Source organism: Macrotis lagotis, chromosome 8 (assembly GCF_037893015.1).
Source record: "Macrotis lagotis isolate mMagLag1 chromosome 8, bilby.v1.9.chrom.fasta, whole genome shotgun sequence".
In the NCBI taxonomy this organism is placed as follows: domain Eukaryota; kingdom Metazoa; phylum Chordata; class Mammalia; order Peramelemorphia; family Peramelidae; genus Macrotis; species Macrotis lagotis.
In genome coordinates this window covers 177403210-177547388 of record NC_133665.1, presented here as the reverse complement: position 1 = coordinate 177547388, position 144179 = coordinate 177403210, and the positions used below count along the sequence as shown (strand labels likewise).

Here is a 144179-nt window from a genome sequence, read left to right as displayed (position 1 = left end):
CTGCTGCTGCTTATATAATCTAAGAAACTTTTAGGAAATTCTAAAGGTTCCAGCTCTGATTAGCTATGCAAAGCCTACTCTGACTTTAAAAAGCATTTCAACGATGTCTATAGTCTGGAACAGCTGTGAACTGTCCCCCACCAGCACCACCCCCTGCCCTGTCAGTCTTGGGTTCAAACACCTTCACTTTGAGCTCAGTCAAAAGCCAAGTGAAGGACCTAATAAAACCTAAACTTGGCTCCAATTAGCCTTCATTAGGAATTCCTAGTTCGGCCAAGGCTGTGTTTTCCTTCCTGAGTCAGATGCCATCACTCACCAGAGTCCACTGACCCCCTTGGCCCCTTGGTTTTCTCTTGCAGCATCCCATGGGGAACTTTGCAGGATGGCCCTAGTTGTACCAGCATGTGGTCATCACCACTCAACTCCCCAGGCATCTTGGAATAATAAACCAGTCTGTGAAAGGCAGTTCAGTGCTGCTGTTTGCAAAGAAGGCCTCCATGTTCTCCTTGGTTCCCACCACAGGCATGGCTTGACAAGTTGTTGAAAGAACTTATTAGTCTGCTTAGTCTAAAGTCTGATGAAGTGTGAACAAAAGCTCTCTGGAAATAGCCCCTGACACAGAAAAGGTAATGGGGGGGGGGGGGATATTCACTAGCCTTTAATACAGTACCTAGCAAGTAATAGATTACTGACTCCATATACACAAGGTCTTTTCTATAGAATGCCCAGTTTAGAAGGTGAGATGGGGTAAAACTGTAAAGTGGGTAACCTTTCTCTCCAATGCCTCCCTAGATTCCAACAGTATCAGAGCTGGAAGGGACCACAGCAATCAGTGAATCTCCAAATTGGATCCTCAGAGGTCATCTACTCCAGCTTGTAATTGAATGGGAATCCTCTACACAGCTCCTGACCAGTAGGCATCAGCCTCTCCTTAGAGACTTTTCTAGAAGAAACTACTTCCTCCCAAAGCAAATCATCCCACTTGGGTTCACAAAAGGTTTTTCTTGTAAAAAAGAAAAATCAATTTGTCTGCCATTTCCACCTTTGTCTTTGGGTTTTTTCCTCCTGGACCATGTCAAATATGTACCTTGCCCAAGGCAGCTCTTCAGACTCTTGAAGAGATCTGTCATGATGCCATCACTTCATGTGCTTCAAGCTAAGCAACCCCAGTTTTTCCCAAAAGTAGTTGCGTGATAGATGCTAGCCTACTCTCATTCTGACTGTGCTCAGGCTCTGGGTTCTGCCAGCTTCCTCAATCAATTTAACTACAAAAATAACCTTGATGCCTAGAGAAATCCTCAAGGTTAACAAAAACATAAAACAAAAAGATGTATGCTCCCTAAATGTGTCAGAAAGGAGAGTCTTCAAATATTCTGTGACAAAGTTGTGCCCTCCCTATGTAGAAGATAACATTCTCCAGTTAATCCTGGATGTAGATGGCAGACTTATGAATTCTTGATGAGATACATGGGCACTGGAAAAAGATGAGCCTCACAATCCATGTGGGGAAAAATCAAATGAATGAAGGAGGTATCTGACCTTTATGGCAATGCACAATTAGATGGGTAGCCCATTGAATTAGTGGGTCACAACATACTTCTTGGACAACAGATGGATAATGAGAAAAATTCAGGACTAGATAAGAGGAATGGATGAACTTACATAGTATTCAGAAGATTGCAGAGTGAGTCATTAGTACTACTGGGTTATTCTAATCATAAAAGTCCATCCTCTTTTAATATTAAAATTCATTTCATAATTCTAAGGTGGTGAGGTCTAGAGAATAATGTCAAATGTAATCAAAGTTATATGTGACCAAATAGTAAAGAGATGACTGGCAAATGGGGAAGGCCACAATTACTGACCATGATCATTGACATTAAAGGAATGAGGTAAAAGAAACAATTCATGGACACATGAATTAGAATTATATACCATGATAAGGCATATATATTAAATAAATAATTGAATATTAATAAATGAATGGATAGAACTTACTGTTTTACTGTATACTAGGTACTTTGTTAAATGCTAGAGATACAAATATAAAAAACAAGATAGTCTCTGCCTTCAAAGAACTTACATTCTAAAAGAGAAATACTATAGATAGATATATGTAGATATAAATAAAGCTAAAGAATTACATAGATACATTTATACATCGATATCCTATATATGTGTGTCTACATATAACTATGAATGTGTAGCATATCAATATTTAAATTTAGAGAGATTTGGGAGTAGTGACCAGTATGGTATGTTTTAGAGAAAATTGAAAGAAAAGTTCATTGGAGTCAGGAAAAATCATTGATAATCATTCCAAGAGTAGTAGCATTGATTGGATCACTGTTCATAGATCAAAAGTTCGGAAGGACCTCTGAGCCCATCAGAACTCCAGTTGTTGAAGGCACAGGATGGAGAGAAGGGAGAAGGCTTATTTACTGACTGTCCCAGCCAGATTAGAATTCCCTTCCTCCATCACCCATTCCCTTAGAAGGGTAAGGAATGCATTTTCAGTGATCTGCCTTTCTGCCTTATCCTCTCTCTCTCTCTCTCTCTCTCTGAAGCTCATGTTACTTTTCAAACATAGTTGTACTTTGTGAGTCTCTCAGTCTATGGAGAATTTGCATACTGCCAGATGGGAGAAGGAGCTGCATCACCCCAGACAAGAAGGAGAAATGATCTTAATTAGAAACATTTGCTGCATCATGGTTGGCCAGACCCTCTGGAACCTTCCACCAGGAACTGTTCATACAAACTTCTCTTAGACAACTGCCAAATTTAGTGGAACCTGGCTGCTCCAGAAAGCATGACTTTCTTAGGACCCCCAAAGATAAACATTGGAGGGATCATCCCATCCTTGATTAGTGGATATACATATTGCAGCAACTGCATAGACTTATTACTGAAAAGAAATCAGAACTCAATTGACGACTAAGTTCACCTTCAGTACTAAACCAAAACAATCATATAATCTTTGATAACTATGCTCTGAACAGGGTAAAATGAAGCTCATGGTGAGGAAGTGCTGTAAGTGGGTTAAAATGGTATTTTCTTTACTACTTCTCAAGCATAGGATTCTATTCCATCCATAGAGGTTAAATCCATTCAGCAAATACTTATTAAGTGACTATAATGTCTACTAGATTCTACGGGTATAAAGAAATACAAATCCTTTCCTGTCCTCAAGGAGATTACAGTCTACTAGGGAAAACCAGGAAAAGTACATATATAATCTGTGTATAATTTTGCTGTGAGTGCAAAACCATTTGCAGTAGGGAGGAAGCCATAACAACTAAAGGAATCAGGAAAGATTTCCTATAAAAAATTTGAGCTGAGTTTTTGAGGAAGATATGGGTTCTAAAAGGTAGAATAGGAAGATCCTTCTAAGAACGAAAGATAAACTATACAAAATTACAGAGGTGGAAGGTGCCAGAGAATAACAAGTAGATATATTTGACTGGTATATAGAATTCATGGGGGGGGAGTAATGAGAAAACAATCTGAAAAAAAATGGACTGGAATTAGGTTGTGTAGGGCTGTCCTAGACGTATGTGGGACAGCATAGTAAAGGCACAGAGGAAGGAGATGACTAACATGTGCCTACATTCCTCAGATAGGCCAGTTTGGTTGGGATTCAGAGAATATGAATGAGAAATAGAGGAAAAAATTAGGCTCCCACCACCAAAGTTCTTTGACACCAGCCCAAAAGCACACAGTTATATAAATAACAAAGAAACAAGGCATCAGTACCACTGTGAATTGTGGAAGAGACAGTTGTGTTTCAGCTGAGTTATCTATCTCAAGGATCTTGGGGAGAAGAGCAGGGGAGAAGTCAAGCTACTCAAGATTTGCCATGAATTGTTTTACCAGGAGATTTCCACAATAAAAGTAATCATAACTTGGCCAGTCAATGGAATATTGAGCAGGGGGCTCAATATCAGCAACTATTATGATAAGAAAAGGACAATTGTCTCAAACCGATAAAAAGCATTTTATCAGAACATGTCAAAGGATGATAGACAGGAAATTTGTAAACCTATAGCAATATCATGATAAGTTTATTAACCATAACTGAGTTTTCCAAAGACTCCAAGGGAGTTAATTCAGAACCTACATCTTCAAAAAAGGACCCAGAAACTGCTGTTTCATTTTCACATTAAAAAAAACTGGAAAATGGGTAAAGTTCATTTTGAGGAATCAGAGATGATTGTTATTCATTCTACATTGAGAACAAGTAGAACTATTTCTTTGCAATTGGCCCACATGGAAGAGTAATGCATATAAAGAAAGAAAATGTGAATGGATGGATGAAAAAGTATTATTCGATTCCTATGTGTTGAGCACTTTACTAAGAGCTAAAAATATAAATACAGAAGCAAATAGAGTCTCAGTCTTCAAGGAACTCTGGGTAAATAACAAACTCCTCTGGAACTTTAAATGTCAAGTGCTTCGCATCCCAGAGCTGAGAAGACATTTTTGAACAAAGTTAAAAGATAAAAATTAGGAATTGGTGCTAACCAGCAGTTGATCTGAAATGGGCATAAAGCATCTTCAAAAGGAAGGCAGAAAGTCATTGGGAAAACATGATTCAACTGACAAAATATTCAAACCACGCTTTTTTGAAAAAATAAAATAAAATTGTGTTAATGTGAACTCCTCAAAAGCAGGGTCAGTCTTTCTACTTACTTTGGATGTTCATGAGCACAGTGTCTGATACATAGTAAGCGCTTAATAAATGTTTACCAATTAAATGACTGAAAATGGTGAGACAGCATAGCTTAGTGGTGAGAGTGCTAAGTTTGGTTTCTTTGAAGATCTAAGTTCAAATCCTGCTATAGACACTCACTTTGTGATCCTGGATAAATCACTTAACCTTTCACTGTCTCAGTTTCTTATCTGTAAAATAAGGTGTTTGGACAAAATGGCCTACCTTACAACTCTAAATCTGTGATCTTTTTTCTCATTGCCTGCATTTCCCTATGTATTCCTCTCCCCACTCTCCCTCTCAGAGAGCTATCCCTTTGACAAAGAATGAAAAAGGTTGGGGGGAGGGAATATGGAATTCAGCAAAACCAATCAACCAATTCCCTAAAAGCCTAACATTACAAATAGTGTTCCATATCTATGGTCCCCCACCTCTAAGTCTCTTCTTCTTCGAGGCCAACCTAAGTCTTTATAATTTTTGATTGTTTTGCTGATGTTGTCCTCTTCATTCACTTAGTTGCAGTCACTGAGTATATGATTTCCCTGATTCTTAGTTCATTTTGCATCAGTTCAAATAGATCTTCCCATAATTCTCTTTAATAATGATACTCATCATTTCTAATAACACATGACATTCATGCATCTTGGCTTCTTTAGACATTACTCCACTTTTTAAAAAATGAATTGATATATTTTGTTTGGTTCTTGGTATAACCCAACACATGCCCTTACAACAAAATCTGGTATCTTTATCAGCCTTTGAGCTCATGCACATCAGTACTCTCTTGGTGCAATAGAACACAAATCCCTATCCCTACTATCTCCTATGTTCTTTGTCCCCATTGTCCCACAAATTCACTATAGAGGGTCTCTCAGTGTGCTGGGGGATTTTCCTCTCACTACCATGACATTGTGGAGTCATCACTCCCACTGTCATCCATCCCCAGTAATGGAGCACAAGCTGGATTTATAAAGCAGGTGTCTCCCTTTCCCACTGTTTAGGGATCTTTTTCTTCTGATTTTGTTTCTCCTTAGGATATCCTTTATTATCTCTCCCTTGGACTAATACATAACTTCAATCTTCATCAACTGTGATTTCCCATGACTCATAGTCATGGAATATCACCAGACATTTTGGTACTGACGGACCAAGTGTGACCTCTCTACTGAGAAGGCTGAGACTGGGAGATCTTTTGAGGAAGGTATTCTAAGTAATGGTGAACCAAACTGATCCTATGTCAATTCTCAGTACAGCAATAATATGGTCAACCTCCAGGAAAGATGAACCAACAAGTTGACTAGGGAGGGGTGAACTGGTCCAAGTCAGAAAAATTAAATAGATCAAAGCTCTCTTGCTGATCACAGTGGGGTGGAACCTGAGAATAGCTCTGCTCCTCTAACTTGAGTGACACAGAGTATCCAGGACTTGAAGCTTGTCTCTGAGGCCAGTTCTCTAGCATATACACCAAAAATAAAATGTATCAATAAAAATGTAAATTAAAAATATGCTTTATTATGAAAAAAATCTTGGAGTCATCAAAAGCACTTTGTAATTTCTCAAAGGCAAGCTTGCTCATTCTCCTCCTCCAATTCAGTTCTTTCCCAGTCCATTCCCACTTATGTCCACCATTATTATATTACACCAACTCCCCCAAAACAACCTACTGATTATTCACAGAACGGAGAGATATGTGCCTTGAACTTTAATGGTTTGGTACTAACACCATTCATTAGACTTGACAATCATTGTAGTTACCTCCCAATGGCTTTAATTGTTGGGGTCATTTTGTGCATTGTCATTTTAGCAAAAGCAACCATCTGATAAGTGATCATCCAATCCCTGATGGAATACCGAAAAAGAAAACACTTTCCTCAAGGAGGAGACCTTCCTAGTCTTTGGGGGCAGCTTGTTCCATTTTTAGTACATTCACTATGCATTCTACCTTTCCCTGGTCATTAGGCACATATTCTGTTTTTTGTTATTACAAGTAATCCTACTATGAACATCTTTGTCCACAAGTCTTTTCTTGCTGCCAGTAACTTTGGGGATATAATTTCCGTATCCACCAAACAATCTACAAGAATTAACTAATATTGTTAGAGACTGTGTTTGACATTGGGTATAAAAGAAAGATCAGAATCTCTGGGTCCAAAGGGATGAACAAGTAAATAACTTTTCTTGCCACATGCCAAGAAATTTCTTCCCAGAGAAGCTGAGTCCATCCTATATCACTTTCTAGGAATAAGAGCTAAGCTTTAATGATGATAATGATGATGACAATAATCAATGATAGTGTTAACAAAATGTCTAATACTTTAAGGTTTACAAAATGTTTTAACATACATTATCCCATTTCATCCTCACAACAACTCTTTCAGAGGGATTGGTTTTACAGATAAAGAAACTAAGACATGAGACTCTTCCAGGGTCATACATCTGAGGTATACTTTGAACTCATCTTTTGACTCCATGTTCAGAAGTCCCTCCACTGTGCTGCCTCTACTGTATGAGCTGATTTAGATCCAGGGATTTGAATTTGGTGTGGAAAGCACTCTGATTCTTCCTCTTTTTTCAGTTCTCCCATTCCTGAGGCTATCTGAGCTCTGTTCTCTGCCACGCCATTCCCTCCATTTTCTCTTATTTTTCTTCCCTCCCCTACTCTTAATTTCCAAAGCATTAATGGGCAGAGAGCCTCTAGTTATAGAAAAACCAGACAGTCACTCTATTTTCTTTCTCCCCATCCCAAATCTTTGGGCATTAGTCTGCATATTTGTAACTGCCCAGCATTTCAACAACTGTGAGAACCAGACCATATTTGGATGCCTTCTATTGTTTATAGCTAGCATTGTGAGAAAGTAGGTAGCATGCTTCTACACTTTTGTAGTCTATTAAGCAGCTTTCCCCACAAAAAAAAAAGAGATATATTTCTGACAGAAACAAGTTATTTTATTTCCAGACTAACGTTCTGAAATAGTTTTATCTAATTGGGTAATTACTAATAATGAGGTTCTACATTGATGTTATAATAATGAAATTCTTGTTTCTACCAATAAGTGATGAACGTATAGAAGAAATTGAAATTACTTTATCAGCTGAACCATTTGGTCTGTCAGTAATGGAAGTAGATAGAAGGGAAGAAAATCATAGATAATTACGATGGCCTACCTTCACACAGGTCTTTCGTCAGTGGCAATGTTGCAAACCAGGATCTAGATCACCTATAAAACACCCCACCACAAAGCAAAGGAAGAAGAGCCAAGAAGGAATGAAAACTGAGTTGCATTTCTTGGCACAAGTTGGGGTTCAATTGGGATGATCTTGCCTATAAATCAGAAGCATCCTAAGTTAGTCCAATACCTAGAACAAGTCATACATGGCAACACTAAAAAATTAGCTCCATCCTATCCCTTTTAGAAAGACTGGGACAAGACAGAGTAGGAGCTAGAATGAATCTCAGAAGCTATTTTGTCCAGATGAGGAAACTGAGGCTTGGAAAATTTGATTTATCCAAGGAAATATGATAATAAGTGTCAGAAGCAGGATTTGAATTCAGATCATGGCCATTTCATCATATTTTCTCCTATCTACAGCTTATCTAAGAGAAAGAGGGAAAGATAGATAGACAGACATATAGACAGAGAAAGAGAAATAGAGACAGAGAGTGACACAAAAAAAGGAGAAAGCCTGTATATCCTCCTGGAATACTGAGAACAGTCCTTTTTAGGGGATTGAGGTGTCAACTGGCAAAAAAAAGGCCATCATTTCAGTCACCATTGCAATGGTCTGCCTTGCCAGACATGGTGGTACATGTCTATAGCACCTGCTAGCAGGAAGGTTGAGGCTGGGGGATTGCATGAGCTCAGGAGCATCCATGCTAAATGCAACATTAATAAAACTAACCCTTGGGATCAGGGGCCTCCAGACTGCTTAAGGGAGAAGCAGCAGACCAAATTAGAAAAATAGAACAAGTTAAAAAGTTTGGTGCCAATTAGAGTCCATGATTGGTCATTGCTCTTCTAAACTGGGTGTCATAGAGAGACCTAGTCTCCAAAAAAACTATACATGTATGTATACAAATAATATGCATATATACATAAATCTATATGTGTGTTTATATATTTACATACAGTCAGCTATACATGTAGTCAATTGAATGGCTGGGCAGATGAATGGATGGACTGATGAATGAACAGATGGATAGATGGATGAATGGATGGATGGATGGTCAATCAAGCATCAAAAATAAAGGAATGGAAGGAAGGTAATTTATCCCGACTGTTTTTAACTGGATTCCACAGAATATAAAATGAGGAGGTGATAATATTAATAGCAGACATTTTGTTTGTTAAAATTAACAAAGCAGGGGTGGCTAGGTGGCGTAGTGGATAAAGCACCGGCCCTGGAGTCAGGAGTACCTGGGTTCAAATCCGGTCTCAGACACTTACTAATTACCTAGCTGTGTGGCCTTGGGCAAGCCACTTAACCCCGTTTGCCTTGCAAAAACCTTAAAAAAAATTAATTAATTAAATTAAATTAACAAAGCAAATTACATCTATTATCTCATTTGAGTCTCATATCAACCCTGTGATATTGGTACTCACTATAAGGACTCACTCCTACTCACAGATAAGGAAATTGAGGCTCAGAGAAATTAAGCAACTAGTTTAATTTCTGTCACAGGGAAGGATTTCAACTCAGGTCTTCCTGACTCCACACCTGGAACCATGATCTCAACAACCAATCAAAAGGTATCTCACAGAAGTGGTAACTCAGAAGGTGGACTTCCTGAGAATCTGTCCCCAAATCAGGGGATTACCCTGAGAGTGAATGATTCATTTGAAGTTAGAGGAAGTGGATTCAAAGCTCTGCCACTTAGTATGTGTGTGATTCTGAGCAAGAAATTTCCCCTCTAGATCTCGGTTTCCCCAATTATAACAAAGTTGGGTAAGATAAGATGGTCAGCTTGCTTCTAGCTCTGGTTCTATGATCCTAGGAATCATAAATGACTATGGCAGATTTAGGGAACATCCTTTGAGTTAGAAGGTATTTCCATTCCATAAACATGAAATAAACAATTTGGTTTTTGAGACTAGTCAATCTTTCCACAACACTATGATTATCTCCCTTCTTGAAACAAATCCCTTTCACATGCATTGAATGTTGAATATTTGATTTACTGCCCATTGACAGGAGGAAAGAACAACAAACTGTTGAGAAACTTATAAATATTTGCCTTGCAGGCATGCCAGAAGAGTCCTTCAGAAAACAGAATCAGCTTGTGGTCCCATCAGTTGAAGACTCAGCACTCAGCACTCAGCACAGTAGAGGGAGGACTCATCAGGGTTCAGCTCCAGTGTCATCTCTGACCACAGGAGACCTTTCTTGATTCTCCATTACCCCACTTGCAGTGACACCCTCCTTTCTGAAATTAATTTATATTTATATACATTGTTATGCTATATTATTTTATTATATGTGCTATTGTATTTTATATTGTTATAGTAGATACTATATTTTATATTATGCTATATCAGATGTTATGGTGTTAGGTATTGTATTGTTATAAGCTGTAATATTATATTAGATAGATGTTATATTGGGAATTATGTTATGTTATATTATGAAATGTTATATTACTATTTTTAATATTTGTAATATTAGATGTTGTTATGTTTTATGTTATGACATGTTTCACAAAGTGACATACTCTGCTAGATGGAAGGTGCCTCAGAAGCCATCCAATCCCAACCAAATCTGAAAAATAAGTTTCTTTCTATAATATATTCAAGAAATGCTCATGCTCCCCTCCCTTGGGGATCTCCAAGGAAGAGAATTCACCAACACTAAGGCAAACCTTCCCCCTCTGGATTAGCTGTTGGAAATGTTTCCTAGCATGATTCCCAAACTCTCCCTTTGCCACTTCTACCCATTTCTTGCTTGTTTTTGCCCTCTCAGGTCAAGTAGAACCAACCTAAAAATTCCTCCATCACATAACAGGCCATCCAAATGTTTAGAGAGCTCTGGTATCCCCTGAGGCTTTTCTCTAAGCTAAACATTCCCATTTCGTTCAGCCAGTCTCAAAGTCCCTCCTCTATCTTGGTCTGTCTCTGTTGACAGTCTGTAGTTTGTCAATGCTCTCCTAAAGTAAGGCATTTTCACATTTTTGGTCTTCAAATCATATTACCATATTGTGGTGAGCTTGGACTCCCTGGTCATTACCAGAACTCCATGGTCATTTTCAAAATGACTGCTATCAATCCACATGTTCCGCCATCTTCTTTTTATGAAGGTGAATTTTTTGCACCCAAATACAAGACATTTTTCTCTACTGAATTTCATCATATTATATTCTACCCAATGTTTCAGCCAGTGAGTTAACTGTCCCTCTCCCCACTCCTGTTTTGTGTCATTGGCAAATTTGATGTGCATACTTCTTTGCCTTTATATAAGTCCCTGATAAAATATATATATATATATCAAACATTGGGGCAGTTAGGTGGTGCAGTGGATAGAGCACTGGCAGGAGGACTAAGTTGAAATCCTGCGTCAGACTTAATAATTACCTAACTGTGTGACTTTGGGAAAGTCACTTAATTCCATTGCTTTGTTAAAATATATATATCGAACATGGTTAAGTATAGCTTGATACCTGGGAGCTCCATTGGAGACCACCCGCCAAATTGACACAAACCATTAACCACTGCTCATCATCCAGCTAGGTCTGAAATCATCTGCTTATATTACTACCTAATTCGTTTTTCCACCTTCAAGAATACTCTAATTTATCAAAGTATTAAAATCTAGGTAGGACACTGGCAGTATTCTCATCTGGCAGCCTGCTAATCTTAACAAAAGGAAATGAGGCTAGTCTGATGTGACTTATTCTTGCTGACACTTTGTATCATTGCTTCCTTTTCTAGATATGCACCAACCTTCCCTTTAGGATCCTTTCTAGCATTTCCCTAGGAATGATCAGTCACATTCATTAGCCTATAGTTTGAGGATACTTACTTGTATACATGCTGTTTTCCTCCAATCAAATGTAAAATTCTTAAGTGTTGTTCATTTTTTTGCCTCATTTGGTGCCAGCAGCACCAACATATAAGCCAGGAAATACAGCTCTGGACTTAGAGTCAAGAAACTGAGTTTAAATCTTGCCCCAGATACCGTGTATTCTTTCTGTGCCACAGTTTCTTCAATTATAGAATGAGAGTAATACAACAACAATCCCAGTTGTTGCGAGGATCAAATATGACAATATTTATAAAGCATTTAGCACAATGGTAGAATGTAATAAGCTCTTAATAAATATTCAATTGACCAGGAGATTATTGGCACCTTAGAGTCAAATTCCATCACATTCCTCCAGAAGAAAAGCTCCTAAAATAATGCTAAGGACAGTGAGATCTAGATTTCAGCAAGGCATTATTATACTTAAGAAAAAAACAGGAGTTACATGATACATGATGCTTTAGGAGCAATGGAATGACTGGAAAAAATAGCAGCTGGGTTGATAGATCGACATTGGTTTCATTCATTCTATAATTAAGAATTTCTTAAACTTTTACTATGTGTCAAATACTGGAGATAGAAAGACAAAAGTTAGTCTCTGATTTTGAGGTACTGATAGTCAACTGGCACAGGGTGGAGAGGGAGAAAATAAGTCAACAGAAGTATATCATGAAGGAGAGAAAAGTCTCACTATACCAGAGTACACTTGTGGGTTTGTGTATGTATATATGTATTATATATAACAGTTTTATATAAATATATATTACATATATTTTTAAATGGCATTTATTGAAGATGTCTCAGTGTAAAAAACCACAATATTATTAACAGGTATACTGTTAAAAGTCTATAATGAGCAGCAGTGGCTGAGACGCACTCTCATCTCAGAGAAAATGGATCCCACAACACCACTGAAAAGGATGTTATATTTACAGAACTGCAAACAATTTGGTGCTCCATCAGAGCAGGTTTAAGAGGGGCCAAAATTGGGAGAGGGGAAGGGGCTTCAAGAACACATGAGATTAGGCACTGATGTCAGAATACACAATTCTAGGAAGTAGAAATAAGGAAGAGAGGACTTTAGAAAAAAATTATCCAATCCAGCTTTCCAAATGAGATATGGATATTTTGTGCTACCGATCTCATGGGGGAAAAAAATGGAAACAGAGTTTTCCATACTTGGTGCGATAGGATTCCCTTTCTTGTCAGGAAACATCTTGGGACTTGAGGAAAAGAAACTCATTGGCCTTAGGTATCTGAGGAACCAATTCTGCAAATTGTGAAAACCTTGCACAACATGATAGATTTACTTTGTTAGGGTTCTTGGATTTAAGGTGTCTGTGAAAGAGAATCTGAGACACAGTCTCCTAGTCAAGCTGACTTTTTATTATAAATTGAATCATAATGGGCTAGGCAAGGCTAAGTTCTAGTAGTCGAGGAACAAAAAGGTATTCTTTTGTAGAATGGAATAAAGAAGAAGGGTTTTGTCAGCTAAATATTTCTTCTAGGATGTGGTCAATACTGGTGTGTCACGAATGTCAGATATGCCAGGTATCTTCAGGCACTTAACTGGAACAGAACAATGATCAGTTTTTCTCAAAATGTTCCATTTTGTGACCAGAGTTCCTTGGTGCTAAGCAGGTGGTCAGTTTTCTCTTCATTAAACAGGTCACACTGGCTTCTTGTTTTCTACACAGAAAATCTCTTTATTCATTGAGTTAGATATGACCAGCCTTTCGATTGGGTTGTCATTTCCATCTTCAGTTCATTTCACAGATGAGGAAACTGAGACAAATAGGGTTTAATGACTTGCTCAGGGTCATACAGCTACTAAGTGTCTGATACTAGATTTGATTTCAGGTCTACATGACTCTATCCACTGTGCTGCCTACTACTACCACCACAAGTGCAATGGCCTATAGATTATAAGGCAGAGATTGTAATAGGAATATAGTTAAGGAAGATCTCATATACAGGTTTTAAATAATTCCACTAAGGGAAGTTACAACTTCTACTATAGGAAGTTAGTATATCAATCACTATGCTGTGTTGGGAGTACAAGTAGAAGAGATAGTTCCTGGTCTCAAGGAATTTACATTCTAATGAGAGGAAACAACATATATAAGGTTGTGGTAGCCATGGAAATGTGTTTTGGTATGAATAGTCACAAAGCTGGTGGTGAGTAGAGTTATAATGTAGCTGATTGACATGCCCTTTCCAATAGCAATGGTGGTATTGACCCAAAATTGGGAGGTATGATGGGGCAGGGGGATTATACCTTAAATAGATGTTAAGAAGATGGATGGCTAGGGCATCCAGGTGAATGGGGAGTAAAGCATGTCTGCCTAGGGGTCACCTAGATCTAGTGGGCTATGTGAGTTGTATTTATTCAAGTATGTTCATTCTCTCACCAATCAGAACAGCTCACCAGGCTAGGAGCTCCAAAAGTGAATGGATAACTCACCAAGGTATGAACATTGAGTGAGCATGTGGTATTTGAAGAGGTACCATGTGGAAGACCAACAGAAGCAGGCTGCTTGGCCCCAGAGGTAGAAGCTAGGCACGTTGGGCAGAAATTGAAAATGGAAGAGGAAAAAATATTTCTCAACAATTAGAATGGTCCAAGAGTGTCTAGTTTAGGGTTAGGGTTGGCCAAGGAGCAGTGAATGGAGTCTTCCTCTTTAGAACCTTTAAATAAAAGTCAGATAATGACTGATGGGTAGGAGAAGAGTCCATTAGAAGAGACCTCAGTATATAACAAGTTAGATTAGATGTCATCATATATTGAAATCCTATGGGGGTTTTTAACTTTTTTCCCAAGACTATGAAAAACTTTCTTTTGAAATATCATATTGAAATCTTTTTTTAATAAAATTTACATTTCCCATTATATCTTCCCCATTCATTCCCTTCCAAAAAGCCCTATAACCAAGAATTTTTAAAAGGAAGTCAAAAGAAAGTATGGCAAAAGTAACTAATATATTGAAAAATATACTCTTAACATTGCATTTAGTATTCTACATCCATAATCTCCTATCTGTGCAAAAGAGTACTATTTCCAGTTCTTTGTACTAGATCCTCAAAACATTTTCCTTCCTGAGCAGTTTGTAAAGGTTTGGTAACTCCATATGTGGGGATAAACATACATATGAAGAGCATGTAGCAACAGGCCTTGAGTTAGGAAGACCTGGGTTTAAATATGGCTGCAGACACTTACAAGCTGTATGACACTTGATAAGCTACCTAACCCTCTTTACCTCAGTTTCCTTATCTGTAAAATGAGCTGGAGAAGAATATAGCAAATCACTCTGGGATCTTTGCTAAGAAAACCCCAATTGGGGTCACAAACAATTGAACACAACTGGAACAGAGCAATAACAACAACACCTGGCACACACCAGTAGGATGCTTCCCCAAGTTCTCTGATATTTTCTCCAGGAAGAGCTCCCTTAAATTATTATGTTCAAAAAGCCTTCAAAAGACAAAATGCTAATAAAGTACTTGAATTGATCCTCAGAATCCAATAGGACTTATTAAGCCATTATTCACTGAGTGCCATGTTGGATACTGAAACTATAAAAACGAATCACTGAGGGGCATCATGCCATATTATTCCCCAAGTCTCAAGTCAAGGCAATATGAGACAGGTTCTGTGAGAATCACTGAAGATGAAGAAAGGGAAAAGATAGTCCCTGTTCTCAAGAACCTTCCAGTTTAATGGGGGAGACAACATGCAAACAACTTATGTTAAGATAAGATAAAGATAAGGCAAATTGGAGACAATCTCAAGAGATTGGCTATTCCAAGATATTCAGGACATCCTTCTTCATTAACATGATCTAGACATTAAATATTCTTATGGCGTTTTTGTCCCTCAAAAGCCAACCAATGGAGGCGGCTAGGTGGTGCAGTGGATAAAGCACTGGCCCTGGAGTCAGGAATCCCTGAGTTCAAATCTGACCTCAAACACTTAATAATTACCTAGTTGTGTGGCCTTGGGCAAGCCACTTAACCCCACTGCCTTGCAAAAAAAAAAAAAAAAGCCAACCAATGAACTCTCCCAGCAAGAAGTTACTGAGAAGTAATGTCTCTGGAGGCATCTATCAGCTAATTGAATTCTTAACACCTTCCTCTTTTGATATCATGCAATATTTAAAAGGCAAACTCAGTGCCTTGTCAGGTCCGACATCTCTATTACTGGTTATTATCTATGGGGCAATAAAAGCAGCACAGATTACTATGTTTGCTTCTCTGATAGAGATTAAGGGAGAAAGACAGCCAGCAACAGGAGGCAAAGAGATATTTCATTTCTAACATTTGAAATTTCATCCAATGAGAAGGGATGCTGATTTGTAGCAACATAAACCAAGCATAAATTATTTCCTTCATTCCTTTTCACTGGCAGGGTTTGTCAAGTTGAATTGGTGGGAAATATCTATGGGAATGATCTATGGAAGAGCATTAAAATACTTCTAGTTAAAAAGCTCTGTTTTTTTTCATCTCAGTTTCTCTCAACTTATATTTGTTTCCATTCAGTTCTACCAACAATAGGACACTAAACTTGACTAAGGGAGACTAAAAGACAACAAGAATTTAGAACCCATAACTTCTATCTCATCTTGGTTTTGTATTCTGCAATGTGCAATGATAATGGAGTAGCCCAAAATATACTGTTCCTGCATGATTGTTTCCTTTGCAATTCAAAGGATACTGTTGGAGTTAGATCTCCTGTTGTTTGGTGGTGGGAATACTCTCAACATTTGCATTTCCCTAGTAAATGCTGCCCTTCCCCCATCAGAATGGGAAGTTCTAAAGAGCAAGGACTGTCTACTTCCATATTGGTAGTCCCAGCCCTTGGTACACAGTAAGAGTTTAATAAATGCTTTTTCCATTGATTCATCCTTCTACCATCTTAGAACCTCAACTGAATTTGGAAGAGCTTTTCATCAATGATATTAATGGCTCGTGAATACTTAGTCCAGAGTGATTAAAATGGTATTTTTATTAAGATGTCTCAACAAATGGCACACCTCTCAAGGTGGAAGAGGGGCCAAGGAATCACAGAAATGGAAGTTCTTTTATACAGTTTGAAAGGCTTTGTTCCTGTCCCTTCATGCCAGTCATTGGCTGGAGTCACAATCTAATTGATACATTGATCCCCATATGTTTCCCCCACCTTGATCATTATATTAATGAGGAAGAACCCTACCTCCTTAAGCATGTGCAAAGGAGAAGATCAAGACCCTAGGTTAATTTAGAACTAGGTGGGGCATAGGGGGCCTAATCTTAGTTTTTGATCAGATTGAGGCTGTCTTTTGACTTTAACTTAGTACCTGCCCACAGGCAACAATATAGGCAGATACCAGTCTTTGCAATGTAAACCCTTCACTTTCCCCTGGAACCCAAACAAACACCCCATATTTCTCACAACAAAAGTGCTTGCAGTTAGATGTCTGGTTTTGTTTTTTTTTTTTACCAACAAGGTGGTTCTTGAAGTCCGTTCTAAGCCAACAGGCAGTTATTTCTATTGGGTGAGAAAATACCCATGCCAACACGAATATTTCACAACACTATACAGTTTTACAAAGACATTCTACAAATATAGCTCCATTTGAGACTCACAAGGACTTTGGGAGTGTGAGGAATGAAAGTCTTTGTTGGTCTTCACAGGGTCTGGAGGGAGGCTCCTTTGAAATCCATTACAAGGGGGGAATAGCCCGTCAATCACAAAACTGGGAGAGTTCTCCTAATCCCATTCCAAAAATGACAAACTAGATTAGAATAACCTAGTCTTTACCTTCTCCTTTGCACAAGCTCAAGGAAATCTATCTGTTCTTGCTCATTAGTATAATGAGCAGGGTGGGGAAACATATAGGAACTAATGTATCAATTAGATTTATGACCCAGCCTATGGTTGGCATGAATGGGGCAGGAACAAAGTCTTTCAAAGTGCATAAAAGAGCTTGTATGTTGGGATTTCCCCTCCCCTCTCCCACCATGAGAGAGGTGTGCCATTTTGTTAAGATATCTTAATAAAAAATCATTTTCATCACTCTGGACTAAGTATTCTCCAGCCATTTATGACAGGAGGTAAGTACTATTTTACAGATAAGGGAACTGAAGTTATGAGAAGTTAAGTGATTTGTCCAACATCACAGACATTCAGTCTAAAACTGAATTCAAACTCAGGTCTTTCTAAATGCAAATTCAGCACTCCACCAGGTCACCTCAATGGTACCTTAACTACTACTACTCCATGATGCTTCTATTTCTTGGAACTTTACTGAGACAAACTTTCTGGATGTTTCATCTCAGAAAAGACCATCCCACTCAAAATGCTCCTTCCATCTCTCATAGAAGCAAGTATCCACTGAATAAAATCAAGGTGTGGGGAAGGGGATTAGAGTCATGAAGCCTTGGCTGAAGTCCTAGTTGAAATGTTGTCTCTGATCCTTACCAGTTAGTAGACCCAGGGCAAGTCACTTAGCTTTTATGTGGTTCACACATCTTCCCTGGATTTATCCTTTAAGTCATAACCTGCACTGACTTCCTTCATGGATAATATGAAATTGTGTTTCTAGTGCTGTACTTGTAGTCATAAAGACCTGGATACAAATCTCATCTGGGATGCTTTTAGCTGTATGATCTTGCATGGAAAGGGGGGGGAAGGTGTTGGACTACACAGTCTATAAAGGCCATTTCAGTACTAAATCTATAATTCTATTGTACCTACAATATCAGGGATAGGAAAAAAGTGGCCTTCACTCCATCAGGAGAGAAGGGGGGAAAGTATGAAAGGAAATGTGTGAATTAATATGGTTCTTTACCTTCCCTAAAGTGAATAATCATTTCTCTAGAAGTGCTCCCTGTATACATTATTATAGAAGGGATATGACCTTGCAATCTTGAAGACTAGGTCAGTGGAATTTTGCCAAGTTGGAAAGACTGCAAAGATAGGCTAGAGGATAAAATGACTATCTACAACCCATGTGGAGTGTGTGTGTGTGTGTGTGTGTGTACATGTAAAAGCTCATCACCAAACTGGCTGCAAAATAGCTGAAATTTTCAGCTACTGAAGAACTTCAATATTAGCTAATAAGTCAGGGATCTGTTTTAGATCGAGCCAATTATAATATCAATCTTTTAATCATTGAAATAAGAAATTAGGTTTATAGGATCATAGAGATAGAGCTGACAGGGATTTTAGAAGCCCTCTAGTCCACAGCCCACATTTTATAGATGAAAAAACTATGACATAGAAAGATTAAATGGCTTAACCAATGTCACCTGGGAAGTAAACCCTATAGAAAGACCCCCCAACCTGAAGTGTAATCCCAAATTGAAATTTAGTTCTTCTTCCCAACTTGCTTGTCAGGGCATCACCTCCCTGATGTCATGGTCTTCTTCAAAAATGAAGGACAAACACATCATATATGTGTGCATATATATGTTTATATGTGATATACATACACATAGTACATTCTTCCTATGAGTTTGTTCCCTGATAAACCAAAGATTCCCCACGTTGGTAGGAGAGTTGTCCAAGAGAGGTTAAGAGTTGGCAAAGAGAAGGCCCAGTTTCCAATCCCAACTCTTCCATTTGGTATATGGATGTCCTCTGGCAAATCACTTAACATCTCAGAGTCTCAATATTCTCATCAGTGAAATGAGGGAGTTGGACTAAATGGTTTCTAAGGTCTCTTTAAGCTCTAGGCTAGGGCATGAGTATCCAATATTTTAGCTCTTCTGGGCAAAACTTGTCAAGGACCTCATACAAAATTTAGAAATTATGTATGATGACAGTGTAATCCATATTACTAAAGAGCATAATGATAAAATGCAATAATGCCACATGAATGGACTTTGAGGGCCACATAGGGCATAAATTCTTAACCAGAGACCCTTTTGGTACTCTGGTTAATGCTTATGGACCCTTTCTAAAAATTATGTTTTTAAATACAGAAAATAAAATCAAAAAAGTATTAAGGAAATGAAAAATCAGGGAAATAAAGATGACATCTTCCCCACTCAAATTCTCAGTCCCACCCCTCCCCCATCTTCAACATCTTGAACTATGATCCCATAATTCCTAAGGGGCAGAGATATTTGGAAATTGGGGAAACACTGGCTCCTGCCAATGTCTGTTGCAACAAAGTTATAGCCTGAACATTAATTTTCATTCCAGAAATAGTTGAGGACCTTACAGCAGTCATTGCATGCCAGCTACAGCTGCCATGTTTTCTTTTGACTTGACATAAGGCTTAGCAGAAGAGAATTCCAAAGAGCAGATCTCCTTTTAGCAGGAATGAGGGCTTTAGGTCTAATTCCTCAGGCATTCATTAAACATTCTCTCTGGGCTCGCCTGTCTATGACAAGAAAACACTTTGGCTTTTTCCTTACTTTAAAAAGAAAGAACTTGGTCACTAAGAGGAGGCAGGGCACATTAAATTGTCAAAGTTCATTTTACTCTCTGTTGAAGAGATGCCCAGATTGCCTCCATTTTGAAGTACAAATCCAGAATCAAACATTTGCACTTCTCCAATTCATATTTCATCCATCTTCACACATAAAAATTGACTTCAAGCTGGAAGGGACCTGTTGAGGTCATCAATCCAACTCTTTTTTTTTTTAGAGATAAGGAAATACCATCCAGAGACTTAAGGTGACTTATCCAAGGTGGTACAAATAATAAAGAACAGAAAGCAACTCTTCATTTTTCCTGCCTGGTAGCTTAGCAAAGTCATTCTTTCGATAACAAAGGCCACCTTGGTATAACCCATAGAACTTCAATATAAAAAGGATTTAGTAAGTCTAAGTACTTATATCATGCAATCTATCATGTTTAATGAAACAAATACAGGGGTTCTTATACCTTGGGTGCTATCAACTTGGCTTATTAGTACTTTGAAATGTATTTCAATATAATTGCTTTCTTTAGTAATCCTGTGTGATTTATTCTATTATAGGGTCCATATACTTTCCCTGACTATAAGATAATGACTATGATACACACATATACACACGTAAAAAGTTTAAGAATCTCTGAACTATATATTAACATATATATATATATATACATATTACTCAACAATAATAATAATAATCAGAATATGAACTTCCCCCATTAGACTGTCAAGTTCCTTGAGGTTAGGGACCATTTTTCTTTTTTCTTTTTGCAGGGCAGTAGGGTTAAGTGACTTGCCCAAGGTCACACAATTAGAGTATGAAGCCAAATTTGAATTCAAATCCTCCTGCCTCCAATATCATTGTTCGATCCCCTGCAACCATCCAGCTGCTCCTTGTTAGGAACCATTTTTTGCCAGACTTTAGTACAGTTATCTAATATAGACTAGGTGCTTTAAAAGCGCTTGCTAATATAGTAATAATAATAATTCCTGGCATTTGTGTAGGACTTTTTGATCCTTACAACAACCTGTGAAGTAAGTACAATTTTAGAATCAAAAGTTATAATTTCCAATCTCCTTATTTTATAAATGAAGAAACTGAGTCTCAAAAAGTAAAATGATTTGCTCAAGGTTACATAGAAGTAAATGCTGGGGCAGAATGGAAATCCCGCTAATTTGATGACTTTAATTTGCTCCATTTCTACTAACTCTGTGGTTGGTGCTCTTAAGAGGCAAACATCATTTTATTGTGTTACACTGTATTATGCTTCTCAGGTATTTTAGTTTTTTACAAATTGAAGGTTTGGGGCAACCCTCCATCAAGCAAGTCTATTAGTGCATTTCCCCAATAGCATTTGCTCACTTCATGCCTCACATTTTGGTGATTCTCACAATATTTCAAACTTTTTCATTATAATTATATATGACATGACTCTGATCAGAGATCAGTGATCTTAGAAATTACTACTGGGGACAGCTAGGTGGCACAGTGGATAGAGAGAGCACCAGCCCTGGAGTCAAGAGGACCTGAATTCAAATCCGACCTTAGACACTTAATAATTACCTAGCTGTATCCTTAAAAAACAAAAACAAAAAATTACTCTTATAATTGTTTAAAGGTGCCCAATAAGATAGTAAAACTAATCAATGTTGTATGTATTTTGACTGCTCTCTGTGGCTTCTTTATTGTCTGAGACACATTGAACGTAGATCAGTTTAAAGGCCTCTTTGTTCAAGTGAAAGGAGGAGTCCATTGATCTGGCAAACTTCATTGTTGTCTTATTTTAAGTAATTGCCATAGTCACCCTGACCTTGAGCAACTACCACCCTGATCCAGTCAGTACCCACCAATATCAGACAAGACCCTCCACTGGCAAAAAGATTATGAATAAACTGAAGGTTCAGATGATGGTTAACATTTACAAATAATACCTAATAGACTACAGTATTGTGTAATCATTTGTACTAGGAAAACAAAAAATGTATATGACTTGCTTTACTGGGTGGTCTGGAAGAACCCAAACAAGATATCTCCACAGTATGCCTGAACTTATTGCCTCTATTAACCACTATCCCCATTTCACCAATAAGAAAAATTAGTCTTGAGAGGCTGAGTGACTTGCCCTAGGGACACATAGATAGTAAGAGTCTGTTTCAACCATCCCATATGCGGCTGCCTAAAGACAAAGTATCTGAGCAAGCAACACATTGTGAAAGTGCTTAATTCTGAGATATGGGTAGTCCAGTCTGTCCATGCTCAGTGATAAGGACACCTCTTCTCCGGAGAGAGCCAGGAAGTTTTCCTGGCCTGGTGCCTTGAGCAAAGATGACTAAGAAGATTCATTCTTCCTCCTCCTAATAGAAGGGCCTGTCCTGCCTTATTTTCACCCTTTCTAATACTTCTCTGACCAGACTCTCCCCTGTGCCTCAGGACCACTTTGTCCAGACTGGGGACGCCCCATCTTTAGAGGAATGTTGAGAATTTGAGAGAGGCTCTGGAGGACAGCAATGAAAATGATGAAATGGTTGGAAAAAATAGAGTGTGTGAAAAGATTAAAGAAACCAAGATTGTTTAGTTTGGAGAAAGAAAGCCTACCAGAAGCTTTCAAGACATGTTTTTTAACACGATTAACTCTTGACTCCCCATCAAGGTGTTATCTGTAGTATAGATAGTCCTCTGTCTTGGGAATTCATTCAACTTCAAGGTGAAGTTTTCTACCCACTGCCCACTAATACCACTCTATGTTTGATACATGATGGTCAATGAACTGCAAAGAACCCCTTTTATCCCAGGAAGGCAGAGACAACCTCTTTAAGCAGACTGCCTTTGTACATGACTACCAGGATACCCAAAACCCCATGGCAGGTGCACCCAGTTGACTGAAAGCTTAAAGTTCTCCACATTAATAGTGGATTCAATTCAAAAGGAATAATCAACAATAGCAGTAATGATGTCTGACATTCAGTGAAATGTTTAAGATTTAGAAAGTACCATACCCTCATTGAAAAACCTGGTTGTATGGTAGAAAAGGGGAAAGGTCTGAGAATCAGAGAGACTTGGGTTCAAGTTCCTGTCTCTGATAAATACCAACTGGAAAAGTCATTTAATTTCTCAGCACCCTATCAGTTGAGAAGAATGAAGAGAACATTATATACAGTAACAGCAATACTATTCGAAGAACAACTGTGAGCAATTAAGCTAGCCTGAGTATTACATATACTTAAAGGATCCATGAAGGAAGATGGGATCCACCTTCAGAGAAAGAATTGATAATTAGAAGGATGATAAAAATGATTTTACATACATTTCTATAGCTGAGTGAAATGGTAGTCTTCTCTAATATAAGGTGAGTAAGAAGGAAAGGAAGGAAGGAGGGAGAAAGAGAGATAGATTGAAACTTAAAACAACAAAAAATTGCTTAAATTTTTTTTAAAGACTATCAGTTATAGGCTTACCAATCTCCATTGGGGAAAGGAATTTCTAGAATAAAATTCTCTATGCTGATGAAATCACATGTCCAGACCAAAACAAATACATTATCTCATTTGAACCTCTTATACACCTCGGCATATAGGACAGTTTAGCTGGATGACTGAGCTGGGTAACAGGAATAAAATAGAAATATCCTGAAGAAGGAGGATCAGCCCATTCATCTTCATTCTTCCATTCTTCACCATCCTCCCCAAAGTTTTTTTTTATTTTATTTCATTTTATTTTTGGTGTGGGATGATTATTTCATTGCTGTGAAATTTTCCTTTGTAAATCCAAAGCTTCAATGACTTATCTGTGTTCAAACACTAGTCTTTGTCAAAAGTTGGACATCTGGATTCCAAAACCAGACTTCTCTCCACTATACCATACTGCCTCCCAGGGGTACCTAGAGCTGGTTACTCCAGGGAACTGATTGCTGATGAAAATGTTAAATGTACATGTGTGTCATGTGAACATATTTTTTGCCCAGAGAGTCTGTTAAACACTTACCAGCTTGCCCTTGCTTTCAGTTTCAGTTTCTAAATGAAAAAAAGGAGTTCATGGGATCAGAAACAGGATTGGAAACGACATTTGAGGTCATCAGGACCAACTCCCTTGTCATACTGAATAAACCAAGGTCCACAGATGACTTGTCAAAGGCCACAGGTGGCCAATAACAGCAGACTTGCAATTCAAACATCCCAGTATCCCACAATGCATCTAACAGTAGGATTCCCACCTCATAGCCTTGAATTATTGAGATTATCAGGGGTTCTAAAAAAAATAGAGATGAGGATAGATATTTTTGAATTAATTCATGAAACAGGATGGTAAAGCAAATCAATAATATTGAAATGTAGTTATCAAAATATTTTTAAACCAAATTCCAAGACCTCAGATAAGATACCATGCCTCCCTTCTCCACATCACTAAGAGAATTCTGGTCAATCAATGCCAACCCACTCAGAGAGAAGTTCCATTTTGGAAGCTTCCACTCACCTCTCTCTCTGATTATCAGTGGATAATCCCAAAATTAGTTAAGTAAATAAGGAAAGAAATTCCCTTCACCTTCCCAGTGGGAGTTTAGTCACAGTCCTGGGAGAAGTAAAAGAAAGTAAAATAAACTTTATTAAGTACCAATTTGTGTTTTAAATGGAACCTTAGCCTCATTCAAAGGTAATAACATGAAATATAAATTGGGTTACAATCTTGGGATTTAAACGTGGAAGGGAACTTAGAGGTCTTCTTGTCAATTTTCAACAATCATTATACACCTACTCTGGGCCAAGCACTGTGGGATGCAAATAGAATAAATGAAATAGTCCCTTCTTACAAGGAAATACATTCCAACTTTTGGAAGATAAAGAGCCTAGAGTCCAAAGAGGAGAACTTTGTGTCTAAGGTTCTACAGACAATAAATTCCAAAGCTAGGAATGGAAGCTTGGCCTTTGGACCCCAAATTCATCTTTTTAATTGCACCATACTGGCATACCAAGAGGCCTTCAAACTTTGGGGAGGATGGTGGAGAATGGAAGAAGGAAGAGGAATGGATGAGTACTTATCCTCCTTCTTCAGGATATTTCTATTTTAATCCTGTTATCCAGTTCAATTGTCTAGCTAAGCTGGACTTTGTGCAGTTCCTCAAACAAAGTCTCCATCTTTTATCTCCCTGACTTTAAATTGGTTGTCCCCTTACTCAATACTCTCCTTTCTTCCTTCTGCCCAATAGAAGCACTCACTTCCTTCAAGACTGTATTCACTGGGCAGCTAGGTGGTGTAGTGAATAAAGCACTGGCCTTGGAGTCAGGAGTGCCTGGGTTCAAATCCAGTCTCAGACACTTAATAATGACCTAGCTGTGTGGCCTTGGACAAGCCACTTAACTCCATTTGCCTTGCAAAAAAAAAAAAAACCCTAAAAAAAAAAAAAGACTGTTTTCAAGCACCACCTTTTGGGGGGGTAGTCTTCCCAGATCTCTTCCTCCAACCCCACCCCCCAACCTCCCCAACTACTTTATACATCTTCTTTATATTCTTATAAGCATACATGTTGACTTCCTTGATTGAATGTAAGCTTCTTGAAGGCAGAGAGCTTCTACTTTATGTCTTTATATTTCCAGCACCTAGTACATTGCCTGGCTGAGTGATCCATTTAAAAACGTCTATGTCAGGGGTGGCTAGATGGTGCAGTGGATAGAGCACTGGCCCTGGAGTCAGGAGTACCTGAGTTCAAATCCAGCCTCAGACACTTCATAATGACCTAGTTGTGTGGCCTTGGGCAAGCCACTTAACCCCATTGCCTTGCAAAAATCTAAAAAAAAAATGTTTATGTCAAGGATCATCTCTCAACCATTTAATACAACCCTCTGAAAATCCCATCAGACACACACACACTCACAGGATCCTAGTGTATAGAGTCCAAGTGCTCCAAAATATGAATGGAATCTGCCTCCCTAAACTGACAGGCATTGTTCCTGGAGGATCCATGAGCCCAAAGGTGCTGGATAGTCATGGATAGCTGATCTTTTGCTGCTATCCATCTCCTTTTGAAAACTACAAGAATGACACGGCTCCCTTCACATTTTAAGCCAATTTCGGCTAACTGTATCCTATTTGGGGGTTTGCTGCCCCCTCAAAGGATGAGGTCATCTTGGACTAGGATAGGTTTACCTTTTCATTTAAAAACTCATTTTCCTAAGTCATTCCAAAGTTTTCCCACTTTCTGTGCTCTGATGGAACCTACCTCTTCTTCCTGGAAGTCCCATTAAGTAGATGGGGAACAGACTGATGACAGTTAGGTGGGGTTGCAGATAGAGCACTGTTCAGGAAGACCTGAGTTCAAATTCAAACTCAGACATTTACTAGCCATTCAAACCTAGGTGGCTTGCCCAAGGTCACACAGCTAGGTAATTATTAAGTGTCTGAGGCCGGATTTGAACTCAGGTCCTCCTGACTCCAGGGCCAGTGCTCTATCCACTGCATCACCTAGCTGCCCCTAAACCCCTTATTACAATATATATACATATATATATATATATATATATAATTATGCAAAAATAGCTCATACCATGATGATACTGGGATGACCTCAGATTATATAACATGCTCCCTCTGCTTGGAAAAAGAAGATTTTCAAAGAATTAGGTAGTGGGCAGCTAGGTGGCGCAGTGGATAGAGCACAGACCCTGGAGTCAGGAGGACCTGAGTTCAAATCTGGCCTCAGACACTTATTAATGACCTAGCTGTGTGACCTTGGGCAAGTCATTTAATTCCATTGCCTTGCGAAAACAAAAACAAGCAAACCAAAAAAAAAAAAGGAACTAGGAAGTAATCTGATTAGAAAGCAGGGATAGACTGATTATTTTCATCAGTAGCACAGAGAGCAAGGTGAAAGAAGGAGGAGGTCATTCCTGGGAAAAGAAAATATGAAAGGGGGAAGAACCATTAAATCCTATGGATTTCTCACAGCTTAGGAAAAGCTTTGTCCTCAGTGAAGCTATGGACTAGCTGCCTCCTCATCAAGATGGGACTGAATCATTTTGGTATGTTTCCCAATCAACAATTTAATTCAACAATTCTTTACTAAGTACTTCAACTTATTATTATATATTAATGTGAATATATTATCATATATCAATTTTAACATTAATTACCTAAGCTTAATATTATATACTAATATCTAACATGTAATATTATGCTTCCTCATTAATAGTTAAATATATTTGTGTTAGCAAGTATATTGTTTATTAAATTAATTGGATTATTGAATAATTGAATCATTATTCATATTATTAATACTATTAAAATGTTAATGTTCATTTATTAAGCACTCTGCTAAGTATAGAAAATACATTGATAAAAGCAAAGCAAAAAAAAACTATCCTTAAGAGCTCATATTCTGCAGTGATAGCATACAACATAGACACTGATAAGAAAATAAATTTGGAGAATAGTAATAATTAGGGGAGTGGGGAGGTGGCATCTGAACTGAACTTTGAAAGACTTAAGGTATCCTAAGAAACAGAGGTGAATTCCAAGCATGAGGGAACAGCCTAGGCAAAGGTATTAAGGCAAGAGATGTATTATTGTGGGTGGGAAACAGCAACTATGTCAATTTGTCAGGAATGTGGAGTGCCTGGGAAAAAGAATAATATGAAATCCATCTGGTAAGGTAGATTGGAGGTAGATTTAAAGGTCTTTAAACTCAAAGTAAGAGTTTGCATTGGTCCAGTCAAATCTGCTCTATGCAGATATCATTTTGACAGGTGTGAGGAGCATGAATCAGAGCAGGAAGAGACTGAAAGCAGAAATCTAATGAGGAAGCTGCCAAAATTGGACAGGTGGAGGTGATGAGTGTACACTAAGTTGGTGGCTGTGTGAGTGAAGACAAAAAAGACGTAGAAGCATCTTTAAGACTTGTCTGTCCCATCATGGTTTATCTATTTCATCAATAATTTTCTGTAATTATTCAGACACCATTTCCAAAAGGTCTTCGGGAAGTCCTATACAAAAAAGGAAGATTGGATAAAATCCAAGAAATGAAACAAAGAATGGGCAGGTGTGCCATTCCACCCAGAATCTGTTCAATGTTTTGTCCAGATCGATCTTAAAGTTTATGACTCTGGAAAAGTCATGGATGACTATACCAGTAAAAACAAAATATTTTGAATAGCTCTGTATAGTGCAACCATCACTGAGCAGTGCTTCAAAGATTACCTTCTTTGAAGACTCATTTACAAAGACACATTCATATTTTGACTTATAAAGGTAAATCGGGTCCTCTGAATCTGTCTCACATTAAGATTATCCAGAATACTCAAGTGAAATAATGATAGTGTTTCTCTTGTCAAGGAAAGAATTCAGTTCTAGAGATGACTACTTGATCTTTCCCTTTGCCAGAAGAATTCATGGACTTGACTCCATGGTGAATTTCTTCCACTCTTATTGCCACCACCTATAAATTAATCAACCAATGAACAAGTATTTGTTTATCTTCCACTGTGCCAGTGGGGATACAGAGACCAAAGCAGAACAAGGCACTTATCAGTGGAAACAACATGTAAATAAAAGCTCAAAAAAAAGAGGGGAAGAGGCAAAGATACATGGAGAAAGTGAGAAAGAGAAAAGGGAGGCAGAGAGGGAAACAACATGTAAATAGCATCTCAAGAAAAAGAGACAAAGAGAAAGATTTAGAGAGAAAGAGATAGATAGGAAGTGAGAGTGTGTGTGTGTGTGTGTGTGTGTGTGTGAGAGAGAGAGAGAGAGACAGACAGACAGACAGACAGACAGACAGACTTTGGTCTCACCCAAGGGAATTTCCCCAAAGTCCCGACCAGTGTGATGTTAGGAATAGGGACACGTTCATGACACCAACTCTTCTACACATCAGTTTCTACTAAAGTCTTTCTCTCCTTCCAGGTACCTCTCCTTGAGAAGAACCTGAAACCATGTATCTCCTCTCTTGAAAGTGGAAGCCAAAAGAACAAGGATGACTCCTTTCCAAAGCTCTCACCAACTCCTCCCCTTACCAAGCCCTAAGTATCAAGCAATTATTCTCCATCAATGAGGAGAGACTAATCTTCCACTTGTATATAATTGTCTAAAGAAAAGATATTTTTCATTTATTAATCTTACCAAAAAGAGGGATTCACTGTAGGACCTTCAAATGTTCCTCTTTCAGGGTTGCCTTGTGCTGTTTCCCTCTAGTCGACAACAATCCAGAGACATAAAATGAGATCCATACACTCTCAAGAGTTTGTCCTAACTATTCATCTTGGAAAAACTAAGTGGATGAAGAATGCCTTTTACTCAATTGGATGAACAACTCAGACTTGGTTCATTCAGACATATATTTTACTATGTACAAACAATGAGCAGGGTCCAGAAATGGAGGGGGAAAAATGAACTGAATTCCCTTTGGAAAAATTGTAATGGGTTTTAAATGACCACAAGATTGTCTTCCAACAAAGGTTCATCTTCTTTAATGTCAGTATTCTTCTCATTATTTTATATGTCTAAAAACCCATTGTCCTTGGGTTATACTTATATTCACATTATCCAAGATAGTGATAGGTTTTGGGCAGTTTCTAAACCACTAAACCCTCAAGATTTTTTTCTTATGGTTTTGCTGATAAATGAAGTCTCTTGTATCCTAAATTCATATATTTATTTTTAGGACTAATCTTAGGACTTTTTATTTATTCTTGCTAAATATCATTATAATTGATTATTATATTAATTTCAAGCCACTTTCCCTCTTGTCAAGATCTACTGTCACCCAAAGTATTCATGATTCCTCCCAACATTGTATTGACAATAGATTTGATAAGTCATCTCTGCCTACAAAAAAAAAACCAACTAATAAACATATTGAATCAGGACAAGAACCCCTTCCCCTTGTTTGGAAGACTAGAACTAGCAATCTGGAAGGAATAAGACAGATCAATGTTTTATACCATATTTCAAAACAAATTCAAAATAGATAGGTGGCCTGAAAATTCAAAACTGTACCATAAAAATAGAATAGAAACAGATCATATTCTTATTCAAATAGTGAATAGAAGGAAGTCACAAGAAATATAATAAATAATTTTGTTTAAACAAAATTAACATGTCTATGATAAGGGAAATGGTTGATGGGGGAAATATTTTCAACATTGATCTTAGGTAGAAGTTTGCTATCTAATATATAAAAACCTAGCAGAAATAATTAAGGCACAAAAAAAATTTCTATTAAATGAGCAGTCATAGAATGGGAACAAAGAGTTTTCAGAAGACTTGCAAATTATTAAAAAAACAAATGAAAGATTATTCTAAATTGCTTATAATAAAAATCAAATCAAAACAGTCCATATATGATGAAATTAGCAAATATAACAATAGACTGGAATAGTTAATGTTGAAGGATTATGGAAACACAAGCATACTAATGTACTGTTGGTAGAGCTGTAAAACTCCGGAAAGAAATTTTGAATTATGCAATTAAAGAGCCTAAAATATCTATATCCTTTGATGTAGAGATTCCAATAAAATGTACATATTCCAAGGAGGTCATTGACAAAAAGAAAGGCTCCATATACTCTAAAATTTTTATGGATGCACATCCTCATGGTATCAGAGAATTAGAATCAAAGCAGATGACTATCATTGAGAATGGAAAAACTAATGTGATCCATGAATGTAATTTTTAATCTCTCTTTAAAAAAAACAAGCTTTTTTTTTAAAGGAATGGCTCTCTGGAATAAGCAATGAGAAGAATACTAGGGAAAATACAGGGTTTAAGGTAAAAAAAATCAATAAAATAGATTTTTAAATGACTCTGAGCTCTGTGACACTACACTAGAGACCCTCTAACCATGTGGACATTGTTACTTTAATCATCACTTTTCACATCTCATCATTCAATCACTTATAATTCACTTTAACAATGCTACTATTCAGACCATATCTTGCCATTTTCTACACATGAATATCCTAAGAGATGTAGTCAAATGTCTTGACAAAATACATATCTGCTTTGTTTCCTATATTCCTCTGATCTACTTATCTAGTAATACCGTGAGGAGCCACAGAACTTTGTGATCACTACTGCTTTTTCATCAGTGTAAGCAAACAGATTTTAAAAATAATATCCCTGAGCCAAGCTGTCAGAAAAAATGATTTTTAACTGCTTTCTTTAAACATCGTTTTCTTTTCAGTACAGAATAAATGAACTCAATGACATTCATATTAAATAGTGCCACTTTGGAATTAGTTAGATAAGAACACAAAGAGAATGTGGAGAGATATGAATCCCTAGGTAATCAGCCAAGTTTGCTTTTCCATTTTAAAATGTCATTCTCAATTATGTGTTAGTCTGCCTCCTCCCTCTTTGAGATATGGTCGTGTCTAGGTCAGCCTACTTCGTTGTTGTTTAGTCATTTCAGCCATATCTGACTCTTTGTGACACCATTTCTTAGGTAAGACCCTGGAGCGCCTAGCCATTTCCTTCTCATGCTCAATTTTACAGACGTGGAACTGAGACAAATGGAGTTAAGTGACTTGTCCAGGTTCACATACCTAGTAAGTGTCTGAGACCAGATTTTAACTCCCCAGCCTGGCATTTTATCTACTCCACCATTTAGATGCCCACAACCTACTCCATACTAGCTGCAGTTAGACTGCATATCAAAACACAGATTAAAGACTGGAAGGAACCTCAGAAGCCATTTAGTCTAATTTTCTCATTTTTCAGTTGAAGAAACTGAGGCCCACTTTAGGACACACAGATGATAAGTGGTAGACATTTGTAATGAAGTAAAGACAATTCTAAGAACAAAGTTAAGTTAAATGCAATGGACCATGATGGCACCATGCTACCAGAGTTCTGTTGGCAATGGATAAGGTACAAGAGTGGGAAGTGACATGGACAATCAGTTATTATTCATTCTTTGGTTGTTTTCCTTAACTCTTCCCAGGGAAAATACTTTTCAGTGCTAAAGCTTAAATGTGTGTGTGTATATATATATATGTAGCTTATGTTGTGTCTAAAAAAATTATTAATAATTTTGTTTCTAATTTTTAAAGGAATCACATAGAAGCAATGTAAAATGTCATACACCAAAGAGATACATCACAAAAGGGATCTGGAACCTATGGTTAAATGTTCAGTGGGAGGTCAACATGACCAGAAAGGACAATGATCAATGTTAGAAGGGATGTGGGAAATCTGGGACACCAATACATTGCTGGTGGAGCTGTGAACTCATCCAACCTTTCTGGAGAACAATTTGGAATTATATCCAAAGGGCAACAAAAATATGCATACCCTTTGATCCAGCAATACCACTCCTGGGTCTATACTGTGAAGAGATCATGAAAAAGGGTAAAAATATCACTTGTACAAAAATATTCATAGCATCCCTGTTTGTGGTGGCAGAGAATTGGAAATTGAGTGAATGACCATCAATAGGGGAATGGCTTAACGAACTGTGGTATATGTCATGGAATACTATTGTTCTATTAGAAACCAGGAGAGGTGGGAATTCAGAGGAGCCAGGAAAGATCTGCATGAACTGATGCTGAGTGAGATGAGCAGAACCAGAAAAACATTATACAACCTAACAGTAACATGGGGGGTGATGATCAACCTTGATGGACTTGCTCATTCCATCAGAGCAACAATCAGGGACAGTTTTCAATGGAGAATACCATCTGTATCCAGAGAAAGAATTGTGGAATTTGAACAACGACCAAAGACTATTACCTTCAATTTTTTTTAAAAAAACCTGTTATCTTATTATTTAATTTTGCTATCTCTTATGTTTTATTTTTTTTCTTAAGGACATCATTTCTCTCTCAGTACATTCAGTTTGGATCAATGTATAGCATGGAAACAATGTAAAGACTAACAGACTGCCTTCTGTGATGGGGTGAAGGGTTGGGAGATGGAAGCAAGATTAGGGGAAAAATTGTAAAATTCCAAAATAAATAAATAAATGTTCAATGGGAGCATTTACACCTCAGAAATTGGCAAATGGTACAAATCAGGATTGATGTATTGTTCTGTTAACTGTCTGGAGTTTAGACTTTGGACCTAAAAAAATAATGGATAAAATGTTAACCCTGGATATATAACACTTTAGCAGTAACCTTCTATTAATTTCCTCCCACATGCCAAATTTGGACTAGGCAATAGAGTTTAAAAAATAAAACCAAACAGTGAAACAGTGGTCCGTGATCTCAAAGAGTTTAAACTTTACCCAAAGAGGATGGTATGCATGTGGGTGTGTACATATAGCTATAAAATTTTAGTTATATAAAGTTACATAGTTATAGCTATATACAAAAATAGAAATGAGATGATTGGGAGAAGGAGTGCTAATAACCAGGAATGGAGTGAGAGGAGTGGGTTTCATATAGAAGGTACATTTGAGTTGAGCTTTGAGAGAACCTCAGAATTCCAAGAGGAACAGAGAAGATTCCAGCCCCTGGAGTTCAGCCAGGGCTTAGAGGTCATAAATTGCATATCGTGCATCAGGAACAAGAAGAAGCTCAGTCTGAGTGAATCATGGTATATAGGTGCAGGAGAGGAAGGTGGGGAGCAATGCATAAAGCTAAAGAGACAGGTTAGGGCCAGGTTGTAAATGACTGGTGGTGAAGAGAAGAGTAGAAAGATCACAGGTTCTAAAGTCAAGGGACAAAGTTTCAATACTCTGATTTTTGCTATCTGTACGAACTTTGGGTACATCATTTCATTTCTTTGGATCTTTTTCTCCTCTATGAAGTGAGAAAGGATTGAACTAAATCTCCGAGGACCCTTCCATCTCTAGACCTAGGACCCTATGATCCTAAGAAGGAGCCACTGGAGTTAATCCAGGAAGATCTTCAGCAGACTCCCGCTGGAGGAATTACATAAGGATGTGGAGCAGAGTCCCATAGGCAAGATGGGCCAACACAGTTGCTAATATGTACAAATAGAGGGAATAGTGGGCCATCTTGAGGAGATTAAGGATCCGATCCACTGAATAAATTGGGGGGGGGTACCAAAAACTATTATACAAATCATTAGGTTAAAATAAGTGGCTAAATGGAGACATCAGGAAAAATACTTTTCTAGGGTAAAGTCTGAATATCTATGTAGTATATGAAGTTTACGTTGTGTCCAAAAAAAGTAATAATAATTTTGCTTCTAATTTAGAAAGGAATTAAACAAGGGACAGCTAGGTGGTACAGTGGATAGAGCACCAGCCCTGGAGTCAGGAGGACTTGAGTTTAAATCTGGACTCAGACACTTAATAATTACCTAGCTGTGTAACCTTGGGCAAGTCACTTTACTCCATTGCCTTAAATTAAAAAAAAAAAGGAATCAAACAGAAGCAATGCAAAATGTCATACCCCAAAGAGATATATCACAATAGGGGATTAGAGGTAGGTTGAACTGACTTGTGATGGGAGCTCAGACCTGTTTTTATCTTCCCCATGAACATTAGCTGAGTCTTTATGAAACATGGAATATGTGTCATGAGCAATGACCAAAAGTCTGCAGACTTATAAACTGAGCAAGCAAATGAATCATGGCATCTTGTGCATAACCCTTACCAAGGGCAAACAGGTATTACCTTGGTGCTCCAATCTGTCCTTGACTCTGCTCCCAGCTCAATTTTCCTAAAATATTCCTTTCATTCTTTAGCTGAATACTATATTCTTCAGGAAGCCTTCCACGAGGCCTTCAAGCCCTAGTCATCTCATTCTCCACTGGCTTAGCCCTATTCCAGCATCACTGTTGGTTTTATTCATGCACTGTCAGTGATGTCTGGTCAATGAGAGGAATGAAGGGAGGAAATGGGGAGGGGGGGGTCTGAACAGACATTTAGAGGACCAGGGCTGAAATTCTGACCGGCTCTGCTAGTTACTGCAGAAGTAACTTTGAATGAGTGACTTAACCTGACTGTTCCTCAGTAAAATCAAGAGTCTTGGACTCAATGACCTGGAAAGTCACTTCCCAGAAGAGGAAACTCTCTCTCCCAATATTAGGTGGCATCTTCTCTACAACTTAGCCTTGACTAGATCCCTGAGTTTATCCAGGGTCTTCCTAGGTCCAGCATCAACTCCCTATCCAATCTGCTATTCTGGTATTCCCACACTCCTAATTCTTGAATTTAATTCAATTCAAGAAACAATTGGACAAAATCATCTGAAGGTACCTTCCAGCTGTTAATCTATGATTCTATAGTCCCATAATATTATGCCTTGAGACAGAATGGCTTAGTAAATAGAGTACTAGCCTGGGTAATATGAGTACCTGAGTTCATATCCTGCCTCAGATGCTTAAAAATTGTGTGATCTAGGGTAAATCACTGAAACTTTATTATTCTCAATTTCCTCATCTGTGGTATCTATAGGTACACAATAGTACCTGTAGTTTCTAAGTGGTGAGAAAAACTTGAAAACATACCAAAGAAGGACGGGTTGAAAGAAATGACTTGGAGCTGTTTAGCTGGGAAAGAAAGATCTAGGGACACCATCCACACTTAAATCCTGCTCCTCTGACTTCTCTGAGAGCACTCATCTCCCTTCTTCTTTACCTTCCTCTCTTCTTTCTGATCTCTTACAATGGGCTCTCCTCACAATTGTCTTTATCTTTCCATGTTTCTCTTTTTCTGCTTTCTACTCTGATAGCTTCAAGTATCATTTCTATGCAAATATCTATCAAATCACCACCTCGAGATCTGGCCTTTATTTGAGGTTCTAGTACCAAATTCTCAGTTTTCTGCAAGGCTGATCCCCTTTATGTCTCTCCATAAATCAAACTGAAATGTCCCAAACTGCATATTCATCATCTTCCTTAACCTTCCCATTGTCCCAATTTCCTTATTTATCAGGACGGTACCACTTAACCCTCACCCAGGTTCAAACCTTCTTCAAACCTTCTGCCTAGTGACTACTCATTCATTACCATGATCCTAGACTATTTGTAATATCTTCATATTGATCTCTTTCTCCTTTGAAATTGAACCTTCACAGAATAGTCTATATTCTTCCTTTTCTTTGTGCATACTTCCACTGGCATTTTGTAGACAACTGCCATTTTGTATTTCCTTTTTCCAGTGCTTAGCATTTAAGTGTAACAAAGGACATGGTATTGGTTTTGGAGTAAGGAATAAGTAAGTTCAAATCCTGCCTGACATACTTACCTATTGTGTAATCCTGGGCAGGTCTATTAATGACTCTCAGCCTCAGTTTCTCCCTCTGCAAAGTGAACCTCTAACCCTCTAACCTTCCCATTCTAAAGTAATGATCTTATAATCCATGATGGGTACTTATATACTGAATCAAATTTCACTGTTAGAGTAACCTTCCTTGGAAATCCATCTGGCTCTATGACCACCTACCGAATGGATGTATGATTCTCTAAGCTGTCCACATTCTTGTTTTACTTTAACCTTTCCAACTTGAACTCATCCTTCTCTTCAAGCACCTGATATTCTAGACAAGTTGTGTTCTCTTAAATGGATTCTATACCTCCTCTTCTTTGCTCATGCTACTCCCTAGACTTGGAAGGCATTGCCTCTTGTTCTTTGTCTGTTGAATTCCCACCACTCTTTTAAGGTCTAATTCAAACAATTCCTCCACCATGAAGCCTTCCCTGATCTCCTGTAGATGGCAATATTGTCCTACTTGGGCCTCACAAATCAATGTGTTTTAAACCACTCTAAGGCTCTTATGGAGTATCTGCTTCTATTATGATTAGCAGTATATATGGCGTAGCTCCCCACTAAGCTATGTTAACTAATATTTATTAACTACCATGAACAACTAGGTGATCTGGTAGATAGGGCACTATTCCTAGAACCAGGAATACGTGAGTTCAAATCCATCGTCATATACTTCCTAGATAAGACACTTAACTTCTTTTTGTCTCAGTTCAGCACTTGGTTTTTCCTTTAGGATCCTCTGATTTTTATTTCAGGCATTTAAAACATTATTCTGAAGACTCTTGGGGCTTTGTCAAATGTCCAAAAGAACCACAACACAGAAAAAAGATGAGAAAGAGTTGCCGGGGTCCTGAAAGTTTGAGTTAGGATGCACAAAAACAGAACCTGAAGATAGGTTGCCTGAATTCAAGGTCAATTCACTATCCACTAAACCACATTGTTTCTCTGTCCCTAGTAGGCATCTTTAATACAAGTTTCCTGAATATAGATATTTAAAGTAAGTAAAAAAAGGTCCCCTTATGGCTAAGCTTAATCCTTGAGAACAATATTGGAGACACAGATGAGAAATGTTCAATATAAAGGAGGTGATTCAGTTCAGCATCAAAGCAAATTTGGCCATTAGAGTTGTCAAAAAGTGAAACAGGCTGCATCAAGAGACCCTGAGCAGAGGTCCTCTAGCTTGGAGAACTTTGTCTAGGTATAAGGTAGGCTACCTAGGCCACAGGGTCACTTCCAATTCCAAAATTCTGTGACTATTATGACACTTGACTGGTCCTGGCTCCTTTCTTAGAAATGAAAGACATAATTGGGAAATTCAGGCCTGTGATACCTTACTGACAGGCCCTAATGATGCTATTGATGGCAGAATACTTTGGTTCAAACAAATTATTAAAGTTGACATAAAGAAGACTCTAATCAACTCATGTGTTCCACATTCTTCTCTGCTGTCCTCCTTAGCAGCAACATATGCATATCTATCAACATCAATCCCTTAATGGGCTCACTTCAGGATGATGGAAATTCTTTTTGGCAGCCTATCCACCCTGACTACTTAGCAAGCAGAGGAGCCATGAGAAGACAAAGTCCCTTCATCCACTTCCCTTAATCAAAAAGCTACCTTCCAAAATGAGCTGGCATGACCTGCCTTGGCCTGGCTCAGCTCTCTCTTCCCCCTGATATTATACAATTGGAAATCTGTACAAAAAAAAAAATATCATCAAGGAAAGGGCAATAGAAAGCCTGGGATCTTCTCCTGCCTCTGACAGTATCCAACTGGGGTCTTGGGAAAGTCATTTTGTCCCTGTTGACCTCAGTTTCATTACTGATAAAATGTGGGAAGTGCATGAGAGGCTCTTACAATATCCCTAGTGGCTCTACAATCCTGTAATTCTGGCTCATCAAGGAATTTGGTATAAGTTTTGTGGTTACTGGAGAAAAAGATGATAAGAGATGATCAGGAGGACCTGAGTTCAAATCTATCCTCACTAGCTAGCCATGTGACCTTGGGCAAATCACCTAAGTTCATTAACTCTCCAAAAAACTTATTCAAGAATCATACTAAACCATGAGAAATAGTGTAGCATGAAAAATCAAGAGCCTGCTTTGGGTTTGGGAGACCTGAATTGAAGTCCCATTCTTGTTTAATGCTAACTATATGACCCTGGACAAATCATTTAACTTCTCAACACCCCAGCATACTCACTAGTATTGTTTTTGTTTTTATTTAATTTTTAATTAGCAAAAACCTATCTTCTCTCCCTTTTATTCCCCCATTGAAAAAACAAAAACAAAACCCTACTAACAGATATAATACCTAATACCTAACATGCATATAGTGCTTTCAGATATGAAGTATTCTCTAAGATTATAACCTATAGATGAGTTGCTATCTATATACCAAGAGTTCATCAAATTAATAAAATCATAGGTTTGAGCCTTCCTATTCACCCATCAAAAAAATTAATACTTGACTGCCTTTCCTTGTTTTCAAAAAAGTTTCTCCAGGAAAAGTCATTTACCTTCAACTAAATCCATGGAAACATAAATAAATGAGCTTCATCATATTCAACAAATTCTTTTTGGCATTTATTAAGGGTCTAAGATGTAAAAAAACATTAAGGATACAAAGATGAATAATGTTGCCAGTCCTTCCTTTCAAGCAGCTTACTCTCTAATAGTTCTAATACTCTCTAATAAAAATAGGAATGTACTTTTTTTTTCTTTCGTGAAGCAACTGGAATGAAGTGGCTTGTCCAGGGTCACACAGCTAGTAAGTGCAAATTCCTGAAGTCGAATTTGAACTCAAGTTACTTGACTCCAGGGTCAGTGCTCTATCCACTGTGCCACCTAGCTGCCCTATAAAATATACTTTAAAAGGTACCATGGGGTAGTAGATAGAATGTTGGCTTTACCTGGATTCAGGTTCCACCTCTGACACATATTGGCCTTGTGACTTTGGATAAGTCATATCAACCAATCAATAAACTTTTTTTTAACATCTACTCTGTGCCAGTAACTGTACCGACCTCATAGTGAATCAGAAAACTCTCTAAGATTATAAATCACAGAGGACATACCAATCTGCATCTGTAGAGACATTCCTTACCTGGAAGTTTTCCAGGGAAATTTCTGGTATGGTCTCTCATCTTCTCAATAAGAGGGTTCCACTGAAGCTTTTTTTTTTATTAAGTGAGTGAAATACTCAGCCCTGAATCTCTTGAAGATTATTTTAGAAGTTGTATGGAAGGTGGATTGGAGAAAGAAGAGACTGTCAAAAGGTAGAGCACACTGGCCAGGGCAAGTGGTGAGAATGACCATGTGAGGGAAGTAAAGGAGAGAGATATGCAAAAGAGATTGTGGCATTATTGCAGGGGAGAGGGGGGAAGGAGAAGAGAGGAGGATGCAAGAAAGTTTAAAATGATTACAACATTTCAATGAGAAGGACAATAAGGATGCTATCAACTGAGAGAGACGTGCAGGGAATAGCTAAGTGATGTAGTGGATAGACCACTGGCCCTGGGGTCAGGAGGACCTGAGTTCAAATCTTCCCTCAGATTTTTGATGCTTACTAGCTAGCCATGTGACCCTAGACAAGTCACTTAACCCCATTTACTCACAAAAAAAAAAAGAAAGAAAGAAACATACCTGCATATTGTTTTATCTTCTGGTAGAAGATTACAACAATGATAATAGTAATTATAATAATAATAATATAGCACGTAGTGCTTTAAGATTTGCAAAGTACTTTGCAAATATAACCCTAGGAGGTAGATGCCATCATTATCCTCATTTTATAGATGAGGAAATTGAAATACAGAAAGATGAAGTGACTTACCAAGGGTCATATATCTAATAAGGGGTCTGAGGCTGGATTTGAAGTCCAGTATTCACTGTATCACCTAGCTGTCTCCTGAGTTCAGTTTTAGATAGGTTAAGTTTGAGGTGCCACAAAGAGATTTAGATGGATGAAGCTAGCAAGATACTTATAATGTGAGAATAGAACCCAGTATACAGATTGGTAAGTGTATGTAGTTTTAAAAGTCATAATAGCCTAGGATTGGTAGTGAGTAAGAATTCCAGGAGAAACGTACACTTAGGAGGGAATGAATAATGACAGTGAGATAAAGGAAGAACCAGGAAAGAACAATGTCATAGAAACCAAGGTTAAGGGGGTATCAAGAAGGAGGAGGCAGTCAATAATGTCAAATGTTGTAAAACAGAGAAGAGTAAGATTAGAATTCCTGATAAGGAGTAGAAAGTAAAGGAATAAGAAAACTGTCAGCAACAAAGAGACAACTATGAACTTAGAGACAAGTTAGTAGTACTTTGAAAGGCACAGCACCAAGCCACTCACAGCTGAGGAACATGGTGTCACCATTATGAGTATATAAGAGGGATTTGAGAGAAACAAAGGATCACAAAGCCAACTAATATAGACTGGCTGCTATTATGAAGCCTCATAGCTCTTTTGACTGCCTTCAAAAGGGGAGTCAGACCAAGGTGAATCACTGGGGCTTTGGAAGGTATGGTTCCATTACAGAAGTCCCTGGGAGGCTTCCCTGACAAGGGTTCAAGTTGGTCTTCTGGTCTTCCCTCTGGGAAGATGGCAAGGGACCTGGAATGCAGTTTGCTACTTCTGGTATTCTGGGATCATATTTTGTTGATTTTCAGTCACATTCAACTCTTTGTAATCCCATTGGAGTTTTAGCAAAGATAATGGAATGGTTTGCCATTTTTTTCTCCAGCTCATTTTACAGATGAGGAAACTGAGGCAAGCAAGGTTAAATGATTTGCATAGGGTCACATAACTAGTAAGTATCTGAAGTTAGATTTAAATCAGAGAGATAAGTCTTCCTCACTCCAAGTCTGTTGCTCTATTGACTGTATTCCCCTAGTTACCCCTAAACTTCTAGGGATTATGAGAACACAGGATTTAGAGCTGTCATCATTCCTACTACCATGGTCACCTTAAAATCAGGTAGGAGGCTCTGATTTCTCATTTCAAGGGTTGTTCCTAATCCAGAAAGACTGGCATTTGTTAGACCTCTGGTTTAATCCTACAGGTGCGCATATAAGAGACACAGGCAAGACTGAACTTCCCCAGATACAATAGACTGCTTTGTTTTGAACAAACTCTTCCATTAGCAGGAATTAAATCCATTCCTGCTACAAGTGTGCAATGTAACAATTTAGAAAAACATCTCTTGCTTACTATTCCACACTGATGAATTTATTCATTTTTGATTTTTGCAAGGCAAAGGGTTAAGTGACTCAGCCAAGTCACAGATAGGTAATTATTAAGTGTCTGAGACCAGATTTGAGCTCAGATCCTCCCAACTCCAAGAGTGGTGCTCTATCCACTGTGCCACCTAGCTGCCCTGATACACTGATTAATTGCTGTCACTTGGTCATACCCTTCTCTAAAATAATCTTCCTTAATATAATAACCTTATACAAACAACTTATTTAAACCAGAGACCTCTTAATTTTTTGCATTTAATTCATGGAACTCTTTGGCAATCTGATGAAGTCTATTCATATCAGAAAAATATTGTTAAATTTATAAAACACATAATATTATAAAGAAAATCAATTATTGAAACAGTTATCAAAATATTTTTAAAGTACTCAAGGACTTCAGATTAAGAACCCTTGAAAAGTACTCACATGATCTGAAGGGTGGGTGGAAATTTAGAACATAAAACCAAGCAACACATCTTAAATAGTTTACAGCCACAACTATAGCAGTCTCTCCCATAAATCTCATAGATCTGTTGCAAACAGATCCTCACCAGATGTCGCAATGCAAGGGGCAATGCCTAATGCATGCTTCATAGGTTACATAAGAATTTTTTTGTAAGTTGTCACAATTTCTAGCCTAGAAAAGAACTTTAAACCTCATATACCTAATCAGGCTACAGGGACAAAAGCACATTAAATTATTAGTCATGGAATTTAAGATTTGAAAGAAAACTACGAGATCTTCATGTCCAACCCATATCTGACAAGTGATCGTCCCAGCTTGATTTGAAAAGTTTCAAAAATGGGAAGTCACATTCTCCCAAGGTATCTTACTTACTTTGAGAAAACTCTAATTATTGATGAATGACTCCTTCCATTGACCTGAAATCTGCCTTTCTGCAATTTATCCCCTCTTCCTGGTTCTTCCCTCTAGAGCCAATCAGAAAAAGGATAGATCTCTCTTTCACAAAAAAAAAGATTTAAAGGACTGCAAATCTTTTCTTACAGATTCTGCTCAATTAATAGTTCTTGGGCATACTTTGATACTTTTTAGAATGGACAACTTCCTAGTCACAAGTGTCCACTTTGTTATTATTTTCCATAAGGTAATAAAGCTTGATTGTTGTGTGTTAGTGTGCTGCACTTGGAGTCTGAACAAACTGAGTGTAACTACATTTAACACTTAATCGTGATGTGACTCTAGACAAATCACTTAACCTTTCTATGCCTGCATTTCCTCAATAACTTCTAAGGTCCATTCCAAATCTATGATGCTATAAGCCTTTCCCCCCAATAATCTGGTGACAGTTCAACCAGAAATCCTTCTTCATAACCTCAGTAGCATCTGGTGTTCATCTGCATGGGGGTAACTAGGTGGTGCCATAGTGCCTAGAGAGCTGAGCCTGAAATCAAGAAGACTCATATTCCTAAATTCAAATCTGACCTCAGACTGTTCCTAGCTGCTTCACCCTAGGCAAGCCATTAAACCCTGTTTGCCTGTTTCCTCATCTGTAAAATGAGCTAGAGAAGGAAATGGCAAATGACTCCACTATCTTTGCCAAGAAAAATCCAAACAGGATCACAAAAAGTCTGACACAACTGAACCCCAAAACAAATGACTCCATCTACCAGCCAATCTTTTCCAGAATATGTTACTAATAAAATCTCCTGATAAACGCACCATTCCAGTCTCATATAATGTCTCAATCTCTGCCAACTTCCCAGTTTTCTGAGAGCCTCTAAGTAGGGGTGGAATAGATACCTTTATTAATTTAATAATTTGAGAAAAGTAAAAGATATCTCTAATGTCTTGGAACTCACTTTACCCAAACACATCTGGACTCTATGAACATTGAGACTTTTGTGTGGTCGGCATTTATGCGTTCCCTGAGACTATATTTGTTACAAATGGAAGTCGCAAAGTGCAATGTTAATTCTACTTGATCTATTGATTTTCTTGGGATAGCAAAGGATGAAGGACATTCAGAATTGCAGATCATGTGTGTTTTTGAGGGAAGAACGATCCTAAAAAGGTCAAAAAAGTAATTGGGAGGTAATAAGATTGTGTGAAATTCTATTAAAGCCTACAGTTATTCGGTTTAGTACATTTTGCTGTGAGCCATGAAAATGTCTATCTAGGCAAATTGGAGCTGATTCAGTTAGAGTTAGTGATACCCAGAGAAATTAATTTTTAAGGAGACCTTTTTACCTAGGCCATACTTTAAACTGGTCTGCTATTTTGGTATAAGTTATTCAGGAATTGCAAAGGAAAGAGACTGAAATTTAAATAGAATTCCTGTTTTTTTCTTTTCTTTTTCTTTTCCCTTCTTTCATGTTTAAGATCTATTTTATGATTTTTCTGGCTATAACTGGTTCTAATAGACCAATTAAGACCATGTGGCTGTGTGACTTTTTTATATTTTAAATTGGAGAGAGGCAAAACATCTGTTTCACTAATCTGCATTGATAGAAGGAGTTTTCACAGGAGATATTTCCTACACTAAAGAAATCCTAAGTCCAGGATACTGGTTAGAACCAAATGTTAAATTTTCAATGTGATCATCTACAACTCAGAAATCTGTAAATGCTACACATCAGATCTTAATTTATTATTTGGTAGATTATCAAGATTTTTTAAAAGTTATGGATGAAGTTAATAATATTGTTGTTGCTTAGTTGTTTCCAACCCTTATGATCCCTTGTGGGGTTTCCTTGTCAGAGACATGGGAATGGTTTGCAATTGGCTTCTCCAGTTTATTTTATGGATGAGGAAACTAAGATAAACAGGATTAAATGACTTGCCCAAGGTCACACAATTAGTAAATATTCAAGCCCAGATTTAATCTCATGAAGATGAGTCTTCCTGACTTCAGATCTAAGACTCTATCCACTGTTATCACCTTGCCTGTTATTAATACAGGTTAAACTGAAAAGTATGACATGACACATTTATTTTTCTTCAAGGATCTGGTTATTAAATATTTACAGCAAATTTATTATAAATATATATGTAACCCACATGCCCATGCATACAGATACATAAATAATTTCATTGATATCCAGAACTCCTAATGTGGAATCTACCTCTAATGTAGATCATAAACACATATATGTATATAAAATATAATAGAGATGTATATATTATACATATATTTGTATTTCTTTTTAAATATATATTTGTGTAGATGTATGTGTGGGCTCATGTGTATACAAGTAGGAATATGGGGATAGGGACCAGACCTGTGATTTCATTGACACAGAAAACTCACAGGACAGAAATCTTCCTTTACCAATCAATACAGGTTGACCCCTTCCCTGAAACTTGATTTTTGGGGGAGCTGCCCAGAGCATTGAAAGGTTAAATGATTTTCCAGGGTTACAGAGCTGGGATATCACAGAGGCAAAACTTGAAAAGTTTCTGACTTCAAGACTAGCATAGACATATGCATATAGGCATGCATGTTCCAATATATCAAAAATTTACATTTTTCCTATAGAGATGTTTCCTTTACCAGGGCAATTCCATTTAATGGTAGCTGGTAGGCTGACTCACCATGGCCAAAACAATTTGTCCCCTGTTGATCACACATCTACTGAGGAACTGCTTTGAATATGGTGGGTCCCTGATCAAGAAGTGAATTCTTTGGTTTGATCAGGGACCCAGAGGATAGAACTAGGAACAAGCTGGGAGAGAGGGAAACCATAGAGATGTCGATTTAGGTTTGATAAAAGAAAAAACTTTCTTCCAAGTTGAGTTGTCTAGATATGGAATAGGCTGCTGAGAAGACAGTGGGCTGCCCCTCATCAAACAAAGGGTAAATAAGCCCTTATCAGGAAAGTTCTGAATGGCCTCTTGACCAGGAATTCATTGGACTAGAGAGCCACCAAGCACACTTCAAACTTGTAAACCTGATTTTTAAAAGCACTCACAAAGTTTTCAGGACCAAATCTATAAATAAGAAAGGTGAAGGTCCAAACTAGGAACCATCCTTTTTTTTTTTTTAGGTTTTTGCAAGGCAAATGGGGTTAAGTGGCTTGCCCAAGGCCACACAGCTAGGTAATTATTAAGTGTCTGAGACCAGATTTGAACCCAGGTACTCCTGACTCCAGGGCTGGTACTTTATCCACTGCGCTACCTAGCCACCCCCATCCTTCTTGATTTAAAAAAAAACAGGCATGGCAGTTGCAGTAAGAAACAGATGTGGCATGGCACTGTTCCAGAAACATCTTGCATCATTGAATAATATGATCCCATAATCATATACATATATGCATATTTATACATATATATATACTCTACTGTCCCCTCATCTAAATGTGGGTATAATTGACCGTGGGTAGGTTTTAAACATCATTTTGTAGGTTTTCTTTTTTAAATGGAGACCACTATTTTTCCATTTCAGAACAGTCCCCATGCAAATTCCTCCCATCACTTCCATATATTAAAATAAATCATGTTTTCCCTTAGTTGTCCCTACACAGGCCTGGGTTGTACATGACAGAGAAATGCCATACTATTTTCTCAGCTCCTCACATACCACAGCCAGAGTTCCATTGTATAGTTTACATGTTTGACCACTAGATGTTTAGTCCTGGAGAAGCTCCCTCTTCCCTTCTCTTCCCCACCCCCTCAGTAAGCCAAATACTTTGCTTTCAACACGGCTTCCTCCATTCCAAGGGGAGGCCAGGATTACCAGCCCCCAAGTTGTTTGGTGGACCTGGACTGCAGAGAAAGAAGGCAGCAGAGTCCATCTGCCATAAGCTGGGGCAGTCAAAAATATTTCTTCTGTTAGCTTAGCTTGTGGCCACACTGGAAGAATTTGTTTTCACACTAAACAAACACATTTTTGGGATGGGAAGGAAATCTTGCAACTAATCTATGAGCACAGGTTCACTTTGCTGTGGTCTTCTTTTCCCTAGGAGCATGATACACTGTCCCTTCCACCCACCTATCCACCCATCCATCCAATTCTAAACCACCATGAGAAGGAGTAATATCCATAGCTTTAAGGCTAGAAAGGATTTGGAGGCCAGAAAATCATAGTAACAGTCTAGATCTAGAAGCCGGAAAGTACTGCAGAGATGATGGTATGTTACAGTTAAGAGATCCAGAAAGAGCAAGTGATTTGTCTAGAAGCAAGATTTGAATCCAGGTCCTCAGACTTAGGTAATTTCCACTGTAATTGTATTTTACTTATATATTTGATGAGATGACCAATTAGTATGATGGTGGTCATTGTGACTGCACAGCAGGCCAGCAGTAAAATGTGGAATGGTGATTTAATTCATATCCTCTCTCTCCAAACCCAGAGTTACTCCCCCACAGCCCCATGAAGTCTCTCTTTTTTCTTTTCTTATTGGCTCATGAATATGGTATTCTTTAAGATTCTGATTCAGTTATTATTTCGGGATATTTCTCTCTCTATCCCCTCCACTTTGGAGAGAGATGGGGGATCATAGTGTGAAATGTTGTAGATATTGTCAGACTTAGTCATAACATATGTTGATTTGGCTTGATGGTTTTTTCTTGTTATTATAGAGGACAAAGTGAGGAAAGGATATCTGGAAATGATAATGTCTTTTTAAAAACTTGAAAAACAAAAAAAAGTTTTCCCTTTCTTGTTCCTCTCTTGGAAGTAGAGCTTTCCTGAGCTTACCACTGCCTTTTACATGAGCTTTTTCTAATTTTCTCATTTGAAGAACATACCAAGTAGATTACTTTTTTTTGTTTGTTTTTAAGGTTTTTGCAAGGCAAATGGGGTTAAGTGTCTTGCCCAGGGCCACACAGCTAGGTAATGATTAAGTGTCTGAGACCGGATTTGAACCCAGGTACTCCTGACTCCAGGGCCGGTGCTTTATCCACTGCACCACCTAGCCACCCCAGTAGATTACTTTCTAAAAAACTTACCCACCACCATCTGAACCCAATTCCCCATTCCCAGACCCAAATGTTACATTCAGCATTGAAGTGGATGCTGGAAAAGGTAATTTATCATTCAAAACATTCAAAAAGCTTGAAAGATGCCAAGCCTAAGTCATGGCCTATAGATCTACCCAAGAGGATGATTATTTCTGGGATTAGTGAAGAAAACAGCATTTCTGGCATGAGCAAATCAGCCAAGAAATAAAGAAGGCCAATTTTCAATGATCAATTTTGCTTCCTCTTTCATTTTTCCAATTTAAGAATCACAGAGCCATGAACATAGATCTATTTTCAAAACCATTTGGGGATGCAACCCCCCAGTCTTTGTTCTTCAGATTAGGATAGACTGAATATGAATTATTCAAAATATGAAGAGACACTGAGACTATAGGTTTGGGAGAGGCAGGAATCCAATCACAACCCCAAAACTTAATGACAGTGAGCCTCATTTTCCAGTGAGATGCCCTTATATAAGATAAGGGATGATAAATGAAATATTTATCGGTAAATACATAAACTCCACAATGGAATTCTGATATTTATTAAACTGAGAAACCAATGTATCATTTCTCTGATGTGTAAACAGAGACTTATCTAGAGACAAGAAAAGTCAGGGTAAATATCTAGTTCTATAACAAAGCCTGACTAAAGGAGACTAATCCTCAGAACATGGGCTATGAGCTCTGTCTGAGGCCAGCCCACAGGGAAGAAATTGGATGGCATGAAATGGCAGGACCCTATGCAGACATTCCTTAACTCAGTCTGGTTGATTAAGCAGGGAGTGGAAAGAAAGATAGTTGTTGGGTTTTTGAGACAAAACTGGAGTGTATTAAAAGACAAATCCCTTCCTTTTTCCTACCTGGTTATATTCAGATGAAGAGGCAAGGACTACTTGGTTGGGAGGGAGATCTTAGGTCTTTATCTTCCCACTTCAGTTGCTACTATGTGACCCTTGAGCACATGGTGCTATCATGACTCTCATGTCTATTTTTTTTCTGCTTTTAGCACTTAGATATCACTTTTAAGATTTACAAAGCCCTTTACATATACTTTCATATACATATACTTTCAATTGATAATCACACAGTAGGTAGTTTACATTTTCATCTTACAAATGAGCCAACAGAAACTAAGAAAGGGTCAGTGATTTGCCCAGGATCATATTGGTTAAATAAAACTAGAATGTTACTCACTACTGCTTAACCTAAGCAAGAAAATATTAAAACGTGGGTTTGAGTCAATAATATAAGAAAAGTTATCCCTGACAGACACAGTCTTGCCCTGAGAAATCTGAGAGAGGAAGAAAGTGAAAGTCAGGATAAGGACCATCATTTTATATTTTGCAAAATCTTGTTTAATGTACAGGTTTGTATTTAGCTGAGTTTTTTAAAATCTGTCTTATCAGATTATTTACTGATAACCTCATGCTTTAAGGCTTACTTTAATTAAAATATCAGAAAATAATAAACTGGCTTTATAAATGGTTTTCTAAATCATTGTCAGCAATCACGCAGTTGACTCAAATGCCAGGTTCTGGTGTGTTTATTTTTAGATGATTAAAAAAAGGCAAATTCCTCCTGTTTTCCTCTTGCTGTAGGAGTGCTATAAGTTACAAAGTGTCACACAAACTCCATTAAAATCATACAAGATTCCTCAACAGTCACCAAGACCATGGTGCTAAACAACCCTTTGACTTTGCAGTAAAATGGGAAAGCAGTAATAGTTCTAGAAACATAGAACAAAGGATGACTACCTGGACTACTAGGGAAATACTACCTGAAAATTACTACCTGTCTGACTTTGGGCAATTAATCTCCATGGACCTGGATTTCTTCATCCTTAAATTGAGGGGCAGATTATTAAAAAATGAAATAATCTGAGATTAGGAAGAACTCTCACAGGTCATCTAGTTCTACTCCATAGAGAAAAGGAAACACCTCCCCCCACCCCACCATGACATCTGATAAGTGCATCTACTTCTGTTTGAAGGCCTCCAAGGACCAGGAATCCACTATGTCTAGAGGACATCCACTATGACCCTTTAGGGCAGTTCTAATTTTTAGGAAGTTTTTTCCTACCAACACCTCTTGATGTTTTAAACTCAAAGATCCTAGTTTGCCCTTGGAAGCCAAGCAGACCAGGTCTAATCCTTCCTCCTAAATACAATGGAATTATCAACTCCTGAAATCATATTTGCTTTTTGCTTGCCATATTACTATAGAGAGAAACAACATGGTGTGAGGCAGTTGCTTCAGTTGTATACAGCTCTTCATGACCCCATCTAAGATTTTCTTGGCAGAGATACTGGAGTGGTTTTCCATTTCCTTCTCCAACTCATTTTACAGGTAAGGAAACTGAGTCACACAGGATAAAATAACTTGCCCAGGCTCACATAGCTAGGAAGTGTCTGAGGCCAGATTTGAACTCAAGAAGATGAGTCTTCCTGATTCCAGACCCCACACTCTATCCACTGCACCAACTGGTTGCCCAAAGCAGTGGTATTAAACTCAAATAAAAATGGAGTCACCAAATCATACATAGGGATCCCTGCAGGTCACATATTGACTTAGAAAACTATATATTGATATTGTCTATGTTTTACACTACCATTAATATTGTCATATATTTCCCAGTTACATTTTCACCTGGTTCACTATACTCATTTGATTTCTCTGGCATAAGGGACAATGAGCTAGCTCCTGAACCAAGAAAACCTGGCTTTGAGTCCTGCCTCTCATGCCATTATATGACCCTGGGAAATAACTTAACTTCTCAAAGTTCCCAGGCAACTGTCTCAGACTGTAAGTTGGGAAAATGACTTTCTTCAATTGGAAGATCCCATACCAAGGAAATCACAAGTCTGATTAAAAACAAAACCAATGTATACATATGTGGTTGTGAAAAGAGGCCATTGATTATAATTCCTCCAACTTATTTAGGAGCATCCAATGTAGGTCATTTGCTGGGTCTTTGACAACAGATAAGTTGACCTGGGTAAGAGAACATGTTGTCAGGGCACTGTGTGAATTATCATCTGCCTCTGGTTTCTTTGCCCATATGGTCATCATGATATGCATCGGGAATATGTCCAAGGACCCCACTAGGTTTTACAACTTGGTTTCTCATCAAATCACTTTCCTCATAATGAACAATACAAGTATTGTCCCCATTTTACAGATAGAGCAGTCAACAAATATTTATCAAATGCCTCCTATGCTCCAAGCATAAGACTAGATGCTAGGAAAACAAGGAGAAAAGTGGAATAGTCCCTGCCCTCAAGGAGCTTATAGTCCATGAAGATCCAGAAACTGAGACCTAAGGAGCTTGTCCACAGTCATATAGCTTTTAAGAGTCTAAGTCAGATTTGAGTTTTTACCTTCTAAACTCTTAAACCAACATCTAACCATTATTCCACACTCTCCTTCAAGAGGTAGTGAGTTCCCCAACACTGGAGATGTTGTAGAATAGCTTCTCATTCATAAATGGTTGAATTAGAGCTTTGTTATAATGTCCCTTCCAGTTCTGAGACTCTGATCCTATAGGAGTCTGACCCTGGCCCTGGACTTTGTCCAGAAAAAGAGCTAACAGAAAATATACATGCTAATACATTGACAAGAAAGGAACCATGTTTAGTAAATATTAACTGACCATATGTGAATTTTGGAATGTATGAAATTGAATCTAAGCTTTATTAACTGAGGTATAAAGGGGAATGCCTTGGTTCACAGCTACCAGACACTTAGGGGTATATTTTAACTGGGTCATTGGGAGGTAGTGTTGCATAATGGTTAGGGTTCTGACAAGAAGATATGGACCTCCAACACTTACTAGCAATGTGATTATAGACAAGTTTTATAGGTTCAAGGAAACTATTTTCATAGACTAGATTACTAATGAATTTGTCCATTCTTCACCACATTAAATGCCAGACCATCTGAGATAAAAAGGAAAGTTCACAAATGTACATATCTTGATTTCCTTCTCATCACATTCAACTTAGATAAATGTATACTGTGGAAACAATATATACCATGTAAAGACTAACAGACTGCCTTCTGTGGGGGGTGTGGGGAGGGAAGCAAGATTGGGGGGGGGGAATTGTAAAATTCAAAATAAATAAACTCTTTCTTTTATAAAAGAAAAAAGAAAAAAAGGAAAAGAAAGAAAATGTGCATGTCTTAGAAAAGCTTATTCAAGGACACGGTCTACAGCTGGCCTGACCTTGGATGAACAAGATAAAGGTTAGCTTTAACCAAAAAGTCAAAAATCAGTTTGATTTTCTTCCTGGGAATGTCTAAGGAAAAGAACCTACCTTCCTCTGGGACTATAGATCAAATCTCACACAGGCATCTATGTCACAAGAATATCAACATCCTCATCTTGGTGTGTGAAATTCAGCAGCACAGAATGGTTTCCTAGCTTTCCCTTTAAATATGCACATTCATATACATATGTACAAATATACAGACACGGAGAGGAGAGATAGAGAGTGGGGAACAGAGACAAGAGAAAGACAGAAAGGAGAGACAGAAGAGAAAAGAGAGAGACAAAGAAGAGATGTCAGAGACAGAAACAAAAAGAGTCGAGAGAAAAGAGGAGAGATAATAAAGAGACAGAGAGGAGAGTCAGGGACAGAGAAACACAAAGGCAAGAGAGAAAAGAAGAGTGATAGAGAGACAGAAAGACAGAAATAGTTATCTGTGAAGCATGTTGATGGTGCCTCATCAGTTTCCCAACTTATTGGTCTGACTATTTGTATTTCAATATTTTAATGATTTGGAGTATTGCCTCAATTTCCAAACATAAACACAATGTTTGGAACATTCAAGGCTATCTCTACACAAGGTCTTTCCTCATCTCCCTCACTATGGCTATCCAGCTTCCTTTCCCTACTCCCCAAGTTATTTTGTTTATGTCTCACAGATAATTCTGTTGTTTCCTCCTATGAGTTATAAATTCCCTGAAGTCAGGTTCTATTTTTGTTTTATTATCCCCATTACTGAACACAATAGCTGGCACAGAAGAAACTCTTAATAGATGTGTATTGAATTAAACAAAATTTCATCATCCAACATCATATTGGCAACACTTATAAGGCCAGGGCAACCAATGAGTCAAACTGGCCTGAAACAATTTGAGAATTCCACATCCCAATTTCTTAACAAGATTCTGTCATTCTCACTTCCCTTGTACTTACTGATCTACCCACATGGAATTTCTCACCCATGTTTTCAAATTGGTGTCACAGAACCAAAAGTCAGATTGATCTGAGTTCAAATCCAATCTTGGTCACTTCCTAGCTATATGATGCTGGGAAAGTCACCAAACTCTTTCTTCCTCAAATTCCTCAGCAATAAAATTCATGGATAATAAGAACGTCTACCACCCAGGTCTGTTGTGAGGAGAAAATCAGATAATATCTGTAAAGCACATCACAAATCTGAAAGTGCTATATTAAAGCTAGCTAAATATCTATTGTGAAAATATTAGGCCAAGTCAATATAATGAAAAGCTTTTCCCTGTCTCTTTCTTGAAACTCTTCTCAAGCATAACCCAATTTTCTAAGTCATTTAGAAGCCTTTAAACAAAATAAAATCCTAATGATGTCGCTTCCATGAATAATTAATTGTTCTTGAACACTCTCCCAAATAAAATCCATTCTCATTTGATTAGAGGTTTCCACAAGGCCCATGGGTTCATCAAGGATATTTTACATCTTTCTTGCACCTCCTTTTCTTTGTCCTGTCAAATGCATTTAGGACTAAGGATTCTATTACAGAAATGGCCATCAAGAAAGGGATAATAAAAATGATGATGGTGATGATGATGATTATATAGGATCACCAACTAAGAACTGGATCTTAGAATGAATCTTGTCTAGCACCCTTATTTTATAAATGAGGAAATTGAAGCTCAGAAGAAATGACTGGGCCAGAGTCATCAATCAAGGACCTTTGAAAGGTAGTGGCATATTTCCTCCTCTTAAAGTAATGTGAAGACTAAACATTCAACAGGAAATGTTGAAAACCAAACAACCCCTGTGAAGGCAAGATGATCTAGAGAAGCATTTGCTGAGGGAGAGAGAGGAGTTATGTCTATGTCAATGGACATTATCTTCCCTCATTTTGATCTCTTTATTTGGAACACTTGCCATAGAAAACTCTAGGGCTATCTATGTATAGGAGAAACACCAGTCTAAATGACAAAATACTATCCTGAACCTGTCTGTAACCTCTGATCAAATAGCAGAATTTCCTTTTAAAAACTGCACAAAGGTCTATATTTTTTAATTAAATGAGTTCAAAATTCATGTAACTTGAAAAGTTTACTAGTTAGAAAACACTCACTGCAGATGTTGATTTCTTAGTTTTCTTGTAAGTAAAAATCTTTAAAGTTTTAGACAGAAATGCTTTAAAGTTAGAGGCAGAAATAAACAGTAGAGTGTTGAACATGGAGTTAGGAAAACTCGGGTTCAGAACCTATCTTTACTAACCATAAGACAAGGGCACATTACTTAACTGCTCTGAGCCTTGGATTCCTCATCTATAAAATGAGGAGGTTGGGTTAGATCACCTCTAAATCTATGCTGCTCTCATTTTATGCTCTAATTCTCACTACCCAACAATTCTATCTTTTCCCCTCATTGAATATATTCTCTCTGATCTGTTTTTAATCCCTCCCTGCATAGACTCCATAACATACATATTTACTCTAGGTGTATTTGTATGTGAGTGTGTGTTTCAATCCTTGGGTTATTGGTCCATTTGTTCTCCTGAGAAAACCATGTGCCAAGATCCATAGCCATCATAGCTTAAAGAACAATTGGTCATGTTAACTTCTGATGGCCTGTATGTGATGTGAATGATGACAGCTGGGAAAGCTATCAATATTCAGCTCAATGATACTCAATACACCTTGAATTTGGAATCTCATTGATTTGGGAGTTCCCTCCAATGATGCAAATTGTATCCCATCCAAGCTTGCCTAGCCACATCCTCCCCAAAATTCACCACAAGAGTCTCCCCAATTCATTGATCACCTACCTTGATTTCTCCCATCCTCATAAGGGCAGCAATGGAGTTCTCTGGTTTTCTATTTATTGTCTATTACTCATGTGACATAATCAGTCCATCTTTTCTTCCTATCATACAATTTTCTGATGATGTCTTTTTCTTGCATTCTGCCTCAGAGTTTCTCATTGGTGATGCTGCAGCCTGTTCGCATTTATCATACAGCACTCCTTTGCTATCTGTATGATACTCACTTTGGGTTCTTTGGAAGCAGAGATATTCCAGGTCTCCCTGCCATAAAACAATGCTAGTAGAATATTAACCTAGCTAAGGTTTATTTCTTAGGAACACATTTAGAATTGCCCTTCCTGGTTTTAATTCACCACCAGCTTTGGGGATTGCTTCCAGCATTTTGATGACCATTTTAGCATGATGTGGAAAAACCTGAGTAGATCCTTTGGTCATCCTCTTCCCCATGACAGAGGTAGTAGTTCAGGGTACTGTCAATTAAAAAAAAAAAGAACTTCTTTGAACAACTTCAGGTGGCAACATGTAACATGAAAACTTTCTCCAATTGAATATCATGGTAAACAGGCCAAAGGGGTAGCTAGTATGGGGACATTCAACTAGACAAGCCTGTACCCAAACCCCTGAAGATCTTTCCTACTTTGATGGTTTTTCCTTTCTTAATCTGAAGTGAAGAAGTATCTATTCTGAGATTGAAATGTTCAATGTTGTGGGCAATTTTAGGAATTAAAAAGGTCTTTGAGATCCTGGCCCTTGTAGGCTCAAAGCTGAATGTTGACAAGGAAAGAGTCCCCAGAAACTACTATGGCATTCTTAACCTTAGCTAATAAGTTCAAGATAATAATCAAGTTCAGAGGGGACACTTATCATATTCCCCAATTCAAATATAAGTAATTTATCAAAATGATTCATGTTTGTCTTTTTATTTTCTCACTTAGTTTCCATCTTTGAACTGCAGTGTTTCCACATATCTCTGGGCTTTTCATCAGGAATGCTTGAAAGTCCTCTGTTTCATTAAAAATCATTTTTCCCCTATAGAAGCTCAGTTTTGTTAGGTATTCTTGGCTGTAAGCCTATTTTCTTTGACTTCTGGAATATTATATTCTAAGCTTTCTGCTCCTTTATAGTGGTAGCTGATAAATCATGTATGATCCTGACTGAGACTCCTCAATACTTGAATCATTTTTCTGGCTGCTTGTGGTGTTTTTTCTTTGACTTGAAAGTTCATATTCCTGGGAGTTTTCATTGAGGTTTTTCTTTATTCTTTCTATTTATGCTTTGTCCTCTGGCTCCAAGAGAATATGGGCAGTTTTCTTTTAAGATTTTTTGAAATATTATATCTAGGCTCATTTTTGGTCATGTCATTCAGGTAATTCAATGACACTTAAATTTTTTCTCCTTAGTTTGTTTTCTAGGTCAATTAGTTTTGCTATGAGACGCTTTATATTTTCCCCTATTCTTCAGTCTTTTTACTGTTTTAACCTGTCTTCCTGTCTCATGGTCATTACCTTCTTTTTGATAAATTTTAATTTTCAAAAAATTTTTCCTCAGAAAAAGTCTTGTCTGATGCCAAGTTATTAGCTACTTTTTCTCTGTTAATTATCAAATCTAATGACCTTTTTCTATCTTTCTTGAGATCTCTTCAGTCTTCAACACTGTCAGTTACCCTGTTCTTGATACTTTCTTCTCGGTAGGTTTTCATGACTCTCCACTTCCTTTATCCTCCTCCTGTCTATCTGACCACTCCTCAATCTCCTTTGCTAGATCCTGATCTGACTCATGCCCACTAAGCACATATGTCCTTCAGGGACCTGTCTTGGGCCCTCTTCTCTTCAATCTAACTCTAACTTTCTCCTGACCCCTAATCTCACATCTCCAACTGCCTATTGGATATATTGAATTAGATACCTCATAGTTATCTTAAAATCAACATTTTTTAGTTTGTTTTTTTTTTTTGCAAGGCAATGGGGTTAAGTGGCTTGTCCAAGGCCACACAGCTAGGTAATTATTAAATGTCTGAGGCCAGATTTGAACTCAGGTACTCCTGAATCCAGGGCTGGTGCTCTATCCACTGTGCTACCACCTAGAGACCCAAAATCAACATTTTTAAAACTGAACTTATTATCTTCCTCTCAAGCCCTCCCCTATCCTTAGCTTTCCTATTACATGTTAAAGGTACCACAATCCACCCCCCAGTTGTCCAGGCTGATAAACTAAGTATAATCTCCAACTTCTTACTCTTTTTCACCAGTTAGCTTTCTAACATCTCCCATCTACGTGAAATGATCTTCCTACAGCACAGGTCTGACTATATTTTTCACTATCCTACTCAGTGCACTCCAGTGATTCCTTTTATCCTCTGGAATTAAATTGAAAATTCTGTTGGGAGGGGCAGCTAGGTGGTGCAGTGGATAGAGCACCAGCCCTGGAGTCAGGAGTACCTCAAATCAAATCCATCCTCAGACATTTAATAATTGCCCAGCTGTGCGACCTTGGGCAAGTCATTTAAACTTATTGCCTTAAATAAATGAAATTTTAAAAAAATAAAATTCTGTTTGACTTTAAAAGCTCTTTATGATGCAACCCCTCATCTATGTCTTTCTAATCTTCTTACACTTTATTCCCCTCCACAGACTCTGTAACCTTACAGATTTCTTTGATGTTCCTCAAACAAGACATTCCATCTCCTGATTGCATCTTTCTTTCTATCCATTTATGACCATGATACTCTCCATCCTCATTTGCATCTCTTTGGCTTCCCTGGGTTCCTTCAAACCTCATCTAAAATCCTTTTTGATTAAAGGAGGTAATTAAAAATTTGGTCATAGTAGAAGATTTTATTATTAATTACAATGTTATATTTGGAATGGTCTATACTGAAGTTACAAACTAAACAATTTAGTCATAATAAATTCAGATCTTGAAGATTTATTTTTGTGTAACAGTTAAATAAGAAATAGATATTGGAGATTTACAGCTATTTTATATTCACTATCTATATGAACCTGCAGAATATTTTTGCTTTACTAGATTCTAATGCCTGTTTTTTACAGGAAGAATTTTAAGCTGCAAGAAGCCTTTCCCCATCCTCCTTAATCTTAGTGCTTTCCCCTCTAAGACTATATGCAAGTCTATCTGTACATAGCTATTGTCATGTTGTCCCCATTAGATTATGAACTACTTGACAGCAGTGACTGTATAGCGGGGAAGGGTCCTTTGGGGAGGGTACCTTGCTTTCTAGCCTCAGCACTTGCCATTGAGTTTGGCTCATGGTAAGCACTTAATAAATGTTTGTTGACTTTACCTGGCTTGTTGACATGATTTAGAGGCCATCGAGTTCAATCTTCTTATTGTACATTTAAAGAAACCAAAACCCAGAGAGAGAAGTTAAGTGAGTTGCTCATGGTCATAACATTAGTAAACAGAAGACCTTGGGTATGAAGCCAGCTTCTTGAGATCCAAGCCTTTGCTCTTTCAACAGAATCACATGACAGCAACTCCGAATTTTCATATCTTACCTTTTCTGTGATTAACATCATCTCTGTACAGAATCTTTATGAAGAACAATGAATCAGAATTTAGACCAGAGGTGTCAAACACAATACCCCCACGCAGGTGGAAATAGATTAAAATGTGATTGGGAATTATTTGACAAAACAATAAAAAATGCAAAAGAATATAAATAATATTAATGTGGGACTTTCTAAATCAAAAACTAGTCTTTCTAGTTTGACACCACTGGTTTACATCTTAATGATCCCAGAGTCCAACCCACCCATTCTACAGATGAGGAAACTGAGACCTAAAGAAGTCAAGTGAATTGCCCAAAGTCATACAAGTAGAAAGTAGCTGAGCTAGGATTTGAACCCAATCTCCTTCATTTTCTTAACTCCCAATCTAGAACTCTTGCCATGCTGCTAAAGAGATGAAATCTGAGGGATTGAAAACCTGGTATCTGCATAGTAAAACAAATTAAGGAAATTCTTCTATCCTTCTGTATGGATTCTTGTTCTAAGTGGAATATTTTCTACACCCCATCTGAATTAGTGGGACGGTTTCTCCCTAGGTCAGTAAAGCTGGATGGTCTTGCACTGCCATCTGGTGGTCAAAATACAAAATGGCTCTCAACCTTTTTATCTAAGGCCTAGGTTCTCAAAGGTCTGTCTGTACAACCCTTAACCATTTCAAGAAGTTATCAACATCAAAATTATTTTCATAGTAATACTAAGATGTTATTTGCCTATTCATATGTACCTCTGTTTTCCAGATACATGTTTGTGTAAGGTCAGATTGTCGTCAAAACAACAGCATTCTTCTCACCTATTTTTTTTATCTTGAAGAATATAGTTATTTTAGAGATAAATTATTATTTATGTTAACACTATGAGTCAATTGTTTTAATGAATTAATAAATAAATATGTAATGTTTTAATTTCCAAAATGGTAAATATTGAAAGCTACCCCATATAAAAATGAACTCTCTGGAGTCCTCAGTATAAGTATAAAGAGACCCTAAAACCAAAACTTTAAGAACCATAGGTCTAAAGGAAAGATTTTGGATATGGAATAATTTATATAAGATGCTGGCAGCTTCTAAAAAGTAAAATGCTGGGTAGCTCTCATTATTTCACTCTAATTTAAGGTTTCAGAAGGCAGTAAGAGCCCCTCTCTCTCCTCTAGTCACTGTGAATTTGAACCTTCAGAACCTTTATCAGACTGGAATCTAAGGAGCAGAAGTATAAAGTTGATGGCACAAACACTAATTTTATCCAAGACTACCAGAAAAGCATAGAATCTTAGAAGCAGAGATGGAAAAAAGACTTCAGAGGTGAGCTTGTCTGACTCCTTCAATTTATGAATGAGGAAATGGAGTCCTTGGATTATAAGGTGAAAGAGCATTTTTAAAGTTCAATCCATGGCTTCTGTGACCCAAATCTCACTACTCCCAGGTCCTGGGTTCATATGGACCATGGGGAGGCTTTTCAAATCTCTGTCTCTGTCTACCTATCTCTTTTTCTGTCTTCCCATCTCTGTCTGTCTGTCTCTCTCTCTCTCTCCAGTTTAGGTCTTTGTTGCTTCTTTCTTGAACTATTTGTAAAAGTTTTCTACTCCTTTCCAATACTTCACACAGATACCAAAATGATTTTCTTAAAAGACAAGTATGAATGATTGGGTCACTTCCCTGTTGAATAAGCTGCAGCTCCAGGATCAATTCAAAATTCTCAGCTTGGCATTTAAGGTTCTTCACAATCTTGTCCTTTCCTATCTTTCCAGTCTTCTTATACATTATTCCCCTCTGGTCGATTTGCTTTAATCCAACAAAATTTATTAAGTGCCAGCATTGGGCCAAGCACTATGGTAATGACTGGGGTGCAAATAAGAAAAAGATAGTCCCTGCCTTCAAGGAACTTACAATCTAATGGGAAAAGACAACATACAAAAGGAAGCTTCCATCTAAACTGAATGCGTCTAGTATGTAGCTATTTATGTCCTTGCGGTCACACCTGCTTGTAGGCTCCTCAAGGGCAGGGACTCTTTTCTTTACACATAGCACAATGCTAATCATATATTAAGTGCTCACGTATTGCTTGTTGATTGACAGTTTGTGGGTTATTCTGAATCATTTAATTGTTTGCATCGTTTATGGACTCTAATGAAGCTTTTGGGTATTTCTGAATTTTCTATGGGGTAAAGCAAATCTATTTTGTGTGCAATATAAAAGCATTTATTAACTTGAATGCTTATATAGGAGCTGGGGACCCTGTTATCTATCCACTTTGGGGGAGACCTAGATATAAGTGTAGTTCATAAAAACTCAAGAGTCTGATTGGAGAGATTGGAGCAGATATTAAGATTATAGAGAAGCCTCTAAGTGATGACAATAGCAAACACACACACACACACACACACACACACACACACACAAATACCCCTGTTCTTCCAAAGCTTCTGCCAATTCATTAATTCACCATGAAATGTATTCAGTCCACATCTGCCTGGTTAGTTATATCATAGTCATCATCCTCAAATCACTTAGCTGCCCTTGTGACTACTGTTTGTAGCCTAAATGATTCCTTTTTGGTAATGCCTTGGCTCACTTCTTGGATTCTTTCAGGATTTTCATCACCCTGTGTTGAGGATGCCATGCCTTCTTTGGACAGCTTCCATCTCATTATTATGGGTAAATTTGCACTTTCACCTTCTTCCTGGACACTTGCTACATTATTCCTTTTGCCAGAGAGATCAGTGAAAGAAAGAAGGAATGTAAGGAGGAAAAAAAGAAAGGAAGGAAGGAAAAGAAGGAATGGAGGGAAGGAGAAAGGGAGGGAAGAAGAAAACAAGAAAGCAAGAAAGAAAGAAAGGAGGGAGGGAGGGTGGAGAGGAGGGAGGAAGGGAGGGGGAAGGAAGAAAGAAAAAGAAAGAGTAAGAGACAGGAAGGAAGAGAGAAAGAGGGGAAAGGAGGAAGGGAGAAAGGAGAAAGGGGAAGGGAGGAGGAAAGGGAAGGGAGGAGAAAAGGAAAGGAGAAAGCAAGCAAGAAAAAGAAAAAAGAAAGAAAGAAGGGAAAGAGGCGGGGAGGGAGGGGGAAGGAAGGAAGGAAGGAAGGAAGGAAGGAAGGAAGGAAGGAAGGAAGGAAGGAAGGAAGGAAGGAAGGAAAGAAGGAGGGAGGGAGGGAGGAAGGAAGGAAGGAAGGGAGGGAGGGAGGGAGGAAGGGAAGGAGGGAGGGAGGGAGGGAGGAAGGAAGGAAGAAAGGAAGGAAGGAAGGAAGGAAGGAAGGAAGGAAGGAAGGAAGGAAGGAAGGAAGGAAGGAAGGAAGGAAAGAAGGGAAAGGAATCTAGAAAGCATTTATTATTGTGTTGGCTCTGCGCTAAATTCTGAGAATACAAATACAAGCTAGCTATGCCTTCAAGTAGCATGCATTCTAATAGACCTAAGAAAACAAGTAAAGGAGAGCTAAAGTTGGGGAGGGGAAATAGGAAGACATCCATATGGTGTATGGCAAGACTTTGAGCGGCTGCCTGCTGTCCTAATCCCTGAAAAGATAAGGCAAAAAAACCCAAACAAACCAAAAGAAACTATCACAGGTATGAAATCTAAGTTTCTTTCTTTTTTTTCTTGATGAGGCCATTAGGGTTAAGTGACTTGCCCAGGGTCACACAACTAGTAAGTTCAGTGTCTTGCTTAGGTCCCATGTAGCCAGTAAGTGCCTGGGGTCACACTTGAATTGAAGGCAGGTTTTCACAATTCCAGGCTCAGCCTTTCCTCCACTGCACCACCAGTTTCCTCTCTGGGGCAAAGACAGCTGGAGAGGAAGACTATGGTGAGACATCCTTCTATGACATGAATAGCAATCCTAATTAACAAGTCAAAATTCCACACATGCAGCTAGAACTAGGCTCACAGATACACAGCCTTCCTCCCCCGAGGCAGATGGTAATAGTCTTTATTAACTAGTCAGCTCCAGGCAGTTGTTTGAGGCTCAGAGAACGTTCAGCAACTTGGACCTCCCAAGCTTGTAAGGATGAGAGTGGGGATTTGAACCTAGGTCTTCCTCATTCTAGCAGCTCTTCCTTACAGTCTCTAACAAATACCACCACAATTGGGGAAGCAAAGGAACTGATAAATAAAGCAGACAGGAAGCAGCTACTGTCAGCTGCCTAATGCGGTGCCAGCTTATGTCTTCTCCCAAGCTGATAATCCATCCGTCTTGGGCCATGGGCGACTGCACATCACATGAAGAGAAAGAGGGTGAACCCCACCCCCTTGTGCTAGAGCAGAGCACTTCTAGGTGCTCAAATGGTTCCCCCATTTGAGCTCATCAGGGGTTCCCAACTTCCCTATTGCTCCCAAGGACAATCCATCCTTCCAGTCCACACAGCATCTTTGACTCTTCTCTCCCATTCACCCTGATAAACACAATCTGTTGCCAGTTCTGGTCCTTTCTATCTCCATACCTTCTTTCCTCTCCAATCTCTCTTCTCTTCTCAGCTACCACCTAAGTTTAGGACATCATCACCTCTCACTCAGACTCTTGCAATAGCCTTCACCTAATCAGCCTCCCTATCTCATCTTTCTGCCCCATACCAATCTATCCCCCACATAGTCACCAACATGATTTTCTTAAAGTGCATGAAACTATGCTATTCAATAACCCCAGTGACTCCCTATTACCTCTGGGAGCAGATAGAAAATAATCTGTTTACCATTTACTGGTAATTACCATTATGGTAATGACCATAACTGGCCCCTTGAACTTTTCCAGTCTTCTTAATGCATTCTTTCCCTTCACACACTTTCCAGTCCAGCTGCACTGGCCTTTGTATTTTTCCTCACATCTAGCCTTCCATCTCCAGTCCTCCCTTATCTTGTGGACCCTCTGATTTCTGTCATGACTCAATAAAAGCACAACTTTATTTATGAGATTTTCCCTAATTCATCTCCCACTTCCATTTGTGTCTCTTTCCTCTCCTCCCCACAATCATACACACAAAGTTACCTTTGTATGTATTTTTTTTTGTTTTTGTTTTTGTTTTCATTGGTTTTTGCAAGCCAATGGGGTTAAGTGGCTTGCCCAAACACACATACACACACACACACACACACACACACACACACACACACACACACAAACACACTAGGTAATTATTAAGTGTCTGAAGTCGGATTTGAACCCAGGTACTCCTGACTCTAGGGCCGGTGCTTCATCCACCGCACCACCTAGCCGCCCCACCTTTGTAGGTATTTTCAGATTTTCTCTAAATAGAATGTAAACTTCTGAGGGCAGGGATTGTTTTGCTTATGTCTTTGCTTACTCAGCCCCTGGCAGAGTTGCCTGGCAGCTGTGGCTGGTGCAGTAGGTAGAGCCCTGGGCCCTGAGTCAGAAAGACCTGATTTCAAACCTTGCTTCATACATACCCTGTGTATGTCTGCAAGTCATTTAACTTCTGTCAGCCTCAGTTTCTTCAACTGGAAAGTGAGAATAATAATGGCCCCTACCTTGAAGGGTTCTTGTGAAGATCAAATGAGAGAAAAAGCTTGGAGCATTGCCTAGACACTTCATAAATACTAAATAAATAAATAGAGACAAAGTAAACACTTCTAGATGCTTATAGAGTGATTGGTTGATGGGGAGATTGAGTCCAATGCAAGCTAAAATAAACTACTAGAATTTGGCGCATAGCATAACCAAAGTTCGGGGCAGCTATAATGAAGGGAAGGCAGTCCTTCCCTATTCTCTCATGTGTGCCTGGGTAGGAAGTCACAGAGTCTGAGAGTCAGGTATCATGGGGCCATGACAAGTAATAATGGCCTACAACGCAGATCTCCTCCTCAACCCCCGCTGCCCTGGAGGGACTGAAGGAAGTCATGCCCAGTTGGAGTGGGCAGCTGTCAGAGCCATGAACACAGTCTCTTCATGTGTGGCACAGAGGGAATGTCCCCAGAAATTAGCTGTGGGGTGAGGGGCCATCTATGGTGCCCAGATGCCACAGTGGCATTATTGAGCTTGCAAGCTTCTCCACCACAGGGCAGGCCTCCTCAGACCAGTGTGAACTGGTTGTACCTTTTCAATTCACTTGACAATGGTAGCCTTTATTATTACAGAGGGGCTGAGGTGGGGAGGGAAGGGAGACACCCTGAATAGGGCCCTGCCTCTGATTAGGGAAGGGAATCTTTCCTAGAAACTATCAGAAGTTCAAGCAAGAAGTTCAAGCAAGCTTTCTGGCTGTTTGGGGCCAGACATCCCAAAAAGGACAAGCTATCGGTAATGTTAGCAATGGGATGGACTATTTCTGTTAAGTTATACTAGAGGGGCATCAATGCAAGACCGTCTTGGCCTGGGAGGAGGCAATACTAACAGGAGGATTTAAGGGGAATTAAAGGAACCCTTAGCTTTGTATTCTATGCCTTGGGATCTAACAGCCTTGGTCCCCACAAATGACTGTCTTAAAAATAGGAAAATGGGTCAGATTGAGGACCCAAAGAACATATCAAGATACTAGAGAAGCAGTAAAACTCTACAGAAGACTATAGAAGGGACCTTGATGATGTTTGTTCTTTTTGTTTTTGAAGATCACCATGACAAGTTCATGAATTTGATTGGGGGGCAGGGGTGGGTGCTGTGCTAAGTCCCAGTCTCACTTTTTCCTCCAGAATCATCTAGGTCCAGTGGCCAGATAAGAATCAGGATGACTAGAGATGTCCCTGGCAGGGATAAAGTGACACAGCTAGCAAGTATCAAGTGTCTGAGTCTGGATTCGAACTCCCATCCTCCTGACTCTAAAGTCAGTGTTCTGTCCACTGTTCTATCTAGCTGCCAGAAGGGTAGAAGGGACCTTAGGAATGAGCAGAAGCCTCAGGACTTGGCAAGGAAAGGTTAGAGGGGAAGACCCCAGTTCTGTTTTGCTGATTTTCAAAACTGGGGCCATGATTAAAAGGGATACCCAGGGGTATTCGTATTGTACCACTAGAGGTGAAATTCTTGGACTCTCACAAGACAGTCCTGAGTGCCATTAATAAAGAATAAAAGTTGAAGAAATTACACAGCAGCCCCTCACTTAAATCCAATTCATATGAATGACATGTCTTCTCTTCAAGAATGAAGAACAAACTTCATCATCGAGAACAAAAGTCAAAGGTTAGAGGATGATCAGATACTCATAGTTCTGATCATAAATAATGCCAACTAGCAATCCAGAGGCATTATTCCCATGAACCACTGGGCAGCTTCTAAAAAACCAAAGTCATATATGGAGTGTACTGACAATTAGACCATCAAGAGACAGGTCTGGATATACCATGCTGTCACCAATCTAACACCAGAAAATCATATACTGGAGTTTTGCTCAACATTGTTAGAATTCTGTGGTGCCTCAATAATATGGGAGGGACCCACATCCATAAGACCAAAGACTGCCACAGCATCCAGGCCATAATCAGAAGTCCTATTTCCTATTAAATCAGGTCATGAGGTAATAATGGTTCTGGAAAAGGCAGTGAGAAGGATGTCTTTGTACAACATTCCCCTCACAATAATCAACAGAGTATTCAATCCATGCCATCATTCATTTGATGTTATGGTCTTCTTTCACTAGAAAAGGACAACAATCAATCACCTGCTTTTCTTGAAGAGGTAGGGAACTATAGTTGGGGAGTAGTGGATATGTTTTCAGATATGGTCACTATATGGGAGAATTCATTTTGCTTAACTATTTTTCTTTCAACTCACTGGCTAATGACAATGGGGTAGTACATGTGGATAGAAGAAAAGGGCATCCATAAAACTTTTAAAAACAAATTAATTAAATGACTATAATTTATGTGAATTTTTTAAGCTAATAACAAAAACAGAGACCAATACTGCCCACACTATGTCCAAAACAGATTTTGTATGGCCAAGTTTTCCAATGCCAAGGCCAAGATCATCTGACTCAGAAATATAAGCAATAAATTTCACTGAATAAACTTGTCCAGCAATCATCATTATCATCATCCCCAGCAATGGGTATATCTCAAGAGGGGAAGGGGAAAGGAATACGAGTTGGGGAAGTATTTGTTTGGCACTAAAGTCCAAAGAAACCAATCGGGCATAAACCCTGATTAATTCTGAGGTTTCTGGAAATGATATTGTCTAAGGCTAGAAGTGACCTTCATGTTATGCTCAAGGTGAAGACTTTCCAAGGAGGAATAGAAACAGAAGGGATGTCCCAGAAAGAAGGGCTGGTCTGACAGGAAACCAATCTCCTGAATGTGGTGAGACTGGTCTGACAGGTCTTGAAGGCCATAGAGTCTGGAGGAAGCCTATATGATGTCATCATATCTTCATTTCTCTTCAACCCTCTGAACTTCTCCAACATGATCCCAACTAGGAACATTTTTCCCTTGCCTTCCTCTTTTCAGCTCCCTTTTCTGTGTTGCCTTCCATATTAGAATGTCAGCTCCTAAAGGAATCCTTTCTTTTTCCTTGTATTTATATTCTTATATACTTAGCATAATGCCTTATAAATAGTAGGAGCTTAATAAATGCTGATTCATTGATTAAATTCACTGATTCCCATATGGGTAGAAGAAATAGTTTTATCAACACCATTAGAGACCCTAGTATTTGTATCCCTGAGAGAATAAGGATCCACTGAAGACTGACCTAGAAAGCAAAGATCCAACATAGTTGAAGACTGAATTACTCTCCAAGAGAATAGGAAAAGAAAAGATGCACAGACAGGCAAGCAAGTGGCAGAAGACATGATGGTGTGCCCTTTTCTCCTTTTTTCTACCTTCCTATCTGAGAGTATGGATATTTAAGTCCTGAATTTTCTGTTCTCTTAAAGATAAGTATATGCTTTGTTGATGTTTTTCCTTCATTCTCAAAGAAGACCATGTTATCAGGGAGGGACACCGTGACAAGTACATGAATTGGATTTGAACGAAGAGTCACTGTGCCAAGTCATCAGCCTCATTTCCTCCTCCAGAGCCACCTGGGTCCAGAGGCCAGATATGAATCAGGATGACTGCAGATGGCCCTGGGTTCGAGGCAATCAGGGTGAAGTGACTTCCCAAGGTCACACAACTAGTAAGTGTCTGAGGCTAGATTTGAAATCAGGTCTTCCTACTTTCAGGGCCAGTATTCTACCCACTGTGCCATCTAACTTTAAATACTACTTTAAAGTCAACTTTCTCTAGACAAAGATAAGATGAATCAAAATTTAGTATGATTACTATTTGGCCTTAATTATGTTCAAAGTGCAAAAATGGGGAGATGCCAGTGACTAACCTGTTCCATAGAATTTAAATGGGTCAAAGACCACTATCTCTGGCCAAATATTGAGTTTCCCTAACTAGGGACTTGTTGAGAGATGAACTTATGCTGACAGTTTTGTATTAATAACTATTAATAACTATCAGTCTTGCTAAAATAGAGAAAGCGACGGAGATGGAGAAGGACCACTGCCCTTGGCTTTGGAGGGCCTTCACAAGTTTTTTGTTAAAACCAGAATTAGGTGACTGAGAAAGCCAAGGCTCCAGGTTTCTATGAAAAAAAAAAGAAGAAGAGGTGGAGAAAAGGATAAAGGTCATGCCCCTGCACCAGTCCAGAAGGAAGAAAAGGCAGGATCTGGTAGGCACCAAGTCCTGCCCTTTCTAACCAAATTTGGCATTCCGCAGTGAAACTGGACTATAACACAAGCCTAAAGAAACTGTTAAGGGATCTACCTGGTTCCCCACTTAGGATGCAAATTGAGGAAGGGTCACCCCTATCTCAAGACCCCAGACTCTCTCTTGTATAGGGACTATCTATTTGTTGCCAACTTGGATAAGCAGAGCCAGCCTCAGCTTTCCAGGGGGTAATTCCTAAACTGGCCCTCAAGTTGCAAAGTCAGTGATATTGAAAGGAGGAGAAAAGAAGAAGCTTCAGTATCTTTGTGACTCAGCAGGAAAGCTCTCTGGGAATTTGGCTGCATGAGTGCTTTTTCCTCTCCAGCCCCTGGGTTGGGTGTGTTCCTAAGAAGCTCTTGCAGTGAATTATGATGCAAACTGCTAGAAGCCCTAATTCACAACATAAGCCAAAGACTGGATCAATGATGCTGTGTGTCCCAAGGCTGTATGACCAATGCATTCTGGACACCTTCCATGCCTAAGTAGAAGTCACAATACCTTCAAGGCAAAGGACAGTACCTCATCAAAAATAGTCTTCTTTCAATTACAATTGGGAAGGTCCAGAAAACCCAGATGGATTGTCATCCATCACCATTGAATCTCCTTTCCTACTTCCCCTTCTTGGGGGCATCTCAAAGTTCATCTGGTACCACTTGACAGATTAGAGAACTGAGGTTCTGGAAGTTAGGCGAGTTGCACAGCATCATACAAGCAGGATGTATCTGACCTGGGATTTGGATCAAGGTCCTCTGGTGCCCTCCAGAACCAGGCTTCTTTCCACAAGAGATTTCTCACATTTTCTCTAAATTTTTCAACTTTAGGCCCTCTTTCATCATTCTTTAATTGCCTTCCTTTTTCATGCAACTAATAATTACAATGTTGTGTTTTAATTTTCCCAGACCCCAAAAGAAAAACAAAATGATCATTATGATTGCAACATGCATATCAAACCTCATTTAGCTAACATCACTGGGAATGAGATGTAACACAAATTAATTTTCAAGGTAATTAAATCTTATCCCTTCCAACAGCATCTTTTAAATTTTATTTTAGCTACTTTGATGAAAATCTTTCAGATGTCTCTGTGGACAGAGGACATCAAATGTGATTTAATAGGATATAGTCAATGCTACAAATGCTGCTGATGATATGGCATCGTCTTGTGTCTGCTTAAAAAAAAAATTCTCCTATATCATCATGGGTTCTCTTCCTAATTTGTTCCATTATTGGGCCCATCACTTACTCATGGCAAGTTCTTTCTAAAGTGATCACTGAAAACCATAAAGGAAAAACTAAATGTTTCATAAAAGTCAAAGGCTCTAATGAGGGCAGCAGGAGAAAACCCCATGGGTTTCTAACCTCTATATGAACTGCTCCATGACTCTTTAGATTTCTTACTGGTCTGAATGTAGTGAAATGGAGCTTGCAGGTGTTACCTGGCTGGTAATCAGTCTTCACTTCTTCCCCTCCCCAGGGAGTAGGGCACACCTTTCTCCTTCCACTTAGGCTGGATGGAGGCTCCCCTTTCCCCAATTAAATCTGTACTCTTTCCCATCCCCAAACTCACTCCTTTCCCCCTCCCAGGATTGGGGACCAGGCAAATCCATATTTAAATAATAAATTCAATAGACTGGATAGAGACTAAAAGAAACTTCAGGGGCAGTTAAAGTTCTGGCTACAGAAGTTTATAGAATTATTAACAAATAAAATAACAGTTTATCATGCCCTAAGGCATACTTAGCACCAAGCTGCAAAGGAGACTTTTAAGCCAATTAAATTCTGTGTAGCCAGATAGCCAAAGGCTTCATCATTTGTACACTCAGAATGTTAATTAAAGACATATGTAAGGAATAATTAATATGATATTTCTTTCTTACCTAGACAAAGATAGGTTTTTAAGTGTTATTGAAAACATAAAAAGCAGTATAAAGGGAAACAAGATAGTTTTTATTTAAGTTTTTATTTAAGCATCCTTTCCAAAGGAAAAGGAAAGTATAAGTGAGCCTTCCACCAGCTCCCTTGGCCAGGGATTCTTGGCCAAACAGACTTCTCTGATCAGCCCTGCTGGAAGCTGTGCAGACACTACTGTTCTTCTGCCTCTACCACCCCCATGTCCATGATATATCCAAACTTCCTGGGCTGACATAAACCCACACTGCTGTCCAAGCCCTCCCATAGTTCTGTTTTGCTGATCTCAGAAGCAGCTGCTTTTTAGGATATGAAGATCTTAAATTTCAGGAGTCCATGTGAGAGTTCTTGTAGATTTTCCATGTACGTAGGTCTGTCTCCCAAGGGGGCTAGAGGGACACAGTAGATTTTGTTGGGATCCCACAGGGAAAGAAATTTATCCCTCCAGGGAAAGAGAAAACAAGTTATCGGAGAGGTTAGCAGGGAGATGGTTGAAGAAGGAAGGACTTTGCTATCCTTGTGATGTCAGGAAAAGCAGAGGAAGACTATCAGCACAGTTACAGACTGGCTGTCTAGCTAAAAGTAGGACAGAGAGGACAGCTGCATTGGGAGAAGCAAGCATGGAAAGGCTGCGATCTATGCCTGTGAAGGGACTAACCCTGTTAGGCAGATGGAAGCTAAGATGGTCCAGGCTCTGGATATGGAACCAGATAACCTCAGACCCTTACTAACTCTGTGGCCTTAGTCATTTAGACTCCTTGAGCCTCCATTTCCCTCTTTGTAAAATGAGAGAATTGGACTAGATGGTCTCTAAGGTTCCTAACAGCTTTGATGTTTCGATCCCCTGTCTGGGGAAGTCTGGGCTTACTTGCTCTGATCTACCTCTCATATTCAATTTAAAATTTTATACAAAATGCCACCATCATCCCTATCACCCTTCCCCCCAGAACCTCAGTCTCTCCTGCTAGAAAGCAAGGATATGATTAGTGAGATCCATTTAATCTTATCTTGTAGGGAACCAGGGCTGCCCACTTTTTCTACTTCCCCTTTATGTGTTGACTTCCCCCATTAGAATGTTAAGTTCCTTGAGAGCAGGGCCTACCTTGCTTATTTGTATTTTTGACTTCCCTGATGGGTAGCAAAGAGCCTAATCCACAGCAAATATTTAGTGAATTACTATTATCCATTAATAGCTATACTAGATAGTAACAGAAGAGGAGAGGAGGTTTCCTACTTGTGGAAGAGGTTACTTAACTCCCAACCAACAAGACTGAGCTACCCACCCACCAGGGAAAGTAGTTCTCAGAAAGCCAGGGAGATGTGGGGGAGGAAACATAAGGATCCAGGCCCTGAAGCTTTGAGCCCAGACAGGTGGAATCAGAGCTTGATTGATGGCCCATTTTGGGGCCTATTATTGACTATTATAGGCTGGGCTGGAAGCACAGTGCCCCACCCCTCCCCCATGTCCCAAATACATTGCTCTTTTAATATATCATTTGATATCTGCAGGTTAGCTCAATTTCAAGTGATAAAAGTCCGAATTAATAGCACTTTTCTTCTGAGACAAATTTTATGTGAGAGCTCATTCCAGATTATACAAGTTGACAGCTGTTCTAGTCATTTTTAGGACCTATGAACTCCACCAAACTGCTATAACAAATTTTATCTCAGTAATCATAGACTTAATGAGTTGAAAGGCATGACATCCTTTAGCCCTTTCATTTTATAGATGGAAAAGCAGACCCAAAAGGGAGCCTGAATCTGCCCCCTGGGTTTTCAGATTCCAATTCTAATATTGCCATGTAATTATTTTGCCTTTATTTAAAGTGAATGGACAGTCTAGACCTCTCCCCCCACCCCCCACCCCAGGTGTAAGTTTGAGAAATAAGACAGACAGGCCCTTTTCCCAATTTTGGTTGGAGCTACTGGCAAAGTGACAGTGGTGGCTGTTGATGCTCCTAGCACACAAAATTTTAAGATTGGTGAAAGGGACAGACCCCATTTATAAAAGGTGGAGATTGTCAGTCTTGTCTTTTTTTTTTCAGACAAACTGAGCCCTGGGGCCATCTGCAATGGTCCTGATCCATCTCTGGCCACTGGACACTTTCTCTTGGAAGAGAAAGTGAGGCTGGTGACTTAGCACAGCACACCCCCCTCACTCAAATTCAATTCACTTGCATGTCATGGCATCACTTTCTTGGTGTCATGGTCTTCTTTGAGAACAAGGGGCAAACAACAGCTTGCTAGCCAATCAGAGGTGATTGCCGTTCTCTGGAATGCTCACTTTTTCAAGGTCAAAATAAGCCTTGAGCTCACAGCCATGAGGGTCCTTGGCATTCATTATTAATAAAATGACTAATCACCCATAAATTATGCCAAACTTCTTGAACATTACAGTGCTTTATTCAAAGAATCATGTTATAGTGGCTAGGGCACTGGGCACTGAGTCAAGAAGACCTGGATTCAAATTCTGCCTCTGGTGCTGCATGGGTTAGCACTGAGTCTTTTGTGTAAAATGGGAGTAAAAATACCTACACTGACAACCTCAGATGACTGCTATTTCTCTCAAAGGAGATCATGAATATAAAGATAATTAACAATGGAAATGTCAATTATTGGAATGCAGTGACACTCACCCACTCACTGGCTTGCTCTCTACCTTCTCTTTCAGAGCCTTCTCTGATTTCTTTGGGGTTTTCTAGACCCTTTTCTTCTCCTCCATGTACTCTCTTCTAGGAGTTGAGGCAAGTTCTCTCTGGGGAGAGAAGAAACTTGTCAAGTCTTCCTACCTCCTTTGGGAGGATCTTGAAAATCTAGCCTATCAAATAGACTTCCCAGGAAGGCACACCTGCTCCCCTGTAGCCCCAGATTCCCACTGGAGTCCATGCTTCCTTCCTGACCAGTGTTCTTATTTTCAGAGTCTGGGATGTTTATTCTTCTTTCTAGTGATGACTCAGGAATCTTTCTCAACCTTGAGAATGATGGAACTACTATTTAAAAAAGCACATTAAAATTTAAATTACAATTTGGAAACCTGGATTTGGCCCCAAACAGTACTTGACCCAAGGGGGACAGAGATTCTATCTACATGTAAGAGACTAATTCAGGTCACTGTCCAAGGCCTGCTAATTAGTTGCTTTAAGCAAGATGGGAGGAAAGGTTAGTAAGCGGCTTTGGAGCCAGGAAGACACTTGCTCAGTCAGTGAACCTCTCAGTAAGCCCCAGGTAAACTCTCAAAGTTGCTGTGTTACTAAGAAGAGTTAACAAAGAGTTAACATTTCTATAGAGTTTACCATGTACTAGACACAAGTTAAGCCTTTTACAATTTTATATCATTTGAGTCTCACTACAATCTTGGGAGGAAGGAGCCAATATTATCCTCATTTTTATAGACAAGAAAAACTGAGGCAAATAAAGGTTAAGTGAATTGTCCAAGATCAAAGAACTTGCAAGTATCTGGGGTCAGATCTTCCTTAATGTGAAGCCTAATGGTCTTATCCATTGCTTCACCTATCTCTGTCCTTCCCTCCTGATTGTGGTCACAATATTCCCCCACTAAAGACTTATTCTTTCACTCATCTTTTTTTTTTAAAAGGTTTTTGTTACGCAATGGGATTAAGTGGTTTGCCCCAAGGTCACGCAGCTAGGTAATTATTAAGTGTCTGAGGCCAGATTTGAACCCAGGTACTCCAGTCTCCTGACTCCAGGGCTGGTGCTTTATCTGCTGCACCACCTAGCCAACCCTAAGCAAGTCACTCTTAACCCCATTGCCTTAAATAAAAAATTTAAAAATAAAAGAAAAAGGTAGTGGAGTGGTTTACCATTTCCTTTTCCACTTAAAAAAGGTTAAGTGATTTGTACAGGGTCTCGTACAGCTAACAAGAAAGTGAGGCCAAATTTGAATTCAAGTCTCCCTGACTCCAGGACTAGCACTCTATTCATCAAAGCACACTGCCTTCAGGGAGAGGTGGAAGGTAGGAAAAATAAATACTGATAATTAAAAATGAAAGTCTTATTTTTAGAAGCTCTCCACTTTGGTTGTAACCCATTTACTGTAATGTAAGTGGATGAGGTCACTGAACCTCATTGAAGTATCTTACCCCCTGGCAAGGACTTGGTACATCTCTGCCCTCAGGCACAAAAGGAACCCCTATCTTCAAGACAATAAATCCTGCCCTAGCCTGAAAGGATTACATCTTGGAGCTACCACCCTTCCTCTACATGTCCCAAGGGCAACTAGGTGATGAAAGTACTAGCTCTGGAGTTCCCGAGTTCAAATATGACCTCAAGACATTGGGCAAGTCACTTAACCTTGACCACCTCATTTCCAGGGCCATCTCCAGTCCTGATTTCATATCTGAGCCCTGGATCCAGATGGCTCTAGAGGGGAAAGTGAGGCTGGTGATTTAACACAATACCCCCTCACCTCCCTGATGTCATGGTCTTCTTCAAAGACTAAGGACACCCTTCATCATCAGTTACCTTATCTTTGCTCTGAGCCCCCCCCACACACACACACCTATGTATTATTCCTGATTATCTCTACCCTTTAAAGCTCACCCTCTCCTCAGCTGAGCTGCTGTCTCCCTTTAGACCAAGAGGTCAACCCACTCTTAGTGAGGTTGATCCCTAAAATAAATGCCTTCTTTGAACTTGAAGATAACTTGAGTCTTTGAATTCTTTTGGGACATCTTACCACCCACCTCAGCACACTCAATAGAGGCACCCATTCAGTGCTCTGAAATGTCCTCCTACAAGGAACAGGCTGCTTGGCTCCTGTGGCTAGAGTTATTCAAGGTGGAGGTCAGGGAGAGGTGAGAGCTTAGTCCCAGTCAATGGGATTCAGGGAAAGCACATCCCAATAGTAGTGAAAACTCACCCTGGACCAGTCCAAAAGGGATCTATCTTACAACTAAAGTATAATTATGCAAATACCCACAGTTCTGAATTTTGTTAGGGCTTAGCCCTGGAGACCTGCTTTAGGCCTCTGGCCCAGAAAACATTCCCTAGAATGTCCCCAATAGACAAACCTGCCTCTTCAATAATCCTGAGCTTGTTTCTCTATTCCTAATTGAACTGTGTCCTCTACAATTGAACTGGGGCCCCTGTCCCACCATCCCAGATGCCAATGAGCCATTCTCCAACTTCCTAAGGACTCTTCTTGAAGGCTCTTGTCCCACTGGCACTGCTGGAAGTCTAGGGCATTAGGAGCCTGGTACTACTCCTAAGTCTTTGATTTCTGCCAACCTGGCTGGTCTTGACCCTCTTCTGCTCCTTGACTCTTTCTCTCCCCCTGCCCTCCCCCCCACATGCCCCACCCCCCCTCACATAGACTCTGTAAAATCCTATTACAGAGTGAGAGCTAGTGGAACCTCAGGAAGTCACCCCTTCCAAGCCCATTATTTTAGATAAAGAAATCGAGGCCAGGAATGGTAAAGACACCTGCTCCAAAATCTGAACCTAGGCCCTTGTTACCAAATGTAGCAGGTGCCCTTCAGCCTCTGGAGACAAGAGAAAGCAACTTTTGAAGTTGGACTGAAACTCCCCATACTGCCCAAGGGCCTTCATAACAAAGACAGCTCTTTTCTGACTGGACTGATTGCTTCTCCTCCTACAGTTCCTGCTGCTTCTTCCTGTCTTCCACATAATTAGTCATTCAACTATCTAATCGTTGACACTGAGGTCACCAAATGCCCAATCATAAGATTGTGATGATATTTAAAAAAAATATTAACAGCATGCTCATTTGAGCTTTTCTAACCTAGAGAGAGAAAAATTTCCAGAGTCTAGGCCTGGAGTCAGGAAGACCTAAGTTCAAATCCACCCCACTCCCATACTTGGGTAGCCCTGGGTAAGTCATTAAACCTGTTTGCCTCAGTTTCCTCATCTGTAAAAATAGGGATAATACTGGAATCTTCTTCCTAGATTGTCTCACTTGTGACTCCAACAACCTGAAGCATGTGCCACACACCCCAGTAGAACTCTCAACAGATGGGCTAAACCAGGTGGAGGATATTCAATGGGCCACAAACTCATGCTGAGTTAGGAGAAATAACTACCCCAAGTATATGAAGGAATGGGCAGATGGGAACAATTTGCTCCAAGGGCTAGGAAGCAGGTGCTATAGATCTGTTTGAGCCTGGTCAGACATCAAGATGCCCTGGTCATCCGCTGCTTCTGGGCCATTCCTAGTCTTCTTGACTTTTGTCTTATTGGACTTTCATGACTCAGGAAAACAAAATAGGAGAGTGGTCCTCTCTGAAAATGAAGGAGGAACAACAACAGACGATATATTAATGTGGGCTATTTGAGGGACTCTGCTCCCTGCTCAGGCCTCCAAGCAGCCCTCTAGTCCAGGCAATATTTACAGGAACCATGAAGAAAAAAATAAGAGCTTAATATGATAAAACGGTTGGGGTTAACATTCCATATTAATATCATCATTACTCATCCAGGGCCATCTCCTGTAGTCCTGATCCGTATCTGGCCACTGGATCCAGCTGGCTCTGGGGGACAAAGTGAGCCTGGGGACTTTGCACAGCACCCCCTTGCTTAAATTCAGTTCCCTGGCTGGTCATGGCATCACCTCCCTGATGGCATAGCCCTCTTCAACAACAAAGGACAACCACTCATTACTTCCTTGACTACTGAAGAACTGAAAAGGCTTCCTTTAGGTTATCAATATCTTAAACTTGAATGCAAAAGAGAACTTGGTCATTAGATGGGCCTTCATCCAATTACCTCCACCGAACCACCTCATCTGCCTAAGTGGATAGTCAGGAGGACGGGAGTTCAAATGTGACCTCAGACATTTATTAGCGGTGTGATCCTGGGTGAGTCAATTAAGGGCCTCTTGTCCAGGACCCTCTGCAGTCCGGTTGTCCTGATTCACATCTGCCCACTAGACCCAGATGGCTCCAGAGGAGAAAGTGAGGCCAGGCCCCTCTCACTTAACTGTAATAGGTTTGTAAGTCATGCCAGCTGCTTCTTAATGTCATGGTCCTCTTTGAGAGTGAAGGATGGGGTGGCACGGTGGAGAGAGCACTGGCACCCTCGGACACTTAATAATGACCTAGCCGTGTGGCCTTGGGCAAGTCACTTAACCTTGTCTGCCTTGCAAAAACCTAAACAAAGAAAAGCAGGGCAAAGCTAATCCTGTCCTGGGGAGGCCTTCACTTACCAGGAGGCGGTTATCTCCCTGTTTATTAGGGGCCGAAGGTACTTGTCAAAGAGCCAAAAGGGGTCCTGCCCCTGGGTGGGCTCAGTGGGGCAGGGAAGACGGGCTGTGGTCTGTGTGAGCAGCGGGGCACCCGGAGAGCCGGGGGGTGCCAGTGAGGGGGGCAGGGCGGCGCCCTTGCCCCGCGCCCTCTTCTCTCCGCAGGGCCTTGCGCCCATCTGCACTTGGCAGCGCCGGGGCGAGGGCAGCTGTGGCAGTGCCCCCGCCAAGCCGGCCTTGCCCCCCGCCCCACACTGGAAGCTCACGGGGGCTCCTCGGGCCCCCCGGGGGTGGGGGGCCGTGCTGCTGCCCAGGCTCAGCCGCGCGCCCGGTCCGAGCCCCCCGAGAGAACGCGGGGTCCCCCCCGCCCGCGCCGGGGGTCCCCCAAGGTTTGGGGGCGCCCCCCCTCAGCCAGACCCCAGGCCGGAGACAGCCGGGCGCCCCGCCCCCTCGCGGAGCAGAGCGGCGCGGCCGCCAGCCAATGGCCGGCGCCCGTGGGCAGGCCCGGCCAATGAGGGGGCGCGGGGCGGGATTTCCCCCGCGGCCGTGCCCGGATCGGAGCGGCGGCGCGGGGCGTCCGCTGAGGAGGCGGCGGGGCGGCGGGCGCGGGCGGGCACGGGCGGGCACGGGCGGGCAGACGGGCGCAGCGGCGGGCCGGGCCCCTTCGGTCGGTGGCGCGCCTGCCAGGGCGGCGGCCTCCCGTCGCGGCCCCGCGCCGCCTCGTCCTCCGCGCGGGCCGGGCCCGCCCTGCCCCCGCCGCCATGCCGGGCATCGACAAGCTGCCCATCGAGGAGACGCTGGAGGACAGCCCGCAGGTGAGGCGGCGGCGCCCGCAGGCCCCGCGCGGCCTCCCCGCGCCCCGGAGCCCCGCGCGGCCTCCCCGCGCCCCGGAGCCCCGCGCGGCCTCCCCGCGCCCCGGAGCCCCGCGCCGCCGCCTCGGCCCGGCCCCGGGACGCGGGTGCCTCGGGCCTCTGGGCCTGGTTCGGGCCGGGGGTGCGGCGGAGAAGGGGGCGCCCGGGGGGGGGGCCGGGGCCGGGGCGTTCCGGGGGGAGGCGGGAGCCCGGGGGCCGGTGAAGCAGCTGCTGCTTTGGGGTTCGGACGCCGGCCTGGCATGGCGCCCATGCCAGCTTGTGCCACCCGGGGCCCGGCGGCGGCCCTGGATGCCAGCGCCCCCCAGCACCCCCTGCCCGGTGAGTGGGCCAGGCACCCTGGCCGAGGAGGGGCTTCCCAAAGTCTGTAGCAGATGTAGCCTCTGCCCCTCCTGACTAATCCACCGATCTGGGTGGAACCTCCCTAAAGGTGCCCCCCCGGGGGTGCAGGGTCAAAGTCTGAAAAGTGCAAATGCCAGTGTGCACCCGAGAAGCAGGAGAAGCCGAAGGCCCGGCGGCTTGGGGGACGCGGCAGGGAACGTTTCCCGGCAAGCGGAGCCGCAGCCCGGTGTGGCCCCCAAGGAAGGGGGTCCGGGCAGGCCAAGGGAAGGAAGCCTTGCTGGTGTGGGGGGGCCGGCTGACGAGCAGGAGCTTGCCTGGCCTGTGGAAGATCACTGGCGACAAGGAGTAGGGAGGACAAGAGTGGAGAGAAGGAGACCGAGGGCGGTAAGGCTAAGCCCAACGTGAACTGATAGGAACAGTAGCGACATGGTTTGCAAATATTATCTCACTGGATCTTCACAACCTGAGAGGTCGGTGCTGTTATCCTTAGTTTACAAACTGAGGCAGATGAAGTGACCTGCCCATAGCCATTCAGGTACAGATTAGCTAGATTTGGACTCCCATGCTCCAGATTTCAAGCACAGGCCCTCTATCCACTCCTCCATCCCCACCCCCGTTCCTACTAAGGTGTGAGTAAAGAGAAAGGGTCTCAAGAGATGTTCTGGAGATAGAAACAGCAAGATTTGCCCATTGACTGACTGGCTATGTGGACTGAGGGTGAGTGAGCAATATAGATAATGCCAGTGTGAACCTAGAGCTAAAAGAATGGGGAGTGGGAGGAGATAGTGGGTTCAGTTTGGGGTCCATTGGAGATGCCACTGGGACATCCCACATGAAATGTGCACTAGGCAATTCATGGTTGAGAACTGAGCAAAGCTATGGGAGGAGTTGAGAGGAGAGTCTGGGAAGAAAGTTTGGAGACCCACAGGTAGCCAATGTGCTGTGTGGACGGTGAGTCAGCAAAGAAAATGGAGGAAAAGATGCTCAGTGTCAAATGCAGTAGAGAAGGATAAAAACTGAGAAAAGACCTTCCAGTTTGGCACTTGAGGGATTGTTGGTGACTCTAGAGAGCAGCTAAGTAAGTGATGAGGACAGAAGCCAGAGTGCAGAGGGCTGAACAGAAAAAGGCATACAAGGGTGGGCGGCAGAAAGACAGAAAAGGAGGAGGGGGACAGTTTGGTAGCTTGAGGGGATGGGGCAGATCAGTGAAAGTCTTTTGAGAAGGATATTTGAGGTACAGAGGCTAAAGAGGGGAAGTAGAGGAAAGGGAGGGGAGGATTGGGGTTTCTATCTGGCAGAGAAGAGGTTCAATTACATAACTAATATGGTGGGGTCTTAGCACATCATTGTCAGAGACTGGGGAATGAGCTGTTTTGAGATGAAAATGGGAGGAGCTGATGCATCAGTTTCCTCCGTAAAGTAGGAGACTAGTTCCTGGAGAACAGGTAGAGTGAATTGGGAATGAAGGCTTAAGGAGGAAAGAGAAGGTTCAGAGTAACTTCTCTAGGCAGTGAGCTAGGGAATTTGTCATGGAAGACCTTCCTGCAGGTGCAAAAGGGTAGTTAAATGCCTTCTGTGATGTTGACCTTGTAGGGCTTCATCATTTTACTCTTTCATCTCCTAACGTAAACATTTTTACCTTTTAATCAGACTTCACCCATGGTACAAGACTCATGAAAATTGAGAGCTCCGATTTTATTATACAATTTCTGTAGCAAGATATTCAGACTGAGATGAAGGGGGAAAAAAAGGTTTTAAGCTTATGTCCTGAACTCTAAAGTTAGTTTACACCTTGGAATATTAGTTTTCTTTATCTTTATTTTTAGCGATTTTAAAGTACTTAGAATACAGCAGTTCTTTTTGTTTTTATTTTCAAAACCCCAACATACCAGCTCTTATAAGTTAAATAATACTTTGGGAATATTACTCTGTCTGAGTTTGGAGAATAGGAGAAGAGGGAAGATGATAACATTTCTACTTGGAGTCAGTTTTGTGACTGATACATAGCATGTCCATTAGTTATTTTAATTAGTGATATGGCACCAGTCAGAAAACTCTAGAAATTCCTGTTTGGAAGAAGTTGGATAATAAAGGACAGGTGGTATAGTGGACAAATCACTAGCCCTGGAGTCAAGAGGGCCTGAGTTCAAACGTGGCCTCAGATACTTGACACTTGTTATCACTTAACCTCATATCCAGGACCATCTCTTGTAGTCCTGATCCATATCTGGCCACTGGATCCAGATGGCTCTGGAGGAGAAAGTGAGGCAGGTGACTTACTACAGCTCCATTTTACTCACTTGTCATGGAGTCACCCCCGGGATGTCATCATCTTTGAGATCAAAGGACAAACATCCTATAACACAAAGAACCCCTATGGAACTATAAAAATGAGAAAAGAAAAGAATACACTCATAACTTGGATATTTCACTGTCTAAAAATTTAAACAAATCTGAGCTTTTATCCATAAACTATCTAATCAGAGCTAAGCTGAAATGAAGAATCTTAAGATTATTTTAGAAACGTTCCCTTTTTGAAAACAAACTTTTAAAATGAAGTTTTTATAATTTGGAAAAGAATAGACGTAGATAATAATCATAATAGAACAAGGAAATCACATAATAAGTAGATTGTAGATTGATTTTTCTTCCAGGTAACACAACATACTCAGTTTCAGTTTTCATAAAGGAAACACTCATTTAATTCAATGTTTTTTTTTAACATTAGATAGGGCTCTACTATATCAGATTTAAGATTTAATTGCCCCCCCCAAAAAAAAATCCCAATTTGCCCTCAGAGTCTGTAAAACCCAGCCTTTTTATGCTCAGGAGGGAGTAATACCAAGAGATCTTGAATTCTAATTATACACCACTAAGTTGTTTTATGACCTTAGGCAAATGTTAAATTTGATGTATATGAGAGAGAATTTCCTCTGTAAAATAAGAGAACTAGATCTTACTAATCAAATCTACATTGTTGAGGGAGGAATTACGATTATAAAGCAGTTTGAGTTCAAATGTGGCCTCAGATACTTGACACTTATTATCATTTTAACCTCACATCCAGGACCATCTCTAGTAGTCCTGATTCATATCTGGCCACATTGTGTAAGGATCAATTATTATTATCTTTTTGGTGTTACTTTCTCAATATCTCTGCAATAATCAACATTTGACCCTTTTCAAGCAACTGGAGGGCATTTATCTAGCCTTTGGAACATATTGGTGTAGATGCTTTCTTACCCTTAAATTTGGGATACTTTGTAAACAGTTTCTTTTACCTAAACTTTATCATTGATTGTTTTTTTAAAATAATAGACACTTTTAACATTTGTGATCAGAACAATGGCTGTTCCTTAAGCCCTCAAAAATATAAATGCTATTTCTCCAAATAAATTATTAATTGTATTCCTTAGTAAATGTAATAACTAAAAAGCCCATAGTGATGAATCTTCTCCAATGACTCCCTCCTCTAGGGAATGGTTTAATTATTAGGAAGAGTTTAATACTGGTGCAGATGAGGCCTAAACTCTGTTTTTGCTATTGAGTCAACAAATACTTGAACTTTAAAGATTTTTATTTATAAAACATTGTATTGACCAAAAATCTGTTTAATCCAATATTTGCCTCCATTTACATGATGACTTAGGTGAAGTCCTAAAGGGGCACCTGACTCATCAAAAGAATGTTTTAATTATAGTTATTATAATTCAAGGAGACACTCAAGTCAGGAAGGCCTGGGTTCAGGCCCAGCCTCTGACCGTTTCTTGCTGTGTGACTATTAACCTTTAACTCACTACATCACCAGGTCATGCTTTAAGAATTATAGCTTTATTGACCTATAAACTTTGGGGTGGATATTTTACTGCAGTCTGTGACTTTCAAAAAATTAATATTAATATCAACTTAATATTTGATTAACAAGAACATACCACTCCTTAATCACACAGACAAGTTAATTATAGGTTCACAGTTCTTTCATGTTTCCACTGTCTAACATTTGTAAAATTAATTTACATACAAGTAATAAGTGTGATTGATGGATGTTTGAATGCTTTCAGTAAGTTTCTGCTGAAATTTTAATAACCCTTTAGAATTGCACATAATTTGAATGTTCTTAGCTGTTTTATGGTTATGTTTTCATTAGTTACTAATAAAAGGACCTGATGTTTTACAAGGTCTCATTTTTTTTTTACACTCTAAAAACCTTTTCACAAACTCTTGTGAAAGCTCAAGATTTGAGGAAGTGTTCGGGGTTTTGGGTTTTTTTTTTTGTTTGTTGTTATTACAAACCAAGCTCATAATATTAAACAGACCTGCAACCTGTTACATTGTGTGACTATAGCTTAACCTGATAAAAGTATTTTACTGGTGGCATAAGTTGCCAGAAATCAACTTACTGTTACAAAACATAATAAAATTGAGTCACATTTAGACTTTTCCCAGCATTTATAAAATAGAATGTAATTCACTGAGAAGTGAAATTTTAAAGTGATTTATAATTTCAAACAAAAATGATTAGATTTTTCATTTTAAAAAAAAGGAACATTTCACAGATAGGTCATCTAAGTGTTCATATCTGTAATTATTTTTTGGATGACATCATAGATCCAGCTCAAGTTTTTAATCTTTCTAATGGAAAAGGCCAAAGCAATGCTAAACCAGCCAGCAAAGATCAAGACATGTTCAGGGGAGCTTTGGTAATTCCTTTGGAAGTAAAGTTGTTAATTGTTAATATATCTGGTCCATGGATATGGAGGCTCAGCGATTCAGTAATAACTCAAAATAATTGTAGAATAATTACTAGAGTTTGAAAGATCTATGATACAGTCTATGTAGATGCTATTTCCACACCCCCACCTCCCATCAGTGCATTTTGTAACCGCTCTTACAGCTCTAAATGAGTGGTTGTGGGTAAAGCAATTTCCTTTTGACCAACCTACTTGTACTGAGTTTTTCCATACTTAGGGAAGCTCAGTTTATAAACTAAAAGCAGTTAATTGCCAAGCCCCTACTCACAACCTTTCCCATGTGCCAGAACCTATTAGAGTGTGTATATATATTCAGTTGGTAGAGCCTCTGAGACCTTAGGGCTGCCTTGATGAAACTTGGGCAAAAGAGCTATCGCATCCTGTTCTTTCCATAAGTGATACTTGTAAAATGATAAACTATTTTAACTTGACTTGTCCTCTAAACATAATTATTTTTAAAAAGCAACTCAATTTTCTTATCTCAGCCTAATTTTGTGACATAATTAGAAAATACTTATTCTTTCAAAAAGTGAAGTTGAGAACCAAAGCAATGCTAACTTTTTAACCACAGAACCCACATCTAGAATGTGAATGTGATTTCAGAATTACTGAGGTTTCTATATTTAGAACTCTTGAGTTTTATACCCCGATTTGAAATTAAAATGACTTCTTTCTATCTCTTAATAAATGTAAAAACCATTTATCTTTATTTCATACAGACACGATCCCTGCTGGGTGTTTTTGAAGAAGATGCCGCAGCTATTTCCAATTATATGAATCAGTTATATCAAGCCATGCGCCGAATTTATGATGCACAGGTAAAGAATGAATTAGTCTTAAATGTGAATATTGGTGCAGTTATATTACAAGTATTTTAAACTACAGAGTCCATATTCTCACCTCACATATATTGCATTATGTAGTACTTTTCTTTTTCTTTTCTGAAGTCAAGGAGTATCCACAAAAACAAGCCTAAGTGAAAGTAAGTAGTTCATTACATAATATTCCATAGTAACAATGTTGTAAATGAAAGAAATTTGAACTATAAAAGCATAAAATTGGTTTTTAGCCCACAGTAAGGGATAAAGAGTATATGGTACCTCACAGAAACTTTGCATCTGGTATGTAGCCAATGGAAAAGAATATGAACTTCATCTGGATAATGGAGCATAGGATGAAAGTAGAGAGAACAAGATACCAGTTAGCATCAGCTGGAAGGGCAGAGAGAGGAAGTAAATCTGAAAAAGGAAGAAGTGGGCCGCTAGGTGGCACAGTGGTTAGAGTGCCAAGTCTGGAATCAAGAGGACTTGAGTTCAAATCTAGTCCCAGACACTTAAAGCTATATGACCGTGAGTATCAATTTCCTCATCTGAAAAATGAGCTAAAGAGGGAAATGATAACTTCTTCAGCATCTCTACCAAGAAAACATGGTTTCTTTGTAAAAAATTATCACTTCCTTAGGAACAAGGAAATGGAAAAGTTCCAGCTCTTAACTGCAGAAGTTATGAATTCGACCTGGAAGATGGACAACTATTATACTGACTTTCAAACTTAAAAAAGTTGTGCTTGGTTTTTTTCTTTTTTTATCCCAGAAGCAACTAGATGGAGGCAATTAATGCCTCTCCTTTGTGAATAGGGCTTCCTAGACTATCCTCTGGAATATTTAGTAATTCTGTAGTGAAGGACAAAAAATTAAATTTGATGCTAGTTTGGGCTGGTCTTGGAAAAATACTGGAAGGAGTTAGAGTAGCACAGACTTTTGGATGGGAGATTTTTAAGTGATTTATTAAGAATAGAATTGAAAGGACCATTTGACAACAACTGTAATATTAATTATCAACATTGATGATGCCTTTATAACAATCTCTTTTACATTTGGAGTGACCATTAAATATTAGCAGAGAGCTAATAAAATGTAAAGAAAATTAGTACAATACATATATTGTATGTTTGTAAAACTGGTAACTGGGAGTGGGGAGAGAAGAGGATTTGAAGGTTACTTTATTCCATTTCAGTGAAAGGGTACAATGAAACATGAGATTTTGTGTTCAGAGAGAAAGTTGGTTGAGAGTGACTGTGAATTTAGATTATTGTTATTAGCTAATGAAAAGAAGTTTCAGGTGACAATATTCATGTAATGTGTTCATTATTAGATTGTAAATCAACCTTAATTCTCTGATCCAGTTTCTTTGGAATTAATAGAAACTGAAATACTTCTCTCCCCACCCCTTTATCTTTGGATTTATTTTTTTCATCATTTATTGCTTTTTAAAGATTATTATTGTGGTTTTTTTTATTTTTTCTTCTTATAGTTTCCCCTTGATTTCTTAATTCCAGAAATACTATCAGAATTTCTATTACATATGTATTAATGGATATAAGCCTAATTTTCAGAAAGTATAATACAAATTAGGGCTTCTTCTAGAGTTACTGGAAGATTTAGAAAACCTGAATCTTAGAAAAGTTAAGTGATTTACAACAGAGATTAAGTAGAAGAAGCAAAATTCCTTTGATTCCAAATCTTATGCTCTTTCTAATATACCACGCTGAATCTTCCCCTTTAACATTTGCATTTTTGTGGTTTTTTTTCTTTTAATTGTTACCATTAGGTTTATTTGAAAATATCAATACCATTCTCTTTTCCATAGAATGAATTAAGTGCAGCAACACACCTGACATCAAAACTTCTAAAAGAATATGAGAAACAGGTACAGTATATACCAGTCACCTGGGATCTTTTTTATTTCCCAAATCAGAGGGAGTTCCATGGAGATAATATATAAAATGTTAAGTAAAATATCATATTTAGGGATGGTCTTAGAATGAAAATAACTGACATTTATGATTTCAAGATTTACAAAGTATCTATTTACATGTTTCTCTTTTTATGTTCTCAGTCACCCTTTTAGATAATTGTTATCCTGGGTATTCTTGACTGTATCCAACAGATAAGAAAGTCCAGGGTTAGAGAGAGAAGACAGAACTTAGCCACTGTAATACAGATAGTAAGGACCAAGCTAGATTTGAAACCAGGTGTTTCCAGCACCAAGTTTAGCACCTTTCCTTTATCCTCTATTGCCTCTCAGTCCAAGAATGGTAGAACCTGAAGAGACTGTTTTTTTTTTCATCCTAGAGTATAGAAAGTTGAGGACCAGAGAAACCAAGTGACTGCTTTTATGACATGGGTTTTTGTTTTTTTTTTTTTAGTGATACATAAATTATAACAGTTTAAAAAGTAAAATTTTTTTAAAGATTTATTCTTATTTTAAGTCTTTTTGGCTTTGATACTTCGAGAGATGTGATTTTATTGGTGTGAGAGCTCCCTTCATTAACCAAGATCAGAGGCTTGCCATATTAATGATTTTTAAAAATTCATCATGCATTGGCCAGATTTCAACACTTCAGTCACAGTCCATCGCAAAACCCATACTTGAAGCCTTTCCAGGAGGGCATAAACCAAAGTGTGCCCTCTTCTGGCAGCGCCCTTGAGAGTACAGGGTCACCCCCATGGTGTGGGACAAGATACTAGACTTGATCTCTCTTGAACCTGTCTAAAATTATTAGTATAAAACAAAATATAATATATTGGTAGTACAAAGCAGCATCATTTTTAAAACGTTATTAAGAATTTTTAGTTGCATGTTCCATGAGAAATAAGGATTTATGAGCTGGTATATTTTTAAACTTCACAGCGTTTCCCCCTAGGAGGTGATGATGAAGTAATGAGCTCTACTTTGCAGCAGTTTTCAAAAGTGATTGATGAGGTAAATAATTTTAACAAAACAAGTTAAATGTGAGGATTTGAAATTTTCAATTTTATATGACCTGGTTTTTTTTAACCTTCTTGCCAGCTAAGTTCCTGTCATGCAGTACTTTCTACTCAGCTTGCTGATGCTATGATGTTTCCTATTTCTCAGTTTAAAGAAAGGGATCTAAAAGGTATGAAACCTAAATTAACTTTAAAATTCTTAGGTCTAGTAATAATGGTTCTACAGTTTGCAAAATTTGTCACTGTCCATCCCTATCTATGAATTTTATCATTTACTCAAATGTATTGTCAGTTTGTCTGCCGGTTTGCTTTTATTTTTATTTTCAGTGGGTACATACAAGTGTCTTTAATTAGGCTTTTACCTGTTGTGTTAGTAAAATTTCTAATTGCTGAATCTACTCTAATACTTTATGATCTTAGGCAGACAAACTGCATTCTGCAAATAGCAGAATGAATCAGTGCTAAAATTGACAGAAAAGTGCATAAATCATTTCTAGATAAAAAAAATGCATCTTAGGACCAGAATATTCCATTATGATAGATATAAAGGAAAATTCAGTGTCAGTTCTTCCCTAACTGGCTTAGAAAGCAGCGATTTTTAACAAATGTAATTTTTTTAAAAGGTGAATGAAGATGATACCATACTATATTAAGAAATGTTTGTTAGTAAATGTGTTTATTTATATTAGCACTCTAAGACTCATAGCCCCCACCCCAAAGTGTTGTTTAGCTAAATGTGCTTTTGAATTTCATGGCTAATCTGATAAAAAACAGTTTTCTGGATGCAAAACTATTGATTTGTAATTTTATTAGTCCACAGAAAGATCATTTTGAATTTTAGTTATAAAATAAGGAATGGCTTATAGCATGTTAGAAAATATTTTAAAATCTGAATGTTGGGGTGGCTAGGTGGCATAGTGGATAGAGCACTAGCCCTGGAGTCAGAAGTACCTGAGTTCAGATCTGGTCTCAGACACTTAATAATTACCTACCTGTGTGGCCTTGGGCAAGACACTTAGCCCCACTGCCTTGCAAAAACCTAAAAAGGTATGTGAATGTCTATTTGTGTATTAAGCTGGAGTAATTCTCAAATCTATATTTTTTTCTCCTCAGAGATATTAACATTAAAGGAAGTATTTCAAATTGCCAGCAACGGTAAGCCCTACATGCTTTAATCTTTTATCTCTAGCAAAAGTATAAATGTATAATATCAGAAAGTCTTTAAGCCCCATGCTTTCTAGTATTATAGTGGAAAGTACTGGGAGAAAAAAAATGATCATTTTTTTTTTAAATTAAAGCTAATTCTGTTACTTAAATTGAAATTTTTTTAAAGTACTACAGGGAAGATAACCAGTAAAGTGGACCTTACTAGTATCAAAACTTGATTGCTTTAGTAAATAGGAGACAGGAATTTTACTTCATTTTTTTAAACCCATCACTGGCCATGGTTAATGGCAAAAATGTAATTTATATCATAGTGACAGAAGTTTTTGTTGGGGTAAGAGAGAAATCATGTTGACTTTTTCTCATTTGAGGAAAAAAATTGACTTTCTCAGAACATTTCAAGTACTCAAGTCTTTTCAAGGTAATACCATTACACAAAATATTTTTGTTTTCCAGATCATGATGCTGCAATTAATAGATATAGTCGACTGTCCAAAAAAAGAGAAAATGACAAGGTTTGATATATACTCTTTTTGATACTAGCATTAATGTCATAGTGCTAAGTTGTGTGTATTTGTCATGAGTTTGCTAGGTTTTCCTGTTTTTAAAAGAATAACTAGCAATGATTAAACGAAACTATTATTTACTTTAATGCTCTTGGCTTATGAATTTCCTGTCTTCCCTAAAACAAAGATTGATTTTTATCAAAACTGGGAATATTTTAAACCCATAACTTTTCCCAAAACTTTAACTCTGGTCATAGTTGGGGTTTTTTTTTAACATAGTCTCTGACTTGATGTTTGAATAAAATCAACAGTCAAATAAACAGATATATATACCAGTGTTGAAAAAATTGTCTCTTAAAAGAAAAACTAGAATAATAAGATGGAGCTGTTGCATATTTAGCTGAAACTGCACTGTGATGATCCAGGAGATGTCTTTCACTCTTCTGGAACCCCAGCCTTCATCTGTTCTCCTGAATGGATTGTCTTTTCCAGGTAGATTGAGAGCTCCCTGAGAGGAGGGGTGGGTGCTCTTCCCTCGTCCCCAGAACACTTAGCACAGGACAGAGCTCCAGAGTGAGCCCTTGATAAATGCTTTTCATTCCTTCATTCTATGATAAGCCAGTGTTCTATCTCATGCATCCTCTAAAAATGTCCAGGAATGGCCTTGAGCCTTGTGGAGGGAAAAGGGGGTCTTAATTAAGGTGCCAAACTATAAGAAATTAACTTCATTTGTTCCTTTTCCCATGGACTCACTGCAGCTTTGTTGCTTAAGTTGTGAGGCATCTTAGGATGTGGAAGAGAGAGATGGACTTGAGAATTTCTGGGTTCAAGTCTTCACCTTGGCTCCAGTTATCTGCCCTTGGACAAGTCAATAAGACTATCTGAGTTTTTGTTTTCTCTTTTGCAAGAAAAGATCTAATTAAAGTCATTGTATCTGGCTCTTCTGAGCCTCTGACATTATCACTTGGCTCTGTGGTTGTCAGCTGTGGTTCTTGGCTGGCAGGCACACCAACACTAATTGCAGACCTCAAGGATATTGGCCCATTTACAGATGAGAAGACTGTTAATACCCAGAGATGTGAAATCCGTAGTCATAGAGCAAAATTACAAAATGACAAATTAGGGAGGGTTTCCATCTTAGTGTTTTTAAGACAATAATAATAATAATAATAATAATAATTATTATTATTATTACCACAAGTGTTCTGACACAGGAACAAAAGAGCTTAAAATGAAGGTGACAGATTTTGTTTTCCATTGGAATTATTTTTGAAATTTAACATAAAAAGTAATACTGACTTTTTTTACACCTATAGCTTTATAGTGGGAGAGTTGAGAAAAAGATTTGGCATAATGTAAAAAGCACTGGACTTGGATTCAGGGAAGATCAAGCTTTAGGTCCTGCCTCAAAAATTTAGTAGTTAGTCATCCCTAGGCCTCTCTGAGCTCCATCTGTAAAAATGGGCATTATAATACCCACCTCACAGAGTTGTTAAGAGGATCAAACCACTGATAAACCTTAATGTGTGAGATCAGCGTCATTTATGAAGCTATTGACATTGCGATATTACAGGGCAAACAAAACGAAACAAAGAGCTAGCACACCTAGAGGGCAGTGTTCACTACCATGCTCCTCAGCATTGACAATGACCATTTTTCAATACATATTTAATACTTAGGCATTTTCTCAAGTTCCCCCCCCCCCTTCCCCTTATCTCCATTCTACAGATTAATTTCTTTTTTTTATTTTTTTACAAATTAATTTCTTAATGGTCAAAACTTTACCCTCTTGTCAGTCCAAGAAATCTAAACATTTCATTTCAAACAATCTTATTTCAGATGAAGCTTAAGAGCAAGTCAATATAAAATATATAGAGATCAACAATATTTGAACTGGTTTGAGGTTTTTCTTTTAAACATCTTTATCTTTTATTAAACAGCTTTAATTTTGACCTATGAAAATCTTAGATTGGCCTTTTTCCATGGATAATTCAGATGCATTTAAGTCATTCTTTCTCTCTGATCTTACAAAAAGTCAAGCCCTGGCTTCAGATCCATCAGCTTAAGTTTATTTTGACTTGCATAATGAAAATGATAGCACAGAAAAGCTATTATAGCAAAAAAAAAAAAGTTAAATCTATAATTTGAATTGGAAAGATTCCTATAGCCCAGGACCCTTAGATAAGGGAACTGAAGTCCAGAAAGGTCATAAGTTGACCAAAGTTACTTTGGCTAAAAATGAAGTCATCAATTTTAAACCCTAGAAAAGACTTAACAAGCACTTTCTATTTTATCATGGCATACAAAGTGGGAGAGATATTCATGAGTGGAAAAGCCTTCCAGCTTTTCTCACCCTCACCATGTAGGGAAACAAATATACTGGCAGTGCAGAAAGACCAGTCCTGCCTGCAGTTTTTCTTTTCTGCTCGATGAGGCATGATTTGTGTGTATAGAACAAAATTGTCATTAATGATCCTTGGAGGGAAAATTTAAAGGGACCTGAGGTGGGGAAGGTTTATCTTCAGAGAATAGGAAGCTCTTCCTCTAAGCTCAAAAAAAAAACCCTTTGCCTGATTTTCTTATTATCGTTATTATTAAAAACCTTGGGGAGGTAAAGTAGGGGGGTGGATCTTCTTAGCTAATTTGAAAGGCCCCATCATCCCTTTCTTGACAGGTAAGATTGTGCCACTCTCTGGGATTTAGCTAAAGGATTGGAGGAAGTCTGCAAATTTTATTTGCTCCTTTTTTTCCTTTATTCTGCATTTACTTTCTGATCTGAGCTTCTTTTCCTTTTTTCTTCTACCAGTGCATATTTTGCTTATGAAACTAATATAAAGTAAAAATCTGAATTCTTTAATTATTATTTCTGAAAATTAAATCATTGATGGTACAGTTTCAATGAATGGTTCACTATGTTCCCAAAACTCAAACTAATAATAGTTAATTCTTGGTAGTGCTCTTCCCCCCTCTTCAAATGATTTATATATGTAGATGTACAACACACACCCCCACCCTCTACCAGTAAGTTGCTTGAAGGCAAGGACTTTTATTTTTTGTCTGTGAATTCTTGGCTCCTGGCACAGCAGCTTTAACATTTTTGTTCAATCTTTTTCAATCATGTCTGATACGAGGATTCCATTTAGGGTTTTTTTGGCAAAGTGGAAGCAGTGGACCATTTCCTTCTGCAAACTTTCACAGAGCAGGTGCTTGTCAAATCCAAAGGGTACACAATTCTGACAAATTTTCTTTAGGGCTTTCATCAGAGACATTACCAAAAAATGAATAAAATGGAATGAATCCTTGTGCTTTTTTTAATCCTAAGGTAAAGTATGAAGTTACTGAAGATGTATATACTTCAAGAAAAAAACAACACCAAACAATGATGCATTATTTCTGTGCATTGAATACTCTTCAGTATAAGAAGAAAATAGCAATGCTAGAACCCCTGCTTGGATACATGCAAGCTCAGGTAAATATCAGAGCTTAACCCTTTTCTTTTTTTTTCTTTCTGGCAAGGCAATAGGGATAGGTGCCTTGGCCAAGGTCACACAGCTAAGTAATTATTAAGTTGTTTGAGGTCAGATTTGAACTCAGGTCCTCCTGATTCCAGAGCCAGTGCTCTATCCACTGTGCCAACTGGCTGACCCCAGAGGTTTAACTCTATACTGAATTTCTCCAAGTTTTAAATTTGAATATTTTAAAATTGTACTATAAATCAGTCGGAAGAAAGTTTTATAATTTTTAAATCCCTTTAACTTCCTATCACATCATGCCACGGAGTCTACTTTGTTTTGTAAAAGGCTTTATCCATGGACACTCGAGTTGCTATGGGTCCCCCCAGGCTAGACATTCAGAAAATGTCTATTGCCAGAGACACCACCAAATCTAGAAAAGGTTGACTACAGCCAGTGCGTTATTTTGGTCAGATTAACCCTTGGTGAGCCCTGTATCTCAGAGGGTCTTAGTAACAAAACAGTCATTCTTTCCCTTTTATAGAAGATTTTCTTACATATGGTAATTGAGAAATTTTTATTATGATCTCATTGGTGTAGCAATGCAGCTAGCTCCACCAGTGCAGATCAACAGCTATACACTTGGATGTGGCCTGAGAATTAAGTTATTTGTGCATGGTGAGATAGACAGCCTACTTATAAGTTGCAAGTAAGTCTTCATGAAGACTACTCACAACTTAAGGTATTTTAATTAATTAAAACTACAGATCCCAAAATTAATCACTTTTAGTTTTCTGGATACTAAGTTATGTATTATTACTATTATGTATTATGTAAGTTATATATTTTTAAAGAATATCAGGACATGTTTGAGTTCTATTTTTCCTGGACTTTGACCACTTTCTGATAAAAGTAGAAGCACTGAGAAAGTAGAAGGCATGCAGTAGGAAGGAGAAATAAGGATTAAGGTCTTAGATAATTAAAGTTTATTGGAAATCAAAACATGATTTCAATCATAAAATCTAATCTCAAAATGAAATCTATATTGATCTTTTTCTGATAAATATACAATGGTTACTTAGAGGTTATATTTAAGTAAAATTTTGGTTTTTCCCTCCTAGATAAGTTTCTTTAAGATGGGTTCCGAAAATCTCAATGAACAGCTTGAAGAATTTTTAGCAAATATTGGAACAAGTGTACAGAAGTAAGTATGTTCCTACTATATTTATCATTAATTTAATTTCAAGAAAAACATCTTATTTTTGTCATTGAACAATTTTTTTAATATGACCTGTGAAAAGCATTTTGTCTCACAACAACCCTTTGAAGGAGGCATACAGGTAGTATGATTTTACATATAAGAAAACAGAAGATCAAAGGGTTTGGATTCAGCTTGTCTCACTGGCCCTTTTTCCCAAAGTAAATAAATAAGAGGAAAATAGCACAGAGGATTCCTAAAGTCAATTGTGCAGTTTAACAAAGTAGAACCACATAAATGAAAAAATAAATGAGTTTGCTCTTGCCCAACTCTATGAATTTCTTGGCTTGGTTTTAGTTTTCATGTAACTGTAGATAAGAATCTGTATGCTCTTTTGATCTTTTTGGTTTGTAGCACTTCAAAAAGTGCTTTTCCTATTTCTTCATATACTCAAGATTTATTGTTTTATGGTGCCATAATATTCAATTACCTTAATGCATTAAATAATTTATTCAGCTATCCATTTCTCAATTTTACATGTTTCTAAATTTTGGCTCTTATCAATTAATTATGAATGTTTAGCTCAAATAGACTCTTTTTTCCTCAGCTCCTGAGGTCTTTTTTATAGGTTTAGACAATTGGATCAGTATTACTTCATTGTGATATATGGGGTGAATATAGATTCATTTTTTCACCACAAAACTTTTACACATATTGGTTTTTATTTTTAGGTTTTCTTTTCTGTTGGCATGTGACTGGATAGTTTTTTATAATTATTTCATTAAAAAGACATTTTGAAATCTGATACAGCCAATCTTCCCCTTCATTCTTTTTTTTTTTTTTTTTTTTTTTTAGGTTTTTGCAAGGCAAATGGGGTTAAGTGGCTTGCCAAAGGCCACACAGCTAGGTAATTAAGTGTCTGAGACCGGATTTGAACCCAGGTACTCCTGACTCCAAGGCCGGTGCTTTATCCACTACGCCACCTAGCCGCCCCTTACGCCACCTAGCCGCCCCTCCCTTCATTCTTTATCATAGTCTGTGCTACTCTTGTCTGTAGATTTCCATAAGAATTTTGTAATCAGTTTATCTAATTCTGTGGCAAAACCTTTTGGTATTTCAATTCTTATACCAATATGTAAATTCATTTAGGAATTTTTTTATTTATTTTTACTGTATTTTCTCACACTAACTATGAGTAGGAGATAGTCCTTCATTTGTACCATTCCTCACAGAATTTTTCCAAAGTTGGGAAATGACCTCAGCAGCTGTCCAATTCAAATAATACCAGAAGAATCCTTACTATAACATAGGACAGTTAGATGGTGCAGTAAATAGAGCACTGGCCTTTGTTTCAGGAGGAGGGAGTTTGAATCTGGCATCAGACACTTGACTTTTAGTAGCTGTGTGACCTTGGGCAAGTCACTTAGCCCTGATTGCCTCGCATCCAGGGCCATTTCCCGTCATCCTAATTTATATCTGGCTATTGGACCTAGATGACTCTGGAGGAGTAAGTGAGGCCAGAGACTTAACACAGCCCCCCTCACTCAAATCTAGTTCATGTGCTTGTCATGGTATCACCTCCCTGATGTCACATGGACCTTGAAAATGAAGGACAAACCTTATACTATAACATACTATAACTGATCATACAACCTCTACTTGAAGACTTTTAGTGAGGGAAAACCCATCACTTCCTGAGATAGCTCAGATTATTAATGAAGTTCTTGTTTTTTTCCCCTCAGGGATAAATAAAACAAATCTACTCCGTCTGTACAGCTAATATTTCTAAGCATTCCCAGTTCCTTCAACCAATCCTCCTTGACCATTACTCTACCACCTTCACTCAGAATTCATCACCCCACACAGTTTTGCTTCTGTCCCTTTGTCTACTCAATTCCTTGCATCTGATAGACTTTTTGAAACCTAAGAATGTCTGCCTTTCCTCATGTCTCGAGCTATCTTCTACCTTCTAAATTCCTGCTATGTGTTTCAATCTTATGATACTTAAATCAAATTGTCATTGTATGTTATTATTTGTTGCACATGTCTTTCCTAATAGCCTGTAAACTCCCTTAGGGAAAACAGTATGTCTTAATCATCTCTGTACTCTCTATAGAACCTCATAATATTTTCCATATAGTATGTACTCAGGAGTCTTTTCAGAGAATGAACTGTTTTCCTTGTGCTTCCTTTGTCGATTAATCATACAGTCCCATTTGGAGAGCCCAGTTTAGCAATCAGGAGAGCCTGTTCCTCTTAGTGTGAAATTAGAAGCGACTTTCTAAATCATTCTGGTACAGTCTGAACAATGATACTATCTAGTGACAAACTTTATCAGTAGAGTGGAAAAGCTGAGCTGTTTTGAAGCTGCATCTCCATTGTGTCAAATGTTCCATTCAGTTCTAATGTTTACATTTAGAATAGAAAATGCGTTCCTGAATGAAATCTGAAGTCTTTTTCATTAGTTGATGGATTTTTTAATGCTTTAGTGCTTTCCTTCTATTAACATCAATAATCAGCAATTTGCAATATTAAACTTCCTTTTTAAAAAAAAAGTTATTGCACTTGAATATATATTTGAAACTATATATTAAGCTTTCAAAAAAGTCAGTATGTTTTTTTAATTATGTCTGACTCTTCATGAGAGCATTTGGGACTTTCTTGGCAAAGATACTGGAGTGGTTTGCCATTTCCTCCTCCAGGTGATTTTAAAGACGAGGAAACTGAGGCAAACAGGATCATGCAGCTAGTATCTGAGGCCAGATTTGAGCTCAGGAAGATAAGTCTTCCAGACTCCAGGCCCACATTCTATCCACTTTGTCGTCAAGCTGTTCTTAAAAGAAAATTATTTGTTAAAAAGTATAAATTTATTTAATGGAGATTTTATCCATTGAAACTGGACTTATAACCTACTTGCTGTGTTAGTGTTCGCAGGGAAATGGACTGTGAAGTAGAAACCATGCAACAGACAATAGAGGATCTGGAAGTAGCCAGTGATCCGTTATATTTGCCTGACCCAGACATCACCAAATTTCCTGTTCATCGGAACTTAACCCGCAAGGCTGGATATCTCAATGCTAGGAAGTAAGATAAATCTCTTTTCACCCCAGATGGTTTTATGTCCAGTCTAAAGGAGTATATTAGATATGAAGACTGGATAGATAGGATAATACTATTTGGGTATTTCATAACTGACAAAATAAGATTGATCTAATAAGTATTAATATAATAATAGCAATATTTATATAGTAGTTTAAGGTTTAGAAAGTGCTTTATAAATGCTGTCTAGTTTTGTCCTCACAGTGACTTACAAGGTACTTGTTAATATTTTCTCCATTTTTACAGATAAGAAAACTGAGGCAACTAGAGACAGTGCCTTACCCAGAATCATGCAGCTAGGGAGTATCTGAAGTAGGATTTGACCTTGAGTATTTTTGACTCTATGTCTCTATGTCACTCTCTGCTCTGTGGCACCTGCTTCCCTTTCTAACTTTCCATGAAGTTTGCCAAATGTGGATTTTACATGGAAGCCTGAACCGTATTCTGAAATAATTTTTCACTTATAAAAAGGAAGCCTCAACTCATTCTCAACCAGTATGTGCTTATGAAGTTCTTACTGTGGTCCAGATGCTGTTCAGCACTGGAATTAAAAAATCTTGTTCTGCTTTGTTCTTCATTGAATCATTCAGAATTACTAAAGAAGCTGTTTTGCATAGACTCAATCTCCATTGAAAAATAAAATTGTTCTGAAACTTCATAGTGCACTGTTTTTGGCCTCCTAAGCAGTACCCACAGAAACAGAATAGACAAATGGAGAGAAAACTGGCCATAGAATTAAAGTAACTGGGCCAAGCCCTGCTCCTGACCTGGCCCTGTGACCCTGGGCAAAGTCCCTTACCCTCTGAGGGCTCTATACTTCTCTTTAAGATTTGTTAGTGTAGTTGTTGATTTTCATTAGCTAAAGGAGTTCCTCCCTAGGAGTTTCCTACAGCAATGAAACGGTCTGAACAAAATATAGAGATACTTTGGTAGAGAAATATATTTTATCGATATAAAAGCCTTTCAAGCTCCAAAGGGACAGTTTTCTTTTGGTTGTAATAGGTGTATTGTGAAGACTCAGTTTGGACCCAGTAAAACTTCTGTACCTAAAATGTAAAGATTCTTTTATGTACTCAAATAATCTTAGGTCATCAGCTGGTAGAATTCCAAACATTAATTTAGAAGCATTATATATGGATATTTTTAATCTCTTGGTGATAAAAAAAAAAATCAGTGGATTTTTTTTCTTGGCAACTGGCTGTAACAAATGGCAAAGGATATATAGAGATGTGTAATAACACACAGTAAGGAGTGAAAAAAGCCACTTTTCTCATTTATAATCAATTTTATTTTTCAATTTCTATAATATTGATTTAAAATAGAATGTGTTGAGACTCTTAGGTCCAGTTTAAAGAGCCACAGTTGGAACCCCCTGGCCCCCTCCTCCAGCCCCTTTTTGGGGGAATTGTTGAGAGAGCAGGAGAGTCTCTTCCCCCACCCCCCCCCCCCACCCCACCAACAATAAGGGTCCAACATGAGGCTGCCTCACACCCACCCAGCCCTGGTCCAGGGAGATATGGGCTCCCCACTCATGTTCATAAACTGTAGCATTCTCTGCCTCCCTCATCCTGTCCCCTTCACCTGGGGTGCTCTATGGGGTGATCAGAGGTGACTTTTTATGACTAGTAAAAATCTCACCACCTGACCTTGTCCTGTTTATTTAATGCTGTGAATGTTTGAGGTGGATTTTATTTTCTGATTAGAACACACTTTCCAATATGTCAGATGTGTAGCCAGTTCAGGAAAAGAGGTTCCTCTGGAGACAGCCCAGGCTATCTCTTTCCTTTTGGGGAGAGATCCTCAAATATCAGTCCCAATGTTTTGTCTCTTTCACAGAGACCCCTTTTTGCCCCAGAACTACTGACAGCTCCAGCCACCAGGGAGCCACAGCAAGGGCAGATAGAAGAGTCCCCTGATGTATGCCACCTTCATCTCCTCCCCTGTCACTGGGCTTCATTTAGGGGAGCAATAGATGACTGGCTGGAGCCCCTATCTCCATTCTAGCACCTGTGCTGTTCTGTTGAACCCCAGTCAACTCTGGGACAGGTATCCTTGTTAGGGCAGAAACACCTCGTGCTCACCGCTGGACAGGTCTCCCCATTGCCCTGTGTGAGGGCTAGGCCTCTCGAGGTGGACCCTATGACAGCTGCTGTAATCTCATGAAAACAAACCCCTTCTGGTTATATGAAGCTGCTTCTCATGTGCTATGGGTATAAACTAGAAAACTTTTTAATTTGTCTGCAGGAAAATTGAAAAAAATAATAAAAAAAGAGCAAGGCCAAAAAAATAAATAAAGAGCCACAGTTGGCCTTTTAATATCTATATGCAAAGTTTTAAAATTATTTTCAGTTTCAGTTGTATGTTCTTTTCTGTTAATTTGTTGAACATTGTGAAAAATCTATACATGTCACTACTAAATGAGAATATGCTTTCTTTGATTAGTAAGACTGGCCTCGTGTCCTCTACCTGGGACCGACAATTTTACTTTACTCAAGGTGGAAACCTGATGAATCAGGCACGAGGAGATGTCGCAGGAGGACTAGCCATGGATATAGACAACTGCTCCGTAATGGCTGTTGATTGTGAAGATCGACGGTACTGTTTCCAGATCACATCCTTTGATGGCAAAAAGTTAGTACTTTTTATATATTTTAGTATACAAATAAGTTATAAAAAGTCTGGTGATGTTTTTTTTTTAATTCCAAAGCATTATTTCTTATAAAATACATTCAGTGTAAAAACAATGGAAGATTCCTTTAATAAGTGCAAGTGGTGGATTGAGGTTTGGGGGGTTTTTTCCAGAAATTTTGCCTTCTTGGCCTTTTAGAGTAATTAATAGTTGCTGAATTGGTGTATAATCATTTAATTCTGAGTCTGTTAAAAGTGAACCACTTTGTGAATAACTTTTATTTGGATATAACTGATTAGATTCTGATGACCCCTACAACTCTTAAGTGAGATCCAATATAGATAATTAAATATCTTCAGTTTTTGCTTCACTGGCTACTAGTTATAAATTTGCTATTTCACAATTACTGGTAAAATGGAAACTTAGTAAAAATTATTTTTTCACTTTTTCTCTCAGCTGCTATATTCAGCAGAGAATTTAGTATCCTACGCTTTTTTTTAAATACCCCCTTAAAAATAGTCACCTTATCAATGATTAATAAGTTGAACTATTGACTTTTCAGATTTATTAAAGTCTTAAGTAGTCCAAAGGATGATTTAAGGTAGTTTTTCTAAATTAATTTGATTTAATTTGATAAACATCATTAAGAATAAGGGAACAGAAATGAATTGTCTGAGATTTTGTCTGATTTATTTGTGGGTTTTGTTCTGGTCATTAAATGTGACCTTAACTTGGATAGGGAATAGCCTTTGTCAAGCAAGTCAACAGTTGCTATGTAGCTTTGAGTTCTAGAAGGTTTCCTGGTGCTTTCAGCTTAAGAGATTTGTCCAGTGGCACAAGCTGGTCTATGGAAAAGGTAAAACTTGAACCCAAGGCAGTTTTGACAATGAGGCCTGCTCTCTCCACTCCACCCGTTTTGAGCTGCCTCTCATTGTCTTAAATTGGCATTCTGGTAGGACACCAACTCTTTCTGATTTTGTAGGCCCAGGTGTACACCTTAAATAAAAATTTATGTTACTAAAGTCAAATTCCTTGTACATATTGATTGATTTTTTTTTCCCTTTTAAGAATAGATACTTTCAGATGTTATTGAAAGGTCCTTTAAAAAAAAACTGAAGCTCAAATTTCTTTTCCTCCTTTCAGGTCTTCAATTTTGCAAGCAGAGAGTAAAAAAGATTATGAAGAGGTAAATTGTATCTAGTTAATACCTTTAGAGAGAACTTTTGCCAAAATTTATTTTTCCTCTGAGGAATGCTTATGTTTCTTGTCAGTATACCGCTGTTGGGAAGGCTAAAGTAAAAAGGGACCTTTTGACCAAGGGACCTTGTGACTATTGCTCTCTGAGTTGGCAGGCTGGTGGCATCGTGAAATGTCAGTCTGATTTATAACCTTCCCTCCCCTCCTGCCAAATAAGTACGTAGTTGCAGCAGATGTGACCCGGAGCAGCCCAAACTTCAAAACCATCGGGAGGGGGAATGAGAGACAGAAAAACAAAGATTTGGGAATCCCTGTTCTTCCTGACAAGCCTTTTATTTTTGGCTCCATTTTTGCTTATAGTACATCAAGTATGGAAGGTAAAGTACCCACAAAGAACTGACTTGATGTGTGTATTTTTGACTAGGGAAGGGGAGAGAGGAACTTTGAGGTGAAATTTCTCTATATGGGCACAGATTTTTGATAATTCTGATAATGTTGAAATCCTTTTTCTCATACTTGTCCTTTAGTAGTACTCCTAAATAGCTGATTACCTACCCTGGGCTGGATTTAGGAAAACAAAATTGGAGCTCTGGAGACTAATTATAGCATATAAGATGAGGAGAAATGAAGTAAAAAGAAAATGCATTTTATAAAGAGATCATTTAGAAATTGGAAGAAGTATATCGAATAGAATAGTTATCATTAGCAAAGAACTAGTCTTGACATTTTTATTGAACCCATACAAATGCTTTTCTGTGCAAAATGACCAGTGAAGAATGTGGTTTGCATTGTGTTAACAACATGGGTGGCAGCCTAGGATCATGGAAAGAAAGAGTAAAGATCTTGGGGTCACAGCCTGTATATCAGAACTCCAGCTCTGCTGCTTAGATTTGTGTGACCTGTACAAGTCCCTTTACCTGCTTTCCTCCGATTCAGGCACTTTTGAGATCCATTCCAGCTGTTAATTGAACTCTGTGATCCTTGCTAGGAAGTTTCCATGGTCATTGTTTAGTGTGAAATGTGGATATTATGATCTGGATAAGTTAACACTTAATTCAGTTAACAAACTTTTAGTGAATACTTCCTAGGTGCAGGGCCCTCCCAGGCATTCTGAAGACACAGACAAAAATAATACTAGCATTTATGTGACACTTTCAGGTTTGCAAATCAAAATTAAACATTGTGGTATAAATATCCTCCTAATATCTCTGGAAACTAAGTGTTATTATTATTTTGACAGATAAGGAAATTGAAGCTAATAGAGGTTGAATAAATTGCCCAGGGTCACACAGCTGATAAATGTCTGAGACTGGATTTGACCCTCAGATCTTCCTGGCTCTAGGCCCAGTGTCCTTGACTATTTTACCACTAGTTAAAACAGTTTCAGCCTTTAAACTCAGATTTTTACTTTGTCCTGGGGATTGGGGTGATGGAGGAAGGGAAGTTGTAATATGTCCATAGATAAATAAACACAAAGTAGTCTGAGGAAAGAATGTAAAAAGAATACAGTACATTTGAAGGAAACCTTCCTTAGAAAAAATGTTAAGGTTTGGGAGAGACAGCAATGCTGAAAGGGAATGCAGTCCTGTATTTTGCTGATATGCAGAGACAAGAGGAGATTCTGGGTTTGGAGGATAGCTAGTAGTCTGGTGGGCTAGAGCAGATGGGAAGGCAAGAAAGGAAGGGTTTGAAGCCAGATTAGGAAGAACCCTAAACACTAGGGCAAGAAATTGTATTTTAATCTAGAGAAGAGGAAAAAAAAAAACCTGTACCCTAGGAAGATTTTTTTTTTTTTTCTGTCAGCCATTAAGAATGGTTTGGAGAGGCAAGCAGTCAGAATCAAGAAGACAAGGCTATTATGGGGAAAATAATTGATAAGCCACCCAGTATGGTGGATAGTCAGAAAAACATTTGTTCAAGTTCATCAGAAGCAGCTATGCTACCTCGTGACCATGGGCAAGTTACTTAACCACTTGGCCACTCAACCCTAGGCAGCTCTCTAAGACTGAGGTACAAGTGAGTTTTGTGGGGGACCTTTCCACTGAGAATTTACTACACTAATAAAAAGGTCTAGACCAAAACATAACAATAATACTATATAGGCAAGAGGAATAAGGACCCAAACTAGGATGGCGACCACACTGAATATATATCATGAATCAATGGGAGAAATGCCATGAAATTGGAATCAATAAGACCTGGCACCCAATTCAAAAATCAGCCGATTTAATAGACTTTCTGAATTCAATGAAAATGTCCTCCCAGTGAGAAAGAATGAACAAGTCAATTTACTTCTTATGAAAATGTAGGTTAAATAAATATCAAATGTTTTATTCTCAATTTTTTGTATAAAGTCTTAAATTGTTCTCTATTTTCTCTTTCAGTGGATTTGTACAATAAACAATATCTCCAAACAGATATATTTGAGTGAAAATCCAGAGGTAAATTGAGTGTGATAGTAAAATCTTTGAATTAAATTGTAATTGCTTGAATTCTTGAACACTATTTTTCTTAACTTCCCCTTGATCTAATAAGTACAATATATCACATCTGTTTTCAGTTCCTATTTTTCAGCCATATTAAACATGGTAGGAGGAAACACTGCAATCAACCACCAAAGATTTATGTATGAGGCACAGATATAGAAGGATTCATAAGAACAAAGTACCTAGGATAGAATAAGTGAATTTAATCCTGATTAAGAGAGAAGCAGCTCAGTACCATGGATTGGGAATTGGTCTTAGACCAGAAAGAACTGTATTAAAATCTTCTTCTAACACTTAACTACCTGTATGAACCTGGGAAATGGTTCAATCTCTTGGGGACTCTGTAAGACTGCAAATTGTAGAGAATGCATTAACCTGTATAAGTAGAGGACAATTCCTCTGACAGTGTAATCCCAGCTCCAGTCTCTCATTAAGGTAGCTCTACCAGTACATGAACAGCAGTGAAATGGATGAGACCAAGATCAGGAATTGGTCTATCCCAATTTGGTACAGATACAATCCAGCCTGTAAATAATAGTTGGAATCCTAGAGTCAGCTAATGTAGAAAAGGCAAAACTATTGCTACTAGATGTTCTTTGGACAAAGCTTTTTTCATGCTTTTTAAAAATATTTGACTTACATTTTTAAAAGTTTGTTCTTAACTGATAATGTTGGCATTTTCTTATTTACAGTAGAACAGAAAAAAAGGATTATACACAAAATTGCAGCTCTCTAATATATACAGCTAATTTTTCCTTTTAAAAATATAATCTTAATTCATAGCTTTCAAAGCTGTACTGTGTATCTATACTTCCTTCCGACCTTCCAGTCTTTTCTATGTGCTTTTTTAGAAAATGCATCAGTGGCCTTCATTTCTTGCTGCTCTATCCCAATTCCCCTCTCCCACTTGCCTTTGGGGAAAAAAATGTCATGCTAGATTTATTGTTGAGATCCAATAAACAGCTTATTATTAAGAGATTCTGACTGAGAAGGACAGAGGTATTACAGGGAGGGAGCAAGATTCAGTACTGAAACTTGATATGAGGAAAACAGTACAGGGAGACTGTTTAAGAGCCATATAAACAAGATCATACAGCAGTACACCTCCAGCGTGAGCATTGATCCTTTGGATATCAAGAGATGACATGAAAGGGAAATTCTGGCTAATGCACAGGTAGGACTCAGGCCTCTTGGAAACCCCACTTTTTCTCTGGCATTGATGTTCAGTTTGAATTAGAACAGGAAAAGGTAAGTCAGTAATTGGGGAATGAGGTGCAAGTGTAGACTTGGACAAGCTGGAGTGGTAGCTGCCAGAATAAAAAGGGAAAAGTAAATCTGGGTAACATTTCAGAGAAAGAATTCAGAGTGGCAGCTGGACCAGATAAAAAATGAGTAATATGTAATCCTAAAACCAGCTTTGGGTTGGCAGTTTAGGCAGACAAGGAGGGAACCTTGCCAGCAACAGGGAATTTGAAATGGGAAAGTAGTTTGAAGATTTTGTATTCAATTATGGTATTGTGTTTGCGTGAAAGTAGGACATGTTTTTCTGAACTCTGATACAAAGTCAAAGGTGAATAATGAAATATAAGCAGTTTCAGTATTAAAACTTTTCTGTTTTTTGTAATTATTTTTGTTTCTATAGCCCTGGAAAAATAATTGATAATCCATAAACAATCCTTTTACTTGAAATATCAATTTAGTTTTTCCTTTGTTATTGAAAACAAAAATAAAGTCAAAATACAAATTAGGATATGTTAACTAACATCTAGAGGAAAATTTGGGAAACATGTTTTAAATGTTCATAACATACAAATTTAGATGTTCATAAAGTACTCACAAATGTTTTAAAACCTACTAGTTTGATCATATATTTTAATGTTTTGGGTAAATTTATATATAATAGCAACTATTTAAAATATCCAATGGCAGAATCATTTCTGTTTAACCAAGTCTATAGAAATGCAGTGCATTTCTTGTGAGTTATGCCATTTATAAATAAAATCAATATATTTAAAAAAGTGCTAATAAAAAATATGTGGACTTTTTCTATTTAAAATTAGCTTTTCAGTCATTATTATTATTCAGTTATTATCAGACCTGGCACATAGCTGATGGTCACAATGTGTGTAAATATCAGTGAATGAAATGTCAAGAAAAACAAGGATGCACCATCCCTGGCCTGCTTGCCACATCTGAAAATACCTTGGAAATATCAGTATTCAGCATGTCTCTTTTAAAAATACTATATATGTGTGTGTGTGTATGTTATATAATATATAATATATATATATATGTATGTATACATGTGTGAATATTTGTAACCTCTAGGGCAGGGTGAGGAGAAAGGTAGAAAAAAGAACAAAAAAAACCTTGAAAGTGCAAAGAAGCAGGATAGATTTGAAAACATTTATTACAGTTTTTCAAAAAAAAGTTAATAGTCTGAAATGGAAATTCACGGTTTTATATTGACTCCTTGTTATGTTCTTCTGTGTACCTAAAAATATGTTCTTTTTTATCCTTTTTTTGTATTTAAGTTCAAAATGAATAAAAAAATTTTAAATTAAAAAAAGTTGGTGCTTAAACTCAAAAGATTTTAAATACTTTTGTTTTATGTGTTAGTGAAAACTAAGTAGCTTAATTAATGAAGGACACCTGAATTGATGATACGTAGAAAGTTAAGAGATCTCTTACTGGTAGAGCTAGAGGAATTCCATGGGTTCATGTTTCTTGAAGCTTCAAAAGAATCTGACTTAATTGGTTGAGCATGATTTTGATCATTCAAAATATTGTATTGTGGCTTCTGATTCATTTACTTTTCTGAAAGTCTTTTTCTAAAAATTAATGCAGGAAATTGCTGCAAGAGTAAATCAGTCAGCTCTAGAAGCAGTCACGCCTTCACCATCTTTCCAGCAGCGGCATGAGAGTTTGCGGCCAACACCGTAAGTTGCATGACTACTATTTAAAGACCTTTGGGAGACAGCTAAAATGACTGGGATGATATCCTTTGATCATAGCAGTGCTGTACGCAAATATGGAAACAAACAATTGTCTCAGTAATATTACAATTATATTTTAAAGGTATGTGAATTTACAGTTAATCTATGAAAGTCAAATTTTAAAAGTAACAGAGCCTTCTGTGGCAGGTCACTTATCCAGATTTTGCCAATGTTTTTTGCAAGACACTGGGGTTAAGTGATAATTCTTCTAGTTTATTTGGCATTGTTACTATTGTCTGTATGTGTGTGCAGTGTCCCAGAAAGTCTTAAATATAGTATTAACTAGTATTTATAAAACTTTTCAAAGTTTGCAAAGCACTTTTTAAAAGGCTTAGATTAGTTGGGACCATTGGATCAAAGGACACGTATATTTTTGTAACTTTGTTTGATATTATGTTATTTTCCAAAAAGTCAAACAATTTGACAGTTCCTTTAGCAATGTAATAGAAGTTTTGTTTTTTATCACAGCCCCTCACTCCAGCATTGAATTGTTGAATTGTCATCTTTTATCTTAGCCAATTTTATGACTGTCATTTGAGATGTTAGAATCATTTCAATTTGCATTTCTGTGAATGTTAAATATTTAACATTTTTCCGTGTGGTTTTTGATTTAATCATATATATATGTGTATATATATATATATATATATATAGAGAGAGAGAGAGAGAGAGAGAGAGAGATGTGTGTGTATATTTCCAATACATATTTATCCCCTTTCTTAAAAAATGTATAGTGTCCAAAAAAGTTAAAATTTTTTTGCTTATCTCTTTCTAGACAAACTCGACCATCCACAGCTCGAACTAGCAGTTCAGGGTCTCTTGGATCTGAGTCTACAACTTTGGCCACCCTTTCCCTGGATTCCCTTGTTGCCCCAGACACACCCATCCAATTTGACATAATTTCTCCTGTTAGTGAAGATCTACCTGGCCAGGCTAAAAATTCTGGGCAGGGAGGCAAGTAGGTGAAACAACATTAAAACTTTTCTTTATTCTCCTTGTTTTTATGGTTTAACTTAATCATTTGAAATTGACCTATTCAATGTCATTATTGATGTGATCTGCTTTTTGTATGTCAGAAAGTTAGTAGTAGCTGGTCTTTTTATGTTTCTGAAATAAAGCATATGAAAATCTGCTTGAATTCACCTTATATGTTGATTTCTTTTACTACATTCTCAGCTATCCAAAGTTAATTACTGAAATAAATTTAGCCATTTGATATAATAGGTCAGGGTATATTCAAGAGATGTATTTCATATAGTGTTAATGCCAAGATTATTTTAAAAACCACTTACTTAGACCTTCCAAAATTTAATTCTTTCATCTGTTTCTAAATTTTATTTAAAATTTTAGTTCTCCTTCCTTTTTTCTTATTGTGAGTAGAACAAAAATCCTGTTAGAATCCTTTAGAAAACAAGGAAAACATTTTCCTTATTTTGTATATGTTCAGACTTACATTTCCAATGTATATTTTCATCTGCTTTGAGAAACAATCTGAAAGTTTAGATTATTTTTACTTTGCTATATTTAGATTAAGAATAAGCATGGAAATGAAATGTATTACAGAGCTATTCTAGGTGCCTGTTTTTAGAGCTAAATTAATATACTGACTAATATAAAGCATTGTTACAATAATTAATTCAGTTTTGTTTATCAAACCTCTTCAAAAATCTAAACTTTTACAGATTTTATAAATAGATATATTTATACTCTTTCCCCTTTATTCTTCCTAGACCTGGGGAAAAATAGAAGTAGTTCATATTTATATAACTCTTTAGTATTTGCAGAGCAAGTTCCAAATCTCATTTTATTCCATCATAGCCCTAGGAGGTAGATGATATTATCCCCATTTTAAAGTGGAGAAAACTGAGACAGGCAGAGGTTAAATGGCATATGGGTAAAGTTCAAAATTCTGTCCGTTGTCTCATCTAGCTACTACAGAAAAGGCTTCTCTCTCTTTGGGGACTGGGGAAGAAAGGGTATCCTGAGGGTAGAAGTTTGTGGTAGGCTCTACCCAACCTTCCATTCCCATTTCTTATCTCCTTTAATTTGCCTGAGGTTAACAACATCAAGTCAAGGAGAGGACTCACTTTAGGTTCTCTTCTTTGCTCACCAAGATCCTTTCCTACTCAAGAGGGTTGAGATCCCAACTCCTTGTCCCTCTCCTTACCCTATTACTCTTCCAAACTTCCAGGAAGCAGAATCAACTTGTCCTTCCTTTTGAGTCTCTAACACAGCTGTTGTTGTTTTGTTTTGTTTTGTTTTGTTTTTCTGATAGGGAGATATGTGAAAAACAAAACAAAACAACAACAGCTGTGTTAGAGACCCAAAAGGAAGGACAAGTTGATTCTGCTTCCTGTTTCATCTACCCTTCTACTTAGTCTTCTCTGCTTGTCCTTATTCTGTCTCTTGGATACTGCTTATTTTGTTTTTAGGTGTTTTGGGGTTTTTTTTTTTTGGCAAGGCAGTGGGGTTAAGTGACGTGCCCAAGGCCACACAGAGTTGGGTAATTATTAAGTGTCTGAAGCTGGATTTGAACTTAGGTACTCCTGACTCCAGGGCCAGTGCTCTATCCACTGCGCCACCTAGCTGCCCCCTTATTTTGTTATTAAAGAATCCTTTCCCCCACCTATACAAGACATAATTCAATTTCTTTTTATATATATATATAACTACTAGCTTTAGTCTTATCAGATTCCTAATTTTTAAAAAAAGAAAGTAGCCCTCCAAAGGAGAGCTGTTTGGTGAGAAGAAAGGTCTTGATGGTAACCATATACTTTAAAAAATGTTTTCCCAGACGTACAAATCCATTTGGAGAATCTGGAGGAAGATCAAAGCCTGAAACTGAAGGTAAAAAATAGTCTTCAGTATCCTTAAGGATATTTCCAGTCAGTAAAATGTTAAGAATAACCTGTCATTTAGTTAATATTCATCATCCATTCGTTTGTTTCATCTCTGAAAACCAATTTTCATCACCTCTATCACTGTAGATGTTTTATCATCTAGTCCAGGGGTTTGTAGATTGTTGTCCTAGAAGTGAATCTGAATCTGCTTCATAAGATCTCACATTGCGATAGCAATATATATTACTATAATTTGAAGAGTATTTTTACATGCTTTTTTTTTCATTTGATTCCCCCAGCCACTCTCTGAGGTAGGACTACAGGAATATTTATGCCCACTCAACATTTGACAAAGCCACAGCTCAAAGAAATTATGAAATTGCCCTTGGTCACATGGAAGTTTGTTTTGAATCCTCTGTTTTTGACTGCCAAGTTCAGACCCCTCTATATGTTATAAATGATTTTCCACATTCTCTCTGTTTATCCCAGCTCAGTCTGTAAGGTCTGAAGTGCATACCCTCAAGAATCATCATCTTTTCTCTTCTCATGGCCAAGTTCCCAAAGAGGCCTAATCTGATGACAGTTGGAGTCACAACTGCTATTTGAACTTTGACACCAGAAACATTTTTCTGTTTGAACTTTGAATCACCTGAAGCAGTTGTGCTGCAATTTGAGCTGGCCTTAGAACCAGGAATGTCTGGCTTCCAGGTCCTGCCTCCAACACTCACGTTGTGACCCTGTGTAAATAAATCTCTACCACTCTGTTCTAAACCTCCAGTGTCCAGCCCCAAGAGAAACCATTCCTGGCTTACTGACCTAGAGAAACACAAATTGATATTTATGACTTATTATGTTTTTGCTTATTTTGTTAGATACTTCCAAATTCTGTTTTACTCCAGTTAGGCTCCTGGAGAGTTTTGAGGACTGTGAGAGGACCTCAAGTTTGACATATCTGTTAGGCAATTCTCTTAAAACTTTAATTTATAGAAAAAGTGTCCCATCTCTTGAAGCAAAGAGAAGCTCCCTATATTAGTGAATTCACAGATCCAAACCCTATTCCTGATCTGAACCCTTTTAACTCCCCCACCCCATATTTTGCATTTTTTCCTAGTTTACCTAAATAACGTATACATGGCTTTTTCTAGTATATTCCGAACTGATCTCAATATTATCACTCACTGACTCATAAAATCAAATACTTACTTAATTCAAAGGAAAAAAGTGGATTTTAAAATGATATGTGCTTTTCTTCTTTAGATTCCATTCTTCATCAGTTATTTATTGTCCGATTCCTTGGCTCCATGGAAGTAAAATCAGATGATAGTCCAGATGTTGTTTATGAAACAATGCGCCAAATCTTAGCAGCCCGTGCGATCCATAACATTTTCCGAATGACAGAATCACACTTATTAGTTACTTGTGACTGTTTAAAGTAAGTAATTATTTTTGTTAATCTTTTTTTAGTTTAAATGTACTATTATCTCCTGATAACATTTTTATTATTAATTTTAGGTTAATTGACCCACAAACTCAAGTTACAAGGCTCAGAGTAAGTTACATAAATTTTTTTTCATTATATATGACTGTGTCCACATTACATTCATAGTCTTTTGTATTCTAGTATATAAATCATTGTGAATACCTACATGTGCTTATGGGACTAAAAAGATCAGTAAGGGATCACTCAAGCTTTCCTCTAAGATTTTTCATCTACATCAAGGGGCTGTTGAGCTCCCCATACACCTTAGAACCAAACCTAAGCAATTGACAACTATATTTTCATTACTTGGCTAGCATGATGAGTTTGTCTACTGGTTTAGTTAAAGTATAGCACAATAAAGAGCCTAGAAATAGAAACTAGAGGAATAGGCTAAGGGTGAGGGGGGCATAAATATCTGCTTGGGAATATCTGTAACTTCACGTTGTTTTCTTAGTTAATATTTAAAATGTGATGTTTTTTAAAGTGTTTATCTGATAGGGATTGCTAAGGGACCTTAGCTCCAGAAAGTGAAGGACTTGCCAAGATCTCGCAGGGCTGTCATGCCAGAGGCAGATGCTGGGCTTTGAGCTCTCTTGCTCTTCATAGCCATTAAATAGGATGACATTTGCTGTTGACAGAAGCACAAGTTGATACTATATTAATTATTACAGTAGAAACTAGAAATGAGTTAAGGTTTGTTTGTTTTTTTAAGGAATATTGCCTTAAAATTCTCACTATTTTACTGCTGATTTTCTCTGTATGTGTATGTGTGTGTGTGTGACACAGTTTCCCTTGCCCAACGTGGTTCTGTATGCTACACATCAGGAAAGTAAGCGTCTCTTTGGATTTGTGCTTCGGACATCAGGAGGCAGAGTTGAGAGTCATCCAACTTCAGTCTGTTACATATTTGAATCAAACAATGAAGGAGAAAAGGTACTTTGAATCTCACATCTGTTCTTTATATGTTAGACAATATAGGAGATTTTAGTAAAATCCCTAAAGGAAGCTCCAGTACTCCCTCTGCCTATGGAAGTTGGAGGCTAAGACTCATGGACTTTTCACAGAAGATCAGACATATTAGAGATCTGCACAAAGCCTGGTGTAATCTCTGAAGTCAGGAACTGTATGAATCATCCATTCCCTTTTGCTTTGTTAGTTCTTGTCCTTCATAACCAGAGAGGACCAAAATGACATCACTGTGGGGATCAATATTCTGCGTGTCCCATTGTGGCTGATCAGACCAATCAATACAAGCTTAGTTAGGAGTGTTTGGAATAGAGAATTCTCCAAGTAGTACCTTCCTACCATCAGACATAGGTGAGAGCCCCTGGGTCTCCTGCCCTTACCCCGGGAAAGAGAATGATTGTTCTTACACCTTTGGAAATACTTTCAGAGTGGGCAGAAGAAGCAGTAGTCATTGATTGTGCTCTTAGAATCTCTGATGTCTTTCCATTGGACCTGAAAAAAGTATGAGGGAGAGATTTAGAAGGTAGGAGCCAACAGACTCCTTAAAACAAACCAAGAACAGACTCCATTGGATGAAATTCTTGAGTCAGCTGGCTTATTAGATAACTTATTTTGTTTTAGTAAATCTAGGTTTACCAGAAGGATTTGGGGAATATTTAAATAATTTCTGAAGATTTAATTTTTTTTCCCTTTTAGATTTGTGATTCTGTTGGACTTGCAAAACAGATTGCTTTGCATGCTGAACTGGTAAGATTTCATAACTTTATTAAATTTACAATAGCCAAAAGTCTGCTATTTCTATGGGAATTAAGGTTAGTAATTACTAATCAAGAAGCAAATCTGACTCACTGTCTTAAGAGGATTAATTAAAGGAACTTGGGCTACAGAGCCTAGAAAAGTCATGAAGCTCTGTCACATGCAAGACAGGTTGGACTTGTTCTACTTGTCCTAATAAAAAAGATCTAGAAAAAATGTATAAACAGAAACAGATATAGGGTTTGTTATAAAGAAAACCTTCCTAACAAGTATTCCGAAGTGAAAAGGAGGCCACTGAAGGTCTTCAGGTCAAGGACTAAGCAGCCATTTGTCCAGGATGTTGGGTAAAGGATTATATTGTTGCTCAGGATTATTTGGGTAAAGCTTTGACTAAATTCTTTTAAGGGAGAAAAAAGGGCCAAGGGATTAGAAGAGAACTTCATTGGAATCAGAAGATCTGAGTTTGAATAGTGACTGATCCCATAACTATGTGACCCAGTGTTCCAGAATTTTCATGGTCCTCAGCTACTTTGTGGAGGTTATTTTTTCCTAATTACATGTAAAAACAATTTTTAAAATTTGGGTTTGTTTTTTTTTTTGTGACTCAAATCCTTTTCCTTCTTCCCTCACCTTAGCCCGTCCTGAGACAGCAAACAATATGGTATAGGTAGTATAGGTAGCTTGTGTGCAGTCATTTCATGGAGAAAAAAATCAGAAAGAAAACTTCAGTTTGTATTTAAACAACAGAAGTTTTTTTGGTTGTTTTTTTTTTTTTCTGGAAGTGGCTAGCATTTTTCATCATGAGTCCTGTATTGCTGAAAATAGCCAAGTCATCCATAGTTGTTCATTGTACAATATGGCCATTACTGTGCATAACATTCTCCTGATTCTACTCATTTCACTAGGCATCAATTCATGTTAAGTTTTTCCAGGTTTTTCTAAAAGGATCATGTTTGTCATTTCTTGTAGCACAATAATCCTCCATTATAATCATAAAACCACAACTTGTTCAGCCATTTGTTAATTGATGGGCAGTCCCTCGATTTCCATTTCTTAGCCAGTTTTAACCTTTTATGTCTAAATCATGTACCCATTTTGACCTTATATTAACATATGGTGTAAGATGTTGGTCTGTGCCCAATTTCTATTATATTGCTTGCAGTTTTCCCAGCAGTTTTTGTCATTTATCTTAACAGCTTGATTCTTTAGGTTTATCAAGCACTAAATTATTAATACAATGTATTATGTACCTACTCAATTCCACTGATCCCCCACTCTCTTTTTTAACCAGTACCAGACTGTTTTGATGTTTACCACTTTATAATGCATTTTGAGATCTGGTACCTCTAGACCCCAGCCCCACCCCTTTACCATTTCGTAATTGATTCCCTTGATATTCTTGAACTTTTGTTCTTCCAGACAAATTTTGTTATTGTTTTGTCAGGCTTTCTAAAATATTTGATAATTTGATATGACTCTGAATAAGTAGATTAATTTAGGTAGCATTCTCATTTTTATTATATTGCATCAGCCTACCCATGATGTTAATATTTTTTTTCATTTGTTTAGATTTGACTTTATTTGTATGAGTAGTATTTTGTAATTGTGTTCATATAGTTTCTGGGTTTGTCTTGGCAAGGAGACTCCTAAATATATATTATGTTGTTTTCATTTACTTTATATGGAATTTATCTCTTGCTGCTAGACTTTGTTGGGAAATGGTGGTGATTTATTTGGGTTTGTTTTGTATCCTGAAACTTGGCTAAAATTGTTAATTTTTTAACTAGTTTTTACTTGATTCCCTAGGATTATTTTAAGTGTATCATCTGCAGAGAGTGAGAGATTTGTTTCCTCTTTGCCTATTGTAATTTCTTCAGTTTTTTCTTCTCCTATTGTTTTAGCTAACATTTCTAGTATAATAATCAAGAAAAGGTGGTGATAATGGACATCCTTGCTTTTTACCCTTGATCATATTGGACAAACTTCTAGCTGATGGTTTTAGAAAGATACTATTTATCTTTCTTAAAGAAAGTATCATTTATTCTTGTGCTCACTATTGTTTTTAATGGAAACAGATGCTGTGTTTTGTCAGAAGTGTTTTTTTGATTCTCTGGAAATAATCGTACAATTTCTGTTGGTTTTATTGTTGTTATGGTCAGTTATGCTGATAGTTTCCCTAATATCAATCCAGGCCTGAATTCCTATTATAAATTCTATCTGCACATAGTATATGCTCTTTATATATGATACATTGCTGTAACCTCTTGCTAGTATTTTATGTTTTATATTTTTGCATCAGCATTCATTAGGGAAATTTGTCTATGATTTTTTTGTTTTGGTTTGGTTTGGACTCTTCCTGGTTTAGCACCAAATTTGTGTCATAAGGTATTTTGGTAGGACTCCTTCTTTGTCTGTTTTTTCCAGATAGGTTATATATCATTAGGATTAATTGTTAGATCACTGATAGAATTCAATTGTGAATCTATCTGTCCCTGGGAATTTTTTCTTAAGGTGTTCATTGATTGCTTGTTCAATTTCTTTTTCTAAGATGGAGTTATTTAAGTTTCTTCATCTCTTAATCTGTGCAATTTATATTTTTCTAAATATTTATCCATTTCATTTAGGTTCTCTCTCCTTTTGTCTTGTCCTTGTTCAGAAGTGTGTTGTATCTGAGTTGTATCTGGCATATAATTGGGAAAAATATCTTCTAATAATTCTTTTAATTTCTTCTTCTTTGGGGGTGCATTCATCCCTTTCATTTTTGATACTGGAAATTTGGTTATCTTTTGTTTTTTTTAATAAAATTAACTGATGGTTTATTGTTTTTTAAGTAAAATCAGGTTCTTAGTTTTATTTATTAGTTCAATGATTTTCTTAATCTAAATTTTATTAGTCTCTCTTTGATTTTCAGGATTTCCAGTTTGGCGTTTCATTGAGGATTTTTAATTTGCTTTTTTAATCACATACCCAGTTCATTGGTCTGTTCTTCATTTTATCGATATAAGCATTTAGAGATATTGCTTTTCCCTAAATGCTGCTTTGGCTGCACTCCATAAATTTTGGTGTTTGTTGTAATTCTCTTTAAAATAATTTTTGGGGGCAGTTAGGTGGCGCAGTGGATAGAGCACTGGCCCCGGAATCAGGAGTACCTGAGTTCAATTCTGGCCTCAGACACTTAAAATTTACCTAGTTGTGTGGCCTTGGGCAAGCCACTTAACCCCACTGCCTTGCAAAAAAAAACCCTTTTTTTTTACTCTTATGTGAAATAATCTTAGCCCCTTCTTCCTCTCCTTTCTCTTCCTTCCAGTACTTTCCTTTATCACCCATTGACTCCATCTTTTTACTCTGTTATACCATTACATTCAGCTCCTTCCTGTGCCCTGTCTATATATGCTCCTTCTAGTTCTTATAAATGAGAAAGTTCATGTGAGTTATCAGTATCTTCTTCCCATGCAGGAATACAAATAGTTCAATATCATTAAGTTCCTCATAATTAGTCCTTCTTGTCCACCCCCTCTATGGTTCCTGAGTCCTGTACTTGGAGATCAAACTTAATGTTCAGCTCTGGTTGTTTCACTAAGAAATTTTGAAAGTTCTCTGTTTCATTGAAAGTTCATCTTTTCTCTTGAAAAGGAAGTTTTTGTTGGGTATTTGTTTCTCAATTGTAAGCCAAGATCTTTTGCCTTGCAGAATGTCATATTCTAATCCCTAACAAACCCTTAATATAGATGTTGCCAGTCAGTAATCCTGACTATAGAGCTCCAGTAACTGAATTGCTTGTTTCTGGCAGCTTTTAGTATTTTCTCTTTGACTTGAGAGTTTTGGAATTTGGGATCTCTTTCAGGAAGTGACCAGTGAATTCCCTCAGTTTCTATTTTACCCTCTGCTTCTAGGATCTCAGGGCAATTTTGCTGTATTATTTCTTGAAAGATGAAGTCTAGGCTCTTTTTCTGGTCATGACTTTCAGATAGCCCAAAAATTTTTAAATTAACTCTCCTGAATCTGTTTTCCAGGTCAATTGTTTTTCCAGTGAGATATTTCACATTTCTTCTAATTTGGGGGTTTTTTCGTATAGTTTTATTTCTTCCTGATTTCTTACAAAGTCACGGGCTTCCTTTAGTTCCATTCTGCATTTGAAGGAGTTATTTTCTTCAGAGAGCTTTTTTATCTCCTTTTCCAGTTGGCCAGTTCTGCTTTTAAAGGCATTTTTCTCCTTATTTATTTCTTGTGTTGCTTTTTTCCATTTGATCTAAACTGGTTTTTAACATGTTATTTTCTTCAGTACTTTTTTGGTATTTCTTTGACCTAGTTGCTGACTTGGTTTTCATGATTTATCTGCAGAGCTCTCATTTCTCCTTTCAGTTTTTCCTCTACCTCCCTTAATTGCTTTTTAGACTCTTTTTTTTTTGAGCTTGTTTATAGCCTGAGCCTATTTTCTATTTCTCTTGGAGGTTTTGGATACAGAAGCTTCAACTTTGTCATCTTCAGAGTATATATTTTGGTCCTCCATGGGCCCAAAGTAATTTTCTATGGCTCGATTCTTCTTTTTTCTGTTGCTTGCTCATTTCCTCAGCCTATGACTGATTTACCACATTTCCAAGGCTTTGGGGGATTTTGGGGACAATCCACAGGGACCTTAATTCCTCCAAGGTTTTATGAGAGGCTCTGACTGCTCTCTTGCCTATGCTTTGGTATGTGGATGACCACAGGTGCTCCCCATTGCCCTGGAGCTGTGAGGAGTGTCCCTGCTCAGCTATGGTAGTGTTGTGGGGGCCCAAATTGCAGCCTGGATCTGAGTGTGGACAAACAGCAAATTCTGCCCCAGGGAGAGCCGAGAGACCCCTGCAGTCTCTCCCAACCCCCTTATCATCTGTGAGCTAAGAGCTCTGGAGGTGCTGGGTGGCTCCGCTGAGGCTAGACCTCCATTCTGATGTGGCAGAGTTCTCTCACCACCTCTTTCAGCTGTCCCCAGTGATCTCTGAGCTAAAAGGTCTGGAAACTGCCCCCTCTGCCATGGACCCAGGTGCCCAGCCAGGCTGTGCTGTGCTACAGCTGGGGCTCTTTCCAAGCCCAGAACAGACCTTTCCTGTGGAACTTCTAAGTTGTCTTGGACTAGGTAGTTGTATCACTCAGTCTTTCTGTGGGTGCTGCTTCTCTAAATTTTGGCTAGAGTCATAATTTGACAGCTTTTGGAGTTTTGGGGGGGAACAAGTTTCCGGGAATTCCTGCCTTCACACTGCCATCTTGGCTCTGTGCTTCTTCCCCCATTTCCAGTTAATTTTACCTCTCTTTCCACTGACCTATTGAATGTAATTTTTATTGCAATATGATCTCAAATATTTTTTATTCTAAACTTAAACACCAAAAAATGAGCCTTTCCATACATGGAGCAGAACAAAAAAAAAAAAGTACTCTTTATGAAACCAATAATCTTCATTTATTACCACTTCCTTTTTTGAAAAGAATATAAATTATGCACCATACTTTCAAACCTGATCTACTTATTTCAGCCTCCTTCTGAACTTCTATTTTCTACTGTGTATTTGTTGCTGTTTGTCCTTTGCTCTCAAAGGGGACCATTGACATAGAAGGGTGATATCTTGACTTACAAATTAATTGGATTTAAGTGAGCCAGGGCTGTGCAGTCATCAGCCTCAATCTTTCTTCCTGGGTCATTGCAACCCAGCGGTAAGATATATGTTAAGACAACTGGTAAGGGGAGACCTTGGTCTTTTTAAGCTGAGGTCTTTTCCAGGTTTTCCAGTTTTGTCTGAGTAGTTAAAGTAGTAGAAGACTAGGTAAGAATTGAGGTAAACAGTGGCCTACTTGACCTTCCCAAAAGTATCAGTCTGGGAGGGGAAAATCAGAATGAGAACAATTGCTATTTACCCTCACATAACCCCAAATAGTGAGCCCAGTGGGGCTTGGCCAATTAATAAGAAATACCAATTCTAGAATTTTTCTACAAGCCAGATTTTAAGAATAAAGGCAGCTTAGATTCAAGCCAACACATTCACAGCATCATTGGTTCAGACTCAAGGACTAGGCTTGAAGTATGATAAACAGAGTCTAATTAATACTTGAAGGTTTGCAAAGTGCTATATAGCCATCATCTCATTTTCTAAGCTATTTTTTTTTTTTGCAAGGCAATGGGGTTAAGTGGCTTGCCCAAGACCACACAGCTAGGTAATTATTAAGTGTCTGAGACCGGATTTGAACCCAGGTACTCCTGATTCCAGGGCCGGTGCTTTATCCACTGCGCCACCTAGCCGCCCCCATCATCTCATTTTCAACTCACAACCCCCTGACTCAAACTAATGAACCTCTTGCCCCAGCAGTGGGGATGGCCTAAAACTATTGCATTTCTAGTTTAACCAAAATAGGGAAATCTAATCTCCAAAAAGAAAAAAGAAAATGCATCTTAAGTACCCTGGAGACAAACAGACCTGGGAGAGACCTTAGCTTAAAAGTCCAAGTTGTCACACTGCATCCTGACCAATGCCTGGAGCAAAGAGTAGGACTGATGACTTTGCACAGCTCTGCCTCACTTAAATCCAGTTCACTTGCAAGTCAAGTCATCACCTTCTTGATATCATTGATCCTCTTAGAGAACGAAATCTTTGAGTAGTTGTAACTGCTCCCTGAGGACTCAGCAGACCAGTTCCAATTGGACAGTGCTGCTTTTTATCTTTCTCTTCCTCTCTTTCCTCTGTCCCCTAGAGTCATACCCTTACATGTGGTCTCTCTATCCAGAGGAATATAAATTTTGATTGCTTATTTTTGCAAGGTATCTTGGGGTTTAGGGCCAGATTTTTTTCTTCCCCACATATTTATTTTATCATTTTAAAAAAAACTAGGAAAATTAACTCTTTTGTCTCATATAGTTTAATTTATGTTTTCATGAAATAAAGCTTTTGAACATCAGACTTTAATCTCAATAGGATTCAAATGGAGCTACTTGTTTATGCCTTTAAACCCAAATTACTCTGTTAAATGTTATACAATAGCATCCTTTTTGGGGGGAGGGGGAAGGGAGCAGACAATATTGTTGCTAACTCATACTCCTTTCAGATCTCCTATTCACTCCTGGTCCTATTGAAAAAAGGAGAGAAAAAGAACTGCTCTTATCTCAGATGAGCCAATGCAAGGAGCATAAATCCATAGTGTCCATATTCAAAAATAAGGATCTCTTTATGTACCTGTTGTCCATCATATCTCAGGAAGTGTCCCTTGGGTACATGATTGGTCATCATAGTGATCAATTTTTTTGCCTAGACAGTGTTGATGTACTTGCTTAAATTATTTTCCTAGCTCTGTTCACTTCATTGTGTTAATTCATTCTATCCATAATTCTCTAAAATAGTCTCTCACATCAATTTTTACAGCACAGTTTCATTGCTTTCGTGTGCCATAATGCTTTTTGCCTTTCCCTATTTTTGGCAATTAAGGTACCTCTTTTTTTATTTTATTTTTTTTCCAATTACATGCAAAGGTAGTTTTCAGCATTCATCCACTTACAAGTTTAAGAGTTGCATGTTTTTTCTATCACCCTCCCATCCCTTTTCCCTCACCATGGCAACAGACATTCTGGAATAATTTGTACCTGTACAATCATGTTTAACATAGTTCCATAGTAGTCATGTTGTGAAAGAGGAATTACAACTAGGTGGGGAAACCCATGAGAAAAAGAAAAACCATAAAAGAAAATTTTAAAAATGAACATATTCTTCTTTGCTCTGATGAGGATGGCATTTTCCATCACAAGTCTTTATTTTTGTTTGAACTGCTGAGAGGAGCTGACTCTGTCATGGCCGATAATCACACAAGGTTGCAAGGCAAGGTTAAGTCTTTTGCCCAAGGTTACATAGGTAATTTATTAAGTGAGGCCAGATTTGAACTCAGGTCCTCCTGACTCTAGGACTGGTGCTCTATCCACTGAGCCACCTAACTGCCCCAGATATATGCCTTTCAGTGCAGTCCGTGACAGTAGTAATAAAATGCCTCAATGGGAGGGAAGTTCACTGTCTGGTTTCTATAGTCCTACTCCAATAGGAAGTGTGCATTAGACTAAATAATGATCAAGAAATTTAATGAGAAGTTAAAGTAATTGATTTCTCCCATCTCTGAATGGTACTACCTCATACCTAGCAGATTGACTAAAATGACAAAAAAGAAATGAGGGAGGGAAAAACGGGATACTAATGCATTGTTGGTGGAGTTGTGAACTGCTCCGACCTCTCTGGAGAGCAATTTGGAACTATGCCCAAAGGGTTATAAAATTGCAACCCTTTGATATAGCACGACTAGGTATGTATCCCAAAGAGATCATTAAAAAAGGGGAAAAGATCCACATGTGCAAAAATATATGTAACTGCTCTTCTTGTGGTAGCAAAGAATTGGAAATGAAGAGGATGTCCATCAATAAGGGAATATCTGAATAAGTTATTTTATTTTTTATAAATGAAACTTTAATAATAAATTTAATAAAATATAATAATTTCCAATTATATACAACATTGGTTTCCTTAAACAATATGTTTTGTACAAATGAACTTCTCTTTTCTTCTGCAGGATCGCAGAGCATTGGAGAAACAAAAAGAAATAGAGAGAGTAAAAGAGAAACAACAGAAGGAACTGAGTAAACAGAAGCAAATTGAAAAGGTAACATTTTGTCTAAAATCTTGTGACTTGGACAGCAGAGATATTTTCAAAGTCCTGCTGTGACTTGAACCACTTTATTGCTTCATCCTTGCTTTCCAAAATATACTCTAAATTTATTGAGTGACTCGATAAGAGATAAGCCTTATGTTTTCATAACCATGCTGTTACTTATGTGCTCATATGTGACATCTTAAGAGAGAAGAGTGCGCCAGCATTTGGTGTGTTTCTGAATGGTTTTTAGAATGGTTTTTTGAGCCAGCAGCATCATGAATTGGGACAAGTCTTAGGGTTTTAAGGATGCATTTGATCTTTTTAATTGTCTGAGGATCAGAAAGAGCTAAGGGGCCGTACTTTTCTTTTGACCAGTCTGGCAATCCACAAGCTGGCTGCCAGGCCTGTGCTTAACATTAGAGCCAGGATTTTAACAATTAAAATGGAAGTATTATTGGGGCAGCCAGGTGGCGTAGTGGATAAAGCACCGGCCCTGGAGTCAGGAGTACCTGGGTTCAAATCCGGTCTCAGACACTTAATAATTACCTAGATGTGTGGCCTTGGGCAAGCCTCTTAACCCCGTTTGCCTTACAAAAAAACCTTAAGTAAGTTTTTTTTTTAGATTGGCAAAAAAAAAAATCTTACTTAAGGTTTTTTTGTAAGGCAAACGGGGTTAAGTGGCTTGCCCAAGGCCACACAGCTAGGTAATTATTAAGTGTCTGAGACCGGATTTGAACCCAGGTACTCCTGACTCCAGGGCCGGTGCTTTATCCACTGCGCCACCTAGCTGCCCCCTTAAGTAAGATTTTCAGGTAACCTGTCAGTTTAGCAATTTATTGTTAGAGCCTGTGGTTTTCCATCTGATTACAGAAGGTTGTGAGAGTCACTGTGTTTTCTTATTTCTGTTAGGATTTAGAAGAGCAAAGTCGATTAATAGCTGCTTCCAGTAGACCAAACCAGACAAGTGGAGAAGGACAATTTGTCGTCCTTAGTAGTAGCCAGTCTGAAGAGAGTGATTTGGGAGAAGATGGAAAAAAGAAGAAGGAGTCAGAAGCATGAGATTCTCCATTTTGTTGGTGTCTTTTTTTCCTACCTTCAGAATCTGAGATTTCTGAGGTGAAACAGCACAAGTTAACCTTAAGAGACATCAAGGTGGATACTTCAGATTTTTTTCTAGAAGACTGAACTTGCCAACCAAGTTTTACATTGATTTTTTTTTCTCTTAAAATCAACTTACAATTACTGTAATAACATTAATACCTAATTCCACGTTTTAAAAAAACATCTGTCAATTAACTGAAGTAGGTTGCTGCAACATTATCTATTGAATTGAGACTTTTTTCTCAATTTCATACTTTTTATCTTGGCTTTGCAACTGGGTACAACTAAAAGGAATTATTTATCCTTGGGCTTCAAGCTGTACATGGGGATGTTATTTCTGTCTGCTGGAACAAGCTTTATACTGAATGAACAGGTTCAAATCCATTTGCATTTTATTGCAAAGAATCACTGATCCTTGTGAAACCAATATTACAACAGTGAATGTGCAATACACCTTGGAACAGTCCTGGGACCCAGGTTTTATGTGTATGGTTGTAGAGGTTTCAGGGAGGTACCATTTAATCTCAGAATTATTACATCATTGCATGACTTCATGGGATGTAATTACAACTTGGTGTATATGGAAATAGAAACAAAGGTTTCTCCATGTCAAGATGAACCTAGCTTGTTGGCATGTGAGCATCATATTCTCATTCTCAGGGTGGGACTTGAAATACAGCCACAAAGTTGGAGTGGTTCAAGTTAGAAGATTTGGGGAATTGGGAAAGGACATCTTTTTCTTCAAATACATTTTAGATATTGGATTTGGATAGGGTAAAATAGCCTTTGTATCTATTTTACTCTGTGTTGAATTCTATTTTTTATATCATATGAAATCATAATTTTCATTACAGTTGAGAGATGTTGCAACAAAAGTTCTTCAGCAATTATGTTTACTGATGAAGCAGAAATCCCTGAAATATTTGGGGATTTGTACTCACTTGGAATACTTTCATTTGACATTCTCCAAGTCTTCACAGCTCAGTAAACCCTCATCTTCTTGCTGTGTGTGATAATGAATTATCTATAATGGCAAACAACTAATTTATAAGAATGTCATATTTGCACTAATTATTGTAAATAATTCTATTCCACATGCATAGGATTCAAAAACATCTTGTAAAGTCTGGTATGGTCTAGAAAAATGGAAAAAGGAAACTGATTTTGGCTCTCTGCCATGGTTATAAATAATAGCAATTTTCTACATGTCAGATGTTTATTTTTTGCAATTATTAATGTTTCTGACAAATAGCGCTTCTCTTAAATTTAAGAATCTCACTCAGCAAATTAAATGTACTAAGAAATTTAGTCCATTTGTGAATTTGGTCAAAAGTTAAATTTCCAATAACAATCTGAAATTTCACAAGGGAAAACTCTAATCTTTAAAATGCAGCTTTTCCAGAATTAAACTAGAGGGGTTCAGTTTTGTCTTTCACTCAGTGTATAGGTTACTGCTTTCTCTGATCACTAGAACACATAATATCAGATCTTTATAGGCCTTTCTTTTCTCTGTCCATGTGCCAAGTGGAAATTTTATCTTATTTAATGCTTATTGTCAACTTATGTTACCAAGATATTTAGTTTAAAAAAAAAATCTAAAGCTGGTTCATATGGTTGAATTTATTTGAGGATATGATATGGCTTACTATTTATATAAAAAAGTGGTATAAATATCAACTTGAACTAATTCTTCACTTCAAAAGTTGTTCAAATCTTGCTCTTAAGTCATTATTGATAAATAGTGCGTATTCTGCTTAAATCCTTTTTTTACATCATAGATTGTTTCCATTTATTCTTATTTCAGGTGCAGTCTCTCTATAACCTTTAGGGAAATTCTTTAAAAACAAGAAACAAGGGAAGATTTCAGCAAGAAGGGAAAGTTTGTGTAAGCTGATAAAAATGAGTGGTAAAATAATACTTTTTTTAACTTAATACAGTATCCCTTTGAATTGGGAAGAGTAAAATGAGGAAGGTAGATGCTTTTCCTGTTTTTCTTGAATCCCTACAATATGGTCTCACTTTTCTTCTGAAGTATTGTCAATTTTATGATATCAAACCCATATCTTAAATGTAAATTTAAAAAAAACTATAAAGCTGAATAAAAATTATTTTTTAATTAGTTGCTATCCTGGATGATTGCAGCCCTTGCTATACTGAAGATAACTGAGAGGTGAAAATATATATTTGTTTCTGATCATTGTAAAAGGACTTTATCTCAATCAAATTTCTTCTGTTTGACTAGTTCATTTCTTCTGGCCTAAATGACTAATATCCTGCTAACTGGGCTTTTTGTCTCCTTTCAATCTCTTCCTCATTCATTTATTCATACTGTGTTCCCAGAAGTCTCCTTAATGCACTGAGCTGATCATTTCACTTTTATGTCCTCAAACCTCCCTATTGCCAGAATCCTGAATCAAATGCAGACTTCTGGTCTTGCTATTCAAGGTCCTTTATTATGTGGTTCCAGCATACTTTTTCAGCCTTTATCATATACTACTCCCTTCTTATATAGTCTACATTCTAACCAAATTAGATTATTCTCTGTTAATCTCACCATATCAATTCCCATCCACTGCCCCCAACTGATCTCTATACTGAAGACCTTCTGTTTGAAGACCAAACTCTAGCTTCACCTTCATGACTTATTTCCTCTGGTCTCTCTGTTCCTGTTGCTTCTGCCCCTTGACCTGAACCCTTCCCTCAGGGTCATCAAATTCTCTCTGTCATTGATGTGTCTTAGTTGACAAGGGAGGGCTTTAGGATCTCAGTCTTTCTACCCCCAGCAATATAGATGCCTTGTATGGAGTTGGTGCTTAAGAGATTTATGTAATTGAATCCTGGTGATAATAAGATTAGGATTTAAGGTATTTTCTCTAGATTAATGTTTGTAATGATTAAAAATGCAAGCAAGAACGATCCACATCCTAAAGAAATATGGAAAACGTTAAGCAGAAAATTTCTAAGACCCTAGAACCCTCTTCATATTAACACCTACTCTTATACCAAAAGTTAAAAAAAAGTTGGAAGCTAAATATAAATTTTCCTTTTTATTATTGTCAAATACTAAAATTGGATACAGCAGCATCTTTAAAATAGTGCCTGAAGTCAGTGTTGTGCCATACTAAAACAGCTCTACTCCAATGGATTTTTATAACAGAAACATAAAATTTCATTAATTTTTAAAAGGCTTTTTTTGACCTACGTTAAAAAGGTAAAGAGAAAAGGGAATAGATGGCTAATTAAAAAATGAGAATATATGAGAATTCTCTTTTAACAAAGAAATTAACAGTTCTAAAAATGTTGGGAGTTCAAATATAGTAGAAATTTTTCTTTTAAATTCTAAACATCTGAAGCATCCATTGGATTACTTTGATTCATGTTCATGTCATTGATTTTGTTTTTGTTCTTGTTTCATTTAATAGCTCAGGCTCAGCTGTGCTTCCTTTAGATAGCCAAAAGAACTCTGTTATGGTAAGCATTTAAAATTCCAATTTTAAGAAATGGTTGGGGTTGCTAGGTAGCATAGTGGATAAAGCACCGGCCCTGGAGTCAGGAGTACCTGGGTTCAAATCCAGTCTCAGACACTTAATAATTACCTAGCTGTGTGGCCTTGGGCAAGCCACTTAATCCCATTTGGCTTACAAAAACCTTAAAAAAAAAATGGTGGCTCATCTTTCATTGTTGTGATTTAAATACTTGATTATTAAGAAGCACCTGTGGAGGAGCAGCTAGGTGGCGCAGTGGATAGAGCACTGGCCCTGGAGTCATGAGTACCTGGGTTCAAATCCGGCCTCAGACATTTAATAATTATCTAGCTGTGTGGCCTTGGGCAAGCCACTTAACCCCCCCCCCCCAAAAAAAAGCACCTGTGGGGAAATCAGAGTTTTATTACATTTTTAAGCAGTTACTTGTGATTAAGATAATTTGCTATGTATATGAAGAGCTAACATGAGAACAAGTCCATGTACAAAAATGTTCAGGTGATTTTGTAATGTGACATGGGCAAAGTTTTGTAATGGTAGATTCTTTTATTGCTAATTTTCATCAGTTTTCAATAATTAAAAAATCATAGGGACGGCTAGGTGGCACAGTGGGTAAAGCACCGGCCCTGGAGTCAGGAGTACCTGGGTTCAAATCCAGTATCGGACACTTAATAATTACCTAGCTGTGTGGCCTTGGGCAAGCCACTTAACCCCGTTTGCCTTGCAAAAAAAAACTTAAAAAAATCATGGAAAATTTCCCTTTAAAAATTGGGATTGTTTATAAGATAATGGTGACCTTGAGATTTTTTTAATATTGTAAAAATAGATATAAAATATTGCTGACAGGACTAAGGTAATACACCATTTGAATTAGGTCACTTGAATTTGAATTTATCGTTTGAATTTTAATTATTTTAAAAAATATATGTTTATATAATAATTTGGGGTTTGAAATTGGTTAATAGAATTTAAATATTTGGGGGCGGCTAGTTGGCACAGTGGATAGAGCACAGGCCTTGGAGTCAGGAGTACCTGGGTTCAAATCCGACCTCAGACACTTAATAATTTCCTAGCTGTGTGGCCTTGGGCAAGCCACTTAACCCCACTGCCTTGAAAAATCTTTAAAAAAAAAAAAGAATTTAAATATTTGTATTGGAGCTAAGTGCTTTCAAATGACATACATTGTTAAAGATTTGAGCTTTTTTGTTCTGTTAACAACACATTATTCCAAGTATTGCTTTTTCAGGAATGTGATCCATTCAATAAGAAGATGTCCTTATTAGAGAAAAGTGACATCTTTCAATAATTAGATTTGACATTTACATTTACCACCATTTTGTTCTTGCTATAACCAAGCACTTTCTAAAGAATAGCCATACTTTAAAGCAGTAGGTCAAATACAAAGAGAAACCCATCTCTGCCAACCACACATTGACATTATCTATGTTGCATTGTATTTTTATATGAAAACATTTCCTAATTACATTTTGATCTGTTTCCAGCAGCATCCTGGCTTGCTCTATTCTAAAGGATCAGGTAAATGTTTACACCAGCATAGAATTTCCATGTGCTATATTTGTCATTTCTTTTGGTAAATGACATCTCATTCTTCTTAAAGGGTTAGGGTTGATTTGTGTGGGATAGTCCTCTATTTTCTAAGGTTTGTAAACTTTTGGAAGGGTCAGGGAACAAAGGGAATAGTTTTTACTGATGTAATTTAACTAATATAGATTGTGTTTAGGTGTATCTATGTAGTGTATATATATATATGCGTATATATCTGACCCTATAACTTAAGAAAACTTAATGCCCATTATTCCTCTGAATGTTTTTGTAAAAGACTATCACTAAATTAAGCATGTGCTCTCAAAAACATTCTTTGTACATGAGGCAGTGTACACCATATGAGCACAGGGTTCTAGAGGGCAATCATTTACTAAATTGCCATTAAAATATAAATTTGGAAAGGAATTGGTTCTCTAACATTTTACCTTTATATCAGAATATTGATGTTTTGTCTGAATACTAGCCTAACCAGAAGAGGATACTGTTGGGATGCGTGTAAAATGATGAATAACCTAAATTTCTCCTTATAGAAGTTGATATTTTAAGATACGCATTAATAATATACATTATTTAGGTAATTTAATTAAATGCTTTAATTGTCTCTCTCAATAAATGACCAGTTATCTGAACATCTCTGTATGCCCAGCCGTGAATAGTATCTGTCCAAGTAGTGTCATTAGAAATTTAACAATGGTGGTGCAGTGCATTCAGGAAGACCTGAGTTCGAATCTGGCCTCAGACACTTGATACTTACTAGCTGTGTGATGTTGGGCAAGTCACTTGCCCCACCAATCCTTCCTCCCTCCTCCCACCCCCACCCCAGAAAAAAAAAGGAATTTGACAATGTTACCACGTTTTATTAAAATTCATTTGTATTTAAAACACAGCTTACTTTCTATATTAGCATCTTGTATAAAGGACATTTACATTAAAACTTCAATTAACTTGAAAACCTTAACAAAATCCCTCCTTATTAAAGAAAGCTAATGACTAGAAAGTTTTTGATTTGGTTTTTAAGGGAAGTATACATTCTAACTAACCCCAGAGAATCAAATTCTTGCCTCATTTAAACAATGTCAGATTTACAAAGCACTTTCCCCAGATGAGGACATTGATCACCAGCCTTTTGCCTTCCTGACAGCTCTGCCTTCTTTCCCTGAGCCCTCAGTGCAATGACATTGCCACTCATGTCTGCTGGCAGCCCAATGGCTCCTATTTGGATCCCTGGCACCTAGGGAGAGCATGCAATAGGCATTTGATAAATGCTTGTCTATAATCATGCATGAATCTGGGGTTTGAATTGAAAACGAATGTAAATGGCCAGAAGTGGAAATGTCAGAGTGAAGCGGACTTTAGGGATCATCTCATTCCCTTTTTTTAACAGTTAAGAAAATGGAGGACTAGGAAGTGACTCGTCCACAGCTTTTTAGACACAAGTCACCTAACTTCATCCTGTCACATTCTTCATCTGCCAACACTATACAGTAAGAACTTGCTAAAAATAAGTCACAAGGTCAGTCATTAAAGAATTCCAACTGGGGGCAGCTAGGTGGTACACTGACCCTGAGTTCAAATCCAGCCTCAGACAATAATTGCCTAGCTGTGTGACCTTGGGCAAGTCACTTAACCCCATTGCCCCTTAAATAAATTTAAGAAACAAACAAACAAAAAAAAGAATTCCATCTTGAGAAGACCTTCTTTACTAAAAACCAAAAAATGGATGGATAGTTTTGGAAAGATTTCCACTGAGTTGAAAATGGTAATGTTTCCATTCCTAAAACTTTGTGTCTACCATAAATTCAGTGTGGAGATGATCAGAATAGAGTGCAGGGTTTATGGTCCAGAAAACATGGATTCAAGTCTACTCTGTAATCCCATGTGTGACACTGGGCAAGTCTCAACTTCCATGTGATTCTGACAGCTCCCTGGGACCTACTGACTAGATTGACTTTGGTCAGTTATTGGAGAGAATTTACATATGAACTCCTCAGACTGAAAAATATCACTCATCATAAGTGTATTTTGTATATCTACTATCAGCTATACATGGAAATAGGGTTGGACGAGGGAAGGAGGGCTAATGTCCACATCCTAGATAGAACCAGAAGAGAAAATAAATAGTATCCCCTTTTTTTTTAAGGAACCTAGCTCCAAAACTGAAGTTTTCTTCTCTGAAGTATTTGTTACCAGGTCCCTGTTAAACATCCTTGTCCATAAAGGTCATACTCTCTGTAAAGTACGTATTCTTTCAGTCGGTTAGGTAATGGAAGAAATGACATGAAGACAGGGCAACGTAGACGTAAACGTCCCATGCATTTCCGAATCTTTAGACGACAAAGATGTTTTAGGGAACGAGGGTTTGCTAAAATGAAGAAAGAAAAACAGTAAATTGTCCCCAAAGAAATATTTGCTTTATCTTTGGATGAACTTAGGGTTCAATTGACAAAAACCTAAGAATGTAAAAGTTACTGAGCTTTTCTTCTTTTAAACTGACTTCTAAATGAATATCATTTAGCAGTGGAGAATGATGCTTTTCACTTCTCATTTCTGTCCACCTTGGTCAAAACTTGGTCAAATAAAGTAGCCTGTCATGTGAGAACCAAAAGCAGTTAATGGTTTTAACCATAGTTCTTAAGGACTTCACAGTAAAGGCCTGACCTCATTACATGCTAAGACCCAAAAATCACCAAGAAAATGAGAAGGCAAGATGACCCTGTGACTCAAGAATTTAAATTTGGAAAGACTATTAGTATCAGTTTCTACAGTCTCTTCATGTTCTACCCCTATTGAATCACTGCAACTATTTGTTACACATCTCCCAGACTATTTTTTAAAGGTGGACAATTGCTGTAACCCCCTAACTGAACCTTAATGTATGTAGGAAAAGGTAGAAATACTATTCATAAGGCATCCTGATGTTACTTTGGGTTCTGAGAAAAGGGGTACTAGTTAAAAAAAGCAAGGTTTGTCTTTTTGTCTACACATCAAATTTTCAACTGAAGAAACAAGTGGTTCTTAATGTAAAAAAAAAAAAGGTGCCAACAATACTCTTGATGGACCAGCCCTAGTACTTACTCAGTACTGAATTGATTTCTGACCACGATGCCTGTTGTTGGAGTACTGTTCTTAGCTTGGAGCAGATCTGAACTCTGTCAACATAGTCAAGCATCACCTGAATGACCTTACCCGAGAGGTGTTGCAGCCAAGGCAGAGTGATCACCTCACAGAACTGAGGAAGAGAATAACACTGAGTTGGTGATCAGTGCTGTTCTACAGGAGAGACCACAAGGTGCCTCCATATCAACATCTATAAAATGAATTATGGTAGATAGTCAGTGGATTCCCTGTCAGTGGAATAATAGAAAATATTTGATGAGCATTTACAGCACAGGCCATCTCTGTCCTAAAATGTCATCTTCAAACAGAAACATCTAAGAGGACCTCACCATTCACAGGAAATCCAAGTTGTACTTTGCTGGATGCTTTCATGACAATGGTGTATACCTCTGATAAGCACATCTCCTGGTTTGTAAATTGCCTGACTTTTTTAATCAGCGATTTCAGATGAGATTTTCTCTAAAGATAAATTAAGCCATTTTGATGTATGGATGAAGCCACCATTTTGGAAGAGAACCATTAAGGTATTTTTTTTTCTACCAAATTATTAGGAGAACTCTCTTTTTACCTAGAGTGGATTGGCTGATAGTAATATAAGTGAGAATTGATCTCTCATCATCTTGCCCGTGCAAGACTGTCCTGGCTACACCATGGGGGAGGAGGAAGTGACCCTATACAATTCATTAAAGACTATCATAGAGCCCAAAGAGCTCAGGAACATACATTGTCCCAGCCCATGAGATAATGTACACCAACATCCAATACAGTCTTTAAGGATAAAATAAAATGACTTTAATTATCCAGTTCTGTCATTTTTATACTCTGAATGTTACCATCTCCATCTCCACTTTGGACTTAAAAGTTGGGGCCTGAAGGGCCTATCTTTTTACTTGCCTCCAAATCTATGTCTTAAGGTCCTTGAGCATGAGAATTAGTTCTGGCTCAAGCCAGAACCAGTTTCACATATGAGTATATAAATAAATTGCTACTAAATAACATGCAAATGTGTATGTGGCACTTTATATACATGTGGAGGTTTTAAAGACCTGTAAAACAGGAGTGGTCGTCACAGGCAGAACATCCATTTGAGTCATAATTCTGCCCTGTAAGACAGCTTTTCAGTGACTCAGAGGCCTTGATGGAGGTGTTTGCACTGTTTCTTCAATAAGGCCTATCTGTGGGGATCATTTGTTTCCAATTATATGTGAAGATCTGTACATACACAAATCCACAAAAAAGTAACATCATTCATCCCAAGTCCTTACCAGTGTATCTCGGATAACCGTTGAGGTCCAGCCTTCAAAGGTGTAGCGGGAATGAACTTTATCTCCATGGGGACAGTCAAAACACCTTTCTGTGTCGTACCCATAGTTCAGCAGCAGCCTTAACATGATCTCATCTTTGAACGTGTACTGCAAAGCTGATGGGAAATGCAAAGGATTCACTCGACAGATGTAGTTCACATTGGCTCCATGGCGGAGCAGCAGACTTACCAGCTCGTAGTTTCCCATTCTCAGGGCTATCTGGAGGCAGTTGACCGGGTCTTGATTGGGCAGCGCCCCAGCATTCAAAAGCAGCTTAACTGAGGAGACATCACCATTTGATACAGCAAAATACAGGACTGACTTTCTTTGATCATCATAGTGTTTGCGAATTTTCTGGTCGAGCATGAAGTTAGCATCAAACCCGACTTGAAGAAGGAACTCAAGGCATTGTGAGTGTGCTCCAGCTGCTGCACAATGAAGGGGGCTGATCCCACTTCTTTTAATGGCAACAGAATCAGTTACAGGGACCAAAATTTTTAATGCTCTGGAAACAAAAAGAAAAATTCCCAATCATATTCCAAAATACTATCAAGCTTCAATCCATGGCATATATGCTAGGGTAAAGTTCATGAGGACAGCAAGGTGGTAGAGCTCCAGGCCTAGAGTCAGGAAGATCTGAATTCAAATGTGACCTCAGATACTGACTAGCAGTGTGACCTTGGACAAGTCACTTCACCTTGTTTCCTCAGTTTCCTCATCTGTAAAATGAACTGGAGAAGGAAATGGCAAACCACTCCAGGATCTTTGCTAAGAAAACCCCAAATGGGGTCATGAAGAATTGGATGCAGCTGAAACAAATGAACAACAAAAATATGGTCCATTACCATCAGACAGCTGTTTAATCTTCCAATTCCCTTCCAGAGACAAGAACTCTGTGCTGACAAGTTTCAGTGTTGCTGCTCCAGATGAATGAGTTCACGGCATCTTTTCCTTGACTCAGGTCTTAAACTTTTTCTATGTGGTACCTAATATTCAGGGACAGTAAAACCTATTCCACCAGAGCTAGAGTGACCTCTTGGCTACTAAATCCAATGTTAGCCTGTAGTTTTGTGATTACGGAGAGGAATTGTCTTCTACCTAACACAATACTTTTACTGTCCCATTCCATTCACTGGGTCCAACTTCTTCCACCTGTGATGAGTTAGCCAAGCCTAATTCTTCCTTAGTGGTTCAATCTCTTGTTCAAGGGGATATGAAGGACTGGTACAGGGTTCCTCAATTTGAGGCCCTGGCTCCTTTAGATTTACAAATCACCTTTAGCTTTGATTGACTATGTGTCATTCATGCCTTGACTCACTTTCTGGATTTCTCTTCTCACCATTCACCTTCCCACCCTTGACAAAACCCCATCCCTGAGAACCCCACTCTCTTAATGACTGCCTTGCCCAGACCACTATTTCAAAAATGGCCCGGCAGGCTTCATCTACTTGGACTCATGAGGACATCTTTAATGCTTTGTATTTTTATCTGAAGAGTTTAATCTAGTGTTTAGCATGTGCATAGAACTCAATATATAATGGTTTAACTAAGCTCAGGCATTGGGTCCTCTGAGACACAAGACTGGTAGGAGAGTCTTATCTGCTGACTTCTTAGTTGGTGAGACTAGACCCCTACTCCTGGCTAGTCTATCAAACTTGGTATTTGTCAGAATAAGGATCAGTTGGTTTTGGTTCATATCGCAAATATCATTTTTTGGAACTTCAAAGGGAGCCCACTTCAAGGCCAAGAACACCAATTTGCAGATGGCTCTCATGATCAATGAATCCTTTATTGAAAATAAATGAGGGACGGCTAGGTGGCGTAGTGGATAAAGCACCGGCCTTGGAGTCAGGAGTACCTGGGTTCAAATCCGACCTCAGACACTTAATAATGACCTAGCTGTGTGGCCTTGGGCAAGCCACTTAACCCCATTTGCCTTGCAAAAATCTAAAAAAAACAAAAACAAACAAAAAAAAAAAAAGAAAATAAATGAGACTCCAGTCACTGGCTCATCTTAGAAGGCTTAGGGGTATCAGAAAACATCCAGGTACCCAAAAGGCTAATTTTAATCTATTTAAATCATGACTCATGCACATAGATGGCAGATAATCTAATCCTTCAGGATGTTTTAACTCAGAAGGGAGTCAGTGCATCAAGTCTGAAAGATTTCTTCTGTTGGGAATGCTGTTTGAATTTCCCTTTTTGCTTTTAATATCTCCCAGTGATCCTTCAGGGAAATAATCATTAAAAGACTTTTCAACAAAGGCATAGATTTTGTAAATCTTGATAATCACCAAATCATGGAAATATGTTCAGTTCATAATATTTCTTTGGATATAACCAGGTAACAAACATTTCTGCCTTTGGGAGCTCAGTATTCTCTCCCCACTGACTTACTATATGACCCACATATTTGATTGATGCATAAACAAAATGGTTATGTTGACTACCACCTTTAAGTAAGGGAACAGCATTTATTAAGAACATGCTATATACTAGTCATTCTTTAAAAGTTATTTCCTCATTTGATCCTCATAACAACCTGCGAAAGAGGTGTTATTCCATTTTATGTATAAGGAAACACAAACCAGTTAAGTAATGATACCAGGATCATATAGCTAATGTTTGATGCTGGGTTTGAATCCAGTCTTCCTAACTCAAGGTCCAACATTTTACCTATGACACCACCTAACTACTAGCCAACTGTAGTTACTTTTGAAGTACAGATGCAATCACATTAGGTCCACTTCAATTCAACATTTGTTAAGGGCCTATTATGTGCCAGGCACCAGAAATGAAAACAAAAACAAAAATATTCTTGCCCTTCAGGAGCATATATTATATTGGGAAAAACAGCATGAACCCAGAAAAGTGAAAAACAAAGAATGTGTCCCAAAAGTGGGTACAATTGTTTTTTGCTGGCCTCTTCCAACATTTTCCCATCCACAATGAAGCCATATCACCCACTATTTTGTCCACAAATTGCTGAAAACTATCAGAGCCCCCAGTAATAATCTGGGACGTGCTTAAATTGGGTCAGTCCCATCATATTCTCTTAGAAAGGGTATGCCCCTCTGGTTCTACTTACCATCCCTGTGATTTTCCCAACTGGCTGTCCATCATTCCTTATATGATGGTCTCCCCCATTTTCATGTCAGTTCCTTGGGGACAATGACTATCTTCACCTCAATGTGAAACACAATCCTAGGTACATAGGAAGCACTGGTATTTTCTTTTCATTTGTAGCAGCCCCTGTGGGGTCACCACAAAAGGCAATCACTACTTCTATGGGAATCCTATCAGGGTGAGGGTTTTCTGGCATGTTCACAAACCCCAATCTGGTATGCTTCCCATCACTCTAATCAGAAAGCCTGAGTTAATTTGCTTTTAGAAAGGAGTTTTAGAAAATGGTAGAGTTGGTACAAAGCATTCTCCTCCAAAGTCTAGAAAACACTTTCCCACAAGAAGATGCAGAGACAAGGCGAAAGTAAACTCCCACTTCCATCATGGGTGGCCTTAGGTACCACAGTTCTGTATTGTTAACAGTCTTTACTCCCTTTGTGGAATTCTTATAAAGATTCCCTGAGATGTAACTCTGTCCTAGGCATCCACATTCTCAACTGTTCACTTCCCTCATCTCCCTCTATCGAATCAGATGCTCAATCTTGTCAATTCTACCTCCTTAGCATCTTATCTTTCTCAGGGATTCTGCCCAGGCCTACAAATGTAATTCAGTCACTACCAGCTGAGGTAAATTTTTACAGAGTTCAAAAATAGACTAGCGTAATGTATAAACGATGATGGTTATGCTGAATTTTAATAAGCATAGCATTGTTTTTTTAAAAATAACTCATTACCCTTTTGGATAATATACTTTTGAAGTTATTGAAACATAATTGCAGGGCAGCTAGGCGGCTCAGTGGATAAAGCACCGGCCTTGGAGTCAGGAGCACCTGGGTTCAAATCTGGTCTCAGACACTTAATAATTACCTAGCTGTGTGGCCTTGCACAAGCCACTTAACCCCATTTGCCTTGCAAAAAAAAAAAAAAACCTATAAGAAACATAATTGCACCCAGACTTTTGGGACACCCTATTCTTTGTTTTCACTTTTCTGGTGTTGTTCTGCAACTGTCAAACAGCTTAGAGACCCTGGCTCCCAACATGCTCTTTCCCAATATAATATATACTCCTGAAGAGCAAGAATATTTTTGTTTTTGTTTTCATTTCTGGTGCCTGGCACATGACAGGCTTTTAACAAATGTTGGTTGAATTAAACTGGACCTAATGTGATTGAATCAAATCAATTTGAATTGAATTAATGAACTGGAAACCATCACTGCAAAGCATACTCATTGAATTTTAAATGATACTAATACTATTTGGACTTACAATAAATGGCCTCGATCAGCAGCTACATGAATAGGCAAGTGGCCTGAACTCTTGGGTACATTGGCATCCGCTCCATATTCCAAAAGGAGAGTAAGGGAGTCCGGATTTCCTCCAGCAGCCGCCTCAAGCAAAATGGATGAAGCATCTGAAGCCTGTGAGAGAGCATTGGCTCCTGGGAAGGAAGACAAAGTTTATTTGGAGCTTTTTGATGCAGAACCCCAAGAGGTTTTTTGCAGCTTTCCCCCTCCTCAACTATTTATCCTCATTAAAACTGAACATCTATCATGGAAAGGCACTATGAATTTTAGGAGTACATTTTTTTATTTTAAGTTTCAAATTTTCTCTTTCCTCCTGCCCCTCAATTACCCATTGAGGGGACAAGCAACATAGCATGCATTCTGCTTGTGAAGTCACGCCACCTGATTTTCCATATTAGTCATGGCATAAGACAAATAAATGAACAGAAAATAAATAGAATGCAAGAAACATAAAACTACTTTAAAAATATACTTCAAATTGCTTTCAGAGTTCATCAATTCTCTCTCTAGCATTTTTCAGTATGGGTCCTTTGCAATTGCCTTGGATCATTATGTTGATCAGAGTTAAATCTTTTCCAGTTGATTGTCCTTAAAATATTGCTATTACTGTGTATAATGTTCCCTGTTTTGCTCGTTACAGGTTTTTCTGAAGCCATTTTTTTTTTAGGTTTTTGCAAGGCAAATGGAGTTAAGTGGCTTGCCCAAGGCCACACAGCTAGGTAATTAGAAAGTATCTGAGGCTGGATTTGAACCCAGATACTCCTGACTCCAGGGCCAGTGCTCTATCCACTGTGCCACCTAACCACCCTTGAAGCCATTTCTTATAGGACAATAGTATTCCATCACAATCTTACATTACAACTTGCTCAGCCATTCCCCAATTGATGAGCATCCCCACGATTTCCAATTCTTTGTCACCACAAAAGAACGGCTATGACTTTTTTGTACTAATAGGTCCTTTTCCTTTTTTCTTTAATCTCTTTGGAACACAGACCCAGTAAGAGTATTGCTTGTTGCCTTCAGACTTATAGGCCTTTGGGCATAGTTCCAAATTGTTCTGCAGAATGGAGTTGAATCAGTTCCCAATTTCAGCAAGAGTGTGTTATTGCCCCAATTTTCCCATATCCTCTCCAGCATTTGTCATTCTCTATAATATTAGCCAATCTGTTAGATGTGATATAATACCTTAGAGTTATTTTAATTGTCATTTCTTCTAATCAGTAGTGATTTAGAACACTTTCATTGACTGCTAGCTTTGATTTCTTCTGAAAATTGGGTGCTCTAATTTTTATAAATTTGGTTCTGTATCCCATATTTATCACAGAAATTTGCTATAACATTTTATTCCCAGTTTCCTGCTTTCCTTTCAATTTGGAATGCATTGATTTTGAAATTCTGGGACTGCAAAGGCGATTCTCTCAGCTTACATTCTAGTTGGGAGAAAAGGCAGCACCATGGACAAGGACTGAGTGCCAAAAGAATGGCTGCAAGGGAGGGGAGCTGAGTACGGGAGAGTGGATCAGGAAGGCTTAGAAGGCTTGTTCCACTTGAGTGGCAGAAATGAGTGGAAAGGTGAAAGAGGTCTATTTGGGCTGAGAGAAGGAGGAACTCCCCAGCAATGAGAGGCAGCTGTGGAGGAAACGGGCTCCTTGCTCTTAGGAGAGGTCTTCAAGTCAAGGGTCACCACTTTCTTGTCGAGTAGGTTGTAGAGGGGATTCTAGATCTGGTATGGGTTGGACTAGTCTCTGAGGTTATGGGTTTATAGCTTTTAGGCTAGAATGGTCCTTGCTTCCCTGAGAAGAGGAGGAACCTGAGGCCCAGAGAGAATCGGTGACCTGTCCAAAATAGAAAAGGAATGGTATTTGACCCCAGCCTCAGACTCCATACCAAGCCATCTTTTCATTGTGCTGGGATGGGGCACATTAGGGGCAGGGGAAGCGTCCTAGAATATGCCAGAAACAATCATTTTTTAAGGGCCTACTGGATGCCAGACACTTCACAGTGCTAAGCACTTTACAAATACCTCAGCTGAACAGCACGGCTCTAGGACTGAGGAGAACCTAGGGTATAACCCCATTTTCTCCACCACTAAGTCCTGATTGTTTTGGGGAGCAGGAAAGGGCTAGAAGGGCCATCTTGCCCAGGGGGCGCTTAACTTGAGATCCATCTACTTGTTTTAGAAAAACTTGTTGACTTGAGTTTGCTATCACTGTAATGGTGTGTAGGTGACTTTGTGCATTTACAAGAAAGGGCCCAATGGGGCAGTTCCCCAAGAAAACTTAAGGACTCTTGAGCTAATCCAATCCTATCATTTTCTATAGAAGGAACCAGAGATAAGGTGATTTGGTCAGGAGCAGAACAGAGTTATTAGCCTAAATTCCCGGATTAAATCCAATGCTCCCTTTGTCATATTCTCCTTGAGCCAAGCCAAGTGTCCCATATCTGTGAGGTTTAATTTGTAATGAATTAGGCCTCAGCTCCTTCATTCATGAGATAATGAAACTGGCAAGTGATACTGTAAAAAAGACCTCTGGATTGGGAGTCAAAATATCTTCGTTCAAACCCCACCTCTCCCACCATATGACCTTGATTCATTTAGCCTCAACACTTAAGCTTCAGTTTCCTCATCTGTAAAACCAGGGGGTTGGTCTTGATGACCTCTAAGCTCTTTTAGATCTAAAGCCAGTAATTCATTTGCATGAGAGGGGCCTTACAAATAAGGTCCCTTCTAGATCTCAAATTCTGTTACTCCATTCTTAAAAGGGCGAATGGGGTGTTGAATAAGGAGAAAGGATGGAGGAAGTCATGCTAAGCTGAGACATGAGTAAGTACAGGGCAATCTGGAGACAACCCTAAGCAAAAAAGAATGCCCAGGCTTTAACCTCGGTGAAACAAGAGGATTTTCTTTTATTCCAGCATTCCCACGATGATATGTCACCTACTTTATGCACACACAGAATTCTCTTCCTTTCTTTTTTTTGAAGTATCTTTCCTCAGGTATGTGCTAATTGTAGGATCATGGATAAGGCGCAGTTGGTCCATGTTTAAATGGGCCTGTTAATCGAGCAATGGCTAGTTATGGAACACCTAATAGAATCTGCTAGTTTTCTAAGCCGCGAGAATGCAAACAAAAAAAGGAAACAATCCCTGTCCTCAAGAAGCTTATTCTTCTCATCCTTGAGGTAGGAACCAGGAAGACACACTGGTGGGGTCACTGTGCCCAGTTTCTTCATCTGTAAAATGAGGACCATGAGACTTAAATGTTCCTTCTAGCTTCCTTCCAGCTCTAAAATGATAATGACTGGAGGTAGGTCCAAGTTGCACTTCTCAGAGCTCCTAATTAGGTCACCCTGGCTGGGAAAACCATTTTATTTCAACTGGCCTCAGGCAACTCTCTATCAAGTCATAGGTTGAGTTATGCCTTGGTGGAGGGAGTCACCACACCCCAAATTGCTTACTTACCCTTTTGTAGTAAGAGTTGCATAACTTCTGTGTGCCCACCTTGGGCAGCAAGAGCTAGTGGTGTGAATCCATAGGTGCTCTGTGGGTCGGGCTCAGCCCCTGAATGCAGCAGGAGGTTCACCAGGTCCTTCCTGCCCAGCCGGGCAGCCTCGTGCAACGCAGTCCTCTTGTTGGCACACCACAAATTGACTTTGGCTCCAAAGGTGATCAGCATGGAAGCCATGTCATAGGAATGGTGTTTGACAGCTAGGAGAGCAGAGGAGAAAGTTATCCTTCCCAAACAGAAGTCAAAGCCTAGGAGAACAAACCTTAGCCCCATTTCTGGTCATTCAGTGGCTTGCTTTGTTTGGAAGATCAAATACAGAACCAAGTCACTCACAGGTTACTGGCGTGATAGCTAGACCATTGGGCCTACAGGCGGGCAGACCCAAGTTCAAATGTGATTTGACACTACTAGTTGTGACCCTGGGTAAATCACTTAGCCTCTATTTGCCTCTGTTTCCTCTCCTGTAAAAATAGGAATAATTCACAAGGAGAGAATCAAAGGAGATAATGTTTACAAAAAGCTTTTAGCCCATCATTGTGGTGCATCTTAGGCCTTTGCCAGATACTTACTCCCTCCCCTCCCAAACACACTCAAATCTTCTGATGTGTGGCGACAACAGCTCCTGAGAACTAAACCAGTGGAGTATAAGCTATCTGAAAGGTCCTTCTGAACTGGTAGGACATCAATTATAGTCCAGGTGTTGAATGGTTTATCCCACCCAAGGATCAGCTAAACTAAATTTGGAGATGCTCCTCTCTAGAAGGTGGTTAGCCAAGTTCAAAATCTTTAACTAAGTTAGGGCCATCAGAGCTTTGGCAAAGGACAGAAAATTTTACTGGCACTGACAATACCATTTAGGGATTCCTTATCTCCTCTTTCCTCCTTTGTTCATCACCAACTCCTAGTAGCTTCACCCCAAAGTTTGTTCCACCCTTCTGCCCTGCAGCTTGGAAATTTAGAAGGCAAAGAATATACTGCCCTTCCTCCCCTGCCCAGGCCTGCCTTCTCTTGCCATTGTAGATTTGGCTGCATACTGGGGCATTCCCCTTATGGAGTGGCCCATGATCCCCTTCCTCTCCTGATAGCCACACCCCAGGGAAGTCTCCCACCCTCCGCCTTCCACCATATGTATATAATTCACAGCTTTCTCCAGCACTGTCAGGAAACAGAATCAACCCCAGTGAGCATCTTGATGCTTTCAAAGATTCAGAGTATTTATTAAATAATATGACATACTAGTTTTCTAATAGAACAGAGGACAGAGACTTCATTTTTGTCTCTATACCTCCACCTATTGTAATGGTACTAAATGCCTGCTAATTAATAGGAGACACAAAATGTGGTGTTAGGAATATGATGGGAGTGGGGAGTGAAGACAATGTCAGGGAGAGCATAGAAGGCCAGTCAAGTCACCAAGCATTTATTGAGAACCTGCTATGTGCTATGCTAAGTTCTGAGGATATGTCCCTGCCCTCAAGGAGTTCACAATCTAATTGAAAAGATTAAAACTAGGTAGATATAATATAAAAGGCAGGTAAATGTCAGAGGAGAGGCATGAGCAGCAGGGGAAGCACTTTCAAGGAGAGAGAGTCCTACAGGAGATAGACAAAGAGACAGGGACCAGTGTGACAGAAGGAAGGGCAAAGAAGGAAAGCCTAGTCCTGAGGGTCTGACCCAGTATCTATGTGATGGTGCTCGAGAAGCCAATAGGAGCTTGTTTCTATTCCTCAAAACTTCTCTTGTATAATCTGTCAAAAATCCTTCACCAATACCAGCAATTTTCACTCCACTTGCCTATCCATCACTCCATCAACATGGAATCTGAGTTAGGTCACCACTGATCTAAGGAAGGAAGGTTTTTCATTTACCCATAAGTAAAGGAGAATGACCCTCTTCATTCTGAATATTGGGGTCACAGTCATTGACAAGAAGAAAGTTGGCATTTTCCACGAGACATCTGTCTACTGCCAAGAAGAGTGGCGTCTCCCCTTTCTGAGTAGTTTGCTCCCAAAGTCTGGGTTGTGAACCTGAAAGATCCCATTGGACAAAAGAGTTAAGCAACACAGGGGCTTCCTAGGACAGGGAAGGAGAGACCAAGAGAACCAGCTAACCTTTCAGTGTGAGTTCCAAGATGTGTTTGTTTAATTGGACTGCTGCATGATGCAAAGGGAGCCAGCCTGTCTGATCCGTCTCTTCAAATGCTGAAGAGTGCTCCGACAGCTTTGATAGGGCATCTTCCTCACCTGTAGAGGACAAGCTCACCTTTGGCATGTGGGGGCCATGATTCATGCTCCCTTCCCTGAACAGACTTAGCGCAGAAACCTTTCTGCCCATCTACCTGGACCATCTCTTTCCATCTTACTGGAGCAAACTCCTTGGACTGCATTTTGTTTGACTAAGAATCCTGTATACAATACTTTGTAGATAGCAAGTAGATAATAAATGCTGGGTGAATGGATTTGTTGAATAGACTGTTCACTGAGTTGGCCAATTGCCTTCCAACCACAAGGTATATGTGGTGAAAAAATGGAGTTTGGATGTCGGTAGCCTTGGTAGGTCCAACACACGGTGGAAAAGTATGTTGTAATGACTTGGGTTCAGAGATCTTCTGCCTTTCTTTGTACCTCCTTAAGCCTGGGCTTAATAAAGGCTTATTACCTGACTGAACCTACTACATGACAACCTCTCAGAGCCCCGAGTTTCTTCATCTCAAAACAAAAGGACTGGAAGTGGTCAACTCTAAGGTGCCTTAAGCTCTAGGAACAGCCCATGTTTGCAGGATGCTTTGGGGGTATTCCATGTGTCTGTATGTCCTCACCATCTTGCTTAGGGAAGTAGCAAAGGAAAAGAAAGTTCCTTAAATTATTATAACCATACCTTACCACAGACCCTCGAGAGTAGAATGAGGAGGGTACTTAACTGCCTTGATTGCTTCAATTATCTTCTTATATTCCAGACTCAAAAAACAATGGAGGCTACAAGGAAATTAAAAAAAAGACAGAAATTGCCATTCCAGTGATGGAGAAGGAAGGGAGGTGAAAACATCTATCAAGAAAAGAAATGAAAAGATTAGGGATCTAGGGATCTAGGATTAAGCAGCTCCTAGGCACTAACACACTAAGGCATGAAGCAAACCAAAAACTAAAATAGAAACTAAAATACACTCGCTCATGTACCATGACCATTTACATCTATGGTGTCAATGGTTTTAAACGAATAACGAATGGAAAATATAAATAAAAAGTTACCAAACGGGTGGTGCGGTGGGGTTGGGGAAGAATGGGAAGATATGTGAGATCCAAAGGTCTGTCTTAGCACAGACAGATACTGACTGTGAGACCCTGGGCAGGTCATTTAACCTCTGCTTTGTTAAACCATCAAGGATGAGGACAGGTCCTGTGCTTTCACTAGTTCAAGAAACTCCACCAATACTGGGTATTATCTTAACTGCAATTTATCATCTTAGAACAGGAGTTCTTAACCTGGAGTCCATCACTTTTTTAAAAACCTTGAACTCTTATTTCAATAGGATTGGTTTCTTTTGTAATCACAGAGTGATTACGGTGCACATAGTAGGTGCTTACTAATTGACTAATCCGATGTATTAAATGCATTTTGAAACATGATTCTGAGAAGGGCTCCTTCCATTTTACTTAACTTCCAAAAGGCTCCAGGACATAAAATAAAAGATGAAGAAACTCTGTCTTTAGAGGGTTTCCTTGAGTATGAGACACTGCATGATTTTCCTAAGGCCCTAAAGCTAATGTGACAGAGAAGAAATCTGTCCCCTGGCCTTCCTGGCTTCAAGGCTAACTGTCTGCATTATGCCAAGCGACCTCTCATAAGTCATAGTACTATGCAAATATGAGCTATCCCAAGTATCATCATAAGGAACACATTCAATGTGTCTCCATTGAGGATGCCAATACCTCGCATTCCCCTCTGCTTGTGGTATGGTCTCCGGCTTGTAAAGATCCTGTAGACTCTGCTGAATGACAAACTGGGTGGCAACGTCATCATCCCAGTCTTCATCGGCGAGGTAGGTAGTCATGTGATGTTGTATATAGCTTTAAACTGCAATCTTTAAATTGTTTCTCCTTTTTTCTCAGTTGTGAACTCCAAATTACAGCTGCATTTGAGAAAATGGCCACAGGGGAAGACCTGATTACTGAAGAAAATGCTGGGGGAAAAGTCTATATAGTATATATATATTTTTAAATTTTTTTAAACTTCTAAATGGGATTCTGAGTCTATTATATATTGTTTTCTGAATTAGTTATTTCCTACTTTTAAAGCACCTCTTCAGCAGAGAATCAGGGGCCCTTTATTGATCCTTAAATGAAGAGGAACATTTAGAGAAACCTATCAGAGTTGGAAAAAGATCTCAAAGGCCATATAGTCTCCCAAGAGTCCCCAGACTGGTGGTCCTTCCTCTGCTTCTTCTTGGAAGACCTTCAGTGACAAATAGCCTCCTGACACACTCCTTCCACTTTGGGACAACTCTGATCATCAATCTGACTATGTTTGAATCTTTATTACATCAATAAATATATATCCCATGCACTGACCCAGTTACGAAAGTTATAATTCCTTTCTACTAGGAACACTAGGAAATCCTTCTGCCTGTAGAACTAGGATTGGACTTTCAAGTTTAGTCTCTTAAAAATTCAGAATAGCTGGGGGCGGCTAGGTGGCACAGTGGATAGAGCACCAGCCCTGGAGTCAGGAGGACCTGAGTTTAAATCCGACCTCAGACAATAATGACCTAGCTGTGTAGTCTTGGGCAAGCCACTTAACCCCATTGCCTTGCAAAAACCTAAAAAATAAAAATTCAGAATATCTAACAATGTGAATTTTTTTGACATGACCTGGGCCGGGCGCCTTATTTACACTTCCAGTTCTTATATCATGATATAAATAAAAGAAAATTCAGTAACACATTGTCGTAATTTTACTCCAGCCTGAGACTGCATTGGGCATAGATGTTCCCTCCACCAATCCACACTCATCTGTGCCTGAGGGCCCCCCAGAGTTAACTTGTCCAATGCCACCCATTAGTATATGTCAGTGTCAAGGGTTGAACCCTCTTCTATCCTCTCTAGTAGTCAATCTCTTGAAAAGGGGGTAAGGAAGGAAGGGATATGTACTTGTTAGTAAGACACGGAAAGCATTTCACCCCAATAACGAAGACCAATGAGCGTATTTCTCTCTCTTGGTAGCAGCTTCTCCCAGGATGTATTTCCTATGCCCAGCACATCGAGAAAAATTTTATATTCCATTAGCAAGTATCACTTTAAAAACCCAGCAGAAGCAACCAGCATGCATGAGAATATAAAGTAAGTCTCACCTGCTCAGATCTGAAGCATTACTGGAAACCTGTAATCGTTGAAACTCTACTTTAAAAAAAAACAACTCGTTACAAACTCAGGCTTGTCTTTTTACCTTTTCTTGCATCTGTTAAAATAGAACTGAAGTTGGAAATTTTAAGAGCGTTACCAGCCTGAAGATGTTCATTGCCATCCAAGCGATCTTCCCTCTCCTACAAAGCCGTGAATAGCCGTACTATTAATACCTAATCATAAGACAGCCTGGCATAGACATGCTTTTCATATGTGGGCTGGCTATGTTTGGAAACATGAGCTTGATAGTGGAGCAGCAAAAGACAAATGGAAAGGATTTAACGTCTTGGCCTTTCCCGGCTGAGGGGAAGTAAGAATGGGAGAGGAATGACCTCTCTACCCCTCTATGACCCTCCTTTCACT

At 38.5% G+C, this 144179-nt stretch overlaps 2 protein-coding genes and 1 long non-coding RNA gene across 7 annotated transcripts; 1 reads left to right on the top strand and 2 right to left on the bottom strand.

Annotated features, from left to right (window-relative positions):
* Window positions 1–69585: 69585 nt before the first annotated feature.
* On the bottom strand, window positions 69586–77195 carry LOC141495026 (uncharacterized). 2 transcript variants are annotated; one of them, XR_012470636.1, is made up of 4 exons: window positions 76724–77195; window positions 72392–72533; window positions 72180–72298; window positions 69586–69932 (listed from the first exon to the last, which is right to left on the bottom strand). It is a non-coding gene; the product is annotated as an uncharacterized LOC141495026 (long non-coding RNA). The 2 variants fall into 2 exon arrangements; XR_012470635.1 differs by lacking the exon at window positions 72392–72533.
* Window positions 77196–77474: 279 nt separating this feature from the next.
* Window positions 77475–130986, top strand: APPL1 (adaptor protein, phosphotyrosine interacting with PH domain and leucine zipper 1). Its single transcript, XM_074198909.1, has 22 exons — window positions 77475–77574; window positions 83441–83539; window positions 85370–85429; window positions 86414–86485; window positions 86573–86660; window positions 87604–87645; window positions 88111–88169; window positions 91483–91629; window positions 92734–92816; window positions 95736–95894; window positions 98352–98540; window positions 99682–99724; window positions 102120–102176; window positions 105069–105160; window positions 105993–106175; window positions 108012–108064; window positions 109315–109489; window positions 109570–109606; window positions 110324–110470; window positions 111200–111250; window positions 119831–119920; window positions 120821–130986. Exons 1-22 carry the CDS (start codon window positions 77521–77523, stop codon window positions 120968–120970), a joined length of 2130 nt encoding a protein of 709 aa, XP_074055010.1. The 5' UTR covers window positions 77475–77520; the 3' UTR covers window positions 120971–130986.
* Window positions 126891–143973, bottom strand: ASB14 (ankyrin repeat and SOCS box containing 14). Of its 4 annotated transcripts, none has more exons than XM_074198910.1 (11): window positions 143914–143973; window positions 143765–143813; window positions 142347–142546; window positions 141340–141392; window positions 140529–140663; window positions 140286–140444; window positions 138372–138617; window positions 134872–135043; window positions 130443–130986; window positions 129136–129289; window positions 126891–128422 (listed from the first exon to the last, which is right to left on the bottom strand). In XM_074198910.1, exons 3-11 carry the CDS (start codon window positions 142466–142468, stop codon window positions 128244–128246), a joined length of 1764 nt encoding a protein of 587 aa, XP_074055011.1. In that variant the 5' UTR covers window positions 142469–142546; window positions 143765–143813; window positions 143914–143973; the 3' UTR covers window positions 126891–128243. The 4 variants fall into 4 exon arrangements, with proteins under 4 accessions (XP_074055011.1, XP_074055012.1, XP_074055013.1 ...); XM_074198911.1 differs by having other exon boundaries at window positions 143765–143810; XM_074198912.1 differs by lacking the exons at window positions 140286–140444; window positions 140529–140663; window positions 142347–142546; window positions 143765–143813; window positions 143914–143973 and having other exon boundaries at window positions 141295–141385.
* Between the last annotated feature and the right edge of the window lie 206 nt (window positions 143974–144179).

What these genes read in the sequence shown, in the direction of transcription:
- ASB14 (XM_074198910.1), bottom strand. Translation starts at nt 142,468, where the DNA reads ATGACTACCTACCTCGCCGATGAAGACTGGGATGATGACGTTGCCACC. An exon ending in CAAGCAGAGGGGAATGCGAG is followed by an intron (nt 141,393 to 142,346) that starts GTATTGGCATCC and finishes ATTTCCTTGTAG; the next exon opens with CCTCCATTGTTTTTTGAGTC. An exon ending in AGAAATCAATTCAGTACTGA is followed by an intron (nt 128,423 to 129,135) that starts GTAAGTACTAGG and finishes TCTTCATTTTAG; the next exon opens with CAAACCCTCGTTCCCTAAAA.
- APPL1 (XM_074198909.1), top strand. Translation starts at nt 77,521, where the DNA reads ATGCCGGGCATCGACAAGCTGCCCATCGAGGAGACGCTGGAGGACAGC. An exon ending in GTAAAAAAGATTATGAAGAG is followed by an intron (nt 99,725 to 102,119) that starts GTAAATTGTATC and finishes TTTCTCTTTCAG; the next exon opens with TGGATTTGTACAATAAACAA. An exon ending in AATTCTGGGCAGGGAGGCAA is followed by an intron (nt 106,176 to 108,011) that starts GTAGGTGAAACA and finishes ATGTTTTCCCAG; the next exon opens with ACGTACAAATCCATTTGGAG.